Raw genomic sequence first — 106,243 nt, 5'->3', positions numbered from 1 at the left:
TCGTTTTTCATTGGTATGTAGGCAATTTAAATCCCTTTTAGACGAAATGGAAAGCCAATATGTTGATCTTCCATTATACAGTCATGACCATTGGCTTAATTGAGGTTATGTCTTAAAATTTTTTAATAAGAATCTACGGCTAATCTTTGGAATATGGTAACAGGTAGTTTGGTGACATTTTGGTAAAGCGATAAAAGTTACTAACTAGGACTTTAGCAGTGTACATGGATAAAGTCAAGAGTGTGCGCAATGCCATTTTTGTGCAATTCTGAGATGTTTTTTTAAGTGAAAATAGGTCGACGTGTACATGGATACCGTGTATGTGCAATTCTTAAAAATGCGGCAAGCAGTTTTCGATTCTGCACTTTCTCCCAATTTTGCACCTAATCTTCGTCATGATTAAGCACTTTTGTTCCATAAAAGTTCTAGCATAAGCATAATTCGGCTAGCAGATTGTTGGGAAAAAACGTTGAGTAAAAAAAAAAACACGCCTTTACTTCATGAAAACAAAATGGCATCCAAAAAAAAAAAAAAAAACTAGCAGGGTTGGTCGCCAAAAAATCACTAAGTTACCATAATCCAAAGATTAACCAAATCTACATTTCCCTAAATTGAACAATAAAGAATGGTTAAGCAAATTGATGTTTCTGACTGATAACTAAATTTCCCAATGAATTAAGGACAGCAAGGCAAAAGCCAAAGAATGCTTGAAATTTTTTAATATTCAAAAGGCTTTGGTAAAAAAATTAAATATATTTTCTGCGATATTAATAATAGTACCTATAAATATTTCTCAAATGTAAAGTATTTGCAAATACATCAATTTTAGAAAAAAGATGAACTTCAAACTGATGTTGAAACATTTAAAAAGGAATTTTCTTCTAAAAGATGTAAAGACTTTGAAATTTGTATGCCTGTATTTTCCTTGCTAATAAAACCAGATTTAATAGATGCATTAATAATCCCACCCAGTTTCTCCATTTTCGAGTGGATGGAACTTATTGAACAAACAATTTCAAAATTATGGAATTACAAAAAAAATCTGGAATATAAATCTACAGCTGGATGTCAGTGCCAGAGAGGTTTTAATTGTTTGAAGTAAAATTGCATGCGCTGTGCTTTCCACTTTTTGTACCAAATGTCTTGTGTAAACAAATCCTTTCTCCATGTGAAAAATATTTTGAGTCTACAAAGAAGTTGCTTAATAACTGGATTTCAGAATCATATATCAAACTGAAAGTCGTAAATTATATACCTGATATTGCGATATTTATAGTGGTGCAGGTACAAGGTCCACATTAAAATTTTAATTTAAAGGAACACAATACATAATATATGCATAATTTTAATTCATGTGGAATGATTAGTTATATTTTATGTTGTTTTTTCTTATCAATAAATATCTAAACTATGCATAATTAATACAGTCAAAAGTCGTTAATCTGGACTCGTCGGGACTTCGGCGATTGCGGATTATAGATCATCAGTTTAAATCTGGTAAGATGGCATGCAGAAATTATAAAATTAAAAATATGAAACCGTAATTTATGAAATAAAGAGCAATTATGATCTAAAGGGTATCAAAATTTACAAAAAGAAAAAGCTAAATATTTATTTGTTTACTTTATTAAACATTTCTTTCAATGTAAGTTGTTTAATTTGCCTCATTTCATGTGATAATACTTTCTCTTATTCTATTAAATAGACATAATTTCTTGTTTAGTTACAAAGTTCCGCTGTTCAAGTCCTATAATTGCTGTGTCGAGAATACTGACTAATTTGTCAATCGAAATTTTTTCGATTTCAATAACCTCCGAGTCACTTTCTTCACTATCGGAAGCGAATTATAATGACGAGGAACTTGATTTAAATCATATCAAAGACGGAGTACATTGAGATGAAATACTACATTTAGTAAAGAATTATAAGCCAAATAAAATAAAAACATCATCAAAACATCTGCCTTGAAGATAAGGATAGGGCTGACAGATCAACTTCCAATTCATTGTGCGCCGTGTCGTTTCCCTCCGCCCGCAGAGCAGCGTAAAATTGATAAACATATTTCGGAATGATTAGATAATCAAAGGATGCCTTTATCCATTTTTTGCAGCAATTCCACTTTCTGTTTAATGGACTTCGAAACATAATTTCGCTTTGTAGATCCTTTACATATTAGTGAATATATTATCGGAAATTCTATTTGACATAATCGGAAGTTCAAGCTTACATTTATAAAATTGCTCTAACAGTCTGCAAAAAATAATAAGCCGGATCCAATTCGAAGATTAAGGAACAACGCAATCTGCAACATTAACTGAAATAGATGTCTTACGCGCATGCGCAGAAAGTTTTTAGCTTTGATGTCCGGATTATAGATTATTCCGGATTATGGGTGTCCAAATTAACGACTTTTGACTGTATATAATAAACCCTAAACGTGAAATCTTGTCCTCTGTGCCTTAATTCTGCATGTATTACTGAGGGAATCAAAGTGTTTCAAATATTTCCTCATGTGCACCACCCTGAATCATATTGGTATATTGGTTTGGCACTCCACAGCCATATTCTATCCTTTAAAAAAAGATGGGAGGTTGTATGGAAAATTATTAGAACTTGTTACCTCAAAAAAGACAAATGCTGAGTTGGTTTGTTAGTGCAACAAGAAAAATAAAACAAACAATTTTCCCATTTTCATTTAATTATGAAATCTAAAATGGTAATAAATGAGAATAATCATATTTGAATACATAGGATTTGAGAATACACAAAAAAAATTAGCACAAATTAAAACAACAGTGAAAAAGATATCACCATATAATTCATTATTCCTTGCTAAGAGATCTGTTTCGCTTTGAATCAATACTGTCCTACCTTATTACAAAAATATTAGGCTACAGAGAAATCTCTCTTCCTAGATAATAAATGGCACATTAAAACTACCCATAAGAAAGAAAAAAAAAGTTATCAGTTTCACACAACAAAGCATACACTTTTGCTTGCATATTTTACAGCAAACATCTAAATACAGAGTATATATAAATGTATGTATTTACAATGGAAAATAAAATATTGGCACAAGAACAGTACGAAATTTAAATCATGTCATGTATACAAAAAACTAAAGTATCTAAAACCACATACGTCATAAAACAAATACACAAAATCAAATTTTTATTTCAAATGCTTAATAAAATGTTCCTTTCTGAAAAAAATTTTGCATTAATTACAGAAAACATTACTAATATACATACAAAATTAAAAAAGGAAAATAAAAAGGTTCAATGTAAGATATAATGAAATTGTTTTAATCACAAAAATCTTTGAATTAAGTACAAGATTTAAAACAGACAAATTTACAGTTCTAATATTTACATCTTATATGTAACTGTCCAATGCACTGTATTTAAAATGTACTAAAACAATTAAAACCAAATGAAAAAAAAGTTATAATTTCCTTTTTTAATTTATATTTTAACACTAGAAGGATTGAACCTGTTGTTCTGACTGCCAATTCAAATAATTTTCTCATGAGTTGTGATATTTATCCAACAAAACATATGATCAGCTAATGGCATCTGAGAAAATACAGCATGCAACTTACTTTTCATTATGTTAGCAGTCCCTCTCACTAATTTTTAGCAATTTTATTTTAAGTAGAAAAGATTTCACTTCATGGAAACTGCCACAGCAAACTAATTTTTTTAGCAAAATGTTTTTCAAAATACATGAAATAAATTCATTATTTAATTAAGATGATATTTAAGGGGGGTATCAGAACAGTACATAAATAATAATTTACAAAAATATTTTCTCAACCGTGCACATCTCAAATAATACTATTTCACTGTGCAAAAGATATATAAATTTAACATGATCTGCAAATGTTTAATGGCAAATTAAATGCTTTAATTTCTTTTAATTTATAGAGGCCAGGTGGGTTAACTTCTATCTGTATACTGGAGTTACAGGAGAAGGGTTCACGCACCCGTTATTAACTCTTTAAAATTTTCAATGTGTCAACTTAACACTAACAAACTTCGCCTTTATTTGGGCGGTAACTGAAAATCAGATAATTGAAACCAAAAGCTGAAATATTAACAAGTAATAAAACTAGCCTACAGGGCTCAGCAAGATCACATGATTTCAACCTGCTTCTAAACTAGTAGCAGCAAAGCAATGCAATTAAGTCCCTTGAACCAGCAATAAGCAAACATACCTACGGCAGCTAGAGTCTAACTTCTTTCTTTTCCCTACCGAAACTCGGCTTTTAACTACTTCCTTCAAAATAGAAAATTTACATTCGTTTATGCGCTCTACAACATTTAACTATTCTGACACTGACAATTAAGGGAATGAAGGCTTATAGGAAAGTTTCAAATAAAACTTTAAATTATTAGTTAAAATAAATATAAATCCCTACAAATTATTTCTTTGAACTATAGCTTTTTAATTAGTTTTCAAATTTCTTAATAATTAAGACTTAATTTTAAAAAATTCTTCTAATGTAGTTTTTGGGGGGGGGGGGGCAACATAACATACAAAAATAAATTTTTCATTTTAATATTTAAATTATGGCCTTGATCTCTATTTGTACTATCACTTTCAAAGTTGTATCTTGCTCGTTTGCTAGATATCAAGCACACAAGTCTAAAAAAATTTTTTTAGAAAAAGTTATTTAAATTTTTATATCTTCAAATAATTATAATTTCAATTCAATAGCAATGAAATGACTTTCTCTGTGAGATAATGATCTGATGATATTTAGGGGGCTGAATTCAAAATCTACTACCAAACAACAAAAATTATTAAATGTTTATTTAAGACCTATTGTACTCACAAACAGAAAACACAGAGTATTCACATTAATAATAATGCACCAAAACTTAGTGGTACATAATGCCTGTGAGAAAGTTCTCAAATTAAATCATGTGAAATTTAATATAAAAAAATAACTTTCATAGAAATTTTTAATAATAATAATATATAAATAATTTTCAGAGAAATATTTTTATAATGATTTAAAATTTTTCACTTTTATATATAACTCTAGAGTCTAACTTCTTTCTTTTCCCTACCGAAACTCGGCTTTTAACTACTTCCTTCAAAATAGAAAATTTACATTCGTTCATGCGCTCTACAACATTTAACTATTCTGGCACTGACAATTAAGGGAGTGAAGGCTTATAGGAAAGTTTCAAATAAAACTTTAAATTATTAGTTAAAATAAATATAAATCCCTACAAATTATTTCTTTGAACTATAGCTTTTTAATTAGTTTTCAAATTTCTTAATAATTAAGACATAATTAAAAAAAATTCTTCTAATGTAATTTTGGGGGGGGGGGCAACATAACATACAAAAATAAATTTTTCATTTTAATATTTAAATTATGGCCTTGATCTCTATTTGTACTATCACTTTTAAAGTTGTATCTTGCTCGTTTGCTAGATATCAAGCACACAAGTCTAAAAAAAAATTTTTTAGAAAAAGTTATTTAAATTTTTATATCTTCAAATAATTATAATTTCAATTCAATAGCAATGAAATGACTTTCTCTGTGAGATAATGATCTGATGATATTTAGGGGGCTGAATTCAAAATCTACTACCAAACAACAAAAATTATTAAATGTTTATTTAAGACCTATTGTACTCACAAACAGAAAACACAGAGTATTCACATTAATAATAATGCACCAAAACTTAGTGGTACATAATGCCTGTGAGAAAGTTCTCAAATTAAATCATGTGAAATTTAATATAAAAAAATAACTTTCATAGAAATTTTTAATAATAATAATATATAAATAATTTTCAGAGAAATATTTTTATAATGATTTAAAATTTTTCACTTTTATATATAACTCTTCTATTGTTTCTAATTTTGAAGTATAGTGTAAAAGCCTGCTCCTCCTAACAGCCAAATTAATAATTCTTTCTAGCTCTGATTACTCATACATCACATTATTTTGCTGCTTTTGAAGAAGAAATCCAAATTTTGAATGATTTGCAGTCTTTCTATACTTTTATCATTAAATACTACAACTTCTTCACTTGCAACATTTTTTACTTTGCTTAAGATGCTAGCTTACATCATAAGATTAAATCATAAGATTTTGCTGGGCAAGTAGATTGGGTTTCAGCACATCTTTAAATTTATTTTTAATTAGGTTTTAAAAAAAAAAAGGCTTTGCACGCAAAACTATAATTTCAAAGCATAAACAAACTGCAGTGGCAGCTGATGCAGGATATTCAAATCAGAAACTATACAGTGAAATTCACATTTCCTTTTTATTATATGAAAAATAATTCTCGGAGAAATAAAAGAATGATATCAATTTTTTCAGAATAAACTATTCTATTCTATAAAATTAAATTCTAAAAATTGATTCTTTTAACATTGTTAAAGGTGTACTTATAAAAAAAGCTGCCATCAAAATAAAAGAAAATACTTCAGAGAAATATAAAGATGTTATTAGAATGTGTTAATTTGCTGGAATGGCGTAAATATCTTAAGAACTTTCTAAGTAACTAAGTAAATTCTTTTAAGAACTAAGTTCTGAAAACTTAGATCATACAAAATATACACATGAAAATAAAAACACCCTTCTAGTGTTGCAAAATGTACGACATAAGTAAAATTTTTAAGGGAAAAGGGGTGAAAAAGTGCAAAATATTTATCTGAAGATTTCTAAAAATACAAATTTTCTCAGAAAAATCTAGGTTATATAATATGTACAGTAAACAGACATTGCTTAATTTCTGAAAATCAATAATTTTTAATAATAATTAGTAGCATAAAAATTAAATTCATTCATTATATCTTTAAAAAAATTAGTCTTTTTTTTAATATTAAAAACTTAAGGGGGGAATTTTAAAGTATATGTTTTAAAAAAATTCTACTTATGAATTATAGCAATTAGAAGATAAATACTAGCATGTTCAATTACATATACAGTACAAAGTCCGTAATCCGGACTCATCAGAACTTTGATTCTGGATTATAGATCATCAATTTAAATCTGGTAAGATGGAATGCAGAAATTATACAATTAAAAATATGAAACCGTAATTTATGAAATAAAGAGCAATTATAATCTAAAGGGTATCAAATTTTACAACAAAAAAAGCTTAATATTTATTTGTTTACTTTATTAAACATTTCTTCAACACGCGCATGCGTAATGTATGAGTGCACATTTTTACATGCATACAACGTGCGCATGTGTAATGTATGCAAGCGCATTCTTTACGTGCATGCATAAAGCATATAAAAAAAGTTTGCGGCCTTTGAGATCCAGATTATAAATCATTCCGGATAATGGACGTCCGGATTACAGACTTTGTAATGTACTTATTATAAACAGAAAGAAAACTTATGCAAAATACTAGAAATATTAGCACAAGAGCTTGATTTGCTTGAACAATTTTTCAGCATATGAAATATCAATAAGGAAGATAAAGCACGGTATGGCTTTTCACACAAATGAAATTAAAGATGAACTTTTTTAAATGCTTAGCTCTCCACATATTTAACAAATCAGTGAATAATGTTAGTACCTGAAGCATTTTATGAAGATTACTATACTGTTAACAACGTAAATATATGAACATAAATTAAGTAGATATTTGAGATAAAGTTAATTCAAAATTCCACATTCATAAAATAAATAAAACAGACATTTGGACATTTTTTGGGGGACATTCTAGAAATATATAAATCCATTTAGCACATTTAAATTTAACACCACTACAAATGAGTTTTTGTTTGTGACTCTTGAATGTTCTGCAATTCAGAAAAAAACAAAAAAACTCAGCATTGCATAGTTCTAACCAAATATGATGAAGTAATACAGAAATGCTTCCCTCTAGTATTAAAAGCTACATCTTAATTTTGTACATCGCCAATTGTTAGTTATTTCAACTGCATTATTCATCACCATCTTTCTAGTTATGGCAATTAAAATCTAATAATTTTACATATCATAACATCAAATAATTTTTTGCTTTATAGCATTCTGTACTTATTTTATAAATCACTGTGTTTTTCTTACTCAACTGAAATACAGCTATTTCCACAATATAAAAAAAATTTAATTCCGAAATTAAACAACCCCGCAAACTATATTTTCTATAATTAAATTCCAATCCAACTCAAACTAATAATATTAATAATAAACACCCAAATGGAAAAGCGTTTAGTGACTCTGGCTGTCATACCAAAAGGCCCCAGTTCAAATCCCAGAGAAGGCATGGATGGAAACTCCTCTCAACAATAAAGTGACCACCATTTCTAGCACTTAGTAGCGGCCAATGGCTATAACAGCTACTACATGCCATTGGAAAAAATAAATAAATAAATAAATATTAATAATATATACATCCATGTATATATTATTAACATTTATTTATTTTATTTTTTTCTAGTGGCATGTTAGCTATTTTCTGTTAGAAACAAGCAATTATACTGAACTGCAAAACAAATGAATAAAACTTCTTTAGGCTATTCAGTATATACTACATCATATTTATCATATTAAATTAAATAATGTTCATTCAAAATTAGTAAAAAACAGCAGTTAAATAAAATTTCCATAAAAGATATGGTGAATAGTTTTAACTACTTAGCTGTTTCATTTCCTGTAATACTCTGACCAAAATTAAGCAGATTTTTTATAAACAATTTTTTATTCTAATTGATTATACGAATTCAAATCAGTAGTAAAAAATGTTACAAGTATTGCATTTATTAATTTAAGATATTTTTAATTACAATGAAATTAAATGCATTTTTACTTAAAAGTTGGCTTTTTTTCTCATAAAACTGCAGAACTCGAAAGAACATTTTACAGGAGATAAATATGAAAGAAGTGAATTCGCTGCAAAAGAAAATCGCAGCGGTGGTGGAGGAGGATTAGAAGTTTTGAACCTGAATTAGATCATCTGAATTTTCGGTTTCCTCATCATCACTAGAGAATTCCGATAAAGAACTTTCAGGACTACCAGAATCATTTATAGAGAATTCAGATTCGCAATCTGATCCAATACTAGAATTATATTTTGTTATGGGCCATTCACTGTCACCCATCGTTCTTTTATTTCATGACAAAATTGGGAAGTAATGGTATTCGCAATGCCTAATACACAGAACACGTGCAAACAAACTCATTGAATTTCTTCACCTAATGAAAAGCGGTAAAACCTATACTTGAACTGATTTTACAATCCAGTCTCACCAGTACTACTAGAGACTTCTATTAAAAACACTGCAAAGTAATAAATGTGAAAAAGTGGGAAAATCACTGCCCAAGTGGTGTACAGGCAAATAAAAAATGGCCTTTTTTTGAGGCACCCAAACGGCCATTCGAGCAAAACAATTAAGTGGTAAATAAAATAATACTGAAAATACAACAAAAATGTCTTTGGAAAGCATTTTTGAGGATACAGTACAGGAAATTTTTCTCTTCAAAAAAATAAACATACTTTTGTTTTTTAGGATACCAGTGTATCGCTATCAAACTTTGAATATCATTAAAACTGATAGCTGAAATATCAATGGATGTAACCTGAAAACTGAGCTCAAACATTTTATGCACTACCAAAATGTATTGATTAATGAAAACAGATTTTTACATTCTTCAGATGAGACTATATGCACAAAAGGATATATTAATTGGTTTAAATCAGTGCTGCTATTTATCTGATATAAATACTTCGTTAGAATATAAACAGAATATGTGAAAAATTAAGTTTAATTTTACTCATTTCCTTTTACCTATTACTTTCATTATTTTAGACTGCTGATCAACTGGCAAATACTGCTAAACAACATGAATAACAGAATTTTTAACTTTACATTGCAAACATATAAAAAAGTGTTACAAAGATGTTAGATAGGAATAGTATTACTTACAATTTTACCTAGTTAATATATTTTCACTTGATTTGTGGATGATCTGCAAAACATTTTATTTATAAGATAATGCAGTATGTACCATATTCTAAATGTTGGCTGAAACCTATTTCTTCCTTCGTTAGCTCAAACTCCCTGCCCCCCCCCTCTAATTCATATGTTTTATTTGAATTTTATGTGTACATATTTAATATAATATTTAGCTTCTATTAAAAATAATTTACTAATGCATAAATCTTACCATCAAATGAGAAGAATTACAACAGCTCTAATATTAATTTCAAATGATCATACTGAAAAATTTATGATTGAATAAATGTATGCAATTAAAATACAATAAATGCAGAAATTTTCTTACAGAAAAAAAAAAAAAAAAAATTCAAAACTAGCTTTCATGCAAATCAAGTAATTTTATAGTTATTAAATAGTAAAAAAAATTAATATAATATAGTGAAATGTTATAATTCATTTCAGTCACTGATACCTAAAATATAGTATAATCAATATGCATTTAAATTGGAATTATTTTCCACTGCATTAAAATATCTACTATCAAATTTAAAAAACATATTTATAGTTCAGAATACTAAGTAAAATAAATTCCCCCCTTCTGCCTACACAACCCTAAAATGCTTTCTGGAATTGGGGGGGGGGGAATTAAATTTGAAGCTTCATATGAAGTTAAACAAATATCTACACTAGATTTAAACAATTCAGATCAAATAAATTTTAATAAAACATATGGTGAAAATTACTAGGGGTTGGGGAATGACATTTGACATACTTAGGTTTCACTAATTCAATAAATTTCATTTACTGCTGAAAACCCTTTTTTTAAAGATTAAAAATAAAAAAAATAAAAAATTAAGGCTATGGTAATCTTCCTAGAGACCCGGAAATGTGGTATAAAAAAATTGTGACAGTTGGCAGCTATTCAAAAAATAATTTAAAACACATAATTTGGAAAATACATCTGAAAATTCAGAAAATATTAAGATAAATTACAATAGTGTTACAGTGCATGTATTATAGTTCCCACAAGCCCACTGAACGAAACTGCATGTGATAAAAAGGCACCCCCCCCCAAAAAAAAAACTGATGATGAACACCACGACTTCCTTATAAGGAATATTAAATTATATGCAGTTTTTCCTGCATTTCGTTTAAACTTATTGAATTGAATTAAATCTACCTTGTTGACATTGCATCAACCACAATAGAATAAATGGGTTTTGCTTATTCAAAAAGTTTTGGTTTAAATTTTTTGCTGCATTTATAAGACTATTTGAAATTTATTAATTAGGAATTTCAATTTTTGGTCTTTGTGAAAAATTAGTTCTAAATTTCTTACTTTATATATATACTTTTGGCGCAGCCATTTGCAACCAAAAAGGGAGGTGCACATCTACATGTTTATAGCAGTCCCACATACAAAATTTCAACGTTCTGAGGCTACTCTTTTTCAGTTATGTAAGATACATACGTACGTACGTACAGACACTATGGAAAAATCTCTTCTGAATCCATTTTAAATCAGTTTTGTAATTTATTTCGGGGGAAAAAAAAAAAAAGAGTCCTTTATTCTGACCTTACATACAGACGTCAGGGGTCAAAATGGATATTTTTGTTGAACTATGGTACCCGGAATTCTTTACTTCATACAAGGAAGTAAAAAAAAAAAAAACTGTGATAATTGTCCATGCAACAAACACCCACAGCAATTTTTCGAATTCCAAGTTTTCTAAAGAAAAGTTAGTCTTTTCTCTAACAATTTTAAAATTATTTTCGTCACCTTCCTTTCTTTACAAGTTGAAACAAGACAATATTTAGAAAAGTGTTATACAGTCAAAAGTCGTTAAGTCAGACAACCATAATCTGGAATGATCTATAATCCAGACCTCAAAGCTAAAAACTTTCTGCGCATTAGCCGCGTTGACACATGCGCATAGGCGTTTACGCATGCGCGTAAGACCTTTACGACTCCGCATATGCGTGTGCGCTCCTAGCAGAATACGTTTTCGCATGCATGTTTTATGTATAACGGAGGGTATAAGCTAAAATTATCTAATTATCTCAGTTAATGTTGATGATTGCGTTGTTCCTTAATCTTCGAATTGGATCCCGCTTATTATTTTTTGTAGACTGTAAGAGCAATTTTATAAAAGTAAACTTGAACTTTCGATTATGTCAAATAGAATTTCCGATGCTAGAGCTCCCAAAGGATCTACAAAACGAAAGTATGTTTCGATGACCATCAAACAAAAAGTGGAATTGCTGCAAAAAATGGATAAAGACTTGAAGAAGGTGACAGAGAGATTAACCCTTTGATGGTTATGAACGAGTTCAGCTCGCAATCGAATCGTGCTTCATAATGCGCGCAAACGAGTTCTGCTCGGGAGCAAGATTTTGACCGAAATGGTTAGTAACGAGCACTACTCGCGTAGTGAAATTTTTCCCCAATGCGTGCTGACTTCGTTCGCCATTATTATTCTGCACTGATTGTGTTTCAAACGAATGCTACTCACGAAATTTAGTTAGTTTTACTGTCTACAGATGGCAGTACGAGTTCCATGAATTTCTTTGCATAATGAAGGTGGATTTTTTTTTTTTTTTTACCTTGTTCATTTTATACGTATTTTGGCGCGGTTTTTAGGGTGTTTGTACAGTAAAATGGCTCAAAAGCGAAAGTTAGATAGGTATGATGATGATTATGATTGTGATACAGAAAGCTTATCAAGTTTTGAATCTGATGAAGACTTTGTTCACAGTATTTCAAGCTCAGAACACGATTCAAGCGATGAGGAAGATTTTTCGAGTGTTCGTCAGTGGTGTATAATTGATTCAAGTTCTCACGCTCCTAGCCGATTTAGTTTTACTGGTGATGTAGGCATGAAAGCTTGCGTGACAAATATTTCTGAAATTCTCTATTAGAAAGAACCTACTAGACGATGTGTGGTATGTTGCAGCAAAAATGATGCTAATGGAAAAAGAATTCGCCGTGAAACACGTACGTATTGCAAAGACTGTAATGCCCCATTATGTGCAATTCCATGTTTTAAAGTATATCACACATAAAAAGATTTTTAGGTAATTACTGTATTTATACTGTGCTTCATAAAGTTTTACATTAGTTGTATTTATTTAGTCCTTTCAATTTAATATTTGTCTTATATTTATAATTAACTATTATTATCTATATAATTGGTTATAATCATTTATAATTTACTGTTTACTAATTATTTTAAAGTACGTAAAAACTGTTATTTATGTACTACAAATACTTTAAGAAATTTTTAAAATGCGCGAGGCGAGCTATCTATGGCATCGCCAGAGAAAGGTGACATTTTCGGAAGAACGGCGGGGGAAAACAGCTGCCACTCTCGACTATTGTTTACTCCTAATGCTGCGCGAATTAAGTAAACGGAAACTGCTCATTTCCATAACCATCAAAGGGTTAGTGGAAACGAAAATATTTCGATTGACAAGTTAGTCGGTATTCTCAGCACAGCAATTACAGGACTTCAGCGAAATTTTGTAACTGAACAAGAAATTATGTCTGTTTATAGAATTAAAGAGAAAGTATTATCACATAAAACGAAGCAACTTAAACAACTTACATTGAAAGAAATGTTTAATAAAGTAAACAAATAAATATTAAGCTTTTTTTTTTTTTTTTTTTTTTTTGTAACTTTTGATACCCTATAGATCATAATTGTTCTTTATTTCATAAATTACGGTTTCACATTTTTAATTTTAGAATTTCTGCATGCCATCTTACGAGATTTAAACTGATGATCTATAATCCGGAAAAATCGATAATCTGAAATCGTCGAAGTCCCGACGAGTCCGGATTAATGGCTTTTGACTGTATATGTTTTTAATTATATTAATTTTATTTTGATTGACTCTCTTTTCTACATACATATAAGGTTTTAATTAAGCGGGAGCCAAAAATAAAATGTATTCCTTTACTTTAATTTATTGTTCAATTATGTTATTAATTTACTTTTATCTTTTTTTCGTGAATCTGCTATATAACTGAAACAAAATGCAAAAAAATATTAATTTCAATGTAGCATATACATCGGTATGGGCTTTTATCAATGTGTGCTTTCAGCGGTGTGGGTATTTGTCACATGGGCAATTATCACAGTGTTTTTTTTTTAGCCCAAAGGGCTATTAATTTTGTTTTGGCATTTTGCATTGAATCACTATAAACGGCATATCACTTTTCAAATTGTTGCCACCAAATATTATCACCAGTATTATATTTTTAAATAATGAAGAATCTGCATAAATGTATTTTTCTGGCATCGTGATAAAACAGCGCCATCCAATTTTGAATTACGTAATCCTCCACCTGAATATGGGCATCTGGAAGCCCAAATTTGGAATTTGTTTTATTATCTGTTTCATATTTTGTAAAACGTTTAGGAACTTTTGATTAACAAACTAAACGGCTTCAAGGTGCAACAATGTATGGAGGGTGGGGGCAATTTTTATCTTCAGTGTGTGAGACTCTGTATTGGAAATTCTGAAGATATGCTCTTTTTAAATAATTTTGTAATACTGCTGTTGAATTGATTTTTATGGCTTAAGAGCGATTTGGGTTTTCTGTCGTATGCACTTTCATCCAATGGGCTTTTGTCCGGTCATCAAGTATTGCATGGGAAAACATCTTATATAAAAACTCTGTGCCTAAAAAATAGATGTCAATCATTACATATTACAATTCAATACAAATTCATACATAATACTGCTTAACTGTATTCGGACTGCATACAGATGAAAAATTGATGTAATACAACCATTTCCATAAAACAATGTTTTAGTTAAAACTACCTCTCAATTAAAATTTCACTAATATGCTACATTTCAATAATAAGAAATTTTACAACAATCACAAATAAAAATAGCACTGTTATTACAAGAATAAAATTGAGTAAACCATATATTTAATAAAATAGCAGACAGCAACTTCATTAGAATTAAACTACTTTTGGAAGAAATAATAATTAAAAAGATACCACTTTTGTACAAAGACAAAATAAATACTAATAATGTCTTTCCGGGTCACATAAATTCAACACAATTTTTTGCAGAAATCATAATATTTTTCAGTGAATAATAAAGAAAAAGTAAGAATAAAACCACTTAAACTGATGCATCAAACAGAATATATTCTTTTACGTTCAAATAAATAATATATTTTTATTTAATTTTCGTTTTCTTCCATTCAGGCTTAACTTTTCAAATGAAAGAAAAATCTGCAACTTTTTTTTAGTGAAAACAAAATATATTGAATTATGTACAATGATACTTTGCATAGAACAGTTGTAATGTGAAGTCTATAAATATATATATTGGGGCTAGTCAACACAAGTATTAAAATAATGGAAATGGTAATGGAAAAACACAATTTATAACTTAGAATTCAAAAAGTTGCCTACTACAATAACAGCATTTGGTACATTTATATTAAGAAAGAAAAACTACGTTCTTATAACTTGACTAATGAAAAAATAATGGTAAAACAAATAATGGAACTGCTTAATTTTCGATTTTCCACACATGTAGTTCTATTCTAAACAATTCATAAAATATCATCATTAATTTTAAATTTCCTCTTCCCGCCTGATAATACTAGAGAGAGCTTTTATAATCAAATGCATGTGAAAACTAAACTTTACTAAGAAATGGATTTATGAAATACTCTGCTTTTAAAAAATTTATTTATGTTTTGCAAAAAAGTATACAAGCAAATATGATTTCTTTTCCAGTTTAAAACATATAAAAAGCAATTTTTTTTACATAAGAATTTTAAAAAATTCATATTAATCAGTCAAAAAGTTTAACTATGTAATGTGTATTACTGTCCCTCGGAGGAAAACGAAACAGGAAAAAAAAAAAAAAAACTTTGTTCTTTTCTTTTAAAAGTACAACTGGCACATAAGTCTTTTAGTGAGTGAGATTATTTTAAAAATATGGTAACACATAACTAAGAAATTAAGAAAAGAAGTCATTATTTAATGAACACCAGAAGGAGGATTAGGCCATTCTGGCTTATAAGGAGAGGCTCTATAATGGCTAGTGCTAATAGTTGGAGTTAACGTTGAAGGAGCAAAACTTAAACTTGTGCTTGAAGTAGTGCTAGGGTTTGGTTCAGGCATTGCTGGTTCCATCTTAATTGCATTTGCATTTGCAGAAGCATTATTAGGACCATTGTTATTCTGACTTGAAGTGCTGCCATGATGACCCATGCCCCTACTGTGACGAGCTGCACCTTGAGCCACTGAAAAAAAAAAAATCAGTTACACAAAATATGTAATTAATACAGAAATAAAACAATGCAGCAAACTTACAAAAATCTACTACAACACAAAATAAAGCACTTCACTCAATATTAAAATGTTGAAAGGAAGCTATATTTTAACAAATGCTGTAGATACTAATGAAATCTAAAAATTTAAGAATAATTTAATAAATAATAAATATATCAATCAATCTATTTTAACTAGTTAAGAACAAAAAACACTAAGGCAAGAGGATATCCTGTAGATATATTTTAGGAAGTGTACATATATACACATTCACAGGCCATATTACTCAAACAATTTTGTTTAAAATTAAAAGTGCTAAGCGAGGTTATTTTCAGCTGCACCATATTTGCTTACAAAAAAATACAGCTTCAAAAAAATGGAATATCATCCTTGTATCAAAGTTTAGATAAAGCTGGGAAACTTATTGAGTTTGCATGGTAAGAAGAACAAAATTTTCTTCCCTCCCCCCTCTCCCCCCCAAAAAAATCATAATGGAATTTTCAACCCATATGTTACCCAGAATCCTAAATAATAAATTCCCCCTCCTCCAAGAATAACTATGGAAAACTTAATTTTTATTTAAAGATTTTAATTTACATTTCACTAGACCCTGCCATGCCTATTTAGATAAGATTCTTGATTCCGTTGCTTACATTATTTTTGGAAAGAAAAGTCAATGAAGAATTACCAAAATTTCCAGTATTATCACATTATCCACCTAAACCCTAACAACAATCACCACGCAAATTTCTGTATCGCCAATTATGCTAGCAAATAATACCACCACCTATTTCGCTAATTTGTTGTCATTTTATGAAATTTTCAAACATACCGCCACATTTTAAAATGGCTACTGTTTTTCATACATTCATTTGGTAAAAATTAGTCACCAACAGTTAGCACTTTGTGAGAGGGTTGGACAGATAATGTGAGAGCACCAAATTTTTTTCTTCATACATTATCATGAATAGCATCATTTATGTTAATAAAAGAATGTATATATATAAATTTAAAAAATATTCTCTATTATATAACGCTAATTTAAATTTTAAACTATGAAAATTCCATTGTATACAAATATAAGATTAATTATTGCTGCAAATTAATTTGCAATATCATTTAAATTCAGAAAGCATATGCAAAGTGCAAGTATCTAAAAAAATGATAAAATATTTAATAATACAAAAGTTAATCCTAAAAATGTTTTAAAATTTTCTTTACTATTAGTTTCTTATAAAACAACTCTTATTATATATTTCTCTTTCTAAAGATAAAAAACAGGAGATATACAAGTAGCAGACTAAAATTTTTAACTTCAGTTCTAGTGTTATCTCAACAAAGATGTTAAAAATTAATATACTTTAGAATGTTATAACATGAAACTAAAAAGTGAATTTCATGTATTTGGTCATGAAATAAAATGCAAATTTATAAGAATTACTTTGTCATTAAATACACTTTAAATTATAATTATTAGTTTTAATTTACAATTATTCCCTAGGAAATAAGAGGTAACATTTATTGTAAAATGAAACTTACTAAAATTTAGTACTTCACAATACTGAAATAAAACTACGGGAAAGAAACTAAATGAAAATTTTAAATTGCAATCGCATTAATATTAAATGAATAATTAAATTAAAATTTAATAGTCTTAGCAGCAACAGTAGAGCAATTTTAACCTTTAAAGGTCTATTTGTGTTTTTTACTTATTTACTTTAATCATATATTAAACAAATAGTAAAATTATATATAAAACAAATACTTATTAATCAACAAATTATGTTTTTACATACAAAAAACAAGTAAATTGTAACAAACATTACTAATGTTGCCTATATACAACATTCAATACTTATGAGTTAACAAACAGCAAATTTTAAATTGATCAAATATGATACTCTTAATTTTAAATGTCATATTCAGTAATTTATACCATTCCTTTGTCCTAACCATTATCAGAGGTAATTGTGATCCGATTTCAAAAATTCTATTGAAATATCTATAAAAATATTGAAGTGAAAACAAGACATAATTTCAAACGCAACTTACATACACACACATTTTCAAGCAGTTTTATTACTGAAACAAAGAGTGTGTTTTTTATTTTATTAAATCTTAATTTATGTTCCTCAACATTCCTTTACGAAGTTACTAAAATAATTTCTACTTTTAGCTTGCTCTTTTGGGGCTGGTAGGGGGTTAAAATCCAGAATTGCTGAATTTATACTTTGCTTAACAACTGAAAGTTCAGTATGATCAGCAAAGAAAAACATTTGCTAACAATAGAGAGTTTAGAATGATCGGCAAATGAAAACCTTTTTGATGTACACAATTTCCTATTTCCTTCAGATATTATATTAGAACCAGAGGCATGTGAATAAAAAAGAGTGAGCGATGAGAAACTCGTAGATGGAAAATAACAGTTCATGAAATGTAAAGCCTTTTGTTAGGTTGTTCAATTATTCAATAAATTATCCTTAAAACTTTTATCAAGAGCAGTGAGAGAGAATTTTTGTTCGAAAAAATTTAACATGTATTTTAGTTTAAAGAGAATATGTAATATTTCACAGTATCTAGGTTCCAATGTTCCACGAAATTTTACATTCTGTCACAATATCACCCACATAATTAAATACACTTTCAACAGTAAGTAGTTCATGGAAGTATGTGAAAACATATTTATTCAGTTCTGCCAATAGTAAGTATTTCTGTTTTTTCATTAACTTTTAGTTTAGATATTTCAACTCAAAAGTTTTGCATCAGTTTTTCGTTTGCTTCTGTATAAGACAACTATTGGATAGTTTGATGTCTTGGTCTAACAGAAATGTTTTTATCTTAGGAAATGGCATTCGTGGGTATTCATTTTCAAAGTTAACTATATATGATTATTATTTTTAGTATGTTAATATCTGTTACAGATTTGTAAAGATTAAAATTTTAAATACCTGATATTTGTAAGAAAATAACATTAAATATGTATACAATAATTTTAGAAAATAATTTTGGTAAACAATAGGATTATTATAGCAAAATAATAATTTCCAATGCTTAAAAGATTATTTTTCTTGTTGTTAAAAAAAAATCAAACTTATTTAAATAACTTGCATTAAAAACATTGGTGATATACATACTGTATATAATAACTCAATAATACTTCATTTTAATTTATAAGGTATAATAATTTAAGATAATTAGTAAAGTTCATTAATTTAAGAAACTCCATATATAATAAAAATAGAATCTATCTGTTAATAATCACTCTGAAATGTCACATATGTTGTAAATAATCTAATATATTTTGCATGATCTTAAAAAAAAAAATAAATAAATAAACAAATAATCAAAAAAAAATCTCCAAATATAAGGCATCTTCAAAATATTTTTAAAGTTAACTAATCAAATAATAATTTAAAAAAATCCTCCAAATATACAGCATTTTTTTTTTTTTTTTTTTTTTTTTTAAAGCCCTTTAAAGACAGAAAAGGCGAATACTCAGGAAGAATACTGAGACCATCAAATACTTCAAAACTAATGCCACAGAAATTTAAAATAAATTATAAAGAAAAAGAAGTCAAGAATAAATGTAACAAATAAAAAAAATTGCCATTTAGAGACATAACAGGACAAAAACTGCAATGTCGGTTACTTTCGCCACTTGATCCGAGATTGTAAAGAGAGTGTTTACATATTTTTAGAATGATTTCGGGGCTGTTTAATGTTTAAAATGTAATGATTATTTTTTTTATGTTCGGTGTGACAGTTTTTCTCGATTATATATCCGCATAGTAATTTTCATGATAGAAGGGCTTTCTGTAAAATTTTCAAAGGTATAGATCAGTTTTCTTCTTCCACTATTTTCCAGAGTCTACGTAAATTATGATAGGTCTGCATATAGAAAGAGCTCTTTTCAAGAGACCAAAAGCATGACTAAATGCCACAGTTGAACATCAGAAGAGTATGCAGGAACACATTTAAAAGACACATACACAATACCTGTATCCAGCCTTTACTTTTTCAAAGAATGCAATGGAATTTTTTTGAAGGTATGACTTTGTCTTGATCAAGTTTTGATCTCTGAAACTCAGTGGGATAAAGAAATAAAATTTCTTCTGTAAATATCAAACATAAATCTTTCTTGATAGTACATTGATTTTAACACTTTTTCCTACTCTTTCCTCCCACTGCCCTAATTATTTATTTACAAAGCTAAGTGCGAAATATTAAAAAACTGTACAATAATATTTTAGTAGTATTAATATGTGTGATTTTTAAAAACATACAAATAAAGAATTTTTAAAGTAGTAATTGGAATAGTCTCCAATACTTTAAAGAAATAAAGTTTACCTTTGGACTATCGATATATTTCCAAAACATGAATGATGTAATTTTTACCGAACTGCTTTTGAAATTGGTTTAGTTTATTATGATTATGGCAAAACCTTGGATGCTATCTACCAAAGGAAAGAGTCGATTTGGAATCAGAAACTTCACATATAGTCAGACTACAAAGGATAATTATACATTTTGCAAAGTTTTGTATCTGTAAAACAAGTACATATGTAAATAAAATATTTTTAAATGTTCGCATATGTACTTTCTAAATCAGATTCTACAAGGTCTGTAGAGATTCCAAGTAACTATCCAGCCTCGTGTCTTGATTTCGTTTAAAAAAGCAATCCCTAGTTATTTCGTAAGGTTTCGAGTTATTTTCTATGCGAGACCTTTTTTTATGCAACCCCTATTCATCGCATAAAAAACATACTTTTTAATTGTGTTGCGGAAACTATTTTTTATAGTTACTCGTGAAGTTTTGTGTGTTTTTATGCATTTTCTTTTATGCCGTCCCTATCCACTGCACAAAAACAGACTTGAGTGCTCTTTTTTTTTTTTTTAATCATTTAATGTTACCGTTTGGTTAAAAGAAAACAGCCATGGTCTAAATAAAGTGATTCCATTAAATACTCACAGGCATACCTGGGTTGCCACAGAAATACCTTTTTCCAACATTGTGGGTTGCTACATAACTATTTTGGCAACATACTGCTTTGTTTCATGAACACCATTTCGCGATTTTTTTATGTAGGGTGCGGGTAATCAGAAAGTATTGACTATTATTATTTTAAGTAAGTTAAAATCTGATAGAGATTTGTAAAGATTAAAATTTTAAATACCTGATATTTGTAAGAAAACAACATTAAATATCTATATAAATACATTAATTTTTTTTAATTAATAATTAGTGATGATAACAAGAATCTACACTTGTCGACAGTTTTACATCGCAGAAGAAATGTTAAATCAAATATTTTAAGGACATGCCGAAAAATTAAGAATTTGTTTCTAATGAACAGTCTAATGATCAATAATACAAAGAACTAGTAAGACAACTGTGTATTCTGTTTCTTTAAACTAATACTTTAATCACTCTAAAAAGTTTATTAAAAAAACAGACAAAAATTAGCATCATTAACTCCATAGCAATTACATATAATATAATTCAATACGAATGTGTATCTAAAAGAACAGCAATAACTTCAAACAATATAAACCTTCAGTTTAAAAAGGTTACATTCTGATAACTCTTAAACAACATACTTTTTGAATTGAAATGGCCACCCCCACGTCTTCTAGGCTGCCCTGTCACTCTTTCCCCTAATGAAATACAAAAAAATTAACATAGCTCCATTAGATATTAAAAAAAAAAAAAAAAATTAATACTAACATGCGTGCAACATTCTAAACCATGTCAATGTATCTCAATCATGTCATATAACATGAGTTAAAATACTTTTAAAGTTATTTTTTTAATTCCTTTGAGCCAATATTTTAAAATAGAAAGAATTTTACAAATGATGCTTTCGGTCCTAATAGGCACATACATCCCAGAGATTAGATTTCATCACCTATTGGGTAAATAAAGACCACTTGTAAATGGGTTTTTTTCATTTGCAGTGTTAAGGAATTAAGGAACAAATATATGACTAAAGAAACCTGGCAACACTTTTAAATTGCAAATGGCGCACTTATGTTTTTGAGCACACTGATTACTTAAATTTCGTCTATTTTTTTTAATTTTACAGTAAATACAATTTTATATCAAGTCATGCTTAGTATGAAATAGTTCTTATTGTTCTTATTAAGTAGTAATTTAACTTTTTTAATGTCAGATTTAAGACATTTTGAATAAATTCTTTTTATAGGATATATTATCTCAATCGTATTGAACAGTGGGTTAATATGTTCCCATCAGTGATCAGATTACTACATATATTATGTTCATGAAACATACACGAAAATTTTTGTTCTATATGAACTGGTGCATGTAGCAGAGTTTACATTTTGTAATATTCACACTATATACGAGGGTTGGAACTTTAATAGTGGCAACTATTTATTTACAAGGAATACAAAAGTGATTCATGTCACCATGTTTTACAGTCCTTCAATATAGTGGCCAGCATTGTGTACAATCCGTTTCCAACGATGTGGAAGTCGCGGAAGACCTGTAGCAGTGCCTCTTTTGTTGATAGTTTGAATGGACCGGTCTACTGCCGCAAGAATCTCAGGAACAGTTTGGAAGCAAGTGCCACGAAGTGGTTCCTTCATCTTAGGAATTAAGTCATAGTCACAAGGGCTTAGATCTGGGGAGTATGGTGGATGGTAAAGCACTTCCCAGTCCCATCACTTAAACAAATCAGTCACCGCTTGCGCTGCATGCGGCCGAGCGTTGTCATGCAAAATGAGAGGAGCGTTCTGCAGAAAGTGTCGCCGTTTTTTTCTCAAAGCTGGTCGGAGATTGTGCTCCAAAAATGAGCAGTAATACTGCGCAGTGACGGTCTGCTGTGGGGGAACGGTATGCGTTAGGATGACACCATCACAGTCGTACACGAGAATCACCATAACTTTTACATTGCTGGGGTTCTGACGAAATTTCGAACGTCGTGGTGACCCATGATGACGCCATTCGTTTGAATGGCGTTTCAGTTCTCACTGGTACGATCGGGCCCAAGTCTCATCCAGCGTAAAAAAGCATCTCCTTCGCCCTCATAGCGCTCCAGGTGGGTTCGGGCAGCATTGTATCGTAGCCATTTCTGCATTTCCGTCAATTGATGTGGAACCCATCGAGAAGCATTTTTTCTCATGGACAGGCATTCCTTCAGAATGTGCAGCACAGTCGTATGCGCTAATCCTGTTTGTCCGGCCAGCTGACGAATCGTTTGGCGACGATCACTGTCCATTAGTGCGGGAACAGCTTGCACGTCTGCATCACTGACACTCGGACGACCTGGCCGCGGCATGTCTGCCACATTTTGGCGTCCTTCATTGAATGCTTTCACCCATCTTGCTACGGTTCTGTAAGGCAATGCTGATTCCCCGCAAGCCTCTTGAAGCCCTTGATGACACTGTCGTGCTGTACGACCTCTGGCACATTCAATTTTTATCCAACATCGTTGTTCTTGTTTTGAAAACATCCTGACAACACTTACTTTAGACTGCGAGCTAATACAAGGATCTGTTCTTCACGTCACTCCGCATGCGCGTGACGTAGGCAAGACGAGTCTTTTTGCCGAGAGGTAAGGTAGGTATGTAGTTTACGTGTGGTATACGCAATATTCTTTGGTTTTGTTGCGTAGCGTTTTTTTCAGCTGTGTTGCCACTATTAAAGTTCCAACCCTCATATTACCAGAAATTTTAGTTTTGTTTTCTGAGAAAGGGTAATATCCTAGACGATTGGAACAAATAGTCCCAGTTGGCAATGCGATTGGGACATACTGTTCCAGAAGATTTCCAGGAAATGGGAAAAGTTAAAACTTTAAACTCATATTGCACTTCTTTTAGTATATCAACATAAATTGAACTACTTTTCATAGTTTTTCAATTTTAATCATGCAAAAGTTGGGTCGAAAGGGTTAAAGAGCTTTATATCAGAACAAAGAAACTCGTTCTAATATCAGAAAGAAACTCGTTCTAACACTGAAGCAAAAGAATATTCAATAAAGTATGTCTCAAGTGACATGAACCTATATAGAAGAACCATCGGTGACATCCTGATGACAACAATTTTGATACTGTTCTTCCAGTTTACACATAATTCCTGTATTAAATTCAAGAATGTCAACACGACAGCATAAAGAAATCCCAGTTGTTTGCTTTCTTTCAAATTCCAATCATATAAGCTCAATCTAATAATTCCCAATATAAAGGTTGCTATTTATATTTCTGGCTTTAGCAACAGTAAATGTTGCTACGCAACTGCCAACAATTCCAATCGAAAGTTTGATATTTTTTAACCATAACTTCTTCAGAATGTTTTGCCATTTTGGTGTAATTTGTGTTGTTTACAGCAAACTGAAAAACGAAAAAATGGAATTGACTAAAGAACATTTTTGTGAGTCCCCCCCCCCCATTTGACAGGGATTATCAAGACAAAGAGTGTTTTGATGAACTTAATTCTTTATACAGTAATAAAACACCATCCAACAGCACTATAAAAAAACTGGTACAACAAATTGAATTGGGGGTCGACGTTAGACGAATTCCATGATGTCGTCAAAAATCGATTGTGGCAGAAAATATCGATACTGTGTGTGAGCTGATAAAACAAGATTGTCATGTTACATACCATGAGATTGAGGCACCTTTGGGTATGACAAGCATCAATAAGATATTACATAAAAACATTTGGCCATAAAAAAGATTTGCTCCCACATGATCTGAGAAACACTCAAAAGAAAGCTTATGTCGATTGGTGCAAGGAAATGTTGGAAAAATACATTCAAGGTGCATCAAAGGCTGTGCGTAACCTCTACACAAATGACAAATCATGGATCTATCCATATGAGCCTGAAACAAAACAGCAGTGGACTATACGGGTTGTCCAAGATGAGCAAAATCCAACGAAAGTTATTCATGAAAAAAACACATCAAAGCAAATGACTGCCTGTTTCTTCGGCATTACCCGTCACGTAGCAACAGTGGCATTAGAGCAATGCAAGTCGATCAATTCTGAATCGTACACAACCATTTGTTTGCCAGATGTCACCGGAGAAATTAGAAAAAAGCAGAAGAGGCGAATCCTTCTTCGTCAAGACAATAGGAGCTCTCGCCCATCGGCTCAAACAAAGGAATTATTGGGACACCTGCCGTATAACCTTGATTTGACAAGAAATGACTAACCCGCCCCCTGGCATATCAAAAATAAATTATGTGGTTCACGATTTGCCGCATCCAAAGAAGCAGTTGATGCACTCAAAACGCATGTTTTGGAGTTATCTCAATAGGAGCGGAAAAAGTGCTTTGAAAATTGGTTCAAATGCACGCAAATATGTATTGATCTTCATGGAGAATATTTTGAAAAGCTATAAGACCAATTTACATCATAAACATTTGTTTTAGCATTATTAGACTAGAAATATAAATAGCAATTCTTGTACTCTATGTGGCAGCTATTAGTAAAGAAGTATGAACCTTTCAGTCAGGAATGTCTGATGAAATTTCATTAAAAGTAGAAGAATTTTAAAAACATTAATGCAGAAAACTACCATTATCTAAAATCTACTTGTCTGCATAGTTTGTCCTTATTTTGAAGGCATTTAAACATTACGTTTGCTGTTAATTTATTCATATGTTTTCAATATTTGCCAATTTAAATAGTATAGAGAGGTAAAACAGAAACTACACATTTTGAGAACTATTAAATTAATTTTAACAACAGCTGCCACAAGAACAAGCCAAAACAAGTGCAACTACTTAAACTGTTGAAATAAAAATTGCTTATGTGCTTTTTTTTTTTTTTTTTTTTTTTTTTGTTGGAAAAACACGTTTAAAGAGATTAAAAACTATTCCATATTCAATTTTGTTTAATACAATTGAGATTATCAATTTTGGAAGAAAAAACAAGCGTGCTAAACATATTGTTGTGTGCGTACGGGTTCGTTTGAATTGAATGCACAAGTCAATGAAAAATGGACAAAATTTATTACTATCACAACAAAACATTTCCTCAGATATTCTTTCAGTATTACAATATCTCACAGTAGTTACATTTTCATTACTCAAACGTTCAAGAGAACTTAATTCAAAACAGCTAAAGAAAGCTAATCCACGAATTCACTACAATCAACAAGAGCAGTTTTCTAAACAAACTTTTAAAACAACAACAAACCAACTAACTAACTGACTAACTGAATTGAGAGATTTTTCTCCTTTTTATAAGATTTTTAAATTGTGCGTGAGATCTTTCTGGAACTTTCTCGAAAGAGATACTTATTAAATGTTAAATGCACATGCTCTTGTATTTTTAATTTTCCGGCTTAGCTTTCCTTTAATATTCATCACGCGCTGCACTGTGCAGGAAATAAAACCATTTAATTTACAATTCAACTAACATAAGCTATTTAAATACTAAAACCGCAACACTGCTCCCTTCCCAAGGACTGCACATCCCGGGCAGTACAATCCCTAGACAGAAAGCCAAACTTACAACTGTGGCATAAATGCAATAATAAGCATTACATTACAATAATAAACAACATGAACAATAAATGCAATAAATAAAACAAATCAAATGCAAATCAAATACAAAATACACATTTAGAAACAAAAAGGACCATGGTCTTACACTGTTTACAATTATTTACATTATGGCCATAGTAATGAGCTAACCTGTTGTAATGAACGACTTTAGGTTTAGAGTTCGAAGACTTACGGATCTGAACCATGACGTCATTCAGTCTGTTCAGCACTGTATATGGACCATCCGAAGGTGACAGTAATTTAGGCCTGACTCCTTTTCGTCGAATCGGACAACAAAGGAGAGAAGGTGTGGGTTCCACAACCACACCTTCTCTCCTTTGTTGAATCTATGTCCAGTAGCTCTCGTGTCGTATCTGGTCTTCACTTTCTCCGTCGCCAAGTTGACTCACTTTTGTGCAGAACGGTGCATCACTTCAAACCGGGCCTGGACATCTTGGATGTGTTCCTCAGGCGATGAAGGTGCATCCGTGGAGCAACCAAACAGGCGGTCACAAAGCAGACGAAGGTCTCGACCGAAGAACATCTGGGATGGAGAATAGCTGGTAGTCTTGCGTTTCTTTTCAACCCTAGTATGATTTCGGCAGCTGGGTCTTTCGGACAAGACGTCAGCATTTCCAGGTGAGGATCCCTTCTGAGGATGGATAGTCATGTTTTCAGATGCTGAAAGCAGTTTGTTGTTTTTGAAGTCTAAGGAAAAATTGTATTTCCTTAAAAAGTCCAATCCGAGTATGCATGGATCTGTAATATCCACCACATATGCTGTGTGATGGTAGGCGGCACTTCCAAATGTGATGTTCACGTTTATCTTCCCAGCTATGTCGATCTTGTTACCAGACACAGTCTGAAGGGTAACACAGGATGGCACCCAAATACGTTTATCTTTAACATGTTCAGCTAAATCTTTCCTAATGATGGTAACATTAGCTCCTGTGTCAATGATCATATTGCAAGGAACTCTATCGATATGCCCATTGATGGACAGTCCGTTACTGTTGCCACTCACTGTAGAAATCTTGAGAGCTTTAAAACAAGATTTTTCATTCTCTGGCAACCTCCGTTCCTCGATATGGTCATTTATTTGTTTCCTCCGTTACTGCTGGGAAATGGTCTCAATTTCCGGGGTGTTCTGCAGTTCCTTCGCCACGTGGTTTTCAGCTCCACGGTTCCAGCACTTTGGTTTCTTGTCACTCCTTTTTTGTCCGATGGCATTTAATTGTCTGTTCAACTCGTTTGTTATATTTTCCATGCTTTGGGATGTTCTGCAGTTCCTTCGCACGTGTCCTTCAACACCGCAGTTCTAACATATTAGAACTGGTTTCTTTTCACTTCTGTTCCATCTCAAGCCACTGACTTGCTTGGTAAAATCATATGTTTTATTTTCCGTACCCTGGGGTGTTCTGCAATTCCGTCGTAGGTGACCTTCAGAACCACATCTCCGACAACTTAGAGCCACTTTGTTCTCACTGCTACTCCGTATCAAAGCGTCGACTTGTCTGGATAAATCATTTAAACAAGCCATCAATTTATCCCCTGGCTCGTGGACTCGCATAGCTCTGCCTGGGTAGCGATCTCTACGAGTTGCTTGCTGGGCTGCCTCGAACTTCATGGCGTACAACAGAGCGCTTTTCAAATCTTTAACATCTGCCATTCGCAGTGCCTTCTGTATTTCAGGGTCCTGGATGCCATCGATGAAATATTGCAGCGACAGGATTTCTCTTGTTTCTGTCGAGCACTCCGAAAAGGCATGATGTTACAGCCTTTCAACATCCGTGGCAAGCTCCTGAAGTGTTTCGGTGGGCTTCTGCTGACGGGATTTTAGTTGAAGCCTGCTGTAGTCTTTTAAACATTTCTCGCTAAAGCGCAGCTCCAATGCGCGGGATAGAGCTTTGAAGTCAAGTCTTTGGTTTTCTGGAAGTGTCTGCAGGATATCCGCTGCGTCTGCTCTCAGAGAAGCGGCGAGATGACAGGCCTTAATTTGGGAGTCTCATCCATTCGCATCCGCAACCATAGAAAATTGTGTCCTATACACTTGCCAGGAGGTCTTCCCATCATATGTAGATAGTTTCAGAACGGGACAAGCAGGCATTGATAAAAATTTAAAACTATCCGAATTGCTGCCTGCCGTCGCTACAATCTTCTTTAAAGTATCAACTTCTGTCACAACTGCTGAAACCCTATCATCAATTTGTTGTTCGATGGCAGAAACTCTCTCTTCTATATGTTCTTTTACGGAAGAAATTCTTTCTTCTACTTGTTCTTTTACAGAAGAAATTCTTTCTTCTACTTGTTCATTTACCGAAGAAACTCTTTCTTCTATTTGTCCAACTTGAGTTTCAACAGTGTCAATTCTGCCTTCCATAGCCTCAAATTTGTTTTCTAATATACAAGTAATCTCTTTTTTTATTTCCTCTTGCCCTATTTTCACTTCCTTTTTAACAGCTTTCATCTCTGCCTTAAAAGATTCCTGAACAACATCATCATCTTTTTAACGGATTCCTGTCCCGCTTACATCTCTTCCTGACCAGATATTATCTCCTCTTTAAATGATGCTTGGCCAGCTTCCATCTTTTCTTGGAATGCAGCAAAAGCAGTAATTAGCTGCCTCAATTGGTTCTCCATCGCTCTAGTAATTGGCATTCAAATCCCACTTCTGACACCAAAAATTGTTCTATGCGTACGGGTTCGTTTGAATTGAATGCACAAGTCGATGAAAAATGGACAAAATTTATTACTATCACAAAAAAAAAATATCCTCAGATATTCTTTCGGTATTACAATATCTCACAGTAGTTATCTTTTCACTACTCAAACATTCAAGAGAACTTAATTCAAAACAGCTAAAGAAAGCTAATCCACGAATTCACTACAATCAACAAGAACAGTTTTCTAAACAAACTCTTAAAACAACAACAAACCAACTAACTAACTGAATTGAGAGATTTTTCTCCTTTTTATAAGATTTTTAAATCGGGCACGAGATCTTTCTAGAACTTTCTCGAAAGAGATATTTATTAAATGTTAAATGCACGTGCTCTTGTATTTTTAATTTTCCGGCTTAGCTTTCCTTTAATATTCATCACGCGCTGCACTGCGCGGGAAATAAAACCATTTCATTTACAATTAAACTAACATAAGCTATTTAAATACCAAAACCATAATAATGTGTTATTTTCAGTGAAATAAAAATGAATAAACAGAAAAATGGGGAAACTATCCAGATATTCCAGTTACCTGAATGAGCTAATCCAGATACCTGGTTTTTCTATTACACTGCCAATTGTTAAAAAAATGATCTAAGTAACACACACTGTAAAGTTCTGTTTAAACAAACTCTTTCAAGAACTTTTTCTTTGGACATGCAAAAGACTTGCAGAGGAAGTGACGTATTGACCCAGAAAACCAGTCATGAAGACAGTGAACAAAGGGAGCAGTATCAGAAATCAGAAAGAAATAAAGTGATTTTAACCATTGCAACCAGATCGCCTAACAACCTGTTACTATGTTTTTTCTCTTTCTTTGTAATGATATCACTTTTGTTTTTCTAATAGTTTAATTATTTTTTCTATTATGTATGTGAGAAAAGTATTGTGAAATAGCTATCTAATAAAATATGTGGTAATTTAAAGGAAATAAAAAAAAATTGTTGTCTACTTGAATAATGTTTTTTCTTATTTAGTGTTCTGTGAATGGGCAGTATATTAGTTCGAGTTAAGTTATACTGTGAACAGTCAAAGTTAGTAAGCCTGAATAAAGAAAAACATAACTTCACCCGATAATTGCCATCCCGGTACAGGACTATTTTAAGTACTTAATTTTTATTCTTTGTTAATTGTGTCACCATTTAAAGCTTTTAAATAAAATGGAAAAGAGTAATATCGAAAACATATAAGCTTGCCATACGCAACTAGGAAGAATGTTTACAACGGCATACAATGAGTATTACGAATGTGAATCTGACTTACTGGTAGATTAGAAAATTAAAGACTTGAAACTACTCGAATGTAAAGCAAAATCAACAATAAATACTGAAGAGGAATGTGAAACTTACTAAAACCAAGCTTGGTTGGACAACTGATGTGTACAAATGAGTTTAGTGAAAAAAGTGAAATACTAATTGTGGCTTTCCTTGCATGTTAACAAAAGATGCATGAATCTCAGATCTATGGAATCTTGATTTTAGGGGTATTACTGATCCATCAGAAAAGCATGAATTGCACGAAGCTGCAAGGTAACATTTTTTGGTTACTGTACAAGTGAATAATGGTCATTTCGAGGTAGATTCACCTTGAACTGAAAATCATCCATCACTGCCTAATCATAATGTGGCTCTAAAAAAAAACTTAAAAAGACAGTAAGGAAACTAAAAGAAGAATGCTTTTTTTATGAGGCATATGAAGAAGTTGTTTTTGAATGGCTAGAGAAGGCATAATTGAAGAAGTTCCAGAAAGTGAAATTAATGCACCATGGACCAGTCGTCAAAGAGCACAGTATTGCCCAAATTAGACTGGTCTTTGTTGCCTCTTTAAGACAAATGGGATTCCCTAATCCGAACGAGTGCCTAGGAAAAGGGAATAAATTTCATCAAAATAATACCATCAATTTTGGACAGATTCCATATGTACAAAATAGGATTTGTAATGGACATTCGTAAACTCTACACAGCCTGCATGCAGAAATTTCTATAGCATTCCAATGGTGGGTGTACACACTCCTGGTGGTATACTGAAAACTTAAGATATTGTTGCATAGTGTTCGGAATGTCTTCTAGTCCATTCCTACATTGTGTTGCCATCCAATATCATTTAAAAACTCTTATAAAAAAACACTCACTTTTTTATTATTTCCAATGGCAGATTATGAACAGTTACAGAAAAGAATAAATATAGAATACACAATTCAAAAAAAAAAGCTGTAACAGAGTCCATTAATCTAACATATCTCTTGCCTCCCAGTAATGCTCGGCGAGAAAAGTCTTGCATAGAGCAGGACAGTGGGGTAGATGTGCGGCATCCATCACCTCTCCAGAGCTGCACAGAGTGCTTATCGGAGAAGGAACAATTTCGAATCTATGAAGATGATATTGTAGACAGTCATGTCCAGTGGCAAGGGGGAATTAAAAAAAGACTGAGTTTATGAAAAATATTTGATACAAAAACCTCTGTTTCTATGTTAGCAATTGCGTAAAGTCCGGAAAGAAGCAGCATTGGAAAAGTTCATAAAAACTGCTACAAATGTGACAGCAGAGCAAAAGTTCAAGCTCCGAGGGTATGAGTACACTGTCCGAAGTACAAATACCGCACCAGTAACAAGTGCGTTAGGAACGCTACGAACACACAAAACGACAAAATGAATGTCCATGAGACTAATTTTAGAATGTGTTTAGAAAAAATTACTGAAAGAGTAATGCTGCTCATTGTATCTTTGATACTCCGGGAGTTACGTGCTTTATCATTCTGGTTCCTGAACTACTGCTCTAATGAACATGGAAGACAAAACTCAGCTGGAAGCAAGAAGTTAATGAAGAAACAAAATTGAGTTTGGTTTAAGAATATTTCCAATTTGGATAAAGTAAATATTCCTAGTTCGTCAAATTGTCAAAATGGAAATAAAAGCTGTTCTTAGCATTTCTTTTCTGCGATGCAAACAAATTAGATTATGCTGTAATATTGTTTATGCAAATTGAGACCCCAAATGACATAAAAGTATTATTCCTACATGCTAGGAAATTTCACCATGAGGAAAAAAAGAAACCACTGTATTTGACATATTTAGTTCCATTAACTCTGACAGGCACTAAATCTGCCAGTCAGAGTTATCCTAAAGAAAGAAAACGATTTTAACCATTGCAACCACTTCACCTAGGAATGGTTGTTATGGTTTTTGCTTTCTTCATATTGGCATCACCTTTGTTGTTCTAGTTGCTTAATTATTGTTTCTATATGTATGTGAAAGAAGTGTTGTGAGATGGCTATCTATAAAATATGTGTTAATTAAGAGGAAATAAATAAGTGACTGTCTACTTGAATACTGTCTGTCTATGAGAACAGCTCCCGCCAGTGTCTGGCAGGTGGCAGTCACTATAACAACAGGGCTAGTCTATTTCAAACAGGGGTGAACCAAGAGTTGCTTTATTGTTATTTATTGGTGACTGTTTGCTGAGGAGAAAAGAATTTATCGTTCATCATCAAGACACCCCTACAAAAAATGGGTCAAGACTCGTTTCTACGGCAACAGACAGCTGCAGACTAATTTTCTCAGGGTTGCCACTCAAACAGGAAAATGAAATTAATGACTTTTCCAGGTTTTCCAGGTGTGTTTTAAGAAAATTCCAGTCTATTTGCATAATGCACACTGGCTGAGCTAAGAGGTAAATTAATTATGGTACCACTTGAAAACACAAAAATTTGACAATTACATATTACATATACAGTCAAAAGTCGTTAATTCGGACACCCATAATCCGGAATGATCTATAATCCAGACCTCAAAGATACAAACTTTCTGTGCATGTGGCGCGTTGACGCATGCGCGCAAGACCTTTACGGCTGCGAATATGCGTGTGCGCGTGCACAAAATATGCTTATGAATGCGCGTATAATGTATAAAGGACAGTATAAGCTAAGCTAAAATTATCTAATTCAGTTAATGTTGTAGATTGCGTTGTTCCTTAATCTTCGAATTGGATTCGGCTTATTATTTCTTGCAGGCTGTTAGAACAATTTTATAAAAGTAAGCTTGAACTTTCGATTATGTCAAATAGAATTTCTCATATATATTTACTAATATGTAAAGGATCTACAAAGCGAAAGTATGTTTCGAAGTCTATTAAACAAAAAGTGGAATTGCTGAAAAAAAAAATGGATAAAGGCATATCCTTTGTTTAATTAAACTTTGTTTATCTTTAACGCCACAGTGCAGCGCGCAATGAATTGGAAGTTGATCTGTCAGCACTATCCTTATCTTCAGGGCAGATGTTTTTATTTTATTTGGCTTATAATTCCTTACTAAATGTAGTATTTCATCTTGATGTACTCAGTCTTTGATATGGTTTAAATCAAATTCCTCCTCATTATAATTCGCTTCGGATAGCGAAGAAAGTGACAGAGGTTATCGAAAATGAATAAATTTCGATTGACAAATTAGTCGGTATTCTCGACACAGCAATTATAGGACTTGAACAGCGGAACTTTGTAACTGAACAAGAAATTATGTCTGTTTATAGAATTAAAGAGAATGTATTATCACATAAAAAACGAAGCAACTTAAACAACTTACATTGAAAGAAATGTTTAATAAAGTAAACAAATAAATATTAAGCTTTTTTTTTTTAAGTTTTGATACCCTTTAGATCATAATTGTTCTTTATTTCATAAATTACCATTTCATATTTTTAATTTTATAATTTCTATTATAATTTCATATTTTTAATTTATAATTTTTGGTCAATTTTCGAATTCCCTCACTTTTTCCGGTTTTCCAGATAGTGTGGCAACCCTGTTTTCTCATGATAGACAGACTGTAATGTTTTTCCTTGCTTAGTGCTGTATGAATACAGAATAAATTAGTTTGAGTTTTACAGTCTAAGACTGTACAGTTAAAGTTTTAGCCAGAGTTAAAAAAAAATAATAATAACTTTGCCTAACAGCGGGCATGGACGCTGCATCTGAGAAGATAGCTGAGATAAATGCATTAGCATGCATTATATGTAAGAAATGTAAAATAATTTGTTACTTTGGTGGCAATAAAGATGTAAATATAAATTCCGAAGTGGTGCTTGGAAGTTTCCTAATATGGCGAGCTCCTCGAGAAGAACCTAACTCGGAGGATGTCACACATAAAATGGAAATATCAATTTATTAAAGTTCACACATAACCTAAAGTTTTGAACCAAACAATGGTTTTAAATGCTAAAATCGCCTATACAGTGACATTAAACAGAGCAATTCCTTGCCCGAGTAGGGTTAACAAAGAAAATTGTAATTACAACATGACAATTTTGCAAAATCAAAAATTAAATTGTTATTTTCATTAAGAAGATTGACGGGATTTTCATAGAGAAGTAAGACTGAACACATATATTAATAACTTAGCATCAGGACTTAATATAAACTTAAAAACTGGGTCCAGAACTTTTCGCCATCGCCATTTCACAGTGGCTATTTCACCGTCAAGACATATTTTTCTTTACATGACTGTATTATACTCATATTAAATTTATTTAGTTTAATAATTATGTTTACCTTTTGTATACTTAATTAAGGTTGATTGTAATATATACATGGGTTGCCACTCAAACAGGAGAATGAAATTCCCTGACTTTTCCAGGTTTTCCAGGTATGTTTCGAGAAAATTCCAGTCTATCTGCGTAATGTACGTTGGCTGTGCTAAGAGGTAAATTAATTATGGTATTACTTGTACTGTGTAGCAAATTCACTTAATTATTCAATAAATCCCAGAGGACATTTATTCTTAATTATTCTTGGTACACTTTGTTTGATAATTTTGTTTACTTTTCCACTTAGGAAACTTAATAAAATTTAAGATATACCGGGTGATCAAAAAGTCAGTATAAATTTGAAAACTTAATAAATCAAGGAATAATGTAGATAGAGAGGTAAAAATTGACACACATACATAGAATGACATGGGGTTTTATTAGAACCAAAAAAAGTTCGACAGATGGCGCTGGATGGGTCTTTTTTCTTCGAGGAAATGCGTGATTCTGGTTTTGTAACTGCTACCGTGACGGGTGAGAGGTACGCCGATATATTACAGAATCGCATCGTCCCCAGCCTGACTGATAAACACCTGCTGGAACGTACGATTTTTATGCAGGATGGCGTTCCACCCCATATCGCTAGACGCGTGAAAGATCTCTTGCGCGCGTCGTTTGGTGATGATCGTGTGCTCAGCCGCCACTTTCGTCATGCTTGGCCTCCCAGGTCCCCAGTCCGTGTGATTATTGGCTTTGGGGTTACCTGAAGTCGCAAGTGTATATCGTGATCGACCGACATCTCTAGAGATGCTGAAAGACAACATCCGACGCCAAACTCCGGACATGCTTTACAGTGCTGTTCATAACATTATTCCTTGACTACAGCTATTGTTGAGGAATGATGGTGAACATATTGAGCATTTCCTGTAAAGAACATAATCTTTGCTTTGTCTTAATTTGTTATGCTAATTTATTGCTTTTCTGATCAGATTATTGCTTTTCTAATAAAACCCCATGTCATTCTAAGTATGTGTGTCAATTTATACCTCTCTATCCACATTATTCCGTGATTTATTAAGTTTCCAAATTTATACTGACTTTTTGATCACCCGATATATTGGGTTGGCAACTAAGTAATTGCGGATTTCACTCATAGATAGATGGCTTCAGTTGAATTTTTAGGGATGCAGACGTAGTACAAATGTAAAACACATTTTGTTATTTGATAGTTGGCAATTCAGCTGTCAATCAGTAAAAAAGGTTTTTTGATCGGTTGCGTAGTTTTCGTTTGGCGTTCGTTGAAAAATGAAAAATCAAAAGGAACATTTTCGTCAGAATTTGCTTTTTTTATTTCCGCAAAGGGAAAAACACATCGCAAGCTCATAAAAAGTTATGTGCTGTTTATGGTGACGATTCCTTAAAAGAACGGCAGTGTCAAAATTGGTTTGCCAAATTTCGTTCTGGTGATTTTTCACTCAAAGATGAAAAACGCTCTGGTCGTCCAGTTGAAGTTGATGACGACCTAATCAAAGCAATAATCGATTCGGATCGTCACAGTACAACACGTGAGATTGCAGAGAAGCTTCATGTATCACATACATGCATTGAAAATCACTTAAAACAACTTCGCTATGTTCAAAAACTCGATACATGGGTTCCTCACGAACTGAAAGAAACGCATTTAATGCAACGCATTAACAGCTGCAATTTGCTAAAGAAACGTAATGAAAATGATCCATTTTTAAAACGACTGATAACTGGCGATGAAAAATGGGTTTTTTACAACAATATCAAGCGGAAAAGATCGTGAAGCAGGCCAGGTGAACCAACTCAAACAACATCAAAAGCTGATATTCATCAAAAGAAGGTTTTGTTATCAGTTTGGTGGCATTACAAAGGAATTGTCTACTTTGAACTCTTACCACCCAACCGAACGATCAATTCTGATGTCTACATTGAACAACTAAAGAAATTAAACAATACAGTTGAAGAAAAGCGGCCCGAATTGACAAATCGAAAAGGTGTTGTATTCCATCATGACAATGCAAGGCCACACACATCTTTGGTCACTCGGCAAAAATTATTGGAGCTTGGTTGGGATGTTTTGCCTCATCCACCATATAGTCCTGACCTTGCACCATCTGATTACTTTTTGTTACGATCTTTAAAAAACTCCTTGAATGGTAAAAATTTCAATAATGATGATGATGTCAAATCGTACCTGATTCAGTTTTTTGCTAATAAAAACCAGAAGTTTTATGAACGTGGGATTATGATGCTGCCTGAAAGATGGCAAAAGGTCATTATTGAAATGGGCAATACATTACAGAATAAAGTTATTTAGTTCCATGAAAAAATTGTCTTTGATTTTCTAAAAAAAATCCGCAATTACTTAGTTGCCAACCCAATACATTGGATAACAATTGTACATTTTATTTAATTATTACTCATGATCATCACCAGTTCAACATGAGGCTAATCCGGTTCTTATAAATCACAACGCAATGCTAAAAGTTAGGTTAAATTTTAGGTAAATTTAATTTGTGTGAGGTGTCTTCTTAAAAGGCACCTTAACACTTAAAAACAAATATAATTATAATAGCAGTTGTTTTCTCCACTGAAGATTGAGATTAGAATCTCCCCAATCTGGAATAAAATAAGGCTTCTTTTGCAAACATTCTGCAGCTAAATGAAAGAAAGAAATCTATTTAAAGATATTTTTTTACTAAATTGAGGTATTTTATATTTATTTCGCAGCATACATAAGGAAAAAATATGTGCATTAAATTTCGTGATGTCATCATACTGCTAGAATTAATTTCAGGATTATGCCAGAGAAAATTTCCTGAAATTTGGAAATATTATTTACTAATGATACATAAATTTAGAGGGAAGAAGCAACATTAAATGATATGAATAATATAAAAATAAAGATAATTACTTAAAAATTGAATTAGAATAATCAACGATATTTTAGCGAATATTACATGGTTATCCTAGATGACTGATTACTATTTTTTTTATTTTACTGCAAAATGACAAGGTATTTATTAAAAAGAAAAGAAAAAAAAAAAAAGATTTTGCGGTAAAATTCTAGTATACGGTACGGCCTTCGCACGATTTTGAAAATTGTCACCAAGAAGAAAATGACTTGTTTACTGCTCATCATCATGTCGCCAAATCCCGCTGTACCATACATGGAGATTATTCTAACCAAAGAACGTCTATGTAAAGAAGAAAAGGTTCCATACACGTAAATGCTATTACGCGGCTAGAAAGCGGAGGGAAAATTTGCCAAGGGATTTGGCGACGGAACCTGGCAGCCAGAATTTCCCTCTCCGCGATGTGTACAGGAAATTGAAAAACACGTGTTAAGAAGAAACGTTCTTTGACAAAAAAGAAAACTACGAAAATCCATTTTTAAATTATTGCGAAAAATCCAAGAAGAGACGTTTTATCAAAGAACGTTTTTTCTTGGATTTTTCGCAATAATTTTAAAAACGGATTTTCATAGTTTTCCCCCCCTCAAAATAACTAATCCATGAATTAATTTACTTGCGCCAAAAAATATTTTCTTTTCCTTTAGAGTTTAAAGAAATTTTAAACCATATTCATTTTATGAATTCTTGATAACGTGACCTTCGAACTTCGACACCGGTTTCGAGCTTTGGCGACAGATATATCGCGCATGCACAGGTGTTTCCCTCTATGATAGAACGGAGCCACATCTGTTGCAGAGAGGTTTTCTTTCTTTACAATACATATTTTTTGATTCTAACCTTCACGGTACCGTATACTAAGATTAAACCCATTTTGTTTTATACGAGAATAGGTACTTTCTTTAGTTCATGCACTGCACATGCGATTCTCGAGGTTACTGGAAACCAAAAGTTGCGGGAAACTTGATTTGCCTTCCTAAAAGACAATCAAATTGGAGCTGCGAAAATTGGCTCTATGCCAGCTCTCCCAATGACACTCATGTGATACACAATTCGCAAAAAAAGTTATCTCTTCCGACGTCGGCGCAAAACTCGCCTTTTTTGGTGGGATCGTTGTATGAAATTCCCTGACTTTTCCAGATTTTAACTAAAACACTTAAATTCCCTGACTTTTCCCTGAATTTTTTGGTCAATTTCCGAATTCCCTGACTTTTTCCGGTTTTCCCGGTTGCGTGGCAACCCTGTATATACATAGCTTGTAATAAACGAGGGTTGGAACTTTAATAGTGGCAACTATTTATTTACAAGGATTACAAAAGTTTTCATGTCACCATGTTTTACAGTCCTTCAACATAGTCGCCAGCATTGTGTACAACCCATTTCCAACAATGTGGAAGTCGCAAAATACCTGTAGCAGCGCCTGTTTTGTTGATGGTTTGAATGGACCGGTCTACAGCCGCAAGAATCTGAGGAACAGTTTGGAAGCGAGTACCACGAAGTGGTTCTTTCATCTTAGGAATTTAGTCACAAGGGCTTAGATCTGGGGAGTATGGTGGATGGTAAAGCACTTCCCAGCCCCATCGCTTGAACAAATCAATCACAGCTTGCGCTGCATGCGGCCGAGCGTTGTCATGCAAAATGAGAGGAGCGTTCTGCAGAAAGTGTCGCCGTTTTTTTCTCAAAGCTGGTCGGAGATTGTGCTCCAAAAATGAGCAGTAATACTGCGCAGTGACGGTCTGCTGTGGGGGAACGGTATGTGTTAGGATGACACCATCTTTAGACTTTAGACCGCGAGCTAATACAAGGATCAGTTCTTCGCGTCACTCCGCATGCGCGTGACATAGGCAGGACGAGTCTTTTTGCTGAGAGGTAAGGTAGGTAGGTAGTTTACGTGTGGTATACGCAATATTCTTTGGTTTTGTTGCGTAGCGTTTTTTCAGCTGTGTTGCCACTATTAAAGTTCCAACCCTCGTATATTACTGAGATATACAAGTATGAGATATAAAGAAATTATACATAGTTGGAAAATTATGTCAGTATCAAAGAAAATTGGGGCTAAACTTCTGATATAACAAAAGTTAGATCACAGATTTTTAAAATTATTCGTGTACGATATTTACATAATTCAGCAAAGTCATAGAAGCAGTAAATTCACAGTTTTATGAAATCTGAATGGAAAACGGAATTACTTCGGAATCTTGTCAGCGCATTACTTTCTTAAAGTTAATATATGCATCAGTATATTCATATAAAACTGTACAAATTAGATTTATTAAATTAATTATCTTACATTTATTAAATTAAATTGTTAAAGTAAACAGAGTTATTAATTTAAATCAATATAATATGGCAAGATATAATACAGTCGTGTAAAGAAAAATATGTCTTGATGGCGAAACAGCCACGGTGCATAGTCTCATTCCCTTAAAAATAAGCTTCAAATTAAAGAATGTAACACTTCCATCAAGATTGAAATAAGGAAAATGTTTGCCTCTTTGCACTATATTTATTGAATAAGTAATTACTTAAGTTTAAAAAGCATTTTACTTAAGATACGCTAAATAATTTTCACAGGTATAAGGCCAACAGTTGAATTCAATATCCAAATATAATACTTGGTAAAAGTATATTTTAGGGTACCCCTTGGCGAAACTTGGCGATTTTTGGTGGTACATGAATACCGAGTTTGTGTAATTCTTTGACTTGTTATTTTGGCTTGCGTAGCAGGAATTTTTGCGCTACACAAAGCCAAAATAACAAGACAAAGAATTGCACAAATTCGGTATCCATGTACACATCGACCTATTTTCACTTAAAAAAAATCCCAGAATTGCACAAAAAAGGCATTGCGCACTCCCTTTATCCATGTAAATATCAACCTATTTTCACTTAAACATCAGAGAATTGCACAACCTAGGCTAAATAGCCGCTACACATAATACACGGGCTACTAAATAGCCCGTGTTTCAAAAATGTTAATACAATATAGCCCGTGTTAATACACGGGCTACTAAATAGCCCGTGTTTCAAAAACTATCATACAAAATAACAAGACAAAGAATTGCACAAACTTTGTATTCATGTACACATCGACCTATTTTCACTTAAAAAAAAATCCCAGAATTGCACAAAAATGGGATTGTGCACTTCTCTGACTTTATCCATGTACACATCGACCTATTTTCACTTGAAAAAAAAAATCAGAGAATTGCACAAACTATGCCTTACGCACTCCCTTGAGTTTGTTAATGTACACATCGATATATTTTCACTTAAAAAGTCAAAGGACAACTAATTCTACAGTAAAGGCAAACAAAAAATACACAATCTCAACAAATTACACTTTAAACCAAACAATAAAATAACATAAAAAAAGAAAAGTGTGTTATGCATTTAAGCACTACACAAAGCAAATATCCACTTACCTTATTTAAAAATTTGTTCGTCTTCAGTCTGTGGCACACAAAATTCCTTAACCGCTTGCCTGATTATCCCGAGTTATCTCTTCCTATATATTGCAGTTAATTATTACCCCGAGAAGAATTTGTTAGTACAGTTTGTTTTATCACGGATTTACTCCGCCTGGAGGAAATGAAAGGAAGTATTCAACTTTGATTGGCAGTTTGCCAAGTTTTGTTGGTTGTGCAGTTCTTTTGATGGGACTGGTCACATGTTTTCCTATTATATAGTATACATCGGCTTGTGGACTAGTAATGTATAAAGAAGGATATTTGCGTTGGAAAAAGTAAAATAATGCCGATGATAGCGAAAGCAATGATTTTTCAGATAGTGATTATGAAGGTGATTTTTTTTTTTTTTTTTTTTTTTTTTTTTTTTTTTTTTTGTAATCAAATTCAATGACACAGTATACTCTGTGCCCCTGTAAAAGAGATTCCAACGGTAAGCCAGTAAGAAAAGAGACCAGATACCAGTGTACAGAATGTCAAGTATCACTTTGTGTTCTCCCGTGTTTCAAAAACTATCATACAAAGACTAATATTTAACTTTTTTTCGTTTGCCCAAGATAATTTGAGATAGTAAACTAATATTAAAACTAAATGCTTTTACACCTTCAAAAAATTAAAAACTCAACTTACCTGCATATTTTGATTCGTTTTGTTTCATTGTATTTAATAATAAAATAAAAAAATGTGATGATTTTTTACAATTTTTTTCAAAAAAAATTGTAAGGAAAGTGGTTAACAGCATCTAAAAAAATTCCTAAAGTTATCTGAACTAGAATCCGTATATCGGAGTCGCCACATAAATTCACAAAAATAAGAGTAAAAAATATCCTCCGCAGTTCCGGACTGTCTGGAAAATGGCTACTAAGTAAACCTTCATTTGCACACTAGTCAATTGCACTTTTTCCCTTTCGTTCCAAATCCTACAGAAACTTCAAATTAATCTTACTACATTCAGCCATTGTACCGTCTAAACAATGAAACAAGCAATGAACTTCCTAAGCAATACACACCACAAAAGCCCTTTCAAAAAAAAATTCCATGATTCAAAATTTCCCGGAATAATGCATCATAATAGGGTTTCCATAACATTCAATTACTCAGGTTACCATAAATGATACAACAACTTGGTGATAAATGAAACAACAACTTCGCGATAATACATTGGGTACCCTAAAGTCAACTCTAACCTAATATTCCAATCATACATTAATATGTTAAAAACAAGTAAAATTCAACATACATCAGTGCTCGTAACTGAACATGACTTTACGAGACAAACTACCTACATAATTCAATAAAATAATTAACTTCTGAAGAAGACAAAATGTTTATTATCTACTTAAATACCTTGCATCTTTTCAACTGAAAGAAGTCTTAAATTTTCTTAAATATTAAAAACACTGATAAAATCATCTATCATATATAATACCCTTCACAAAATAAGAATCTAAATTTTGACAATGATCGCAGAAGTTAAATGCTATATTGGTTTCTAGAAATAAATCATGAATATATATTTAGTATCACGTGATATGTCTAACCATAAAATAGAACTTTGAGACATAAAAAATGTGACTGCAGCAGAAATGCTTCAGCTATCCAGATTAATGCATTTTTCAAACATGGTAGAAAGGTGTGACAAGAGGAAGCATCCTCCAAATTCAGACTACCCTTCACAAGGGAAGTTTTCTAGCTTATTCCCCTGCAAGGCAAATCTATATGTTTTAACACAATGCCAACCAAGACCGCATTGTTCATCTTCAACTTTACATAAGATTACTTTTACATAAGATTTAACCATGGTCTGCTACAACAATATAATTATAGCACATTTTCAAATTTTGTTTACATATGCTGTCTCAGAAGAAAGAAAATTCAAGATAAATTATGTTCAAAGTTTAATTTGAGTTATGCATTGCATAAAGATGATTATAAATATATTTCTACAATTCAAAACACAAAAAAATCAATCAAATTCTTTTAGATATAAACCATAAAATGTGTGGTCATACGTAAAAATGCCTGTCCTTTTTAAGTTTCAGGTTATTCAACCTCTTTGTTTTGTAACCTAATTTATTTTTTAACTATTTTAATTATTTTAAATATGAAGTTTAATTATTTTAAATATGAACTATTAGTGTACTATATTCATGATAAAAAATTAATTACTGAAGTTTTTTCTTTAACAAAACAACAGAAAAATAACTTGTCTTCCACTTCATGTCAAGTCCGTTTACCTCCAGATTATTTTACCCACAATTAGTTTTTAAATCTGCTTAACCCTTTAACGCGCGGTGGTCGAGCCTTGAAACCAAAAGTTTTCAAATTTTTTTCTCCTCTTCTTTCCAAAACTTTTAAATGAAAATCGATTGATTAATGATCTTTTACCTCTAATTAACACTAAATGACTGCAGAATCATACATGTTTTAGGTTTTAGTACTTCAAATCGGATGTCTTTTAAAATTCGTTTTCAATGAGACAAAATAACTTCCTTTTATTAATATAAAAAACTTTAAATTTCAAAAGTTATTCATTGCACATCATGATTTCTATCATAAACAATAAAAAATAGCAATAATTAAACTGCATATATAAAAAAAACTCTCAATATGTATGGGATTTGCTTTGTGATTTCAGAGCACGACAACTGCCCCACTAGAGCATTGTGTCACAATGCTCTAGAACAGTGCTCCGCAACCGGTGTGCCATGAGTAGGATATAGGTGTGCTGCAATTAAATACATGTATTTGACATTTTGCAATTTTTTATCATGTATTTAATACACAATGACAATTTTTTTTCCTTAATAATGTCTATTTTAAATGTTTTTATATATTTCACTGTTATGTGGTTGTGTGTGTGATTGTAAGTGTGTCAGCATTTGAATTTTTTCGGCACTTCCTTGATAACTCGGAACTCTTTGGTGTGCCACGAAATTCCAGAGATTTTTTGTGCGTCACAGGTGAGAAAAGGTTGCGGAGCACTGCTCTAGAAGCTCCGGTGGTCGCGCCTTGAAACCACTGCTCTTGACAATGAAGCAAGCAAACGCCATTGTGAAGAGCAGTGGTTTCAGGGCAATGGGTATCTATATCTGGGTAAAAGTAAACAAATAGGAATGTTTATTTTTACCCGGATATAGATAAGGGGTTTTGAAACCACAGAGCTATTTTATTACTAAATAATACATACACCTGCCCAGTAAAAGGGTCTTTCTTTTTGAGAGACTTTTCTCTGACCTCAACACACTTGCTCCCCAAGCTAGTATTGTGATTTTATAAATTATTTCCTGTGGTTTAAATTTAATGTAAATATACTTTGCTATAATTAAAAATAGAAATCCCTTAAAAGTTTTATTTAAATTAAAAACATTTTCTGAATATTTTGGGACAAAATACAAATAAAATAACTATGAATGGGATACGAATGATCCCTACCAAAACCAAAAGGACTAAGCCCCCCCCTTCTTAACATAAAAAAACCACACATTTCATGTGCTAGATAAAAAATGAAACTAAATAATGTGGGACATATACCAGTGAAATTTAGATCCAGTCAGTGTACATTTTGTAGCACAAGGAAGAAACCTCATGCAAGATACATGTGTGAAAAACGTGCAATGTCGGTCTATGCATGTACCAAAAAGACAAAACATGCTTTGAACATCACAAAAAAAAAATGTGTTCTTTAAAATTAAAAAAAAAAAAAGTTTTTTTTTTTTTTCCCCTTCCTTATTTTACTGAGTTTTTTTATCCATTTAGCCAAATGTCCTTATTATGTAGGTACTTATATTTTCACTGCTATAGAAAAATTACGTAAATGTTTATTTTTTAATTTTTCTGATGATTTACTTTGTAAAATAATGTAAAAATTTTATATATAACGCAATTCTCACATACATTTTTTTAAATTCGTTATTTAAATTTTTTTTTAATTTTGTAACACGGAAGCTGAGAATGGAGAACTTGGCATTCTCATTTCACAGCCCATGAAAATTTGCTGACCAAAATAAAGAAAATGTGTCGAGAAGCAGAAAGGGAGGAAGAGCCAGTTTTCCATTCCCTGCAAAAACAGCCCAAAAAGGAAGCATAAGATAGGATTGTTTTAGAAAAGTGATCGCAAGCTCCTGGACATTTTCAATAGTTCACAGGGACATTTTCGGAAGATCGCATTAACCCTACAGTTGGTTAACCTTGATTTCTCCACTGAGCTGACACTGATGGCAGGCAGCACACTCAAAAACTGCTTGTCTCTAACGTCCAACTGCCATTGTCAACCTCATCTCATAGTTGGTTTGGTTTACTTAATTATGGCAAAGCACACTAGGGCTATCTGCTTAAGGTAAGGGATGCCTTCGTGGAGGACTTTCTAAGGGAAACTGCCTCGTATACATGTTACACATGGGAGAAACCACGAAAATGCCCATGCAGCCAGCCCGTTCGCGGGATTTGAATCTCGGACCGAGCTACCAGTGTTCAGCGACTTTACCACTTGCCCGCTGGTGGACCCATCTCATATTTGATTTTATATGTGTGAGGTTGTGCCTATTATGTTGTTCGTGTGTATATTAGACATTTGCTAATTTGGATAGTTTGATTTGTGCATTGGTACTACGCCAGGTCTGTTCTAATGATGGCATGTTCAAGCAAAAAAGCAAAAAAATTTTCAATTTCATTAGAATGGGAAATCAATTATTTCTTTACTCTAGTAAAGTACATGGTATTGGCATTCCTCTTTTTACAAACCAAACAGCACTAAGAGGTCCCTCAACCGCAGAACCAGGAACACCACCCGGGCTACTAGAGCCCTCAGCTCTAGACCTTACCTGACCCATGGGGGGTGGCCAATAAGTGACCTTTTCGGGGGCTCTGGAATCACTAGGTTTGTAATTTGTATACCCCCGTAGCTAAGACTGCCTAGGTACAGATCCTAGCCAGTAGCTTTGCAGTGTTCTCTATGTCAACTCCCCCGAGGGGTTACCCAGATAAAGGTTTAATATGTGTGTTTACTATGCTATGCATGTGTATCAGTTGAGAAGAACGTCAAAAGCTAAAATCTAAACTTAATGCTTCGCAATAAACTTTTCAAATACCATTAAACAAGAATAAAGGAGCAACTGAGATATTCCGATTTTCAAATATTATTGCAGAGAATAAGAAACTATTGGAAGACGGCAAAATAATCAAAGCTGCAGATGGATTATTTGATAATTTCAAAAATAAAACTGAGATGTCTGCTGTTAAATCTGTACAGCTTTCTGGAAATACAGTAATGAAAAGAGTTGAGGTTATAAGTTCTGACATTACCTCACATCTTAAAACTGGCTTTGATCGCTGCAGCTATTTCTCTTACAACTTGACGAATCGACTGGTATAGTTGATACAGCTCAGTTCCCCGTTTTTGCAAGAATGGTTTTGGGTAGTTTCTTTCGAAATAAGACAGGAGCACAAGTAAAGATTATACTATTAACAGGATGCATTACAGGACAAGACATATTTTCAGCAGTTAAAGATCTCATCAATACTGAAAATATTCCTATAAATAAGTTAGTGGGCTTAGCAACTGATGGAGCTCCTACAGTGGTAGGCAGAGAGAAGGGATTCATGACCTTGTGTCATAAAGACAACAGCTTTCCGAAATTTCTGTCTTACCACTGATTAATTAATACAGCAGGAGTTGCTGTGTGGGAAGTTTTTAATTATGAGCAATGTAATGAAAACAGACAAAAATATTAAACAAAGTTACCCACACAAAATTCAGGCCCGTTTGTTCAGAATACTGACTGATGAACTACACTGACAGGATGGTGATCTAGTGCTTCACACAAGAGTTCGTTGGTTGAGTATAGGCAGATTTTACATCATTTGCAAGACCTGCTCCATGCTTTAATACAATTTTTGAAAGAACGAGGCGAATCCTTTCATGAACTAGAAGCTCAGGTTTGGCTACAGGATTTTGTTTTTCTCACAGACATCACCCAAAAGATCCCCGATATCCTTAACATGCAGCTTCAAGGTAAGGATAAAGATATTCACAATTTCATTTGTTGCTTCATTCTCAAAAAGGTTGCAACTGTGGGGAAAAAATCATCCAAGGTGAATGCAAACACATTGACTGTTTAAAATAAACCTTTCAAAAGCAAGGGTTTTCAATGCCTCCATACAACAGCAAACAATGTGTTATAATTCTCAAAAGGCTGGAACTGTGAGGGGGGGAATCATCCAAGGTGAATGCAAACACATTGACTGTTTAAAATAAACCATTGAAAAGCAAGGGTTTTTGACGCCTCCTTACAAAAGCAAACAATACGTTGAAATTATTTTAGATTTGAGAAGTGAATTCAACAAATGCTTCCAAGATTTCAAACGGATTTCAATTGCTGCATAGTTTGTCAAACTGCTTTTTACAGAGATTGATCTTGAAAAGTTAGTTCTCTACTTGCGTCAGGCAGTATTTTGGTTTAGTTTGGTTTCATTAGATTATGGCAAAGCACTCAAGGACTATCTGCCTTAAGGGAGGGATGCCTTCGTGGATGACTTTCTAAGGGAAACTGGCTCATATACACGTTACACGTGGGGAAAACCACGAAAACGCCCATGCAGCCAGCCGGTTCACAGGATTCGAACCTCGGACCGCTTGGCCGCTGGTGAGCTCAGGCAGTATTTTGATTTTCAAGAAGATAATGCAGCAGTGGAGTTGGAACTGACTGATTTTCAAAATGACTTAATCTGTAAAATCACTTTTTTCAAGCTCTGAAAATATTTGGTCTCTTATTCCTAAAGAAAATATCCAATCTTGCACAGGTTTTTCTCAAAGTGAAGGCAATGTTCAGGTCTGTACACCTGTATGAAATTTCTTCTTCCAGTATGAATTTTTCATTAAAATAATACAGAAACAGATTCAATGATGAACACTTAGACAAATGTATTCGAATTGCAGCCACTACCTACTCTCCCAAAGCTAAAAATTTGTTGATGGCAAAAAAGAGTTCCATCCTTCTCATCAAAGAAGTCAAAGTTGCAAGTCTGATAAGAAAAGTTGTTGCAAGACTCAAGTTTTAAGTCCGATAAAAAAAATCTTATTACATTTGTTAATTATTACTAACTATACTTCAGTTCCTTTCTTATGTACAACTGAATTTCAGTTTCTTTTTATTACACACAATTTAATTAAAATTGTTTTCATGTTTACTAGAAATGTAAGTTTATAGGCAATAAACAGATACAACACTTCTTTGGTAGTTCTTTTGGTTGGTAGCTCATAGTAGGAGTTGCTCACAGTAGAAAACCATGTGGTAGCTCTTGGCGACCACTGTTTTAGGTTTTGAATGTGATATAATTCAAAGAACTGTTCATGAATTTCAAAATTACACCCTGAGCTGCAAAAAAAGAGAGATTTTAAATGGAAGCATGAAATCTTAACCCAGTACTGCATAGTACTGGATCTACACAGAGAAAAAGCCAAAACAATAGAAAAGACACTGCGTTAAAGAATAACACAGTATCTTAGAAAAGTGAGGTAATTTCGTTGTCAAAAAAAAACCACTCATTCACTCAGTGGAAACCTGGTTTGACCGCAGTAAGACAGTCTCATGCTAGCAATTGGAAAGAGTTTCTGGTGTGCACAGCAGCAATGCGTCTAAAATACTTACTGTTTTATGTGCTCAGGAGATGTGGGATTTCCACCTCATATGTCTATATTATTCAAAGCAAATACCATATCGGTGGGACTATCATAGAAATGAATTCTTTTGTCTTTGAAAAGTGGACTTCTGAAAATCTTATTCAGAATCTTCGCAATAAATTTAGACAATGTCTCCTGTTACAATGGCCGATTAAATAATGTCCAACTATGAGAAGTCAAAAAGAATTAGAGTGGTTATTTAAGAAAATGTCAGTTCTCTCCAAATTTACACAGAGTTGGTGGAGCTCATTAAACAAAATGCTTCTAAAGTAAAATCATATTTGATTCAATACTTGAAGCATATGGTTTTACGGTTCTACATCTGCCCTCATATCACTCTGACATTAATGCAACTGAATTCATTAGGGATGGAACAAAGCAAGTTATACCGAACTGCAGCACAGCTAGAGACATGGTAATGGCTAAATTATTCAAAATTACAGAACTCTTGAAAGTGTAACAATAGAAAACTGGAGGAAGTACTACACTCCTAACAGAAAATGGCTATTGGAAAAAAAAGATGGTTTAATGGGAAATTTATGCAAGTCTTTAATTATTTTTTCTGATAAAGAGGATGACAACTTGGATATGTATTGTGAATAATAAAAAGCATAGAGGTAAAAATTTTCATTTTTTACACTTCCCCCCTCCCCAAAGTATGTATAATACTGCTATGGGTGCAAAAATCAGACAGACATAATAATAATTACTTAAATAACTATAAGAATTATTTATCACTTCTAATTAATTACAAAGAATTTTTTTCAGTGTGTAAAATATACAGAAACTTTAGCTTAAAGATAAAAAAAGATAGAATAATTGTCAATTGCAATAAAATAATTTATTGTTGTACAATTATAATTATTAGAATTTGCAACAATAATAATATAATAATTACGATTATATAAAATAAAAACTCTACACTAAAACATAATAATTGAATAATTATAATTACACTTATAATATAATAAAATTTACTTACTAGTTTCATTATAAAATAATGTACACTGCTAAAAAAAAAAAAAAAAATGGGACAGTGCTATATCTCCCGTTCTATTGGGCCGATTGACAAAATTCAAACTGCGTTTTTCATGTCTCGAAAGCGCGACTTAGGATATATATTAGATTTATATATAGCACTATTCTAACATAGGTATTTTGACACAAAATCGGACTTTTTCTGAAATAACATACCAATTTTTTTACATATTTCGATTCTACGACTCAAATTATGCCAGAATACCAAGTTTTGTAAAAATCGTACGAATAGTTTTTAAAATATTAGCTCTCAAAATTTTAGCTCCTCAATGTTAATTGAATTTGGCAAATATTTATTAATATCTCTTTTTTTATTAAACTTTTTTGATTTTTTCTCTCACATTTCGAAATTTTGGTTCATTCCAAATAAAATTTACCCATTTTTTGCGTTTTATTTTTTAAATTTCTATTTTAAAATAATTTCTATAGATTTTTCGAAAAACATTTTGAATTATAACCTATAAAATTTTTACCATCACCTTAAAGTAGGTGTATTTTTAAGCATATCTGCAAAAAATTAGACGTTTTTATTCAAAATTTTCTAAGATATACACGAATTTACATAATTTCGCATTTTGAAATTTGGCATCTTTTTTTTTTTTTTTTTTTTTTTTTTTTGAGCGATAATAACGCCAAATGTGGTCTATGGATTTTTGTTACACTGAATTGCCACAGCTATTTTTAACCTTAAACTTCAAGTAAAATTTTACGAAGAATTAATTATATGACATTTTTTCCCTCAATGATGCGTAATAGATATTTATTAATACTATATTAAAGGCTATTTTTTAAATTATAGATGATATTATTCAAATTTTTAACTATTTTTTTTTTAATTTCTCTCGTATCTTTTCTTTTTTTAAAAAATTTAAGAGTAAGTTTTCGTAAGAGTAAATTTTTACCTTCGGCGTTTAATCGTCTGCTACTTTACTTCGTTTAAATCGAATTGTCTAAAACAGAGAATTTTCGTTTGATATTTATTTGAATTTTATGACATTAACTGCATAATTTATTTCTAAACAAACTGTTGCTTTTGAAGTGGCTGAAAGAGCGGCTGATACTATCATCCATATTTTTAAAGCACAATATATTTTTATAGAAACATAATATTTAGAATAATCATTTTTTATAAAAGTCAAATTATGATATAAACATACAACCCTCTAGAGACTGAATTAATGGAAGTTCAATGGTTATGTAGAAATGATCTGCAGCTACTTAATGGCTGGTTAAGTCAGCAGATTCTGTAGACAAGTAAGAATAATTATATAAACGACACCAACATTCTGGATTCAATAAACAACGAGGATACGATGTTTACTAAATGAATTTAAGAAGTTTTAAAACATAAAAAATCAACTCATATTTTTTCCTAAAATGTATTTTTGTGCGTAGCGTATTTCCATTATATCCTTAAAATTCTAATTTAGAATGTAATTGTCAAGAACTGAATCCTAATCATCAGTAATAGAATAAGTAATTATTACGGTTATTAATAAATCCTTCTTATAAAGTAATTGGAAATATTTCAAAAAACTTTGTCTGAATGCAAACATTTTTCTATGCAAATATTTTTAATTTTATATTAATCAAGATTGCACACCGTATTACTTATTTCCACTTCTATTCTTACCGTCAGTTCTAGTAGAATTTACAAATCAATTATATTTAATTAAGGATTGGATTGGATTGGATTATTTAATTATGGCAAAGCACACGAGGGCTATCTGCCTAAAGGGAGGGATGCCTTTGTGGAGGACTTTCTAAGGGAAACTGGCTCGTATACACGTTACACATGGGGAAAACCACGAAACCGTCCATGCAGCCAGCCCGTTCGCGGGATTCGAACCTCGGACTGAACTACCAGTGTTCAGCGTCTTTACCGCTCGGCCGTTGGTGGGCTATTTAATTAAGGAATGACCATCTAAGTTAAGAAACAGCGTACCGTAACAACATTTCAATTATTGGCGCCGTATCTTTCATGTTACTCCCGATTGGCTAGCTACACGATTTTTAATGAGTATTCGGATTTTACTAGTAACTTCACTTGGAAATCGCACTTAAACTAGGTTAGTTGGTTATTGGAACATAGAAAGAACATGGGAGCTATTTGATTAAGATGCTTTCATAGAGAATCTTTGTAAAGAGAACCTAACAAACTACGAAAACCAACCATGCAGCCTGGGTTAGACTGAGCAGCAAACAATTAGTATTTAAGAATCTTTTTTTTTTTTTTTTTTTTTTTTTTTCCCCAAATGCTAGGCAACTGATGAGGCTCCAATTTAATATTTTATTTGTAAATATTTAAAATATTGTTGTATTCTTAGACACAAAAAGCAGAATTTAAGTTTTGTTAACTCGTTAGTTAAACTACCAAGCCGTAGTGCAAATGAATATTCAATTTCTTTGGCAATAATTGTATTCACTTAATATTCTTGGAATATGAGCTAAAGAAGGAACGTTCTCGGAAGATTAAAGAAGTGTTTAAATCCAGTGATATTAGGTTTGACTTACAAGCTCAGGATCAAAACGATTCTGCAATTGCCCGAGTAGTTGACTTGTAAATGGATGTGAATTAAGCAGATGACTTTTAATCTTACGTTATTCAGCCAGAAAACGTATTCCAAATGTTTTGTATTGCATGACAATGCATCTTTTCATTATTCAATAACCAGTCGGAGAACCGCTTGTGTTCCGAAAATAAGTATGTGTACTCAATCGTCCTGCATGTTCTTCAAATTTGTCTTCTTGTGATTTTTTTTCTCTCCCAAAAACTAAATTTGCCTCTCAAAGGAAAGTTTTTTGACATTGAAGAGACAAAATTAATATGACATCTACTTTTAGAGGCATGTCAAAAACAGATCTCTACAAACCTTCTCTTCCATTACATGTTGTGCAGTCAGACAAAAAGTTACATCAGCGTAAATTCTATAATCTATTTTTATTACACTCTGATTACTTTATTAACATACAGTGAATATATACTAAATCTTTTACTTTAGCTTAAGTAATTTGGAATTTTTGACGGAATTGTTGTCGGAACTAGGACTTAAAAGATAAGTCAAATTAAATATTCCGATAACCCAATAAATTCAAGTTCGAAATTTCAATATTTTATTTTCGGAGGGAGGGGAAATGTTTTCAGTTTTGGTCCATTATTCTAAGTATATTTCCTTCGATTTTTTATTTTTCCATAAAAGCGAAAATTTTACGCATAGTATACATATAACGCATAAAATTAAAATTTAGTAACATACAGAGTGGTTATAATTAAAGTTCCACATTGAAACGGTCATAAAAGGAAAACTACTGGATCAAATGTTATCAAACTTGGAAATCGTGTAAAGGAGGTGATGGGAATTTATTTTCCGCGAAAAAAAGGAAGTTCGAAACCTCACCACCAGGGGAAAATGGCGCTGTATGCAATATTGTTAAACGAAATATGAGTCGCAATCTAACTTAACCTTTTGTTACACGGGTTTAATATGTTGTGTACCCTTAAGAAACTTTGAAGTAGGCAAATTACCATTTAAAGACGTTAAATTCGATAAAAGTCGAGTGCGCCATCCGTGTAAGTGAGAAATTCGTCCGTGAAAACCACGAATTAGCGATTAGAAAATGTGAGATCGCAAATCACTCGCACAAGTGCGTACAATCTGGAAATCGTTTTCTTACAGATCGCTAATTAGTAATTTTTGAAGCCAGAATTCGGCACTAAAACATGAAGATACTTATTCAAAGCGCTCTTAATCGATTTGGGCCAAACAAATCCCTCATGTTATCTATCTAGTTCCATTGCATTCTCCTACTGCATTCGATTGCATAACAGTCATTTCACACCGTTTACTGTTGAATGACAGCTAGTTTTATAACAGAACCATTTTTTTCTGAAGAGCAGTCGACAGCTGGACCACTGCGATTGCAGCTCACTTAAAGTCAATATTAAAATGTTTCGTGATACATGAACTGCAGTAACGTGGAATTTTAGATACTACGATTTTTATGCAGGGCTGGGCACCACCTCAAAAGTGTCACATAGTTACTTAGGCAACATTTCACGAATGAACGTCTTATAGGCCAACACTTCCCCTCTTCCCACCAGACCTCAACCTCTGTGACTTTTGTCTATGAGGTTATCTCAAAAGCACTGTTTATGGTGATAATCTAAACAATTTGGCAGAAATGAAAAATGTGATACACTGATAACATTCCTCCTGATATGCTATGTGTAACATGTATACGAGTCAGTTTCCCTTAAAAAGTCCTCCACGAAGGCATCCCTCCCTTAAGGCAGATAGCCCTCGAGTGCTTTGCCGTAATCTAATAAACCAAACCAAAACCAAACCTGATATGCTAAGAGCTGCTGTTGAGAATGCAGTAACATGATTTAACTTGCTTTCGGAAAATGCTGGACGCTACATTGAACATGCTTTGTAACACGTTTCGGAAAATATTAAACACATTTTAAACAGATGTTTTTGTGTCTTATTTCATTTAACAATGTTGTATACAGCGCCATTTTTCCCTGATGGTGAGTTTTTGAACTCTTTTTCTTCCGCCGAAAATAAATTCCCATAAGCTCCTTTACACGATTCCCAAGTTTGATAACATTTGGTCCGGTAGTTTTCCTTTTATGACCATTTCAATTTGAAACTTTAATTATAACCACCATGTAAATTAAACTTTAAAAGTTTGACAATTTGGTTCAAGTCCCAGCTTTAAAAATATATATGTAATGATATTTTTAAATTAATTGATTAAATTAAATTCTAATAATATTGCTTAATAATGTGTTGGCGATTCTCTACCTAAATTGCATCCCTGTTCCTAAATTTTGGCGAAATCCTTTCTTTAGTGTAAAATATATTAACCTGTTGGCGCCTGCCAAATCGCCAAACTCATAAATCTGTCATATTACATAAAGTACTTAAGAACACTCCTGATGAGAAGATAGCGTCACCTCGTGATTTCAATTAATATCGCTGATTGGAGGAGCTTCGTGACGTACACATATGTATAAGTAGGGCTTCTGCTCAAGGTATGAGGAGAACGCTTGTGAGATGGATGCTAAAATAAACCTACCACTTTATATTCCAAAATTTGTCTCATTCCTGTTGCCCCGGCTGCACAAAACAAATAATGTATGAGAAATTACATTTCATATATATAAATATAATCTTTTATATTAATCCTCTTAGAAAGAATGTTTTAAGAAGCTAATTTTTCTCTCGCGTTATAGACTGTATAAAAAATCATGATCTTTAGTATGATTTAGATTGTTTCAGCCGATATAAGAGTCGGGTTACTCGGTGGTACAGAATAAACCCTGCTGGACTGTTTTATTTCTTTGTCATTTAGTAAAAATCTTTTAATTAAAATATTTATCCTTTGGCCTTCGCTTTAAACTTTATTTATAGCTAAAATGACTAGAAAATGAAAAGCTGTCTTTAGCTGAAACGCAATTCATATAATTGATATTTTTAAAAAATTGACAAGAATGCAAAATGTATGGAAGTCTAGCAGTCGAAAAATCTTAATTTTCTTGTGTGAGCACTGAAAATAACTGTAGAGGGAAAGAAGAAAATTAGGGAGAAAAGTAAGCAAAAATTTGCAGGGAAATTTGGCTGTCAGACATACCAAGATGTTCAAAAAGTTGGACGCTTTCGAATATACTTTCAGGATACTTCAAAGAATTTAGGTGTTCAAAGAGAAAACACTTGAACGTGTACACCGGCAAATACCATCAATTGAGCTTGTGTTAACAGAAAAGACAAAACGATATCATTGCAGATTAAATTGAAGAGCAACTGGTTTTAAACTATATGGTTGTGTAAATTACGTTATAGAACATCATATCGTATCATAAATGGTGAATCCCATGATTTCTCAGTCGAATTATTTGAAGATTCAGGAGTTTATCAAGTGATGTATGTGGATGTCACCTAAAGATGTTTTTTTCCCCTTCCTGATGAAACAGCGGCCGAGCGGTAAAGCCGCTGAACGCTGGTAGTTCGGTCCGAGGTTCAAATCCCGCGAACGGGCTGGCTGCATGGGCGTTTTCGTGGTTTTCCCCATGTGTAACGTGTATGCGAGCCAGTTTCCCTTAGAAAGTCCTCCACGAAGGCATCCCTCCCCTTAGGCAGATAGCCGTAGTGTGCTTTGTCATAATAAAATAAACCAAAACCTTTTGATGAACCAGTCTTTCCTTTCATCTCATACCTTCAAAATGTTTAGCCTCTAAAGACTGATAAAGGCTCTGACGAAATACTTCGTGAATAACTTTCTAAGGGAAACCAGCTGTCATACGCGGTATACATGAGAAAATTCACGAAAACGCCCATGCAACCAGCCCGTTTACCGGGGTTCGAATCCCGGAGTGAACTAACAATGTTCAGCAACTTTACCGCTCGGTCGTTTGTGGGCCTTTATGAAATGGAAGGCGATAACTTTATTTAAAATGATTGTCAGAAATACCAAAATGTTTCGAAAAGTTGGATACTTTTCAATATACTTTCAGAATGCTTAAAGAAAAAGAGAAGAAAAATAAATTTTTTCGTAAAATTTAGTATTCGTATTTTTTTTAATTTAAAACTTTTCAATCTTGATATTTGATTCTTGCGATTTCAAAAATAAAATATTTGACTAAAATATGAGTAACATTTTAAGAAACCAAATGTAGGATAAAATTGTGTAAAGCAATGGTCACAATGATAAAACTGTTTAAAGCAGTGCATGCAAGTCATCCTAAGTTAAAATATCTGTTATACATCTCTCTTATATATATATATTTTTTCTGAACGGAACATTGAAAGGTGTGTAAAACTGTGCTTTACTGTATTTTCTCTTTTAATATAGTATGCAGTTTTCAAACGCATCGTAGTCTGGGTTACAAAGTATTCTTCCGAAAGAAACGCAATTCAAATAAATAAAATCAAATTCTGGAAAATTGATATTAATAAATATATTTAAAATGCTCAGTTCGAAGGAATAAATAGAAAATTTTAACACAATAATCTGAAGAGGCAATGCAACACAAACAATTAAAATAAAAGTATAAAAATTTTAAAATGACCTAAAATAATAACTATGACGAAAAATATATATAAAGAAAACTATTTGAAAAAAAATAAATAAATAAACGCTGCACCTTTATTTACGCAATTCGAATAGGTAAATAAAAATTTTTAAAACAGTTATTCGGGAAAAAAAAAAAGTTCAACTTAAGCAATTAAAATGAAATTCGAAAAAGAAAAAATTACTTAAAATAATAAGTTATAATTAAAAATATAATATAAAGAATATTATTTGGAAAAAAGGAACGATGGTGACTTTTTTTCCTCTCACGGGAAAGGAAACTAGGTTGCCATATATTAAGAAGTTCGCCAAGTAAAGTATTCTTGGCGCAAACAGACAAAAAAGTGCCAACATAAATTTGTGAATTTCTCCATAAATTTCGCTCCAAATTTTACAAAATTTCATATTTAGGCGTAATTTGAGTCGTAGAATCGAAATATGTAAAAAAATTGGTATGTTATTTCAGAAAAAGTCCGATTTTGTGTCAAAATACCTATGTTAGAATAGTGCTATATATAAATCTAATATATATCCTAAGTCGCGCTTTCGAGACATGAAGAACGCAATTTGAATTTTGTCAATCGGCCCAGTAGATCGGGAGATATAGGACTGTCCTTTTTTTTTTTTTTTTTTTTTTTTTTTTTTGAGCAGTGTACATATACAGCAAAACTAATTTGTATACCACTTGCATTTTAACAAATATTTAATACATGCACAAAATTAAATGCAATGTAATAAAATAGCTATTTACAAATGATAATCAGCATATCAGATTAGATTACTTGAAAGTAATTTTGCGTTTTCTTACATTTGTGCTCTTTATAAGCTGACAATAAACAGTAAAAAAAGAAGACTGGAAATAATTTCTACTATACGACTCATGTCCATCCACCTTATTTTGAAAATAAATTAGTCCAAATGGCACATGCATTTTTACATTCGCGGTCGTGGCCGAGGCGGTTGAACTATACATACTCTATCTGATCGATAAGCACTTAATTTTTACCAAGCATATTTTTTTTCTTTTTTATTATGGATAAAAACATAAAATTTGAAATTGTCTTACCTGTATGAATTCTTCTATGTCTTGTCAATTTATCTTTCCTATAGAAACCTCTGCCACAAAAATCACAAGGATATGGACGTTCACCTGTATGTATCATGGAATGGCGAGTGAGATGATTTTTCTGAGAGAAGCTCTTTCCACATACCTCACAGTGGAAAGGCTTATCGCCCGTGTGGGTTCGCATATGGTCAAGAAGCTTACAACGATAACTAAAACCACTACCACAGATTTCACATGAACAGGATTTCTCACCATGAGCTGCTTTAACGTGAATGCGAACCCTGTCTCCCGAAGCAAAATATTTTCCACAAATGTCACACGGCACAGTTTTCTCACCCTTTGTGTGAGCAGATAAATGAGCCTGGAGTTCAGATGCTTGTTTAAAGGGAACTTTACAAGAAGGGCAAGGCCACGATCGCTCTTTTTCACCAAGGTTATTATCGTCGTGTGGTTGGTGATGATGTTGTGGATGTTGTTGCTGATTTTGTTGTTGCTGCTGCTGTTGCTGAGGTTGTGGCTGCTGCTGTTGTTGCTGTGGAGGAGGAGGTTGAGGCTGCTGTTGTTGAGATTGCTTATCTAAATTAGGATTAGGAATTTTTAATCCAGAGTCAATCCCCGGAAAAGCCGGTGGTGCAGAAGCTGCAGCTACAAGTAAATTCCTGGTAGCTGAAAAGTCATTCTGGTTAGAAAGATGATTTTTTATTCCACCTCTGTTACCACCTTTTTGTTTTGAAGAATCATCAGGATGCTGCAAGGGTTGAGACTGACTTACGGCTGCAGCAACGTGGAAATTAGCCAAGTGAGAACGAGGATCAAATCCTAAAAATAAGTACTAGTGATTAAAAGTTGAAAGCAATAAACGCTACAATGAAGCAAAAGCAAACATATACAAAGACCAATTTATCCATATATTCCTCAATATAAGATAAAAAATATGCAAGTAAATTTCTAAATTTAATTCATAATAACCTCTTATTTTTTATTTCATTTGGGAACCTCTCTCTGTCCTAAAAATAGCACTGCAAGTCTAAACTGCATCATTCAAATTATTCATGCAATCTTACATAATGCTTAATGCAGATGTCTCTTGACCAATCACCAAATTGTAAACCAAAACTTAAAACTGAAGCTTTTGGCTCCCTTCCTCCTTTGCATTACTACTGCGACACTCTCTTCTCGTTTAAGCTTTCATCTTGTTAAGATGCTTTGCTGCAATCATCTATGTGCTGCTGTGTTAGCTTCTACTGGTACAGTATCAAAATTGCGAATGTTCTGGAAGTGAGCAGGATTGGAGTGCCAAGTGAATTGTGGCCACAAAATGTGAATTTAAATAAATGTTGAATTTTATTCGGCTTAACTGATTATTCTTCATTAAAATGTGTAGACGCTCTAAAGCATCAAATACTTACGCCATCAGCATTTCCGCATATATACGTCGAAATGTTCTTACATTCAATGCTTCCAAAATTGTGTTAATATTACATTTATTAGTCGTACAGGATAGGACTACGCTACTAACCTCAATAGAACATTTATTCCTCAGTTGGTTTTCTGTAAAATAATATCGGCAAACTCATCATTCTAAAAGATATCATCGACTATTCAAATACTAGAGTGCTATCATTACATTCTTCGGCCAGTTCTAATTCTGAAGGAATCTACACGGGTTTGTTATTCTATGTTCACAGTGAATCATATGAAAAGTCCTGTTTCACCGAAAATTTTAATGCAAGTTTGTGCCGCATTCATAATCAAATCATTCATGTCGTGTCACTGAATCGCAATTTCATTACATACATATATATTAATTTTAAAAAAAAATCAGCTTCAAAAAATTCCAGTTTTAATATATGAAGCGAAACAGTAAGAGAATATTTCAAAGGCAGATATTTTTGCTGAAGTATTTCTTTCTTTCAGATGAGTGGAAGGAAATGAGGTTATACTGAGAATCTTGTTTGATGTAATCAAATCATTGTCCCCATGATGCACATCGTCTGTATATTTTAGTTCTAGCTTAGATTGTAAAAAGTTGGCTCTTGTTTAGGTTTAGAATTTATAACCTTACCAAGGTCATTAAAGAACCTTGTTGAGATTACTTAAATTCTGGTAGGGAACATTGTAAAATTCCATTATGTTAAACTGATCAGTTATTATGATTTAGATCTTCACTGTCCCATTTCATCTCTGTTTCCCTACCAGAATGCAAATTTAATTTAAGAGTATTTAAGCTGAGGTTTTTGGATTTAACCCTTTTGGCCCTAATGGGCACATACGTGAAAGATATTAGATTTCATATCCTATTGGGTAAATAAAACCCACTTTTAAATGCGTTTTTACATTTTCTGTGTTTTTAAGGAATTAGGGAACAAATATATGACTAAAGAAACCTGGCAAGACTTAAATTGCAAATGGCACACTTATGTTTTTGAGCATGCCGATTACTCAAGTTTCAATTCATCTTACCTTAATGTTCTTTTTAAGTAGTAATTTAGTATTTTTAATGTCAGATTTAAGATATTTTGAATAAATTATTTTTCTAGGATATATTGTCTCAATCAATTCATATTCAGACCTGATATGATGCACATCCTTTTATCTGGTTAGTTCCAAAATGCCATATTATCGTACTTTCAATGTCCGTTGAAAAGATCAATATTTGTTTGAAGAAAAATTTTGTTCAGAAATTTTACGAATTTCTTAATTACCCTTAACAATTACATTAACAATTATTTGAAAAACAACATTGAACAAGATCATTAATCTGAGATTACTTCGAAAACGAAACTAAGATTTTACAAAGATTGGTACACTTGCCAATGGACAATCAAATACACAAATTTAGTAAACATAAAATCCCAAAAACAGAATTTAACCTTTATAAATCTTCTACAGTCAAAAGTCGTTAATCCGGACTCATCAGGACTTCGGCAATTCCGGATTATAGATCATCAGTTTAAATCTGGTAAAATGGCATGCAGAAATTATAAAATTAAAAATATGAAACCGTAATTTACGAAATAAAGAAAAATTATGATCTAAAGGGTATCAAAATTTACAAAAAAAAGCTTAATATTTATTTGTTTACTTTATTAAACATTTCTTTCAATGCAAGTTGTTTAAGTTGCTTCGTTTTTTATGTGATAATACATTCTCTTTAATTCTATAAACAGACATAATTTCTTGTTCAGTTACAAAGTTCCGCTGTTCAAGTCCTATAATTGCTGTGTCGAGAATACCAACTAATTTGTCAATCGAAATTTATTCATTTTCAATAACCTCTGTCACTTTCTTCGCTATCCGAAGCGAATTATAATGACGAGGAATTTGATTTAAATCATATCAAAGACTGAGTACATCGAGATGAAATACTACATTGAGTAAGCAATTATAAGCCAAATAAAATAAAAACATCTGCCCTTAAGATAAGGGTAGTGCTGACAGATCAACTTCCAATTCATTGCACACCGCTGCAGCGTTAAAGATAAACAAAGTTTAGATAAACAAACGTTAAACTTTAGATAAACAAAGGATATGCTTTTATCCATTTTTTGCAGCAATTCCACTTTTTGTTTAATGGACTCCGAAAGATACTTTCGCTTTGTATATCCTTTACATATTAGTAAATACATATCGGAAATTCTATTTGACAATCAAAAGTTTAAGCTTACTTTTATAAAATTGCTCTAACAGTCTGCAAAAAATAATAATCCGGATCCAATTCGAAGATTAAGGAACAACGCAATCTGCAACATTAACTGAAATAGATAATTAGATAATTTTAGCTTAGCTTATCCCGTCCGTTATACATTAAACGCGCATTCGTAAACGTATTTTGCGCACGCGCACACGCAAATTCGCAGCGGTAAGCGACGCATGCGCAGAAAGTTTGTAGCTTTGAGGTACGGATTATAGATCATTCCGGATAATGGGTGTCCGAATTAACGACTTTTGACTGTATTAGTAATGAATGTAATGTCTACACAATTCTAAATGCTCTAAGAAATTAATTTTTGACTATAGTTCTCTCTGAAAAACACCATTAGATATATTATAAGTTGTTCTCAAATATTACAAAATAATAATTCTAAAATTTGATAAACACACAATTGGAAAATACAGCAAGTTTTCAAATGTCTTTTCAGAATAATGGCAACTAAAATATTAATTCAAAAGAAGTATTCTTATTGCATAAAAACAAAACATTAGTGGCACAGTTTAAATTATATACTAGATAAAACCCTTTCATTTTTTAATAATTTCTGTTCTCCAAAAGGAAATAATATCCATTAATATTATTCATAAAATAAAATAAAACACATAACTCGTTCATTAAGAGCAACACAGTTATAAAAATACTAAAAGAATTATGCACACCGGAAGCATTTATCAATCAGAATAAAAATAACATTTTGCCACGTAAACACTTTTCAGAACCGAAACTAAATTTAACTCGTGTTGATTTCCAGTGAAATCAAAATTAATCTTCAGTTAGAACATAGAATTAAAACACAGGAAATTCAAATAGAAATCAATTATTTAAAACAATGTCAGACAATATAAATTCTTAAAGTGCAATAGCTAAAAGGAAACACCTAGAGCTTATATATACTTTATATAGAATTCTGTTTCATTTTCAATGACACATTTTAGTCCATATTATTAAAGTATAAATGACATTATAGTTAGAATTTTATACTGTTTCAAGTGAAACTTTTATCTCTTTGTTAAGTTAAATGCTTATTAAGTGAATATCTCTTTCTGGAACTACTCTGATATGCGCCTTCAAGCCACCAAATTTCTCGCCAAACTACACGCCGCCATTTTACTATCTAAATTTTTTTCTCTACATTTCGAACTTTAAGCCTAAATTTTCTCCAAAAACGCGGTTTTCGCACATGCAAAAACTACGTTTTGAATACACAATTTAAGCTAAAAATCCGAAACAGAAACAAAAAATTTAGATAGCAAAAACGTAAAATTTCTAACCAAAAATATTTGACAAGAATCCATGTACACAGCGATATGTTTTAACTTAAAAAAACATCTACGAATGTCATAATCTAGGCAACGAACGAATCTACGAACTACACACACCTCGCTTTAATAAATTAACATAACAATAAATTTTAAAGAATACCATGTACACAGCATCCTGTTTAAACTTTAAAAAAATATACGAATAGCACAATTTAGGCAACGAACAAATCTATGAACTAGGCACACCTCGTTTTAATAAATTAACATAACAACAATAAATTTTAAAGAATACCATGTACACAGTGTTCTGTTTCAACTTTAAAAAACATCTACGAATTGCACAACACACTAATCAACAAAAAAATTCAAACAATTAAAAAAAACAATAATAACGACAGAAATTTCTACTAAAAAAAATGAACAAAACATTATACAAAATAAAAACAAGGGTTGATCTTTACAATATGGTAACTGGTAGTTTGGCGACATTTTGGAGGCGATAAAGGTTACTACCTGGGACTTTGGTGATAATGTGAGCAGTACTCAGTTCCGATTACGCATTATTTTGCATGAGGGAAATGAGAGATCATGGGATATGTCATGTGATATTAATGGACGAATTACGGTTCTTTAATCGGAAAAGGGGGGGAAATCGGGAAAAAATCTGGAAATTTTGTATTTAAGCTTTATTCTGTGTTGTGTGAAACAGTGTTTGTTAATTTTTGGATCCCATGGCCCTAACTAAAGTGAATTCGAAATGGGTATTTAGGCATTGTGATAAAGAGAAGTTTGCTTTTTATTTAGCGGAGGAAGTATGGAGGAAAAATTCGCAGAAAAAATCTTTCAATAATTTTATTGAATGAATTAGAAACGTGTATCCGCCACGTAATCAAGATTCTGAAGATTAGGTAAGTTAGTATTTTTAATTATTTGAGGATATTATTTTTATGTATTGTTTGTTCTAAATGTAAGGTGGAAAGGAATTTGGTATTATTGGGAAAATTGTTATTAGAAATGATTTAGTTTAAAGTAATTAGGATTGTAAGGTAATTTTTATTGATTTAATGTATGTGCTCATTTATATTTTAAGTAGTGTTTTTGAATTTAATTATATTTTAATGAAATGATAGTTATTTTGTGAATTTTATGTTTGTAGGAATTTGGTATACGTTTCAGTTGAAGTAAACGTGCATGGAAGTAATTTAAATATTTGACACTAAGTATTTGTAACCATTTGTAATGTTTGCGGTATGAATTCGTTGGTGACGTTTATAATAGATAATTTAGAGGTAAAAGTTTTTGGATATTTTATTTATTTTATACGTGGAAATGTTCATCTTTGGAAAGGGTATGTACTTTTTGCGATCATGTAATTTCATATATGTTCTTTTTACCGGATTTAAAGATTGAGAAAATTGTCATGTATTTTCGTGACATTTTTCTAATTTATGAGAAAAAAGCAGTGTACATGGATATAGTGAAGAGTGTGCGCAATGCCATTTTTGTGGAATTCTGGGATGTTTTTTTAAGTAAAAATAAGTCGACGTGTACATGGTTTAGTGATATTTTAATTAAATGATAGTTATTTTGTGAATTTTATGTTTGTAGGAATTTGGTATACGTTTAAGTTGAAGTAAACATGCATGGAAATAATTTAAATATTTGATACTAAGTATTTGTAATGCTTGCGATATGAATTCGTTGGTGACGTGTATAATGTAATAGATGATTTAGAGGTAAAAGTTTTTGGATATTTTATTTATTTTATATGTGGAAATGTTCATATTTGTAAAGGGTAAATACTTTTTCGCGATCAGGTAATTTCATATATGTTCTTTTTACCGGGTTTAAAGATTGAGAAAATTGTCATGTATTTTTGTGAAATTTTTCTAATTTATGAGAAAAAACCAGTGTACATGGATATAGTGAAGAGTGTGCGCAATGCCATTTTTGTGCAATTCTGGGATGTTTTTTTAAGTAAAAATAAGTCGGCGTGTACATGGTTTATGTGTATGTGTTATTTTGAAAAACGCGTAAGGAATATGGTACTGTGCACTTTTTCCCAATTTTGCAGTGAATATTTGTCATGATTAAGCAGTTTTGTTTGATAAAATTTCTAGCATAAGTGTAATTCGGCTAGTAGATTGTTGGAAGAAGTGTTCAGTAGATAAAAAGAAAAGAAACATGTCTTTACTTCGTGAAGACAAAATGGCGGCGGGGAAAAAAAAATAGACGTTTCCCGTAGGAGAGTTGGTTGCCAAATTTTCGCCAAAAAATCGCCAAGTTACCATAATGTAAAGGTCAACCAAAACAAGAATAAAATAAAATGCACTTACTATGAATGAATGCTTTTTTAAACAGCAGAAATACCAATTTAAAGCTGCCACGTAATCACTATCGTATTTATATAACAGCCAGACATACTATCCAGAAAATTCATACTGTGGTTCACAAATAAATAAAATCACAAATAATCACAAATCCCTACTTCTCTCATGCACAGCCACTAAAAATAGTCTCACAGACCCTCTTTCCACACCTCCAAATACCCACTGCCCCTCAACAGGATGGCCACATTGATATTTCTTTTTGCCGAACTTCAATTCAACAACTTCCATTTTATCTTTCCCCCCCCTACCTTCTTAGACACAGACGCGAACCAACGAGCATGATGTGAACCAACAAGATGGCCACATTGATATTTCTTTTTGCCAAACTTCAATTCAACAACTTCCACCATTTTATCTTTTCCCACTATCTTCTCAGACACAGACGCGAACCAACAAGCATGACACGAATCAACTGGGCGGAGCGAAAAATTTTTCAACCTCAACAGGGTTGCCATACAACACGCAATCCCGCCAAAAACCAGTGCAGAACACGTATCGCCACATTTGGTGAAATTAGGACATATGTCAGAGTTGTACCCCCTTTCTTATTAAGTTAAATGCTTATCCATTATCTTCGGGCAAAGATGAAACCATGCAATGTCCGAAATAGTTTTCAGGTGAAGATAAAACCGCTAGTTTATGCAATTTCCAAAATAATCTTAGGGTGAGGACTTACTGGTGGGAGAAGTACCTAAAACCTGGAAAAGAATACAAGTCGATGTACTGCAGTCGTAAACTAAACATGGTTTTTTTCTCAACTGGATAAATCATTCAAGCTGCTCGTTGGGTAGCCAACTATAACCAAAACTAACATAAACAAAAGACTCATTTGGCCTTTTTAAATAGTTTTAATTAATAAAACACACTTAAGATAAAACATTACAATTAAGGGCGTTATAATTACACATTTAAGTTACAAAGTAAATCTTGGGGAAACAGCATACTCAGTTCATGACTCCCGTACATCGATTGACAGCTAGTCTTTTTTTTTTTTTGGCTGGTGCTTATTCCGGCGGACGCTAGGTGGCGCTCATTGAGCCGTGGTGTAACTTTAATTTCAGTACAATTTTAATGATATGCTTTGAAAAATCAAGTGCTTTTAATAAGTCTAAACTAGGAACAATTGAAGAAATTTTAATTTCTCACCTGGATTCATAATAAAAAGCATATTTTATATTTTTTATCTGCTTTAACAACTTTGATCATATTTTTAAGAAATTTATCCTAGGATTGATGTGAAGTAAAATAACCCACAATACTACTTGTCATATGACAGAAAGATCAAAAGTTAGTCGTAACTGCATTTTTTTATATAATGTATAATCAGCTCAGAATTTATTTACTCATAAAAAAATACCTGAAACTTAATAGATGAAGATAAGTGTATTAATTGCAATACACAGTCATATAAATCAATTAAATACAAAAAATATTAATAACAAGGTAACCACAAATTTTTATGGTTCATTTTTCAAAATTTGCTTACGTATGCTGTCTTAAAAGAAAAGAAAGAAAATTCAACATAAATTAATATTTAAAGTTTAATCTGAGCAACACATTGCATAAGATGACTATAAATATATTTCTATAATTTAAAATATAAAAAAAATCAATTGAAAATTTTTAGATATAAATCTTACAAAATGTGATCGTAGGCAAAAATGTCAGTCCCTTTCGAGATTTACGTTATTCAACCTCTTTATTTTGTAACCTAATTTATTTTTTAAAATAAGGAAGTTTAATTATTTTAAATATGAACTATTAGTGTGTTATATTCATGATAAAAATTAATTACAGAAGTTCTTTTCTTTAGCAAATCAATAAAAATAATTTGTCTTCTACATGTCAACTCTTACCATGAGATTACTTTACCCCCAATTAGTTTGTAAATCTGCCTAAAAGGGGTAGTACATATTCAGTGACATATATAAACTAGTCAAGCCAAGCTTGACTTTGAATATGTACTGCCCCTTTTCAAACTAATTGTGGGTAAAATAATCTCACGATAATGGACTTGACATGAATGGAAGACAAATTATTTTTATTGATTTGCTAAATTTATATATCTAAAAAATTTCAATTGATTTTTTTATATTTCAAATTGTAGATATATATTTATAGTCATCTTTACACAATGTGTTGCTCAAATTAAACTTTAACTATTCATTTATCTTGAATTTTCTTTCTTTTCTTCTGGGACAGCAATATGCAAGCAAAATTTGAAAATGGGCCTTTTAACAACCTGGTATTAACGAAGTTAGAACTTATATAAATCAAAAAGTGTTACTACTGCAGACATACAAATTATTACAAAAGAAAAAAGAAAAGAAAAAGATGTTAGTAGAAGGCACATGTTGAAATTGAAAGAACACAGGCTTGGTGTTAAGTTTACTTAACATAAAAGTTAGAAGAAGCTGATGGAAAGCAGTCTAAATGCAGCAATTTGTAAATTTAATATACCTCTATAATCAGGCCAAGGCGCTGAACTATTGCAGAGGGTCAAAACATCTGAAAAAAATGTACTTTTGAATCAAACTTAAGACCATAATGAATACATATTAAGTATATCAAGGCTACTTGCTTAACATCTTTCTTCTTCCTATATTTGTAGTACTTTTTCTTTTATACATTTTAAATGCAATTTAACTTCTAAACTGCCTATTCAATCAACTATAATACAATTAGTTTCACATTTTGCTAATATCTAGAATCCATATCCAATTTACAATAATAATAATGCTATAATGCTTTTTATACAAAAAAAAATTGTTTTCAAAAAGAAAAATAAAGACCAAGTAACAGGACTCTAATAAAATGACTTCCTATTATTATATTATTATTAAAACATGAATCATCATACTAAGAAAAATGTACAAATATTCTTTGCATTGCCATTCCATGCAAAATGTGAAACAAATGCAAATAAAGATGTTAAACAAGTACATATAATGAAGCATGCAAACACATTTTGAATCAAACAAAAGATATAAAAAAAAGCATTTTAAATTACATTTCTCTCCAACTTAAAGTGCATTTCATTAATATTTCATAAATAATCACTATTTTTATAACTGCGGCAAAACAGAACAAAAAGTAAACAAAACCAAAAACATTCCACAAAGTCTTTCCAGCATTTTTTATACCGTAAATGGCATCTAGTTCACCACCTAAACACAGACAGCTTATATTGAAATACTCTGAAAACAAACCTAAACATGAAGGATGTCATGCATATGTATATTTACACGTGACTGCATGGATATGAGTGCTTTTTTAGTTTTTTTTTTTTTTTTTTAAATTTTGAAAAGAATAATCGTATGTGCATAACCCAAATTTTCTACCTAAATATCCCATTCTAAACATCCAAATACAATAACATTCCTTACATTTAATTAACATTTATGTTATGAAGCAATCAACTAGTTATTTACCTTCAACTGCACAACACAGCTATCGCAATACAGTCAGAACCCAGATTTCACACAAGCATTGGTCAGCTTCTTAAGCCTCTCACAGGTTTTACTCTTAAGAACAATAGTACAAAAATTTGAAGTTTTTAAATTTGAATTTCCAAATGTACTTTAATTTTTTAAGTTTAAAAGGGAGGGCAAGCGTCTCTAACAAATGCAATTGTAAGTTTATAAGGATATAAATCACTTTATAGGTTTAAAATTACACAGCTAAGTAATTCAGCTTAAAAAAATGCACAACAATATTTGACTAAAGGGAATTATATGATCAAACGTTGTTAAGTAGGACTACTAAATCAAACAGAGGTTAGAGTAGAGAAGGGTACCCCTTGTATTATCGCGAAGTTGTTTCATTTATGGTAGCCTGAGTAGTTGAATGTTATGGAAACTCTATTATGATGTAATCAGTTTCATGATTGCGGTAAATTCATAAGGTCTTGTGTTGTGTGTGTTGGAAGAATATTGCTTGTTTTGTTGTTTAGACAGTAAAATGGCTGAATGTGGTAAGATTAATTTGAAATTTCTGTACGATTTGGAAAGAAAGGGGAAAACAGCATTACTTGGCTGGTGTGTAAATGAAGGTTTACTTAGTAGCCATCACTAAGTGTCCTGTTTGTAGGAAGAAAACATGTATGGTTGAATGTTGGACAATAAACGGCGCTACGGAGGACATTTTGTGAATTTATGAGGCGACGCCAGTATACAGATTTTAGTTCAGATAATTTTAGCAAGTTTTTGAATGCTGTTAAAAAATTTTTTTTGAATGAAGACGTGTTAATTCGTAAATAATGTAAGTTGATATTGCCTTTGTATAGTGCAAACATGAATTTCCTTTCTTAAGTTATTTCATTATTTGATTGTTTGATTTAAAATGTAGTTTATTGATATTAGATATATTATTGCTGTCTGCTCCTTTGACTTTTTTCGATGTGTACATGGACAAAGTCAAGGGAGTGCGCAATGTCTAGTTTGCGCAATTCTTCGATTTTTTATACAGGGGTTAGACAAAAATATGGAAACACCTTTAAAAAAATATGTTTCTTTGCTTAATAAGGTGTAGGAAACCCGTTGGCATCCAAAAAAGCTTGCAGTCTTCTCGGAATGGATAAATACAGTTCCTGTATGTTTGCCAAGGGAATATTATACCATTCTTCCTGCAAAACGGTGGCAAGTTCAGATAACGATATTGGCGGTGGATAACGAGAACGCACTTTCCGTTCCAATGTAGACCACAAAGGTTCGATAATATTCAGGTCTGGTGACTGTGGTGGCCAGGGGAGATGGGACAACTTATCCTCGTGCTCAGAAAACCAGTCCTGGACAATGTGAGCTGTGTGGACAGGGGCTTTGTTATCTTGGAAGACACCATCACCATCGGGGAACAAAGTTTGTATCATGGGATGAACTAGATCGGCCAAAATGTTCACATGTCTTGGCAGTCATGTGCCCTGACACAGTTATCATGGGGCTAGCAGAGAACCACGATATGGCTGCCCAATCCATAACAGAACCCCCGCCATGTTTCACTCTTGGCAACAAGCAGTCTGTATTATAGGCTTGAGATGGCGTTCTCCAGACGTAAACTCGGCCAGAAGTGGGAAACAATGTGAAAGAAGACTCATCAGACCATGTTATTCGCTTCCACTGCTCTACAGTCCAGGCTTTATGACTTAAACACCACCTTTTCCTGTTACGGGCATTAGCATCACTGATGAGTGGCTTTTCAATTGCAGCACGGCCAGCAATTCCCTGTTTATGAAGCTCCCTTCTAATTGTTTTGGTACTCATAGGGTTCGGTAACACAACATCATTTCAGCAGTAACTTTTGCAGCTGTGATCTTATTTTTCGTCACAATTGCCCTTAATGATCATCTGTCACGATCACTCAGGACAAAATTTCGTCCGTGCTGTGATTTAGCAGATGATGTTTTTCCGCTTTTCAAATATGCAGAATAAATCTTCGATACAGTACCTCTTGAAACACTACACACCTTGGCTACCTTGTTTACGGAAGCACCTACCATACAACAACATTTGCCCACGTTCGAAGTCTGTTAACTCTGACATAATGCAATGACAACCTCACATAACAGTACTCTGACAACAACTGAACTGTTTAGCACATTTACGAAGTTGTATATGGCGTCAGTAGTCAAAAATGCCAGCGTCACCTACATATTTCATTGAAATCAATCTTTCTTTTCAAACATGCATTTCACAAGGTGTTTCCATATTTTTGTCCATCCACTGTAGGTCGATGTGTACATGGATACCAAGTTTGTGCAATTCTTTGTCTTATTATTTTGGCTTTGTGTAGCGGCGATTTATGGTACGAAACTTGCCGCTACACAAGCCAAAATAACAAGTCAAAGAATTGCACCAACTCAGTATGCATATACCGCCAAGGGGTACCCGTAAATATACTTTTACCTCTAATAGATTGGTTAAGATATTTCACCACTAATAGCTAAAATCGGAATAATAGTTAAAATCGGAGATAGTGAGTTTCTGAGAGGCAGATTTTCATCTGCAAGGTGGAGATGAAAATCTGCTTTATTCCGAACCTTATTAGCACTGCGCTTCCAAATCCTACAGTTTGTTAAATAAAAAATTTGTAAGTTTTAGAAAATCTATACATATAAAGAAGAATGTCTGTTTGTGTGTTTGTTCGCATTATTATTGATGTCTGATCAATTACGATAAATTGTTTGCCACATTTAATCAACTAAAATTGAATTTTGATAAAATATAGAATGGAACATGAGCTTTTACGACCATTTCATTAGAAAGACGAAAATTATTAAAAATTACGTGCCACTGTTGCTGATATAATGAGAGAGAATTAGTGTATTTTTGTATCGAAATTTACTGAAAAATGTATTGCTATGAATCGTATCTTTTGCATCGCTATTAAAGAAGGATTACAGCGGGGTCGTTCTCTCTACTGTTAGATGCATTACTCTCAATCATCGGGTACTTCTGCTAGTTTATATATAAATGGCATATTTGTTGAATATAAATCACACTTATACATGAATTTACAGCCTGTGATATTTATATTTTTAATTTTACATATTATTTGGAATACATCCCTTAAATTAAATAAAAACATAGATGGCAAGACATTCTAACGAGACTAATGTGTGAAAAGGAGGGATTGCAACAATAAAAGTTGAAAACTACTGATATAAATGACATTTAATCGCAGTACAGAACTCTCCAAAGAAATTTTAACTCCGCTGAAGAGATTAAAGAAACTGCGAACCGATTTCTAATACAAAGCATTTTTCATGCAGTAACCTTTAGACATATGAGGCTGACTACAAGATGTTATTTTATTTACTCAAATGTTGATTTTAATATATACTTGTGGATACGATGAAGACTGTCTTGATTGTTAGAATGAAAAGCCTTCTCATAATTAAAAACTTAACTTTTTCTATGACTTAGTGTAAAACAAGAATTGCAATTAGTAAAATATTCTGCTTCAGTTAGTTATAAAAAGTACCCCTCTTTCTGTTTCAAGTTTTGCAGTTATTTTTGCTCTAATTATGGCAAAACACATGCAGGCTATCTGCTTATGAGGAAAGATGCTTTCACTGAATATTTTCAAAGAAAAAACAGCAGATATTCACATGTGAACAAAACTGTGGAAAACCCATGGAAATTCCTTTTATCAGAAATCAAACTATCAGTGTTTATCTGTTCTAATCATCAAATTATCTCCGATAGGTTCTTTCACAAGAGATAGAAACAACTAACTTCAAGAAGTCTTTGTTCTGATTATCTTTGTTTTTTCATTAATTAATTGATTAATTAAAATTGAAAACATATTTCACATTTCAGTAGTAATTTAGTGACTGAAATAGCTAAAAAAAAAAAAAAAAAAAAAAAGTCACTTTTTTTAGCAACGAGGTGCGACACAAAAAAAAACGACTGCGTCATTGAGTGAACACGTGCAACAACTTCATTCTGCCGGGAAAATGTCCAATGCAAAAACCGAACAGCAAATGAACATCACGTTTCTTATGAAACTTACAAAATCAGAAACGAAGGAACGATTTCAAATGTTAACCGAGGCTTATGGAAATGTAACTTTGTCTCATGCATGTGTGTTTGAATAGCAGAAGTGGTTTTTCAGGGGGAAGGAATAGTATGGAAGATGATGAACTTGCTGGGCACCCAAAGGGACCCACAGCACATTCATCATGATTGAGTGGGTTCCCAGTGGTCAGATTGTTAATGAACACTTCTACATTGAAGTACTAAAAAAGGCTTGGTGAAAAAATTTGGAAAAAAAGTCCACGGTAGTGGCATTAGGGATTTTCAGCGAGAAGGGACAGTGTGGAAGATGATGAATGTCCTGGGTGCCCCCTTCGGTGTTCATCATGATTGAACGGGTTCCCAGTGGTCAAACTGTTAATCAATACTACTACATTGAAGTACTAAAAAGACTTCGTGAAAAATTCAGGAAACAAAAAAGCATAGTTGTGGAGTGATGGATGGCTGTTGCAATAGGACAATGCACCTTTCACATGGCCCTATCTGTCGGGCAGTTTCTGGCCCGCAAAAACATTACTGTGATGGTGCATCCTCCTTATTCACCTGATTTGGCTCCATGCAACTTTTTTTTTTTTTATTTCCTAAAGTTAAATCTTGCTTAAAGGGAATCCAATTTTACTACAGTTGAAGAGGTTCAGACAAAAACGGAGAATCTCCTTAGGGGCTTCCAAAAACTGCATTTCAAAATTATTACCAGAAATAGCAACACCGAATGCGGAAGTGTGTGAATGCTCAAGGGGACTACTTTGAAGGTGATAATGGCACGGAGAACTGATTCTGTAAGTATAGTGATTTATTAAAACGTTTTTTTTTTTTTTTTTTTTTTTTTTTTGAGGGGTCACACCTTATTGAATCTACTGAAAATAATGGTCTGAAAAGCATAAAAGAGTTGTGTAAAATTTACAAAAGTTTACTGACTTCAAATCAGTTCAGTTTTACATGCTATACTGGCATGACAGTGTACGTAACAAACGTGCATACTCTTTTAAAATACTTTTCTCTATGATTAACTCATAAATCATATATCTATTAAATTGAATCACCATGCAACTGAAAAATGCATTAATTTATGAATAAATGACATCTGTGTACTTGCTATTAACTTCCCTCATGTATGTGTGTCATCTGTAAATTATTCTTATGACTAAAAACTACTTACCCATTTAAAAAAAAAAAAAAAAAAACCGCCAAGATGTGTGGCAGGTGCATAAAGGAAAAGTACTGATGTTTTTTCCAGTATTTTCTGTATTACAGGTACTGCACGAACATTATTTTGCACTAACGTTTATTATAAATTTAATTTAAACCAGTACATGGAATGAAAATTTTTAAAAAAAGTACTTTAGGTGATATATTTTTCAACGTTTCATAAAATTCAACATTATATCACATACAATTTATTTCTTGATTACTTCACAGTGTGTATCACATTTATTACAAATTCTACAGAAGGCAGTTAAAAAATTCTATTAAAAATATTTTTTCAACTGTTTACCATTCTATAATACTGTTACGGATTTGGTATTTAAATAGCTTATGTTAGTTGACTTGTAAATTGAATGGTTTTATTTCCCGCGCAGTGCACTCCGTGACGAATATTAAAAGAAAGCTCAGCCGGAAAATTGAAAATACAAGAGCGAGTGCATGTAACATTTAATAAATGTCTCTTTTTGATTTTGAGAAAGTACTAGAAAATTCTCGCACGCGATTTTAAAATCTTATAAAAGGAGGAAAACCTCTCAGTTTGTGGTAGTTACTTAGTTTGTTTTTGTTTACAAAACTGCTCTTGTTGACTGTAACGAATTCGCGGATTAGCTTTCTCTAGCTGTTTTGAATTAAGTTCTTATGAACGTTTGAGTAGTTAGAAGATAACTACTATGAGATATCGTAAAACTTAAAGAATATCTGAGGGAATTTAAGCATTTTGTGATAATAAATTTTTTTGTTCATTTTTCATTTGCAACAATTTTTGGTGTTAGGAGTGGGATTTAAATGCTAATAACAAGAGCGATGGAAGAACAATTGAGGCAGCTCATCAGTCCTTTTGTTGTGTTCCAAGAAAAGATGGAAGCTGGCCAAGCATCATTTAAAGCAGAAATGAAAGTGGGACAGGAAGAAATGAAAGCAGAGATGAAATCAGGACAGGAAAAGATTGAAGCAAGACAAGAAGAGATGAAAAGAGAAATTACCAGCGTAATAGAAAACAAATTCGAGGTTATGGAAGGCAGAATTGACGCAGTTGAAAATAAAAGTTAGAAACATTGAAGAAAAAGTTTCTTCGGTGAAAGAAGAAATAGAAGAGAGAGTTTCTGCCATGGAACAACAAATTAATGACACAGTTTCTGCGGTCACCAAAGAAGTTGATGATTTAAAGAAATTCGTAGCGACAGCAGGGAGCAATCCGGATGGTTTTAAATTTCTACCGATGCCTGCTTGTCCATCTCTGAAGCTATCCACATATGATGGGAAGACATCCTGGCAAGTGTATACGACCCAATATTCTATCATTGCGGATGCGAATGGATGGAATTCCCAAACTAAGGCCTGCCATCTCGCCTCTTCTCTGAGAGCAGACGCTTCCCGAAAACCAGAGATTAGACTTTGAAGCTCTATCCTGCGCACTGGAGCTGCGCTTTGGAGAGAAGTGTTTGAAAGACTACACCAGGCTTAAATCCCGTCAGCAGAAGCCCATCGAAACATTTCAGGAGCTCGCGACAGATGTTAAAAGTGCCTGACAGAAACAAGAGAAATCCTGTCGCTGCAATATTTCATCGATGGCATCCGGGACCCTGAAATACAGAAAGCTCTGCGAATGGCGGACGTTAAAGATTTGAAAAGCGCTTTAGAGTATGCCATGAAATTCGAGGCAGCCCAGGAAGCCACTCATCAAGACCGCCATCCAGTCAGAGCTGCTCAAGTCCAGGAGACAGGGGATCAAGTCACCGCTCATCTAGACAATTTAACTAGACAACTGATCGACTTGAGATGGAATATTGGTGACAAGAAACTGACCGTTAAGTGCTGGAACTGCGGTGTTGAAGAACACATATGACGAGACGAAACTGCATAACACCCCAGGGTACGGATGCTAAGACTGCTCCTAACAAATGGCAGGGAAACTACTTAGTGGCCATCTCGCAGGGCGGAGGTTGCCAGATAATGAAAAGCCCCAGTTTAAAGCGCTTCAGATTTTTGCAGTGAGAGGCGGCAGTAATAGACTTTTCATAATAAGACATATTAATGGAGTTCCCTGCAATATGACGATAGATATAGAAGCCAACTTTACCATCATCCGAAAAGATTTGGCTCAACAACTGGGAAACAATTATCTGGACACCGCTCTGCGTTACCTTCCAGACTGTGTACGGTGAGAAGATCGACATCGATGGAAAAGTAAACGTTAACATCACATTTGGAAGTGTCGCTTACCATCACATGGCATGTGTAGCAGAGATCACCGCATACTCGGATTGGACTTTCTAAGGAAATACGATTTTTCCTTGGACTTTAAAAATAATGAATTGCATTCTACATCTGAGGACATAACCCTATTCAGAATTAATGATGGAGTGAAATCTATGCACAAAATTATAGCTCAAGATGATATCACAATACCCGCAAGAACCGAGTTTTTACTTCCTGGGTCCATAGCCAAAAATAGAAATTTCCGCTATGGCATCATAGAATATCCCAATAACTGTAATAGCCCAAAAGGAGTACTAGTAGCCTCAACACTCGTCGACCTATCCAGAACGGTTATCCCGGTGAGAGTCGCCAATGTAACTGAGAAGGCGAGAGTTATTAAGAAAGGTGAAGTGGTTGGCAACATCTACTCCAGTAACCAGCGTTGAAAGAAAAGAGTAACATCCCAGAATCCGTTTCCTCAGAGAGCATTACATTGGAGTTATTGCAGAATGCGCAATTAAACGATAAAGAGAGGAATGCTGCCAATCGCGTCATTAAAGATCTTCAAGTTGTTTTCTCCCACTCGTCTTCTGACGTGGGATGAACAAGTTTAACACAACATAGAATAGATACCGGCGATCATCCCCCGATCAAGCAACATCCAAGACGTCTACCGTTTGGAAGGAAGAGGTGCGAACACTGTTAAAAGCCTGTCTGATATACCTGGATGACATCATCATCGTCGGAAAGAGTTTTGAAGAACATCTAGAAAATCTTAGAAAGGTGCTTCAGAAACTGAAAGAAGCCAATCTGAAGCTGAGTCCCGCTAAATGCAAATTGTTCCAAAAAGAAGTGACTTATCTCGGACATGTCATCTATGCAGAAGGTGTGTGTACGGGTCCTGAAAAGGTGTCAGCTGTTAAATCCTGGAAACGTCCCGAAAATGTCCATCAGCTGAGAAGCTTCCTAGGGCTTTGCACCTACTATAGGAGATTCGTGAAGGACTTTTCTTCCATCGCAAGACCCCTTCACAAGCTGACAGAGAGCAAGCAAAAGCTCTTGTGGATAAAAGAATGCGAGGTTACATTTAACAACTTAAAGGAAGCTTTAACATCTGCTCCAATTCTGACGTATCCTCAGCTCGACAGACCATTTATTCTCGACACGGACACCAGCAATGAAAGTGTCGGTGCAGTTTTGTCCCAAGAAACAGGCGGCCAAGAACATGTAGTGGCATACTGGAGCAAGTGCCTGTCTAAACCGGAGAGGAATTACTTTGTCACCAGGAAAGAGTTGCTCGCCATAGTCAAAACTGTAGAACATTTCCATCATTATCTATATGGCAGAAAATTCCACCTCCGCACGGACCATGCCTTATTGGCCTGGCTTTTAAATTTCAAGAAACCTGAGGGTCAAATAGCCAGGTGGATACAGAGACTCCAAGAATATGACATCACTATCCGTCATCGTAAGGAATCATCACACGGAGACGCCGAAGCCCTGTCTAGACGACCTTGCCCAGAATGCTGCCGATATTGTTCCAGGGTGGAAGCGAAATAAGAACTGCTGACTCCGGTCGCAAGACAAATTACAACATCAACATCGGCTGTTCGAGACCCGTGGAGTGATGATGAAGTCAGGAAAGACCAGCTGGAAGACCGTGACATTAAACCCATAATTGATATAATGGAGTGATCAAACAGAAAAACTACCTGGCAGGACATTTCTATCTGTAGTCCTACAACAAAACAATACTGGGCACTCTGGGATTCACTTCACATTCGAAACGGCGTCTTATACTGGAAATTCGAATCGGATGATGGGAAGACATTTCAATGGCAACTGATACTTCCAAGATCCCGCATTCCTGATGTCCTTAAAGAACTACATAGCAGCCCTACACTTTGGAATAATGAAGACCTTGCAGAGAGTTCGTGAGCGCTTTTACTGGAATAATGCAAATGATGGCGTGCAAAAGTGGTGCCGATCTTGCGATGCCTGTGCAGGTCGGAAAAGACCAAAGAGACGCAGCCGAGGCAAGTTACAACGTAGGGGCACCTTTTGAACGTATTGCCTTTGACATCTTGGGACCTCTGCCACGAACTGCTGATGGCAACAAATACATATTCGTTGTCATTGATTACTTCACCAAGTGGCCTGAAGCGTATCCTATTCCTGATCAAGAGGCTGACACAGTAGCTGAGGTATAATACAGCACTGGATTTCCAGGTTCGGAATGCCTCTTCAGTTACATTCCAATCAGGGAAGGAATTTTGCCTCGGCAGTAATCAAAGAACTATGCAAACTACTCGGCATTGACAAAACCCAAACGACACCATTGCATCCCCAGTTGGACGGCATGGTAAAGAGGTTCAATTGAACCATCCTTAATAATCTCTCATTAGTGGTTTTCAGAAAACAACAGTACTGGGACAAATTACCACTGTTTTTACTTGCTTAGTGCAGTGCTGTCCACAAGACTACCGGCTATTCTCCATCACAGATGCTCTTCGGTCGTGACCTTCGTCTGCCTTGTGATCTATTGTTTGGTCACCCTCCGGATGCTCCTTCATCGTCTGAGGAATATATTCAAGATCTCCAGGCCCTGTTTGAAGTGATGCACAACTTTGCACGAGAGCGAGTCAACTTGGCGACGGGGAAGATGAAGACCCGATACGACACAAGAGCTACTGAAGATCAATTCCACGAAGGAGACAAGGTGTGGTTGTGAATCCGACTCGACGGAAAGGACTTTGTCCGAAATTACAGACACCTTGGGATGGCCCGTACACAGTCCTAAACAGGCTGAATGACGTCGTGGTTCAGACTCGTAAGTCTTCGAACTCTAAACATAAAGTCGTTCATTACGACAGGTTAGCTCATTACTATGGCCATAGTACGTAGTGTAAATAATTGTAAATAGTGTAAGACCATGGTCCTTTTTGTTTCTAAATGTGTATTTAGTATTTGATTTGTTTTATTTATTGCATTTATTGTTCATGTTGTTTATTATTGTAATGTAATGCTTATTATTGCATTTATGCCACAGTTGTAAGTTTGGCTTCCTGTCCAGGGATTGTACTGCATGGGACGTGCAAACTACTCGGCATTGTGGGAATTTAAGCATTAATTGGGGGAATTTTAGCATTTTGTGATAATAATAAATTTTTTTGTTCATTTTTCATCAGACTTGTGGATTTATTTCGTAACGAACCCATACGCAATCAACAATACATTATATAAAGCCTATTTTTAAAATATTTATAGTGTCGGAAAAAAGAAGTGTCATTTGAAAAATCAAATAAAAGGAAAATTAGTGATGTTTACGACTTCTCTTTGGTAACTATCAAAAGCTTAAAGAGGCTTCCCCCCCCCCAGCCTTAAATTCTCCTTAATACAAATTGAAAAATAAACATTTTAACCATCACACACATATCATACACACATTATACATGTTACATACATCACACACTTTAACCATCATTTTGCTGATACCAGCTGTAAAAATATAAATTATCAGCCATATGGATACGCTTTTTCTCATAAAATTTCTTATTTTTTACAAAATGCCTCTTTTTATCATCACTTATGAACAATGCATTACCTACAATCCATAAAAATCACCAAAAGAAGTTTTTCACCAAGTTGCCAATGAGTTGGCTTCAGGGTGCAGTCATTAAAAAATACCAATGGTTACAGCAAATTGAAGGGTGTCCCTTGTATTATCATGAAGTTGTTGTTTCATTTATGATAACTTGAGTAGTTGAATGTTGGAAACTCTATTATGAGGTAATTGAGTGTTTGCAGTACATTTTGAATGATGGGAAGAGATTTGTAAGGGTCTGTGGTGTGGAGGGGGGTTAAGAGGTACATTTCTTGTTTTGTGGTTTAGATGGTAGAATGTGGAAGATTAATTTGAAATTTCTGTGCGATTTGGGATGAAAGGGGAAAAGAGCATTAACTCACTGGTGTGTAAATGAAGGTTTACTTAGTAGCCATTATAAAGGCCTGTTTGCAGGAATTCGGTGGATACCAACACTACGAAGGATATTTTTTACTCTCATTTTTGTGAATTTATGTGGCGATGTCGATATACGGATTCTAGTTCAGATAATTTTAGGAAGTTTTTTGTATGTTGTTAAGGAATTTTGTTTGACTGAAGATAGAGAAATTTGTAAATAAGGTGAATGGATATTTCCTTTGTGTAGTGCTAAGATGAATTTCTTATGTTATTTCATTGTTTTATTTAAAACGTAGTTTATTGAGATTATATATTTTCTGTTGGCTGCTCCTCTGACTTTTTAAGTGAATATAGATTGATGTGTACATGAACAAAGTCAAGGGGATGTGCAATGCCTAGTTCGTGCAATTCTCTGAAAATAGGTCAATGTGTACATGAATAAAGTCAAGGGAGTATGCAGTGCCAAGTTTGTGCAATTCTCTGATGTATTTTTAAGGGAAAATAGGCCAATATGTACATGGATACTGAGTTTGTGCAATTCTTTGACTTGTTATTTTGTGTTTGTGTATCGGCATTACACAAAGCCAAAATAACAAGTTAAAGAAACTCAGTATCCATGTACCGCCAAAAATCGCCAAGAGGCACCAGTCAATATATTTTTACCGTATTAATATTACAAACATTAAAAAAAATTTAAGCGCAGGGGTGTGATATGGGACCTAACCAAAAACCATCTGGCATTCAATCTTTCTTTGAGAGGAGGAGGAAGAAATAGCTAAAAAAAGTTACAAAAAAGTTACACCTTGTCCTTCTCTGGCCAGCTTAAAAAAAAAAAAAAAAAGGCATATATGTAATACATTTAGTGTGTGTGTGTGTTTTTTTTTTTTTTTTTTTTTTTTTAGGTTTGCAGGTCCCAATATAAAAAAAATTTTTTCTTGGTCCTGTTGGATAGTGATGATAGAATATAGACAAAGGATAGATTAACAATGTGAATTTGCTGTTAATATCCAGTAAGGTAGTGGTAAGAAGGATACCTATTACGGGTAATCTATATTTTAGGGTATCCCTTGTACACTTGCTAACTTGTTGTTTTATTTATGGTAACCTGAGTATTTTACGTTGAGAATGTTTGGGGAAACCCTATTATAACTTGATTGGTTGTAATGCGTGACTGCGGCGGTTTTGATTGTCGGGAAAATATTTCTCAGAGTTTATTTCTGCATTGGATGTCGGTTAAGAAGTGCTTTATACCGTAAAAATGACTGCCAGTGGTAAGATTAACCTGAAGATTCTGCACAATTTGGAACAAATAAGAAAGAAAACATTGATTGACAGGTGTGTAAATGAAGATGTAAATGACTTAGTTCACCTCTCAATAAATTACGCAGCGACATTTAAGGATTCGGAAACCGCAGCTCATATCAACACTATGGAAGGTATGCGGGGTGTATTAAAAAGTGGTTTTCAAAAGAAATGCCACAGGCAGTACAGAAGATATTTTTGATTTTTACATATGTGTGTTTTATGTGGTGATGGCAGTATACAGATTCTATTTAATTTATCACAAACATTCACCTAATAAATTATGTACATCGCTGAATAAACTTTTCTCATTTATTTGATACAAGATTTTACCTTGTTTTACATAATTACAAATAACACTGCATGTTTAACAATGCACACATGTGAAAGCAGCAGTTTACCTTTTTTATTTATTTATTTGTGTTGAGATATTTGTAATCGCATTCTTACTGGTTAAAAGGAAGCGTAGCTTTCTGTCACGTCCGATACATACATTAGCTTTCAGCCAGGTTCGAATTATCCTGAAATTTAATCCCATTTTTTATGTTACTTTTGATTGGTTATTTATTGTGTCCTGTTTATGATTTGTTAAACCATGATCTGTTGTAAAGCTATATATATGACCTCTGTAAGCGTTTTCTTTGCTTGTATTACTCTGCTTGTACGTATCTCTGCTTGCTTGTATTTCTTTGCATGTAACTCTGCATGTATCTCTGCGTATCTCAGTAATAAATATTTGTTTTGCGAACCACGGTTTCTAACAATCTGCTATGCCTGACTTTAAGAAAAATCCAGCATACATCTCTGAATGAGAGACCACCAGAAGAGACCTTTTTCACTGGCTTGGGAAAAAAAGTATATGCAAATTTTTTTCCAAGAGTTTATTTGTTAATTTTGAGGTTTTACAGAGTGAAGAGTTTATAAGAATTACATACGACTATATTTTACAGTGTTCAGTATATTAGTTTAATTCTCCCAAGCATTTGTTGATAAATTATGTACTTTACTTTGGATACAGTGCACCAAACAATGTTATGAAAGCATACAGTAACATTTGCACTTTAATTTCCTACTCAAAACAACATTTGTTATCCTCTACGACAATAAAAACGGCTGATCTTTGGAATATGGTAACTGGTAGTTTGGCGACATTTTGGAGGCGATAAAGGTTACTACCTAGGACTTTGGTAATAATGTGAGAAGTACTCATTTCCGATTACGCATTATTTTGTGTGAGGGAAATGAGAGATCTAGAGATATGTCCTGTGACATTAATGGACGAATAACAGTTCTTTAATCGGAAAAGGGGGGGAATTTGGAAAACTGTAGTACTATATTATTTTGTATTAAGCTTCATTGTGTGTTGTGTGAAATAGTGGAAGTGTGCGTGCCACGTAATGAAGATTCTGAAGATTAGGTAAGTTAGTATTTTTAATCATTTGAGGATATTATTTTTATGCATTGTTCTAAATGTAAGGAGTAAAAAAATTAATATGATATTATTGGAAAATTGTTATTAGCAATGATTTAGTTTAAAGTAATTAGGATTGTAATCTAATTTTTATTAATTTAATGTATATGCTTATTTTTATTTTAAGTAGTGTTTTTTTTAATTTAATTATATTTTAATTTAATGATCGTGATTTTGTGAGTTATATGTTTAGTATTTTGGAATACGTTTGAGTAGAATACGTTGAGTATTTTCATGCATTTTCGTGAAATTTTTCTAATATATGAGAAAAAAGCAGTGTACATGGATATAGTGAAGGGTGTGCGCAATGCCATTTTTGTGCAATTATGGGATGTTTTTTTAAGTAAAAATAAGTCGACGTGTATATGGTTTAGTGATATTTTAATTAAATGATAGTTATTTTGTGAATTTTATGTTTGTAGGAATTTGGTATACGTTTCAGTTGAAGTAAACGTGCATGGAAGTAATTTAAATATTTGACACTAAGTATTTGTAACCATTTGTAATGTTTGCGGTATGAATTTGTTGGTGACGTTTATAATAGATAATTTAGAGGTAAAAGTTTTTGGATATTTTATTTATTTTATACGTGGAAATGTTCATCTTTGGAAAGGGTATGTACTTTTTGCGATCATGTAATTTCATATATGTTCTTTTTACCGGATTTAAAGATTCACAAAATTTTCATGCATTTTCGTAAAATTTTTCTAATTTATGAGGAGGAAGCAATGTACATGGATATAGTGAAGAGTGTGCGCAATGCCACTTTTGTGCAATTCTGGGATTTTTTTTAAGTAAAAATAACTCGACGTGTACATGGTTTAGTGATATTTTAATTGAATGATAGTTATTTTGTGAATTTTATGTTTGTAGGGATTTGGTATACGTTTCAGTTGAAGTAAACGTGCATGGAAGTAATTTAAATATTTGACACTAAGTATTTGTAATGTTTGTGGTATGAATTCATTGGTGACGTTTATAATAGATAATTTAGAGGTAAAAGTTTTTGGATATTTTATTTATTTTATACGTGGAAATGTTCATCCTTGGAAAGGGTATATACTTTTTTGCGATCAGGTAATTTCATATATGTGCTTTTTACCGACTTTAAATTTTTTTGCATTTTCGTGCAAATTTTTGTAATTTATGAGAAAATAGCAGTGTAGATGGATAAAGTTAAGAGTGTGTGCAATGCCATTTTTGTGGTATTCTGGGATGTTTTTTAAGTAAAAATAAGTCGACGTGTAAATGGTTTATGTGTATGTGCTATTCTGAAAAACGCGCAAGGAGTTTGCGATTGTGCAATTTTCCCAATTTTGCAGTTAATATTTGTCATGATTAAGCAGTTTTGTTACATAAAATTTCTAGCATAAGTGTAATTTGGCTAGTAGATTGTTGGAAAAAGTGTTCAGTAAATAAAAAGAAAAGAAACATGTCTTTACTTCGTGAAGACAAGATGGCGGCGAAAAAAAAAAATAGGGGGTTGCTGTAGCAGAGTTGGTCGCCAAATTTTCGCCAAGTTACCATAATCCAAAGATCAACCATAAAAACTTCAGATTTTCATTAAAATCCAACACCTTGTTCTTACTAAATCCACTCATCCAATGACACATCATATTTGACAACAGCTAAGCCTTGTACTTAATGGAACTGTTATATCTAAAACAATAGATTAACCTTTTGAAGCCGGGTACCAAAGCACAAAGAATCTTGAACGAATGCTTTCCTCCCTTTAAGAAATCACCTCCTATTTGCAACAAATATTCTTGTGTGTAGTTTAATGGATTCTCAGAGAGATGCATCTATGTCGTAAAAGGAAGACCTTTGAAACAGATAAGTGGTTAAAACTCCAGGGACGTTAAATTTGACATTTCACACCACTTTTCAGCCTGGAAAATGGGGGGGAGGGGGGAAAGACACTAAAGTGGACAACCCCGTCTTTTCAAAGAGAGGACTCTATGGCCACTATAATGGCCATCCTGTCTTCAAAAGGTTAAACTAGTTAATTATGATAAAGTATTCAAGTGCTAGCAACCTAAAGGAAGATCTGCTTTATTGAAGAACTTCGTAAGGGCTTATATATACTTTACACTATCAATGTTAAGAAATAAACCAGCATTTATTTATTATCAGTATAATATAGCTTTAACCACTCAAGACATGAGCACACCAAACTTTGGTACAATATGTTTATCCAAGAACACAAACTTCCTAAATATTATTTCAATCCTAAATCTATCTGTTGGTGGCATTTTAATCCTAAATCTTTCCTAAAGATTCCTTAAATCCTAAATCTAGCAAAATTTCCCAACTTGCGTGAGTCAATACCAAAATTTCTCCTTTAAAATTAAATGACTTACATTCCCCCATATAACCTTGACTCTTAATAGACATCATAACTTAATTCCCCCCTCCAACTTTATAAAAAAAAAATGGAAAACATTGCCACTACAGTCATTCATTCATCAATCTTAGTATAGTAACGGAATGGGTACTACTTCAGATTTTCATAACCGAAATTTTAAAATCATTTTCTTTAATCCTAATTTTGTTTTATACTTTCTATTATTATAAGTCTAATGCACGTACCATGCCTTTTAGATCAGCTGCTTATATTAACAACTTTGTAATTTGGGCCATTTGTAAATATCAATATGTAGATATAATGCTTAAAGTACTAAAAAGTAATATGGGCCATTTGTAAACCAATATGAACGTAAAATCCTTAACATACTTGTATCACATAAAATTATATATATAGCTTAATTATACATGACCATGTATCTTAATACTTCATATGAATAAACAGTTTCTTCTCCAAAAAAAGAAAAGCAAGAAAGAAATGAGGGGGGAAAAAGAAAAGAAATAAATAAAAGGTAATTAAGAGACGAAACTGCAAAGTGAAAATGTAATCAATGTTCTTATTTCAAAAAAAGAAAAAACAAGGTGGGGAAAGAAAAAGAAGACTGAAGAAAGAAGAGAGCTTTCTTATAAAGACCACCACCATTAGTTAGCAGCAAATTACTTCTTCTGCCAGAGTCCAGAGTATTAACTATTTTACCATCACCATCATTACATATAGAGCCAAAGGTTTATGCAATGGTTTTTAATTCGAAATATCATAGAAACTATTAAAATGGTTCATTAGAGACGTAATTTTATGATGAAAGTTATTAATGATGAAAATTTTAAGGCCAACTTTAAAATGTAAAATTACCCTCAAAATACAACATGTTTAAAAAAACTGTTTAAATATCTTCTTCCAAGAAAAGCATGGTATAGATACTAATTTAAGCCAGCTGGTTTCCTTTGATGATCTTCACCAGTTGTCTTGGGTGACTGGCAAGTTTACTTTGAAAAAATTAGGTGCTCAAAGCAGGCATGATGCCTGAATAATGGTGCATGGACTAATGGAATAGGGCCTTGGTTCTATTTTGTTGGTTTTTGGAATGCAGTTTTTATATGCACGTATATTAAGTCAAGATGTACTAAAGATGACATGACTTGAAATATTGTTGCACTACACTCCCAAATGTTTAATTGATTTTTAGTGATGCTACAGATACTTCAAACAGAAAGTTCAATAAATTTTAATATCGTGTACACCAGATGTTAATTGTCTAAAGAATTATTTCATTTTCCTGGAAATGAAAAGTAAATGAAAAAATTTGATAATTACAACTTATCTCTTTCACCTAATGAGAAAAAAATGTGGAAGTTTCAGTTAATTTATTTTTATTACTTTAATAATACACTAAAATTATTAAAATTTCAAAATTTTCAAAAGCAAATGTTTAAATTCAACAGCAGACCAAAAAACGAAATGAAAGCTGGAAGCGAAACGTGCTTTGAATGAAAACATTCTAAATAACCAAATTCATGCCGAAATAAAAATTTATGAAAAGGAAAAAAGTTTTAATATTTTAAGAAATACCTTTCTGATCGTCCTTCCATAGCTGGAAACCATTAACTGTAAAGAAATTAGTAATTAATGCATATATGAATAATCACATTAAAAAATAACATTCGTTGTGAATATCACTTAGTCGGTTAAAAAAAATGATAGAAAGCGCTCAATTATCATAAAATCATAAGTTCTAAATACTCAAATTAAATCATATCCAGTAACAATATATTTTTCGCACACCAAAACTTCCTTTTTTTAAAAAATTTTTTAAATGTATCATAAAGAAAGAACAAAGCTTGCCAAATATAACGGTAAACTATTAAATTATGCAAAAATTTAAAAAGACAGCACACAATTTACAGAAAAATACAAAAAAGGGACATTAGCGACTTTAAAAATAACGAATATTATATAATTTACATAAAATTCAAAAACTTCGTATGCTGTCTCAAACAAAGCATCCAAGATCATAAAAGCACTGTTAGTATCTCGCAGCGGGGGTTTGCCGATCACAAACAAAGAGATGTAACAATTTGTTTACTACATTGATTTAAAGCATCTGGTGAAAACTGACTACAATGTACGAATATAAATGTAAATAGCACTTTATAGAATCAAATTTGGAAACAATAATTTACCTGGAAAGGTTGTTGGAAAGACAAAAGTTGGAGTGCACACAACTTGCTCAGGCGTGGAAGCCATTTTTTTCGCACTCCCTCCGTTGCTATTATCCATAGGGAATTTTCATCAGTAACAAAGGAGCGAGGCGGTAGTCGAGTTTCTGTCATTTTTATCAGGAAATTTTCGCTTAATTGCTGTGAATAAATTCGAGAATGATTTTAATGCAAAAGTTCGAAAAAAAAATTAACAATAAATAAGAAAATTTCTATTAATTTCATTTTTTCTATCTTCTTTATTCATCGTTCTTTATCTATTCATTTTTTCCCCGGATAGTCAAGCTTATATTTCGAAAGCATTACTTATTTATGAGAATTTGCTCTCCTGCCCTATATTAAATGTATAAAAAATTAAATTTCAGACAAGCATTATACTCTTAAACAGTGGCGGCTCGTGGCTAAAATTAGTGGGGGTGCTGTTCCAAAAAAATTTAACCTTTGTTTTAAAATTGTGTAAAAGGAATATAAAAAGAAAATTATTTTGAAATTTCATGAAATCTTACAAGAAAAAAATTAAATATTTCTTAATTACTTTAACCGAAATTGTTACAGTTCAATCTTTGTCTATTCATTTAAAAATGAAATGCGTTCCTCTTATTTTAATTTGCTCGAAAAGATCAATAATTTTCTCCTTGATCTCTGGATGACAGTTGAATTTAGTCTTTCTGAATTCCTAGTGCTTCTTAGAAAGGTTTGCATTCTTTTCAATGTTGAAAAGCAGCATTCTGCCTCTGATGTAGTTATGGGAATTCTCAAGAGAATTTTTATCAGTTTCGTAATTTCACTAAGAAGATCATCTGGATTATTTTCGAAGATAAATTTCAGTAGCTCACTTAATTTTTAGTATTTATGGATATCAGTCCAGTAATAGAATACTTTTAGTTCAGTTTCAAGCTTTTCTTTGTCAATCATTGGATATGTTTCAGTGGTCAGTACTATTTCTTCTGTAGAATATTCATTCCTAAAACTAAGCAGTTCTTGTTAAACAATTCAGCAACTGCTAAGTGTTTAGTGGAAGAATATCTGTGCATTATATGAATACATAGTATAAAGTCACATATTTCCTTAGCTTCTGCCATCAGTGTCTTTAAAAAATTCTCACAGTTCTTTGAGTTTCTTAATTCTAAAATAGCAGTTTTTAAATTTCTTATATATTCATTAACTTTAAACACACTAATTTCTCTGGATTGCATTTAGTTGTATATTATTTCAACATGAGGCATCTGATAAAAAAGCTCTAACCAAAACTTGAAATTATCATTTAGATATTTTAAAATTCCTGTTGCTTTTGCAATAGTTGGATTTGCATTTGATGTTGAATGAATTTCAGTAAGGTAATTTTTTAAAAGTTGCAAATTTTCATGAACTCTGTTTATGGTCCGTATGATGAAGTTTCACCTTGCGGAGGAATACCACACGCGCGGAATTAACAACATGCCAGAATTTAGGCACTGCAAAAGCGACAGTGCTCTTCTCTCTTCCGGCTCGGTGTGCTGTTTTCCGTGTGCGCATGCGCAGAACAGCCAAACACCACGTCGCTGGAACTGGGAAGTGCGCAGTTCCAAACAAAGACTTTCGTGCCTTTTTTACAAAGTGGGGGTTGACTACTGACATTAAGCTTAAGGAATATGTATTGTAAAAGTATAAAGAAAAAATTAAAGACTAAAGGGCACACTATATTAAATATTAAAAATAATAATAAGTGGAAATAGGGGATGCTGTAGTTCCACAGTACTTATTACGAGTCGCCACTGCTCTTAAAAATTGATCCGATGTCTATCAAACTATACTCTATTATTAAAAAAAATCAGTCATAACATTAAAAATGCTAACATTAAGAATGGTCATATCTTTTCGAGATGCATGTAATTTTATCAAATGCATGAATAATATAAGATATATTTTGAACTTTCTTAAATATTAAATTCTGCACATTGTTTTCTGGATTTATTATTTCACTCCAAATTGTAATGTTTAACTTTTAGAATTTGGCAACTAATTTTCAAGTATATTCCAAAAAATGTTTGTAAGATAAAATTAATAAAGCTGTTCTATATACGTATCTTATTTTTACTGCTGTACGTAAATTTCTGACAATAAATAATATTGGATTATGTTAACACTGTATATTGATATTCAACATATATCTTTACTACACAGCATAGTCCCTAGTACAGGCTATATATTTTTTAGGCTACACAGTCAAGAAATTTGAAAACTAGATTCTTTTGTTGTAAGATTTATAGTCCTTCTGAATAACTATTATCAGCTTTATTCTTCTTCTATCCTTCATTCCTCAAATAACCTCACCCATAGCCTTCAAATTTACCAAATCTCTGCCATGCAGACACTTGACCTCATGGGGGTTTAAATTTGCTCTAGTCGATTAGTGTTTCGGAGCTATACCTGTTCGATCTTTAATGAAGTTTCTAGTGCTCCCAACACTTTTACCTGTGCCTGAAAGATTTATAGAATAAATCTTGTGTATGTACCTTCATTTCCTGTAATAGAGAATTTGTGACTTACTTTATTACATTCCCCTTATTCCTGAAAACGAGCAACATTTTGTCTGTCCTGACTTTGTGATCAAAAATTGAACAAAAATAATCTGGACGATTAGGATCATTAGATGGTTTACCTGTAAAAATACATGAAATAATGGAAACAGAAAAAAATAGCATTGACGTCTTGTTTTGTTACTTCATATACAGTAGCGTAGCTAGGGTGGGGCAAAAGGGAACATCTGTTCCCGGGCGCAGCATTCAGGGGGCGCCAAACTGATGTTACGAAATTTTAGAATGAAATGTTTTCCATTCTTGGCACAGAGGAACGGGGCGCAAAATCGTCTCTTGTCCCCGGGCTCCGAAAACCCTAGCTACGCCTCTGTTCATATACTAGTACTTTTCTACTTATTTCGTTAAAATATTACAATTTTCATAAAGAATATTAAGTTAGTCAGTGATTAAAAGTTGTCTTAACGATACTACGTGAAAACTGAGAATAAAAATTACAGTAAAGTATTGCACCAAGAATCATTTGGTATTGAAAACTGTGTTTCTTCAAAATTAGGACTCTGAAAGACTCTCTCGTCTCCAACATATGGAATATTTAAAGATTCGTTGAAGAAACTCGCCTGACCAGCTCCCAAGCATGCAGTCTGCTTTCAACAGGCAAAATGCTCCAAACTTCTTTTCCGACGAATTCCACTCATCTAGAGGATATATTTAATTGCTAATTTCACAAAGGTTAGGCCCTAAACGGTAATCTCTAAGTTACTGGTAAGAGAAGGGGAAAATATCTCCTGGAGTAAGCCAGTATGCGGACGGAGGTATAAAAGTATCCTATACTTCTGTGGCGTTCCGACAGATACTTCAACTTCTATTCATGAGATGGCGCCACGTGTAAAATCCAGTTCTTAATCGGAGCAGCAAAGCGACGTCATTACTCACTCAGACTTCTCGTCAGGCAACTACGCATGAACTGTGAACGCGACAGAAGCATGAACTGTGTTCCGAGCTCTGTGTTGATCTCTGCAATGTAATTTAAATTGTAATTTAGTACTTAATATATTCTTTTGTTATAGGAGATTGTCTACTCTTATTTTCTTTAATTATATCATGCATTAAGCACACACGACCACCAAAAGTGGTGACCTTTTGACTGAGCACGCTACTGACAAAGGATTTTCAACGACCCTAAGCCACGTGCATCCAAGGCATTCTGAAGAACTGACTAAAAATAACAACGGATATGGACATTAAACGTATGCTACAACGTACCCCTTCAATTATTTCTAGAAGTATTGATATATATTGCTTGTGTTTTTTTCAAAGTCGTGCATATCATCGCAAGGAGCTTCAGCAAATCATCAATGTGATCTGTTCCGTTCCGCTGACTTCGCCAGTCGTGCAATAATTCTTCGATCATTCAACTTTTGTGACAAGTGGGATACAATAGTGATTTTCGCTAAATGTGCTACATCAGTAATTTTTCTGCAACGTGCTACGGAAAAATTCTTCTCTCAGTGTTCGAAAGTAGTGAATTTTTTTTTCCCATGTGCTACAGGAGTGATTTCCATTTTCCTTCGAAAGTGCCTTAGCAGTATGAAGTGGTGATTTTGTGTGTGCGCAATACAAAATGAACGCATCATTTTTTCTCAAATAGGGGTTTCTTTTCAAATGCATTTCGGTAAAATATTATTTGAGTGTGTAATTGCTGACCCTGTCTTATTTGTGTTTGTATCGTTACGTAAATTTTTCTGCATGGTTAAAATATTTATTGTTATCATGGTAAAATATCAATAGTGTACCCTCATGCTACAATATTTGTGCTGTTAAGTGTTTATTAATTAAAGTGAAAATTATCTATCAGTATGCCCGACGATATTCCACCAGAGCCACAAATCACACGCGTGGCGGTGAAGATACCGCCTTTCTGGAAAAATAATCCTTCATTGTGGTTCGCTTGTAAGGATCTTAAGTTTTACTAACGTTTATTTTATTTTAAATCTTTACTATCACTTATTTTCTACTTCCGGCCAGAATTATAAGCGTTAATGTATTTATGCAAAGTTTGTCTGGCGAACGCCAAGTACTTAAGTTGTGGCTTTTTGCCAAGCGAGAGAGAGGAAGCAGTTAGTCGAAGCAGGCCGCTTACCTTAGAAGTTTTACTCAGTTGCTGGTTGCCTTCCAGGCCAGAGGTTTAATCCTCTTGATAATTTTTAAACGTATTGTAGTGTTCACAGTTCTCTGTACTACATACGGCTTCCTGTTAATATAAGGCCAATCTTCCACGTTTATTATTTTTAAATTAAATTAGAGTTTAGTTTTATTTTTATATTTTTACGTTTAGACCACAAGTAGTGGGTCTGTGTATTTCGAAGTACGGAAGTTATTGTAAATAGAGAAAAATAAAGGGTTTTGTATACCCTTCTTGTGTATCCTGTCCACTTCCCACAGTGATTGAACATAGCTTTAGTAAGCTCTCTGTTCCGAGTCAGGTCCTTGCATGTTCCCGAAGAAAGTAAGACGGAACATTGAACCTGATAGTAGCGCCCAACGAAGAAGAATAACCATGGCCGAGTTTCAAGAACCTTTGCTGCCTGCAGAAGCGGCTGAGAATCCAGAAATGCCAGCTGCCGCCCTGGAAGGATTTGGTTACATCGTCCAGACCATGCGCGCTTCGATGAAACCAGAAGCAACATTTAATGGAAACTCACCGGTAACCAGTTTTTTGGAAAAATTGGGTGACCACTTCATGCTCTACCAAGTGCACGAGTTTCAAAAAGTTACCTTAGCTACCAGCGCTTTGAGGGGCCAAGCGCTTAATTGGTTCAAATGTATAGGCAGAAGTCTCTTGGGTCAAGCAGGAAGTCCCACCTATACTTACGAGAATTTCAAGACTGCCCTACTAAAAGCCTTCCCTGTCGTAAGGGATCGTGCGAAATTAGAAACGGAACTTTTCAGCATATATCACCAAAGAATCGAAAATCTCCCAAGCTTTATTTTAAGAAAAATTCACGTCTTCAAACTCTTGTATGGAAACCGTCCGGATCCTGAGATAATTCAAGTGATTTTGCCGAGGTTACTTCCCCAAGTGCAAGACTTTATTGAATTAAGAAATCCGACTACACTGGAAAAGTTATTTGAGCTAGCAATCCAGTTTGAAAGTAGAAGAACGGCGGACATTGAAAGAAGACGCCAATATCAACAGCGAAACCAATTTGGTGCGCCAAGACTACAGCAAACTCAAGCACACGGCTACGGAAGCAAAGCGAATCAATGGGCAAGGAAACCCGAGCATTCAAAAACAGCCGGCGAACGTCGACAGTTCAATAGCAATCCAGGAAAAAAGTCTCAAGGCCAGTGGAAAAAGAAGGAAAGCACGGAAATGAAAAATAATTTAAACTAAAACGGATTTCTGCTGACGGGAGGGTGCGGAAATCCGAAGGCCAAGAAAAGCCCTCTTCCTTCAAGTTAAATACAGTAACGGTGAAAAATTTGACTCTTCCGAAGATTGAAGTGTTGGTGAATAATATCCCAGCCACCGCACTTCTGGATACAGGCGCGCAGTGTTCCTGTGTGGCAGAAGATTTTTTTAGGAAGTATTCTCGGAAATACCGCATATATAATTCGGATAATACGACAGTGTTAGCGGCGCAAGGAGAAAAATGTAAGTGTATAGGTAAATTACCGCTGTATGTCCGTATCAAGGACGAACAAGTAAAGGTGATGTTTTTCATAGTAAAGAATCTGCAAGCACATATTATTTTAGGAATAGATTTTCCTTCAGAGGCACAAGCAACGCTGGATTTTAATGAAGCGTCCCTTAAGCTGACGATGAAACCAGTTCGTGCAGAAAAGGCTGAACCGCCGATGTTAAATCTTGACCACCTGCCTAATGACAAGCAAGGTAGAATCCGACAAGTCGTAAGTGAATTTGCTTCGTTATTTGGTGATATTCCAGGATTTACTCAGGTTACTAACCATAGTATTGACACCGGAGATGCAATGCCAGTTCGTCAAAAACCATACCGGTATGATAAGAATAAGGAAAAAATTATAGAATGGCATATCACCGATATGTTACGTAAAAAGATCATAACGCCCATCTCAAGTAGTTATGCTAGCCCGGTGGTTTTATGTAAGAAAAATAATGACTATCCTTTGACACATCCAAAAAGGTGGAGATTCGCAATTGACTACCGTAAATTAAACTCCATAACTAAATATCCGGTATATCCGTTACCTATTATTGAAGAAATTCTAAGGAACATAACATCCACCAAATATATGACGACTTTAGACTTAACGACTGGTTATTTTCAAATAGGGGTTAGGCCTGAGGACGTGCCTAAGACTGCTTTTATAACCAAGTCTGGCACTTATGCATTTTTGCGTATGCCGTTTGGCCTTTCAGGGGCGCCGGCAACATTTCAGCGATGTATGGACATTGTGTTAAGACCTGTTCTTGGAAAGTCCACATTTATCTATTTAGACGATATCATTATTACTAGTGATAATCTCGACCAACATGTACAGGATTTAAGACAGATGTTTTCTTTATTAAATGAGGCCGGTCTAAAAGTTAATGTCGAAAAGTGCAAATTTGCAGCCCCTGAATTAAAATATTTAGGTTACAAAATATCTCAGAAAGGAATAGATACAGACGAATCAAAAATAATCGCTGTACAAAAGTATCCGACTCCAAACACGGCGAAGAAGCTCTCTCCTTTTCTAGGACTTTGTTCATATTATAGGTCCTTTATAAAACATTTTGCAGCTATTGCTGAACCATTGTTAAAATTAAAAAGGAAAAAGGCAAGATTCTCGTGGACGGCCGAAGCCAATAGTGCTTTCGAAAAATTAAAACAAGCATTAACGCAAGCCCCTGTGTTGAAATTTCCTGAAAAGGATGAGAATTTAAAAATTTCAGCGGATGCTTCTGATTATGCGGTAGGAGCGGTACTTTCGCAAAATCAGCAGCCCGTGGCATTTTTTAGCCGAACTTTAAATCAGACACAAAGAAACTATTCCGCGACCGAGAGAGGCACTTGCAGTTCTGTTAGCAGTGCAAAAGTTCCGAGTCTATTTTGGAAAGGCGCCAATAACAGTGTACTCTGATCATGCGGCGGTAACTAGATTGTACTCAGGGAAGAACGTATCCCCAAGGTTAATAAGATGGGCACTCAAGCTACAAGAATATAATCTGGAAATCAAGCATACCCCTGGAAAGGAAAATATCGTAGCAGATGCCCTATCAAGAATTAAAATAGACGAGCAAGGTAATACCGTAAAGGTGGCAATGCTTACAGCATGTACAATAAATTCCCGAGAAACTGTAATAACCGAACTGGGTAAGGATCCTGAGTTTGGAAGCATTTATGAGTATTTAAAGGATCCTGAAAATTTTAGCCACCAAGATATTGTGGCGATAAGAAATAGGGCGGCCCATTACGAACTAATAGATGGTCTATTATTCTATACAAAAACTACGAAGTCCAACAACGAATTTCGACCTGTTATCCCAGCTAGTCTTAGATTAAATATCCTGCAGGAGCTCCATGACAGCCCTTTAGCTTCTCATGCTGGTATTCGAAAAACTATCCAACGCGTACGCGAGGCAGTCTATTTTCCTGAACTGCAATAGTTAACAAGGGCGTATGTCCAGTCCTGCCCAACATGTCAAGCAGTTAATTATATTAATTTCCGCCCGGCCGGGTTTCTAAATAGTATTAAATCCGAATTTCCAAATGAAATAATTGGCATCGATTTATTGGGCCCTTTCCCAAGAAGTCAGTTAAATAAAAGCCGCTATCTCCTTGTTATGGTTGATCATTTTAGTAAGTGGACCGAAATTGTTCCCTTAAAACAAGCCTCCGCGAAATTAGTTACTGATTCTATTTTAAATAAATATATTTTAAAATACGGTGCGCCCCTAAAAGTTATATCGGATAATGTTCCTCAATTTGTAAGTAATGTTTTTGAAGACATGTGCCAAAAACTGGGCATACGTCATTTAAAAATGGTCCCGTATCGGCCGCAATCAAATATAGCGGAACGGGTCAATAGAAATATAGTGAAAATTATCCGTAGTTATGTTAAAAATTTTCATAAAAGCTGGGATAACTATGTCAATGAATTTGCTTTCGCCCTTAGGAAGGCAAAACATGATACAACGGGCAAAACTCCTGCTGAGTTATTTTTAGGCAGAAAGATTATAACGCCGATAGATAAATTATTTTATGTGCAACAAAGAGCCCCAGAATTTAAAATGGGTGATATAGAAAAACTAATAAAAGAAGCAAAAAAGAATACGGAAGTAGCACAAAGAAAACAGAAGCTCTATTATGATTTGAAACGATGGGGAGTAACTTATAAAGTAGGGGATGAAGTTTTAAAAATTAAATATTCACTTTCTTCAGCACCAGAAGATAAAACTGCCAAATGTTTTCCACGATTTGAAGGACCATATGTCATAGAAAAAATAACTCACGCTGTATTAGTGTTAAAAGCTAGAAATGGTGAATGATGACGTAATAAAATGAATACTATGATCGTAATAAAATGAATACTATGATCGTAATAAAATGAAAATTTTCAAAGATCTTTTGCAGGACCCGGCACGGCAGACACCGCAGGCACAAGCTCCAGAGGTGGAAAAACGACAAGTACAGTCGGTCACAAAAGTATTCGAACACCGGTACCCATTCAGAAAATTTAGTTTTCCGTTGAGAAACAAAATTGTCTCCAGAGTCTATCTTGGTTCGATAGAAAAAAAAACAAAAGGATGGCTCATGTCCAAAATTGGCTAGGTGCATGAAACAAAATACAACATGACCTATCTGGGTGAGATGGGAAACAAAATGGCTGCTCACGTAATCCATTATTGCGCTCATAGAAAACGCAAAGTGTCGCTGCGGCTCGTCTCGGTTCGCGAAGAGTGAAAACCCAAAACGGTCTGCAGTGTCTATCTTTGTTGAATGAGAAAACAAAAGGATGCCTCATGTCCAGTTTATTTAGGTGTGGGGGAAAATATAACGTGACCTATCTGGATGAGATGTCTCCAGCGATCCAGTATAGACTTTTTCCCCATCTGCAATAGGTGACATCTATAAACAATTCCATTGAAATCTCCTCGAAATATAAGAAACAGCTAGCTCGTGAAATTGTAAAGTATTCCCAAAGAATTCCACTTCTTGAAGAAGGAAAAACACCCTAGCTGCAGATGAGGTAGAGAGAGAAAAAGCATGTTGCACCATGGAGAGCCCGCACGGTTCTGAACAGAAACGGTGGAATGCTTTTATAGAAAAGAGTTGAAAGTGAAAGTAAAAGCCGATTGGAAATTTTTCACTTGGTTGCCGACTGGGAAAAAATTTTCAGAGCTCAGAAAAAAAATCTGAGATGTAAAAAAAAAAAAAAAAAAAAAAAAAAACTTTTTGTTAATTTTTATCATGTCTTCTAGACATGATAAAAATTAACCCTACCCCCCCTTTTTGTGTGGGAATGTTGTCTCACTGTTTCTGAAAATAGACCATGACTCATTCTAGGAATTATATGTTTTAAAAAGGATGAGTTTAAAGTTTATAAGATAAGATAAGTTTTTAAAAAGGATATGTTTTAAAAAGTCTTTGGGTTTCTCCATTCCAAAGTAAACAAAGTGAAGACATCAAATTAATAGAAAAAAAAGGAAGATTTTTTTTTTTTTTTATATAGCTCTGGAAATATTTTTCCAATTCAACAGCCAAGAAATATTTCCAGCCAATACAATTTCATTTTTACTTTCACTTTCAATTCATTTCTTATATCTATAAGAACATTTCATTTTTCTGTTCAGATCAGTGTGGGTTGTTCAAGATGCAGCAACTCTACTCCATCCCACAACCAGGAAAAAAAGATGTTCTTTCATGAGATGTTCTTTTGGCTTTCGAAAACAATGATTACATGATGATTGTAATACATTTCGGTTCTCATGTCCCATGCTTGAACTCAGAATTATTTCCAGAACTCTGAGAATTTTTCCTAGTCAGCTCGATAACCCAACTTTCGTATATTTATTTTTTAAGCCACTCGAGTTTCGACTTCCCATCCGTGTGTGCTGTGCATTCAACCTGGAGACACATTCCCTGAGCTCTAAGAAAATGTTTCCCAGTAGACTCAATCCCTGAAATGGATTAAAAAAATTCTTTCATACATTTTTAAAGCTCAAGAGTGTTAGGTGTCATGGAAAGAACCTTTTTTTTCCCTGAGCTCTAAGAAAATGTTTCCCAGCAGACTCAATCGCTGAAATGGATTAAAAATAAATTCTTTCATACATTTTTAAAGCTCAAGAGTGTTAGGTATCATGGAAAGAGCTTTTTCTTTCCACAGCCCACTCAATCGCTGAAATGGATTAAAAACAAATTCTTTGATACATTTTTAAAGCTCAAGCGTGTTAGCTGTCATAGAAAGGGCCTTTTTTTTCCCCAGCCCACTCAATCACTGAAATGGATTAAAAACAAATTCTTTGATACATTTTTAAAGCTCAAGCGTGTTAGCTGTCATGGAAAGAGCCTTTTTTATCCCAGCCCACTCAATCGCTGAAATGGATTAAAAATAAATTCTTTCATACATGTTTAAAGCTCAAGCGTGTTAGCTGTCATGGAAACTGAAATTTATGTCACGGTTTGTGTGTCACACGTCGTCAACGGTATGATTTGAGGTGAAAATTGAAAACCCGGTATAAAAAATCTCTTTAACTTCACTGTAGAAGAAGGTGTGGGATAGAGAGATTTCGTCATGGGAAAATGTCTTTCAATTTCTTTCAATGTCCGTCATGGGAAAATGTCTTTCAATATCATGTCATCTCCTTTCAAATAGGATTGAAGGATTTTTCTTAAACTATGTTGAAATCTTGATGCATAAAAACCACGGATGGGAAATTCTGATTTATGGATGGATCATCCAATTTCGCTAGACCCTGATAAACGGTTGCTGATGAAATCCAAACGAGGGGTCCTAGCTTTTCAAATGGGAAACATTTTCCCCTAAACGGAGGAATGATTTCTATTCTGTGAGACGTCAAAAATTGGAAAAAAGCTTGTGTTCACAGAAGCTCTTTCTAGAAGAGTGGTCCTGGGTGCAGATGAGGTAGAGAGAGAAAAAGCATGTTGCACCTTGGACAGTCCGCACAGTTCTGAACAGAAAACGTAGAATACTTTTATAGAAAAGTGTTGAAAGTGAAAGTAAAAGGCCAATCGTCTTGGCTGTAGAATTTTCACTTGGTTGCCAACTGGGAAAAATTTTTCAAAGCTCAGAAAAAAAAATTCGATATGTAAAAAAAATTCGATATGTAAAAAAAAAAAAAAAAAAAAAAAAAAAAAACTTTTTGTTAATTTTTATCATGTAGACATGATAAAAATTAACCCTACCCCCTTTTGTGTGGGAATGTTGTCTCACTGTTTCTAAAAATAGACCATGACTCATTCTAGGAATTATATGTTTTAGAAAGGATGAGTCATAGTCTTTGGGTTTCTCCATTCCAAAGTAAATAAAGTGAAGACATCAAATTAATAGAAAAAAGGAAGAGTTTTTTTTTCTATTTTTATTTTTATTCAGCTCTGGAAATATTTTTCCCATTCAACAGCCAAGAAATATTTTTCAATACAATTTCATTTTTATTTTCACTTTCAGTTCATTTCTTATATCTATAAAAACATTTCATATTTCTGTTCAGATCAGTGTGGGTTGTTCAAGATGCAGCAACTCTACTCCATCCCACAACCAGGAAAAAAAGATGTTCTTTCATGAGGAATTCTTTTGGCTTTCGAAAACAATGATGACATGATGATTGTAATACATTTCGGTTCTCATGTCCCATGCTTGAACTCAGAATTATTTCCAGAACTCTGAGAATTTTTCCTAGTCAGCTCGATAACCCAACTTTCGTATATTTATTTTTTAAGCCACTCGAGTTTCGACTTCCCATCCGTGTGTGCTGTGCATTCAACCTGGAGACACATTCCCTGAGCTCTAAGAAAATGTTTCCTAGTAGACTCAATCCCTGAAATGGATTAAAAAAATTCTTTCATACATTTTTAAAGCTCAAGAGTGTTAGGTGTCATGGAAAGAACCTTTTTTTTTCTTGAGCTCTAAGAAAATGTTTCCCAGCAGACTCAATCGCTGAAATGGATTAAAAATAAATTTGTTCCTATATTTTTTAAGCTCAAGAGAGTTAGCTGTCATGGAAAGAGCCTTTTTTTCCCCTGAACTCTAAGAAAATGTTTCCCAGTAGACTCAATCGCTGAAATGGATTAAAAATAAATTCTTTCATACATTTTTAAAGCTCAAGAGTGTTAGCTGTCATGGAAAGAGCCTTTTTTTCCCCTGAGCTCTAAGAAAATGTTTTCCAGCAGACTCAATCGCTGAAATGGATTAAAAATAAATTCTTTCATACATTTTTCAAGCTTAAGCGTGTTAGCTGTCATGGAAAGAGCCTTTTTACCCCTGAGCTCTGAGAAAATGTTTCCCAGCAGACTCAATCGCTGAAATGGATTAAAAATAAATTCTTTCATACATTTTTAAAGCTTAAGCGTGTTAGCTGTCATGGAAAGAGCCTTTTTTTCCCCTGAGCTCTGAGAAAATGTTTCCCAGCAGACTCAATCGCTGAAATGGATTAAAAATAACTTCTTTTATACATTTTTAAAGCTCAAGCGTGTTAGCTGTCATAGAAGGGCCTTTTTTTTCCCAGCCCACTCAATCGCTGAAATGGATTAAAAATAACTTCTTTCATACATTTTTAAAGCTCAAGCGTGTTAGCTGTCATAGAGCTGTAGATGAGGTAGAGAGAGAAAAAGCATGCTGCACCATATAGAGCCCGCACGTTTCTGAACAGAAAACGTGGAATGCTTTTATAGAAAAGAGTTGAAAGTGAAAGTAAAAGCCGATTGGAAATTTTTCACTTGGTTGCCGACTGGGAAAAAATTTTCAGAGCTCAGAAAAAAAAATCTGAGATGTTTAAAAAAAAAAACTTTTTGTTAATTTTTATCATGTTTTCTAGACATGATAAAAATTAACCCTACCCCCTTTTGTGTGGGAATGTTGTCTCACTGTTTCTAAAAATAGACCATGACTCATTCTAGGAATTATATGTTTTAGAAAGGATGAGTCATAGTCTTTGGGTTTCTCCATTCCAAAGTAAATAAAGTGAAGACATCAAATTAATAGAAAAAAGGAAGAGTTTTTTTTTCTATTTTTATTTTTATTCAGCTCTGGAAATATTTTTCCCATTCAACAGCCAAGAAATATTTTTCAATACAATTTCATTTTTATTTTCACTTTCAGTTCATTTCTTATATCTATAAAAACATTTCATATTTCTGTTCAGATCAGTGTGGGTTGTTCAAGATGCAGCAACTCTACTCCATCCCACAACCAGGAAAAAAAGATGTTCTTTCATGAGGAATTCTTTTGGCTTTCGAAAACAATGATGACATGATGATTGTAATACATTTCGGTTCTCATGTCCCATGCTTGAACTCAGAATTATTTCCAGAACTCTGAGAATTTTTCCTAGTCAGCTCGATAACCCAACTTTCGTATATTTATTTTTTAAGCCACTCGAGTTTCGACTTCCCATCCCTGTGTGCTGTGCATTCAACCTGGAGACACATTCCCTGAGCTCTAAGAAAATGTTTCCTAGTAGACTCAATCCCTGAAATGGATTAAAAAAATTCTTTCATACATTTTTAAAGCTCAAGAGTGTTAGGTGTCATGGAAAGAACCTTTTTTTTTCTTGAGCTCTAAGAAAATGTTTCCCAGCAGACTCAATCGCTGAAATGGATTAAAAATAAATTTGTTCCTATATTTTTTAAGCTCAAGAGTGTTAGCTGTCATGGAAAGAGCCTTTTTTTTCCCTGAACTCTAAGAAAATGTTTCCCAGTAGACTCAATCGCTGAAATGGATTAAAAATAAATTCTTTCATACATTTTTAAAGCTCAAGAGTGTTAGCTGTCATGGAAAGAGCCTTTTTTCCCCCTGAGCTCTAAGAAAATGTTTTCCAGCAGACTCAATCGCTGAAATGGATTAAAAATAAATTCTTTCATACATTTTTAAAGCTTAAGCGTGTTAGCTGTCATGGAAAGAGCCTTTTTACCCCTGAGCTCTGAGAAAATGTTTCCCAGCAGACTCAATCGCTGAAATGGATTAAAAATAAATTCTTTCATACATTTTTAAAGCTTAAGCGTGTTAGCTGTCATGGAAAGAGCCTTTTTTTTCCCTGAGCTCTAAGAAAATGTTTCCCAGTAGACTCAATCGCTGAAATGGATTAAAAATAAATTCTTTCATACATTTTTAAAGCTCAAGAGTGTTAGCTGTCATGGAAAGAGCCTTTTTTTCCCCTGAGCTCTAAGAAAATGTTTCCCAGCAGACTCAATCGCTGAAATGGATTAAAAATAAATTCTTTCATACATTTTTTAAACCTCAAGAGTGTTAGCTGTCATGGAAAGAGCCTTTTTTTTACCTGAGCTCTAAGAAAATGTTTTCCAGCAGACTCAATCGCTGAAATGGATTAAAAATAAATTCTTTCATACATTTTTAAAGCTTAAGCGTGTTAGCTGTCATGGAAAGAGCCTTTTTACCCCTGAGCTCTGAGAAAATGTTTCCCAGCAGACTCAATCGCTGAAATGGATTAAAAATAAATTCTTTCATACATTTTTAAAGCTTAAGCGTGTTAGCTGTCATGGAAAGAGCCTTTTTTTCCCCTGAGCTCTGAGAAAATGTTTCCCAGCAGACTCAATCGCTGAAATGGATTAAAAATAAATTCTTTCATACATTTTTAAAGCTTAAGCGTGTTAGTTCTCATGGAAAGAGCCTTTTTTTTTACCCAGCCCACTCTATCGCTGAAATGGATTAAAAATAACTTCTTTTATACATTTTTAAAGCTCAAGCGTGTTAGCTGTCATAGAAGGGCCTTTTTTTTCCCAGCCCACTCAATTGCTGAAATGGATTAAAAATAACTTCTTTCATACATTTTTAAAGCTCAAGCGTGTTAGCTGTCATAGAGCTGTAGATGAGGTAGAGAGAGAAAAAGCATGCTGCACCATGGAGAGCCCGCACGGTTCTGAACAGAAAACGTGGAATGCTTTTATAGAAAAGAGTTGAAAGTGAAAGTAAAAGCCGATTGGAAATTTTTCACTTGGTTGCCGACTGGGAAAAAATTTTCAGAGCTCAGAAAAAAAAATCTGAGATGTTTAAAAAAAAAAACTTTTTGTTAATTTTTATCATGTTTTCTAGACATGATAAAAATTAACCCTACCCCCTTTTGTGTGGGAATGTTGTCTCACTGTTTCTAAAAATAGACCATGACTCATTCTAGGAATTATATGTTTTAGAAAGGATGAGTCATAGTCTTTGGGTTTCTCCATTCCAAAGTAAATAAATTGAAGACATCAAATTAATAAAAAAAAGGAAGAGTTTTTTTTTTTTATTTTTATTTTTATTCAGCTCTGGAAATATTTTTCCCATTCAACAGCCAAGAAATATTTTTCAATACAATTTCATTTTTATTTTCACTTTCAGTTCATTTCTTATATCTATAAAAACATTTCATATTTCTGTTCAGATCAGTGTGGGTTGTTCAAGATGCAGCAACTGTACTCCATCCCACAACCAGGAGAAAAAGATGTTCTTTCATGAGGAATTCTTTTGGCTTTCGAAAACAATGAAGACATGATGATTGTAATACATTTTGGTTCTCATGTCCCATGCTTGAACTCAGAATTATTTCCAGAACTCTGAGAATTTTTCCTAGTCAGCTCGATAACCCAACTTTCGTATATTTATTTTTTAAGCCACTCGAGTTTCGACTTCCCATCCCTGTTTGCTGTGCATTCAACCTGGAGACACATTCCCTGAGCTCTAAGAAAATGTTTCCCAGTAGACTCAATCGCTGAAATGGATTAAAAATAAATTCTTTCATACATTTTTAAAGCTCAAGAGTGTTAGCTGTCATGGAAAGAGCCTTTTTTTCCCCTGAGCTCTAAGAAAATGTTTCCCAGCAGACTCAATCGCTGAAATGGATTAAAAATAAATTCTTTCATACATTTTTTAAACCTCAAGAGTGTTAGCTGTCATGGAAAGAGCCTTTTTTTTACCTGAGCTCTAAGAAAATGTTTTCCAGCAGACTCAATCGCTGAAATGGATTAAAAATAAATTCTTTCATACATTTTTAAAGCTTAAGCGTGTTAGCTGTCATGGAAAGAGCCTTTTTACCCCTGAGCTCTGAGAAAATGTTTCCCAGCAGACTCAATCGCTGAAATGGATTAAAAATAAATTCTTTCATACATTTTTAAAGCTTAAGCGTGTTAGCTGTCATGGAAAGAGCCTTTTTTCCCCCCTGAGCTCTGAGAAAATGTTTCCCAGCAGACTCAATCGCTGAAATGGATTAAAAATAAATTCTTTCATACATTTTTAAAGCTTAAGCGTGTTAGTTCTCATGGAAAGAGCCTTTTTTTTTACCCAGCCCACTCAATCGCTGAAATGGATTAAAAATAACTTCTTTTATACATTTTTAAAGCTCAAGCGTGTTAGCTGTCATAGAAGGGCCTTTTTTTTCCAGCCCACTCAATCGCTGAAATGGATTAAAAATAACTTCTTTCATACATTTTTAAAGCTCAAGCGTGTTTGCTGTCATAGAGCTGTAGATGAGGTAGAGAGAGAAAAAGCATGCTGCACCATGGAGAGCCCGCACGGTTCTGAACAGAAAACGTGGAATGCTTTTATAGAAAAGAGTTGAAAGTGAAAGTAAAAGCCGATTGGAAATTTTTCACTTGGTTGCCGACTGGGAAAAAATTTTCAGAGCTCAGAAAAAAAAATCTGAGATGTTTAAAAAAAAAAAACTTTTTGTTAATTTTTATCATGTTTTCTAGACATGATAAAAATTAACCCTACCCCCTTTTGTGTGGGAATGTTGTCTCACTGTTTCTAAAAATAGACCATGACTCATTCTAGGAATTATATGTTTTAGAAAGGATGAGTCATAGTCTTTGGGTTTCTCCATTCCAAAGTAAATAAAGTGAAGACATCAAATTAATAAAAAAAAGGAAGAGTTTTTTTTTTTTATTTTTATTTTTATTCAGCTCTGGAAATATTTTTCCCATTCAACAGCCAAGAAATATTTTTCAATACAATTCCATTTTTATTTTCACTTTCAGTTCATTTCTTATATCTATAAAAACATTTCATATTTCTGTTCAGATCAGTGTGGGTTGTTCAAGATGCAGGAACTGTACTCCATCCCACAACCAGGAGAAAAAGATGTTCTTTCATGAGGAATTCTTTTGGCTTTCGAAAACAATGAAGACATGATGATTGTAATACATTTCGGTTCTCATGTCCCATGCTTGAACTCAGAATTATTTCCAGAACTCTGAGAATTTTTCCTAGTCAGCTCGATAACCCAACTTTCGTATATTTATTTTTTAAGCCACTCGAGTTTCGACTTCCCATCCCTGTTTGCTGTGCATTCAACCTGGAGACACATTCCCTGAGCTCTAAGAAAATGTTTCCCAGTAGACTCAATCGCTGAAATGGATTAAAAATAAATTCTTTCATACATTTTTAAAGCTCAAGAGTGTTAGCTGTCATGGAAAGAGCCTTTTTTTCCCCTGAGCTCTAAGAAAATGTTTCCCAGCTGACTCAATCGCTGAAATGGATTAAAAATAAATTTGTTCCTATATTTTTAAAGCTCAAGAGTGTTAGCTGTCATGGAAAGAGCCATTTTTTTCCCTGAGCTCTAAGAAAATGTTTCCCAGTAGACTCAATCGCTGAAATGGATTAAAAATAAATTCTTTCATACATTTTTAAAGCTCAAGAGTGTTAGCTGTCATGGAAAG

General features: G+C 33.2%; 1 protein-coding gene across 3 annotated transcripts; it reads right to left on the bottom strand.

Moving 5' to 3' along the window:
- Window positions 1-2,680: 2,680 nt before the first annotated feature.
- On the bottom strand, window positions 2,681-88,118 carry LOC118198749 (uncharacterized). Of its 3 annotated transcripts, XM_035370507.2 has the most exons (6): window positions 87,835-88,111; window positions 87,224-87,259; window positions 68,079-68,126; window positions 58,252-59,070; window positions 21,831-21,887; window positions 2,681-16,204 (listed from the first exon to the last, which is right to left on the bottom strand). In XM_035370507.2, exons 1-6 carry the CDS (start codon window positions 87,929-87,931, stop codon window positions 15,939-15,941), a joined length of 1,323 nt encoding a protein of 440 aa, XP_035226398.1. In that variant the 5' UTR covers window positions 87,932-88,111; the 3' UTR covers window positions 2,681-15,938. The 3 variants fall into 3 exon arrangements, with proteins under 3 accessions (XP_035226398.1, XP_035226405.1, XP_085678967.1); XM_035370514.2 differs by lacking the exon at window positions 21,831-21,887 and having other exon boundaries at window positions 87,835-88,118; XM_085822841.1 differs by lacking the exon at window positions 68,079-68,126 and having other exon boundaries at window positions 87,835-88,115.
- Between the last annotated feature and the right edge of the window lie 18,125 nt (window positions 88,119-106,243).

The sequence above is a fragment of the Stegodyphus dumicola genome, chromosome 1 (genome assembly GCF_044657685.1).
Source record: "Stegodyphus dumicola isolate Sdum_Otavi_A_Nest chromosome 1, ASM4465768v1".
NCBI lineage: Eukaryota > Metazoa > Arthropoda > Arachnida > Araneae > Eresidae > Stegodyphus > Stegodyphus dumicola.
Note: the sequence above shows the minus strand (reverse complement) of the source record. Positions and strands in the feature narration are given on the sequence as shown.

What these genes read in the sequence shown, in the direction of transcription:
- LOC118198749 (XM_035370507.2), bottom strand. Translation starts at nt 87,931, where the DNA reads ATGGATAATAGCAACGGAGGGAGTGCGAAAAAAATGGCTTCCACGCCT. An exon ending in ACATAGAAGAATTCATACAG is followed by an intron (nt 21,888 to 58,251) that starts GTAAGACAATTT and finishes GTATTTCATTAG; the next exon opens with GGGAAAGAGTGACAGGGCAG. An exon ending in TGGCCATTTCAATTCAAAAA is followed by an intron (nt 16,205 to 21,830) that starts GTATGTTGTTTA and finishes TTTTTTTTTCAG; the next exon opens with TGGCTCAAGGTGCAGCTCGT.